At 45.3% G+C, this 118,293-nt stretch overlaps 1 protein-coding gene, 1 long non-coding RNA gene and 1 pseudogene across 6 annotated transcripts; 1 reads left to right on the top strand and 2 right to left on the bottom strand.

Moving 5' to 3' along the window:
- Positions 1-10,139: 10,139 nt before the first annotated feature.
- LOC135394278 (uncharacterized) lies at positions 10,140-104,134 on the top strand. 5 transcript variants are annotated; one of them, XR_010422814.1, is made up of 21 exons: positions 10,140-10,287; positions 21,012-21,131; positions 21,712-21,858; positions 22,271-22,429; positions 22,544-22,636; positions 34,658-34,786; positions 34,863-35,054; positions 35,268-35,371; positions 35,707-35,926; positions 69,207-69,296; positions 69,598-69,753; positions 76,826-76,948; positions 77,992-78,108; positions 87,072-87,211; positions 89,407-89,476; positions 89,801-89,984; positions 92,722-93,011; positions 93,988-94,098; positions 103,654-103,795; positions 103,850-103,948; positions 103,997-104,134. XR_010422814.1 is itself a non-coding variant. In XM_064624952.1 (20 exons), exons 1-20 carry the CDS (start codon positions 10,210-10,212, stop codon positions 103,858-103,860), a joined length of 2,670 nt encoding a protein of 889 aa, XP_064481022.1. In that variant the 5' UTR covers positions 10,140-10,209; the 3' UTR covers positions 103,861-104,134. The 5 variants fall into 5 exon arrangements, 4 of the variants coding, with proteins under 4 accessions (XP_064481022.1, XP_064481021.1, XP_064481023.1 ...); XM_064624952.1 differs by having other exon boundaries at positions 22,277-22,429; positions 103,850-104,134; XM_064624951.1 differs by having other exon boundaries at positions 103,850-104,134.
- On the bottom strand, positions 60,673-88,672 carry LOC135394279 (uncharacterized). The gene is made up of 5 exons (XR_010422815.1): positions 82,501-88,672; positions 75,947-76,061; positions 74,624-75,470; positions 73,956-74,560; positions 60,673-61,139 (listed from the first exon to the last, which is right to left on the bottom strand). It is a non-coding gene; the product is annotated as an uncharacterized LOC135394279 (long non-coding RNA).
- Positions 70,363-72,288, bottom strand: LOC135395157 (uncharacterized; annotated as a pseudogene).
- Positions 104,135-118,293: the final 14,159 nt, after the last annotated feature.

The following is a 118,293-nucleotide window of genomic DNA, read 5'->3' as shown; positions in this document are numbered from 1 at the left end:
GATGAATTTACGTTTTATAATTCCCATGTTTAGCCAAAATGATAAGCACGGACTCACACCTGCTAATTAATAGCCCTGCATACGAGGGGAGCACACAGAAATGATAATGAATTATGGTGGCGAGATCAGCTTCGATATGTTCTGATGAATGTCCTATAGTTTGTAAGGGTTATACACAGTGTCCTTTTACCCGTTAGTTTTTTTTTATAAAAAGTTACGAAAGCTATACAGACCTCTTTTCTTTTTGCAGTTGAGCTGTTGAGCTTTTCGGTCACAGGCTGATATCCCCATAAAAAGTATGTAACTACAAGATGACCATTAAGAGGGCATACCAGCTCTCCGTTCCAATGTATTTCCTATGGAACAGTTTTTATGCTTTCTCGGTAACCACCGCGCAGATTTTGATGCGGGTGGTTTCACCATAAAGAGGAAGACGAGATGAATAGAATTATGCCACTAGATGTCTCATACATGTCGTATGTATTTTACGGCGACGTCACGAATGCGAAAAATATACAATATTTTTCTCCTCCCTTTCTGAACAGGTTTTTATTAAAGTTATATAGTCATTTCGAAAAAAACTTTCCATTTACTTTCTCTGGAAATATTTCAGGAATCGATAGACATCAAATTTATATGTCTACCACTTTCCGTTTTTATAAAAAAGCATGAAATGTGAGTACGGATAAATACCGTATCAAAGCCCCGCAAACCGCGTCATTCTGTGTCGCCCTCTAGCCGTAGCACAGGAAAAACCGCGCGGAACATTTTGACCGTATCCATCCGCCGACCATGCGGCGCGCACGCGCACCGTAGTGCTCCCTCTCTCCTCTTTACTTTCATAAACAGCTGACTTAGGGCATGGCCTTGGAGACCAGAACAAAAGCTTACTTAGCTGCTCGTAAAGGGATTATCGTCAGCCAGCATTGTCACGGCCCGTGTAAGAGACCACCAAGACCAATAAACCTCTTCTTTTTTCGGTGCGCTTGTAGAGAAGTGAGATGAGTTTATTAGCTTCACATGAAACGTCAATTTGCTCGATTTTGCCGTTTCGGGTTTGTGCTTACTCAGTCAACTGTCTCATAAGGCTAACGAGAATCTCTCGTATTTACGGTTAGTGGAAGGCCGACTTCACAAACATTCCAGTAACGTTCAACAGGACGGCCCTGTAATGTTCGTAATGTTGAAACAGCCAGCAAGCGGATTACACACAGATAAATGTTTCTTAGGATAACGGCACTTAGAACTGCAGCTTTATTTGTTGTTTCCCTTTCTTTCTTTTATTGATCGATTTATTTTTATCTTTATTATTTTCTTTTTTTTTTCATGAACGCTCCACGTGAACTAATAAGAAAAATCGATCAAGCGGCCGCTGCACAATTATTTCCGCCCACGCAACGAGCAACAGTCTTTTCCGGAACCCAAATTCACGTTCGCGAAGCAAGCAAAACCAACGACAGCGACGAGGTAGAGGGGATACATTTATTAAACGAAAAGGAAAAAAAAAAAAAAAGAAGAAACGGGCTAAAGGTCAGCCAAACGGGATGTCGGCTTGCTATTCCGGAAATATATAAATAAATAAATAAATAAAATTAAGAAATAAGAGATAAATGAAACGGACGCGACGGAACAGCACCTTAGTTATAGTTGATTATTAGGTTAGTAAAAGTTCGGTGTTTGCATTTTCATGTTCAGGTTAGTCTAATTGGGCTTTGGCAGTTTCCGCGCAGAAATAGCCAGATAATATTTATTTACAGTAGTTTATTTTTCAACGGGGACTTCGGTCACGTTATTTTGAGGTACGGCCAATTTTTCGATAGCGGTTCCCTGGATTTTACATCTTTCGACAATCCTTGCTAGTTGCACGTTGGATGACCCAAAACCTGTACCCGTCTGTCTTTGCACGGCGAACAAAGAGAGGCCTCCTGAGGAAGATAAGGAAAAGCTCCGGATCACTGGGGATTCTCCGCTGAACTAGTGTCTATGTCTATAGGCCTGTTGCGCTGGGCCAGGTGGCGCTGCAAACCTTGTGTGTCAGCGCCGCTAGTGGCGACCTTCTCAACACACGGCCGCTCCCTAGCAGACGACACTCAGTCTACGCTGGCTAACTTGGTATGGCGTTATCATTTATCATCTGTTTTAGGGATAGAAAAAAGTCAGAAAGATCGACAAATTCTTTCAAAAAAAGTTGCTGAAACACGTGTACGATGTGCGGCACGATGTACATATGCAGAACGTGTGCATGTCGCGAATGACGCTGTTTGTTAGGGTGTTTAGTATGCTTCTCTGGTGCACTGGTGGTGCCAAAGTATAAATTTCATTCTGAGAAAAATCAGGCTTAACGTGAACGAGGCAAAGATTAATTCGCAGGGTGCTTATCGAATTCAATGGGGACTTAGCAAAACGTTCGTCGTTAGAATTGATGACAGTTGAACAATAATAACCGGGCATCTAAAAGAAACGCAAACTGTTTTATGGTTCAACACACAAATAGTTGCTCTTTCTTGGAACCTTTGGTTGTGTTCTCCGGGTGCCAAATGTTCACGGCGCAACCATGAACACAGAATAAACAGCCATTGGGCAACGCAGTACCGATGATTTCGAAGCATTTTCGGGAACAGCCATGCAGCGTGAGCGAACTTCTCGACTACTTAAGTATATTTGGAATCAGCTATCATATGTCCACCTCGTTCAAACAGACGTCTATAACTTTTTCTTAGATATACGTACCGAACCAAAGGTTGTGTACGTATGCATGCACGAGGCTTTATTGTATATGTATATATGGAGTTTCTGGTGACGATGACCCAGTGGAAGAATTGCTAAAAACAAGTGAGCTGGTGAGTGTAATTTAGCAGACATGTACAAGATACTCAAAAATGTATTTAAGATAAGATAATAAATACTAACGTTAGAATGTAATTAAGATAGGGTACAAAATACTTCAAAAAGTATTTGAAATACAATTAAAATACTATTTATCCTTGAACGCAAAAAGTCACCGGTCACTGGCAAGTCGCCCCTATGTCACATGAATCACCTAAACTCCGCGCACTACGCTAGCCGCTGCTGTGTGATAGGAGTCATCTAAACATAAATCTCATAAAGATTACAAAGAGATACCACATAACTCCACTGAACAAACAAGATAATGGAAAGACCAGGCATAGAGAGTTTGAGAGGGACATCCAAAATATGTAATTAGAGTATTGAGTAGAAAATATACCATAAAATGTATTTTAAATAGAGTACAAATGCACAAAAGAAAAAGTATTGAGTAGACTACCAAAATACCGCAAATTGTATTTAAAATACAGTATTTTAAATACAATACTCCAAATACGTACAAGTCTGAATTTATGACAGTAAGACCCCGAGACGAGGGAGGACGAAAACAGATACATACAGATGTCTCCAAGCTCTGTCTGTGTGTGTCTGTTTTCGTCGTCCCTAGACCCGAGATCTTACTGTCACACAGCGACAATTATCCGAGGCATCGGCTGCACAGTCGACTTTTAGTATGAAAAGCGGGAAAATGCAAAGCAAATACAAGAAAACGAAAAGTATATCTGGCAAAAGTTTTTTGTGTTCTATTTCATTAGAACGGATGCCGATATTTCTCTAGTGCAATAATTATACTTGGATATTACATAGCCACAATGCAAGTCTATGACTGAAAACTGTAAACTGCGCCAGTAGTCAGGAATAATTACTTGAGGGCTTCATATTTCAGGAATTAGCTAGCTCTGGAGTACCGCGGCCTGCATATCGCCGGCAGCCGGAATAACGCTGCCTGTCGGGGTCGTTTCTTTCGGGGACACCTTTTCCGGGGGCTTTTCTTGGGCGGGCAAGTCATTGCCGTAGCCATCTTCTTGCTGCTATGCGTACGCAACGCTAGGTTGCGATTTTTAGTAGAGTTCGGTTCCATTCGAGCAGAGTTCGATTTCGGAAAAAAACGGCAAACTCTGACGCGTCCTACCCGTTGCTATCAGTTACGCATACGAGGCGGGAGCGGTCGCGTGTCGTAGCATTCCGACGGTAGGGGTCAGAGTGGCGCTCCAGTCGCTCTCCTCAAACTTTAACGCAACAGCCCTATGCTGAACCAAAGGTCTGGTGTATGAAGTACCCTGTGAAAACCAAAGAGTGTCTAAAAATATAGTACTGAAGTTTCTGGGTAATAATCAGCGCAATTATGAGACGGAAATCGTTCTCCGAGACCTCGTCGCGCGTCAAGTTCCTTTCGTTTTATCTTGTTCATTTATACATAAAGAAGTTTTTCTTTTTTGGGGGGATAGCTGTTGCTAAATGCAATGCATTTATTTAGGCTGATTGAGCCTATCAAAAGACAAAAAAAAAATCATAACGCCGAGCTGTCAGAAGGCTGAAAATGGAAAGGCCAAAGAGACTCTCCTTTTTGGTTTGTTTGTTTGTTTCTTGCTCTTTTTTTTTTTCAGCTAAAGAGGGGAGACCACTGGTTATTTGCAGACCTTTGTCATTCACGAACAGCACAGCCTTCTGGCTTTTTACTCTCTCCCATCTGAAAGGAAATAAAATTGAATTGTATTGAATAGAATAATGCGGAAGTATCCCGCGTAGCACTAGGACACATGCCGAAGAAAATGTCTTCAAGTTGGGAGCAGCCAATAGTCTGTGCTTCTTCTGGGCACCCTTCTCATTGCTGGGATCCGAAATGGGATAGTGATATGTGCACGAAAGGCACTCGAAGTCTGAATGCTAAGAAGGAAATTTCGCCATAGTATAAAATACAGATATTGTATTAACAGCCATATAAAACTTTAGTTCAATCTTGTTTAGAGTATGCATCTACTCCAAACGAAGCAATAAAAAATCAATCAAGCAGTGTTCGATCAAATGGCTTTCGACCAAATGTCCCGCGTTCGATCAAACAGCTTTCGTTCTTGCGGAGACGATTTCTTCGGGGGGACTTTTTTCCCTGGGGACGGTTCGTCCTGGGGAAATTTTTTTCGGGGAGGAAAATCCGGCATCTCGGGCGAGCTTTGATTATATGAAACGACTTCTCCGTGATCATTCGTTCATTTGGCAATTAGCGCCAGGGGCGGATCTAGGATTTTTCCGAGGGGGGGGGGGGGGGGGGTCTGCTATGGACAAGTGCCAGGTGCATGCTGGGATTGGTCCATTGAACCCTATGTTCAAGTCTGGAATTGAGGGGGGTCAGGATATCCGGACCCCCCCCCCCTAAATCCGCCCCTGACTAGCGCTCATATCCATATCTCTGGAAACACCAATTATGTAATTGCATCTGTGTTGCCCTTCAAGAATAGTGACTTTCCTGAAATATGCATAAATTTGGCTCAGATCAGATGGTGTCCAGTTCTCCAGCTTTTCCACGACCGAATTTCACGTTTTCAAGTTTGGATTGAACTGAGACCTCAGCATCCAACACAACGAAATCTGGAGTAAAAATTGATCAACTATCCCGATTGCATGTGGGATACGCTAGGATATGCCCGTTTCTGTCGTGTGTGCGCTTTTTTGTATTTTTTCTTTTCATATTTTGTATGCATGAGTCCTTCTCGTGAATGGTTCGTTTGGAAAGCCACGACGCTAAATACCATCGATGCATTCACAGGCTCCGAATAGTCCATAAGGTACAAATGCAAATAAACAGCCCACGAGCCGACACCTCCAATGCAAGTTAGGAGAGGTTGACCCAGCCAGTGATTTACCCAGCACCCGTCCACACCCCCTAATGCCCCCCCCAAATTTGTCGAACACCCCCCCAGGAATTGCTCACGAGCCCCCCCCCCCCCCAGGGGAGTGTCACCTGGCCCTGTCGAGTATTCAAATCAAACCTTGATATTTACGATGCCTACTGGATTTGAACGCTGTGAGTAAAGCATAAAAAAGTAACAGCGCGGTTTAACATGGTTCCACCGGATCATCGTGCGAGAGCATGGTGCACTCGGTGGATCACGTTGCTAAACGTGTGGTAACTGACTGTACTTGTGAACGAGATATACAGGTACGAGACCGAGTGTTGCACTTTGCTCTTGCACTAAAAGGTTGGCTTCATCGCTTCGGCTGCCAGTAGAACCAGCTCGCCTCTGTGCAGCTCTCGCGCATGTTGACGCTCTGATGAAGATATCCATCGAAGGACCACAGATTCCGCGACAGCAGGTGACGCCTGATGGCAGCGCTGACAAGTACCACGAATTAATAGATAAAGCTTTCGAAAAATGGGTCCGGAAGCCAAGGAGGCTATGAAGGGGAAACTGTAGAGAACTGCTCTGCGTCGTGTGCGCATATGGTTTTTTTCCCTTCTTTTTTGCGTTTCTCGTGACCGTCCTCGTTTTCTGTTTTTAATGTCACACAACATTTTTACCAGAAATGAAGATGCTCGCAACTCTGAAATACCTACGTGGTATTTGCAGAGCAGCAAAACAATGTTCACCGTAATAAAGCTTTACTGTTTGAAAATTGAATGTCGCTACACTTAGCCAGAAACACAGTTGTTAATGGGCAAGTCTTCTAAAGCGCATTTGTACCCTCCATTCCACTCCTTCAAATCCCGATTCCCTCAAAACGGAAATCCTGGGAAAAGGGGGAAAAGCCACTGGGTCACATCATACGTGACGTCATAGGATATGGTCACGTGGTTGTGACGTCATGTGACACCGCACGTATTATGTCGCACCACCCACAGCTTTCCAACACCCCCCCTAGAAGGAAATCCTGGGAAAATCACTGGACCCAGCTTTTCCACAAAAAACAGGTGCCTCCGTCAATTGTTATTGTTATCAGAAAGATTCACCGAGATAGCAACAGGCCGTATCGCTTCTCTCACATCAGATGTCATTCAGTACATCAAAAGTGGCATATCGAGAGAAGGGTATCGGGGGTTCAACCCGTTCAACCCGAAAGCGTACCTTTGCTAGTGCATTCGGGAGAGGAAAAACGAGGGTGAAATAATTTCCCCCACGTTCCTGTAGAACCCGTCCCGAAGTATTTTTCTTGCTACGCTGCTGTCTACTGTGAAAGCCACTGATCTCGATTGTAAAAGGCTGGATCGCGGATAGGGAGCGCGAGCGTGAAGAAACCAGCCGTCATCTTACGGTGCCCACAACAGCCGCCGCAGCGATCATGGCAACTTCTTGCAATTACGGTCGTACTACCAACCGTACTGGCAAGGTTACAGGGCCTAAACTTATACAGGTGAGTCACTCTTCATCAAGGAATAAATAGGCGTCCATTCTGTACATTTATTTGACCATTATGAAGTGTTTTTTTTTGCCCAAAACGAGCACTGGATGCAGGTTGCTTGATCGCTCTTCCGACGTTCAATCGAGCACACTTGCATTTTACCCGGCGGCGAATACAGTTTGAGTGCATAATATGCTTGAAAGAACATGTTACACTACACAGGTAGTGTTGTCATCAATATATGTGCGAACACTCGAGTGCTTTTTTGCATGCATTGCTAGCATGGTACACGGTGTTCTCTGCGGAAGCAAGTGCCACATTCATTTCTTTGAATTACCTTCGCGCACAAGTTCGGTATTACGTCATAATAAGACCACGATTGTCACATTTTTTCATGTATTGGTATTGTTTTGTGCCTTGGTTTGATTTGTGACAAAGAATCCTACGTAACGGTGGTGTGGCGCGACTTGAATAACGCCTTTGTGCCTGAGCTGTATCGTCAGCTTGTTACGATAGTAATAATTTGTAGCGTGTCGCGCTATTTGTAGCAGTTTTTAAGGCAAAAGTGGTTTCTCAATACAGGTTTCGTCATGAGGGCTACCCAGTGAATAATCTGTGCAGTGTGATACGGCTGGGTGTACAGGTAAGTATCACGTTCCTCATCCACTGGTTTCTACTTTACAGGAAGGAACAACCTCAGTGCACGCACTGTGGTTAGCCTCTCTCAGTTTTGCATATTTTCTTACATGTTCACATCAGAAACACACCTTACACTTTAGGCTCCTTAACCCAGCAATATAATAATTAGAGATTATAATTCTTCTTAGAAGAGTTCCCCATATTCTGTTTAGAATAGTTTTTAATCTTTTTAATTATTAGAAGATACAGGGATTGTAAACCATGTTTTAAACTGATGTTTTAACATTTGTCCAATGTATTTATTAAACAACATATTCATTTTTAACTGGTTGCACCCAAACTAATGTTCTGATGTATTATTTCCTTTGTTGTCGATGCACCATAAAAATTGGAATAATCATCATCAATGCAGGTTACTTCACAGCTGCCTCGACGTACTTAAGAAATGGGTGCAAAACCTGCGTAATGTCCACAAACTTGGACTACCACAGCACCTCCAGAAAGTAAAGGCATATGTGTCACATGGGATTTTTAAAGGCATTCACAGTATATAATACCTTGTATGAACTGTTGTAGAGCCTCTACAGTACACTCTCAGAAATTAAAACTTGTCAGGGAACTGTGATAATTGTTTCAGTTAATAGGCATGTACATATACGCTATAAGAAGACAATTATTTATTGAGAATGCACTTCTCTGGCTACTCATGTTGTTTACATCTACTGTTGATCACATTCATTTATCACATATTATATTCTTATATATTATTATTATATTATCACATATTCGATCACATTAAATTTAAAATTTAGCATATATGAGAAAATATCAGTGGGGAAGTTGCTATTCATTGCTCATTCCAACCTAAAATTGAGTGCTACAAATTTAGAGAGCGTACCTGACCATTGTCATTCCTAAAATATATATTGCCATTGTAGCAAGGTCACTAAACAATAAATGTAGCCTTTTGCGACCTCCCTGCACGTTCATTGTATCCTGAAACGCATAAGTGCAAGAAATAAATCTTGAACTTGAATAAACTTGATGTTGTATAAACTTGACATAAAATGTTGAATAATATAATGAATGATATAAAATATTGAATAAACTTGAACTCGTATATTCTCTTTACTCATCATCAGTGATCTTCATTACAAAAGCATATCGTGTTAGACTTTTTTGTTTGCGCTTCACAGACTGGGTACACGAGGGCCAAAATGACAAAATCACAACTGTTTCAACCTCCAAATAGTCCTGTTGCAATTTGAAGACCATACGTGGAGCTGCATTGTTTGGAACATGCTCCACATAACAAGCATGACAAAGTCAGCACTGGATAGCAGGACTCCGCAACAAAAGCATGTGAGTGCTGGAGAAGGACATTCAGTTTGGCACAACCGCGCCTGCAAATAATCAGAACAAATAAATGAAGAAGCAAACAAACATAGAAGGGCTGTACTTCAAAAAGAGATAAGTCCTGTGTCTCAAGGAGGTGTTACCACTTTCTAAGTAACTTAATTGATTAAGCTTACATTACTACCTGCATTAGGGCTGCTTCGGTGTGTCCATATTTGCGAGGCAAAGCACCGCTGTCGTTCACTAAAAGACTGTTTCTGCGGCGATGCTTGATATAAATCATACTAAACTTATACACGACTAAGACAACGGCTGTGATTCTACAGTACGATCTCTTACTGCCATGCGGGTATATATCATCCCGGACCGTTCTTTATGGAACAATTTTTGTCCAGAACGCAGCACGGGATATTACATACATGGTTGTTGTTAAGCTCACATCGTTTCTTATTGAAATATTGGCTGGGAAACGTACTGTAGTACAATCCCCAGCGCTGCACTGCCGTGACGGTCTAGTTTCGGAATGCAAACCATAGCGTAATTAAGAATCGAACGACAGGACACCTGTGAAATACTGTTAGGATACATCAGTATACTGGCACCTTACAAAATTGTGTGATGACAAACAACGATCAACGCCTGCAGCGCAATAAATACTCACAATCTCCCTTACCTCCCATTGTTTTGCGTTTTAGGGCCTCCCAACATGGCGGCCCGAATGCACGCCTCTCCCCCACGAGCCCCTCTCCCATGCGCGATCCAGCCTTTATACATAGAGATCAGTGGTGAAAGCTTTGGAGCTGCGTTAGTGGGTTTCCATGACTACCAGTTGACGACAGTGGTTATTGGCTCCGCTAGTTGGGTTTTCTTACGTTTGATGGCGCCACATGCCTTGCCGCTGCATCTGATTGGTGTATTTGTGGTATTTGTTGCCATAGCGACCGTCGTTTATCCTGTTTGTCATAGGGTTCTTGTGGCTGGCGGTTGTTTTTGTTTGGGTGTTCGCTTCGTGTGTTTCATCGTGACCACAACATGTGTGCTGTACGGGGAAAGAATAGTCCTGATGATATCAGCGTTGTCGATGAAGAGACAGCTTTCCTGCAGAGAGAGGTGCGTGACATTTGTATAATGCATGTTACGCAGCACGTGAGAAGCCAAACGCGAACTAGCTCATTCATGTGCGTGTAAGTATCCTGTTCCGAAATATTTTGAGCTGAGTTCCCTGTAAGTGTATTTCTTTGGCTCACTCAAGCATGCTTTTCGAGGTTGCACGAGCAAACGGTTATATTACCTGCAGGCAGCCTCAGGGGAGCTATTCTCGTCAAAGTAAGCTACCTGCTTACTTTCTTTGCAAGGAGGTTATTGGTCGCCGAATAAAGAAGGCGTGAACAATGGGAATGTCATTAGGAATGGTTTTCACGCGCCGTTAGCCAATAGTCGAGCATTTGATCGTCCAGCCTTGCTGCTGTGTGTGTGTTTTCACGATACGATCATCATGATACCGCCCTTCCCGCCATTAGATTGTCTCCCCGGAAACGGAAGACTACAACTTGAAAGAGAAGGTTGGAGGAATGCGGAGAAAAGTGGTCATGACAAGTTCACTTGCTTGATAGTAATATCTAAAAAACTTCCACGGTGTAAAAATAGGAAAACAATCTTGTGTAGCGATCGCGTTGTGAGCGAGATAGCGAACAAGTAACAGTGGGGTGGCGCTCGTGCGTGCCCAAGATTTTGAACTGCGGAGTGGCGCGAAAAGATTACTATCCCCCGTACAGTTTCTTATGTCATTTCTTGTTTACGCGCAACGCCTCTGCGGCGCCATTTGTTATTAATTATTAACTGACACTGATTTCGTTGTCTTCGCCTTGCATTCGTATCTTTCATTGTCCACAACCCCGACAACGCCCCCCCCCCCCCCCCCCCCCTCATGTAATGAGTCATGTGAGAAAGTAGCACGAAACGACCACTACATCAATTCTGTCTGTGTAAGGGACAGACTTTTACTAGTTTAATGATAGACGTCATCGCTTCAATCGTCGATATGACGAACGACTCTGTATCGGAGAGCGGTGCATTGTGGTGAAGCACGAACCACGGCAATGAGCATGGATCGTCCGATCATTATTCTTCCAACGAAATGCAAATATTTATGCACAATGCGCCATTTCCGCCGTCGTGGAAACGTATTTGGAGTCAAATAAAGGTCATAGTCCGAGGCATGTACGCCATTCTCATCGTTACCGCCGTCCCCGTTCAAAGTAATCACCCTCTTTTCGGTGCTTACTTTTCAGCGCAGAAAGTAAGATACTACGTCACTGCCTACGTCAAAATGACGTACCTCTTAACATGATCCCGTGAGCTAGGGAAAATCTAGGGACAGCGAGGGGGCAACTTCAACGAGCAATGTTCTTCATAGAAGCACGGTATTGGGTGTGGCGCCACTTTTTGACTGTAAAAAAGACAGCGGCGGCGGCACACCGCCGTCAAACATGTCACGTCAAAACTGCCAGCGCTCCGTTCATGAGAGATATTTCATAGCAACTACAATATCAGGACGTCATAATTATTCCTGCACGTTTAAACCGATGTACTATTGTTCCTCCTTTTTTCCCATACAACCTATTTAAATCCGGTACACAGCGCCACTGTAGGTCTAGGCTGTGATGCTCTACACGCTGTGTATGCGCTGGGGATAAATGTCCCTAGAAATGGGAGGAGCGTTCAGGCGGAGCTTGTCGCGGTGGGTCAGCCCAACAGCTCGTGACGTGTAAAGTAAGCAGGTAGCTTACTTTGACGAGAATAGCTCCCCAGAAATCGCTTCACAGCCTTTCACTTTCGGAACACCTTTCCTACTTCCGTTGACGCCGCAGAACGCAGCAACGCTCCTAGTGTCACATATTTCATCACAACATCAATAACTGAGTTTGCAAAGTTACTATGAATATGTATATCTATGAATAGCAAATAGCTACTGCGTCAGGCTTTGGGCTTATCATAGAGGCGCGGTTTCAATAGTGCCAGTGTTTAGGAATGCCTGACGTCCATTCAGAAACATGTTCTGAGGCTCGAACACACAGAGAGGACAAATACATACAAGCTTCAAGTGCCTAAGAATTAATGATGAAAGATGGAAGTCACTGAAAAGGTGTGGGTTCGAGTCCTACAGCTGGCTAACCTTTTCAGTGACTTCCATCTTTCACCATTCAGAAAGGTTCACCGTGTTGCAAAGTTGGAGAAAATCTTTCCGTCGTCCAGTTGAAATATAGTTTTTCTTCGACTACAGTATGAACAATTTAAAAAAATTGATGATAATTATAAAAACGAATAATGATACAACAATGAAAAAAAAAAAGAAAATCAGCAATTTTCGCAACCGCTGTTTTTCACCAAATTAAAGTCCCGGAAAATAAGTAGCGACAGAAAAAATTCCAGCATTAGAATTTGCAATAAATAAGGTTCACAAATTCCAAGTGATCTGGTAACGATATAGCAGCAGCAAATCTCGCAGCATAAAGATGGCGCGACAACCACAGTCTTCACTGTTACTATGCAGACACAAGAATGGACTTTTTCACAACGGCTTATGCGCAGGCTCATGACCCAGAGGTGCCGGAGAAGGTTATCTCCGTCTTCATTAGATGGCGCAGTATGGGGACGACAGAAGTGGGGACCAGTAGGGAGACCACACTAACGGCACGAGCTAGTCGTTCCCTCTCCGGACCGGTTTTGGCCCTTTGTGCTACCCACGTGGATTTGTTTTGACGCGTTCAGAGCATGGTTCGCTGGAGAGCGGCTAGGATACGACGCGTATGTGAAAAGGGTACGGCACAAAGGGTAGTCTGGCATTGACACAAATACGGCACCAGCAGCCCTAGTGGGGACTCAAAATTCCTACCCTCTAAGTTGGGCCAACTGGGGGACATTTGCAGATCCAAGGGGCCTCAGTGCATTAGGTTAAACTATAGGGTTTATTCACGTGACGTCATCTGCAGGAGAGCGCCTCTCTCGCTTACACATTTGCCGCCATAATGTAGGTTCCCAGGTTCTGACTGTCCACCTTCACGCACATTACATTCCCCATTTGGTGATTCAAAGTTATTATACTGTGTGAATGCTACAGGTACCATATTCGAGAAATTTTCATGTTTTCAACATCATGGCAACAATAGCATCATGGCAGCGCAAGAAAACCGGAATCAAACTTCGAGGGACCAACATGGTGGTGGCGATTTCGTTTTTTCGAAGCTAGTGCTCTCTGGAGGGATCACGTCAGTGAATAAACTCTATAGGTTCCTCCCTCCACTGCTAAATGCATTGAGAAAGGCCCCTGCTGAAGAGGAACCGAAGGCTGCTGTCCAGTTTCTCGTTTGTGTCTCCCCAGCTCCGTCTGTATGTGATACCCTGAAGAGCGAAAAAATGGCTACTTCTTTTATTTCGTATAGCATTCAGTATACTGCTCCAGCTTGGTCACAAATGGTCACTCAGTTCTAGTTTCAGATACTGTTTAGCTGCACACACACGAACAGTCAATACTGGCGGCGATAAGTAAAGAGAAATATCACACAAAAATCTGTGTTTTGCTATATTCAAACTTTGAATTGCTAGCACTACACACATACACACAATATTAACAGACATGGTTGCCTTTACCATGCTATGCTAAAATATGGCCTTTGTCCATGAAATGTGAGATGTGACAAATTTAGTGATGATCACAGTAGAATAAGGCAAGCAAGCTGGTGTTATGGTGAGGATATAATTAGGGTTCCGGGTTTTCAGAGTTTATTTCTGGGCGTTACTGGAGGATGTTTTTCGGAGTTTATTGTTTTTTCAAAAAAACGAGTTTTTCGGAGTGTATGATTTACAGCTCAGTTAATATCCGAAATTCGGAGGGAACTTGACGACTCACGCAAGGTTGTGCAGCGAAAACGCAGTAGTCACATTTATTGCTTCAACACTAAAAAGGCATGAGCTAACCAATACATTTCGTACGATACACTCTGAGGTGTTCCGCAATTCCAAATGCTCCCTTTCTGTGTGTAGTGCTCACTGTTATGCGGCAGTACTTAAATACGACGACCTCTGCATCTCGATCGCGGGACGTTGTGAGCTCCTCGAAATCGGGGTACTCCTTCACGTAGTCGCAGGGCAGCTTTCGCTCGCGTGCCATCTTGTCGTCAGCACTGCAACTAGTTGCCCTTTCAAAAAGGGCACACCGTGTGACCTCGGTTCGATGCTGATTTTAGTGCTTAGGTCTCGCGTGGGACAAGGAGATCAGGAAACAGACTGGGAGAAAAACCTGGGCGGTGAATCCTCAAGTGGTCGAGACGACCGCCGTAGAAAACGCTAGGTCACGGATAACATTATTATGTTGCGTTAGGGCTGATATCCCATGTCAGAAAAAACCCAGAACACAAAAGGGGCCATGAACAATGACCCTGTTATCAGGGAAAACATCTGCCAAGCGGAGTTTTTCGGATTAATCCGAATTGCTTAAAATTTTACTGGAGTACGTTTTCCGGATTTTTTCGGATACATCCGGAACCCTAGATATGATATACGAACCTGCGGCATCAAATAATTTTGGTGCAGTGTTGTTTTGACAAAAATGTGTGTAAAACACTATGTGCACTATTAAGGATAGTGCTTCTTAATCTAGCCTTCCAGGGCTCACATGCATCGTGCTGTGGTTGGATATTATGCAGCTAGTTGAGGGAGTTGTATTGCCTAGATAGTTGAGGATCCCGAACTTCTCCTTCCTACTCCATGTGCCCTGTGTAGGGTCTGTTCACAGACATCACCCTTCTGTAGGGCACTAGCTTCGAAAAGCCGAACATACATATTCAATGTCGTGATGAAAATGGGAGAGCCATTGTTGAGTATGGTTCTCTTGAGAGGATGGGCTCTTCCTATTATGTACTGTAAATGTCCTTCGTTGGGTCCCGGTAGTTGGTGCAGTTTCTCCTTGCAATCAAATTGCAGCTATGTGCTGCAATCTTATTGTTTTTAGATCAAGGGCATCGGAAGTCGCTCACGGCAGGGGAGTGAGCCCTAACCTAACCTAACTTAACCTAATCTATAGGAGCCATTCATATGCTTATTAGAAATGACTCGTCCATGCAAGCCAATGACTGTGGAGGGTGTAACGCATATGGAAAGGTCACCTCGCATTCTTGATTAGTATCTTGATGCGAAAAAAAGTGGTGTTTTAGCAACACACACTGAAATATTGATTGATTGTTTCATTCAGTGCCATAAATCAAATAGAAGTAAACGAGCTGTGGTGTGTTACTTTATTTTTTATTTTAGTTCTCGTCAAAAGCGCAATGGTGTCGTCTGCAAAAGTAGTTATTGTTGCACTAAAAAGGCTCTGCCGAATGTTCTGGCCATGGTGCAGGCAAAGGCATCAGGTATGCTACACCTGTCATCAAGCACACCAGGAAACCTCCTAGCCGCAGCATAAGAGTTTCCCTTTCTAGCCTCGAATGTTTCCCTGCATTGATCAAAAACAAGTTGACGTTCTTTGCTGGAGCAAAATCTGTGAAATTTCGTCGTCTACTTCTTAAACGGGTGTTCGTTTGCACTCGGCACGGCAACAGAGCTGAAAGCAAGTCTGTCTAGGGACGACACACACAGATGAAAAATGGAGTGGCGGGACCCTCAGTGCGAAAGTTCAGGGGGGGGGGGAAACAGGGCCCCTCCAGTGAAACTCAACCCACCTTCCAACGCCCCCTGCTTTAGAAAAAATTGCGGATATTCAAACATTGCAGAGATTAACCAGGCAAGGTGGCAAACAAAATATGCTTGCTGTTGCTTCTGAATCCGTATTAGGGAGCCAAAGCATGACAACTTGAGTCCATGCTGTCATAGCGACTGTGAACAGCATACAAATTACATGTGGACTGTGGTTCAACTGTGCTCAGTGGCCAGCCTTGTAGACGTTACAAAAAAAAAGTAACCAAATACTGTTGCTCGTTACATAAAAATAACAGAATGAAATCCGTTACACGTTACTGAAATAGAAATAGTAGCACGTTACTGTTGCTCGTTACTAACGAGTTACTTTTGTGTTACAAATAATGTTGAAGAATGGTAAATTAGGAAACCAACATGCTTTTATTTTAATTCACACTTCATACTGAGTTTACTTTTAGTAGAAGTGGCTGCTCAAAATACCCGTCGGTTATTTTTGTGTGTTTTCTCGAGAATACATCAGCAGCGAAACTGAATAGGCGCTGAACAGTATAGCACTTGAAGGAACAGTCGTGTTCACCCTCAGACAACTTTCGTGCACATGAGGGAAGTGGGCTTTAATTGCGGAAAGGCCATAATCCTCCGTAGCTTGAAGAAATTCCGTCAGCTCATGGTCATTGCAGACTGCGGTTCACTTGAAGAGCCCTCGCACGCAAAGGCGAAAAAATATTCTGTGTTAGGATTCAGCCATTTTGCTCTGCCTGTCCCATTGGTGGCACGGTTACATAAGAGATCTCCTTTTTCAACAAGTGCATCACCTGGTGCAGGTTTTACAAAGGCGCAGAATGTCCCCATAAGCTCATTATTCTATCTTAGCAAAGGGTCAGGAAGGGAGACAACGATGTGACTTTTCTAGAAGGCTGTATGTCAGTCAGTGACGTGGATACCGGGAACCTGCTGAATCAACATCAAGGTCAAGGACGTGTGAAGTGTAGGGAGGGCGACCCATTGCAGTATGTTGTCCATACTGAGGCGAAAGGAAAATGGCGGGAAAAAAAGTAACAAGTAACTTGAGGTAATGGGTTACCAATTTTTGTAGCGAAATATGTTACTAGTTACAGTTTTTTGGAAAGTAACTAAGTCGTTATTTCGTTGCCAAGAAAAGTAACTCTTTGCTAAGTAATGCGTTACGTGCATCTGTTAATGGCACACAATGCAGCAGACGGCACCAACTTGCACTCGCATTGTTTTTAGGCTGAGGGGTGGCTGCACCAGTCGGAAACCTTTCTGTCATTTCCATTGCACCCTTGGTAAAAAGAAGAGGTAAAATGGGGCAGCACCTGTTTTAATGAAAAGAATGCACCTTGTGGCTTGTAGGTTAGCACTGCTGCTAGCACTGTATGCTGCAAAGAATGCAAAGCGGAAATGTAAGCTATGTTGTATGTATGTATGTTATATGTTTCAATAGACCTCTCCCTGTTTACAAACAAATGGCGTTAGTTGGTACAACAGCACTGCCAACTTGGTAGAGTGGAACTACTATAGCAAAAAAATCAATAGTCACAAAAAAGCCACGTTTAAATGTGGCTTTTCATATTGTAAGATTTTTTTGTAATTCCTTGCGTATTATTAGTTGTGTGGCCTTGTTCTGCTCCATTCTACTGGTAGCCCTATCTCTTCGGTAGCCCTTTCTAAAGATGGCTGCCGGGCTCTTCCATCTTCTGAACGCAGTGGACTGGGAACGTGAATGAAGGCTTGAAAGCAACTAAAAATGTGACCTCATTTGTGTGTACCACTAATACAAAGAAGCCACCCGTGACCTTCGTGTAGGAGTACGGATTTGTAAAACGGCAGTGTTCTCTACTTGCGCTGTTTCGTTTTCGATATGTCTACCAACGTCATCATTACATCTCGGTGACGTTTCTTCGGTAGAGGTCTATAAACAGAAATCAAAAGGAGCATCAGACATTAAATAAAGTTAAAACTCTGGTAGATTGGTAGGTCATACTAAAATCAGCTAAAACCGCAGTGCAGCGGGTGCAGTGCATCGTCATCCACATCTCCTTGTACCGTCCCTTGTCCTCACTATAACCCACTGCACTGGTGTTTTAATTGATGTTAGCCTCAGACAGATGTGGAGTCTTTGTAACCTCTATGAAATTATGCAATGCTCATCAACACATACTTACTGTTAGTTACTCGTAATTACAGCAGGGAATAGAATCTGACCAAACTGTAAAATGTGCAGGATAGCTGTATTTTTGTGCGCCAGCACGGCTTTACCACTCCTGTAGTCAATAGAAACGTGTATTCTTCTTAGTACATCTAAGCTCTAGCAGGTTCACTTTCCATGTTACATGTACATAATAAGGCACTATGATCCTGCTGGTAGATCTCAGCAAAAATGCTGCATGCACTAGTTGTAGCTAAATTTTACAGCCATTCTGTGTGCAACTACATATCAGAGCAAAAGCGCTGCACGTGTGATATTCTAAATGAAATGCTTCAGCACTGCTGTGTAAAGCAAATTGACAGAATGGCGTAAATGCAGGCTAGGCGTAACTTTGAGCCTTCGTGTTTGTGTTTGTTTACGTGTTCTTGCCCATCGCTCAGGCTTGCCTATCATGGAATGTGTAAAGCAAAGTTGTTCCAAAATGCTTCATATTTACTTTTGTAGCAGGAATGCAGTTTAGTGCTTTTGCTACTTGCTACATGATCAAAGATATACCGCACTGGCTTTACACAGCTGCATAACAGGTTTACTTACACATTTCGTCCTCCATTCGGAAGACATCATCGGTAAGGAACAGAATGAGGAAGGAACAACAAACAGGGGCTATTTAAGCAAGTCTATGTATAGTTATGGAAGGGGGATGCGGTTTGCATTGCAGACCGACAGGCCACTGTGTATGCACCAGGATTCCAAGTACCTACGTGGATCCGCCAAGTACCACCGTTGATCCTTTGCCAGGGTCACAGCATTGGCAAAGTCAAAGCTATGGCCCGTGGACCAACAATGGTCAGCTAGCTCTGTTTTTGACCTTGCCGCATTTGTCGAGGTGGCGACGTCGCGTTTATGCCCTTTGAAGCGGGAGCTGTGTTTCCTGCCGGTCTCACCGATGTATGCGGCATCACGGTCACTATACTGTATTCAGTATACGGCGCCCGTCTGTGCCTACGGGAGGATGGGGTCCTTGGGCTTCGAGAAAAGGAGTCTCAGTTTGGTGCGCGGCTTGGATGTTGCTTTTATGTCTAATGGCGGAAGGGCCCGGCAAATTGCCTCGGAAACTCCTTCGATGTAGGGTATGGTAACTAAATGCTGCTTAGGGTTACTTCTTTCTTGTTGCTCATCCGCAGTTGTTTTTAGGTGTCCTCGATGAAGCGTAGAGGGTAACCTCGATTGGTGAGCGATTGAGTAACCGTGGCGTCTTCGGTCGCGTGCAATGATGGGTCGGGTACAAGTCGGTCTGATCTGCTGATAAGGGTCTTGACCACTGCCCGTTTATGTTCCACTGGGTGGTGCGATTTAAAACTCGGGAAAGTACCGGTGTCGCTGGGCTTGCGATAAATACTAGTTGTGATATATTTCCCATCACATCTGTATACTTATATGTCCAGGAAGGGTAACGTATTGTCACGTTCCACTTCATCTGTGAACTGGGTGGAGTGCACAACACAACATTGTTTAGGACCAAATAGAAGTCCTTAACGTGGTCTAAATGTAGAATGACGAACGTGAAGGCGATAGGAACGTAGCGGCGGTAGGACTTCACACGGATGAGGGTGCCATCATAGAGCTGTATCTTCAATGTGCTCAATGATGAGGTTGGCCATGACCACAGGTATCGGAGAGCCGTCAATCTGGTGGTACGTTTGTTCTCGGAACGTAAAGTGGTTCTGATTGAGGCAGAGTCTCTAGAGGATGATGATACCTTCAGCCGTCAGTGATGTGCGATCCGAGAGTGTGTCGTCATTCACCAGTCTTTCTTCCGTGAGTTCCACCTCCGTCGCTGTCGGGACGTTGGTAAACAGGGATACCATGTCAAAAGGGATCATGATATCTTCCTTATTTTAACATGTACGTACGACTTATTTGTTACAAACAATTATTATGACGTACAAAGCGTACGTAAACGTACGTAGGACTTTGCCAATGCTGTGACCCTGGCAAAGGATCAACGGTGGGGTCCGCGTAGGTACTTGGAATCCTGGTACATACACAGTGACTTGTCGGTCTGCAACGCCAACCGTGGCCCCCTTCCGTAACTGTACATGGACTTTCTTAAATAGCTCCTGTTTGTTGTTCCTTCCTCGTTCTGTTCCTCAGTGATGATGTCTTCCGAATGGAGGACAAAACATCTAAGTATACCTGTCATTCTGTTGTGTAAAGCCGGTGCGCTATATTTTTTATCATTATGAATCCTGGCTTTTGGAACATCTTTGCATACATGCTACATGCAATAGAAATATACAAGGTGTTTGTTTTTGTCCTTTACAAAATTTTTATAAAAAAAGCTATGAGAGCAGCATATCTGTCATTTTTACATTTGAGTTACGGTGTGACGGACATCCTCTCGAAGAGTGTACAAGGTGACTCATTACCTAAAATTAATGCTCTGCTACTGCTACTCTTTAATTATGGAATTCTGGCCAAAAGAGAGATGGCAGAATGGAAGACAATCCTTGTTGAAAACCATTTTATTTCTTAAACCAAAAATCCTGTAAAGAGCATGTGCCATAAAATATCTATAGCTGAATTTTGCTATGCAAATGAGGCGAAGCCAAAACAGTGCGCCACAGGAGCGCATCACCTTCGGCAACGGAGGCTTATCTGGGCAGCAGAGCAGTTGATCTGGCCAGAACATCAGCATCTACTCCAATCGTCTAATGCATAAATATGGTGAAGCTTTGCATAAATGCATAAATAGTGCAAAGCTTTGCAGGCAATTGTTTTCTGCTCCATGGTGCTGATCCACACCACACGTGAAATAGGAGCTTATCTAATATCGAAATAACAGTTGTTTCATAAATGTGGCAGTGGGACCCCAGGAAAGCCATCCAAGTTTTTGTAGCTCGTGGCTTTGCATTGGACAGGTCTCATTTCATGCCACTTATGTGTTTACTTGTTCTCACAACTATAGCTGCTGATGAAGTACAAAGAGCTACAAAGTATACAGAAGAAAAACTCTCATGCGGAACTCTTGCTTAAAGCTACCAACGAGAAGATAAAGCATGCTACACAACAGCTTCGTTTGTTGGAGGTCAGACTTTTCACATTCTCTCAGCTGTTGGGTTTCAGGACGTTTTAGCCTATCTTTCTATTTTTGTTATCTGGTACACTGGTTTGAACTTGTAGTCTTTCTGTGCCGTACAGCGTAATTAATGGAATGGTAATTAGGTCAGTAAGATTTTTTCTGCATGCGTGGACTCTGTCAACTTAGGCATGAAACAGTTCTTCTAGTGGAGTACCAACCTACAGAGCCATGATGAACAGTACATTTCAGATCCCAATACTTTGGGCCACTTTCACAGTGGTTGCACCAATGTAATGTTTACACAGATGGCTGTAAGTGTGGTTATCCACACCAGCATTACCTGAGCTCACTAAGCTGACCCAGAGCAACAACATAGCTTATTCATTAGTTTCGGTATATTCACCAGTTTCCAGCTTGAAAAATACCTAAAAAAATCATCTTTTCTTATGTACCTACAGTAATTGACATTTTACTGGGGCACCTGTACTTTTCATGTAAACACTTAGCAGTGAGCAATTTTTATGTTCATGCATGAGCACAGAAAACATATTTTAAAAATAGTTCTCGAACATATTATTCTAAGCAGCAGGTCTACCTGGGAAAAAAACGTCGCAGAGAACTGGAGTCGGAACAAATGCAGCTCATCTTATTGGAGATAAAAAGCTGCGAGAGAAACGAAAAAGCTACTGTGCAAGGAATCCTGAAAGCCCAAGAACGAATGAAAAAATATGAGGTGAATATAAAGTTGGATTCATGGATGTTAATACATGGAGCCGTTCCACTTTGTGTCTGTTAATGGGACTGTATAGACTCACTTCAGTGCGTGACGCCATAGCGATGCAGTAGCGCTGCTGTCCTGTATGGTGGGCAAAGATTGCACGATCATCGAGTCACAGTGTGTTTTCGGTTGTTATTAAAGGCATGCCGCAAAGTGGTCTAGCTATTGCACGTGCTGCACGGTAGAGAAACGGCAAATACACCGTACACACCTTGCAGTTTCCTCGTCCCTTTTTCCCACCAGCGACGTCTGCTCTGTGCACATTTGCAGGTGCACCCTCTTGTTTACAAACTGAAGTGTGTCTATACATGAACTGCTTGAGCCAGTTTGTGTTACCTACATGTTTTGATAGTTTATTCATGCACAGGAACAGATTGCAAAACTGGAAGCAACAGCCGAGCTTTTGAAAGATGTGATTTGTAGCCACGAAAATAATGGCAAGTCCTGGTTGGAGATATACATGACATACGAGGACGAAATATTGACTGAGGAATACAGCTGTCAAGAGGAAGCTAGAAAAATCGAGGTGATGACAAATACGTAATTGAGAATTGGACAACGTGCCATCAAGAAAGCAAGAAGCATTGCAGCTGTTCATACTTGATATTGTTGTAACCACTGTCATAACTGTCTTGTGCAGGCACTGCAGCAGTCCAGTGAAAAGTTGGCGCTGGAATGGACTAGAAAGAAAGAAGCTGCTGAAAGAATTAATACCGAGACTAAAGTTGCCTGGGTAAGTGATATTCGTAGAATATGAACTGATGTACTGACAGATAAAATGTCACTGCATACAGGGCTTACTATACCTGTGCTAAGATCTAACAGTCCGCACTTTCTACACGTGATCTGCACTTTTTCTATGTACAATGCCGTGAAGGAGAAAGCACAATACATATTTTTCAGATCATATGTCGATCCCTATTTACTCAAGAAAAAAACTGAGGCAAAAATATCTACTGGTATGCTACATGCAGTGCTTAACGAAGAGTGACAGTTGAATGATTGACAGCCGAATTTGTGAACAAGCCTAGACTCTACGCTCCGCCTAGACACCATGTAGTTGAGGACTGTTCCGCTCCTCCACTCAAGGGGCCTATAAGTTTCATGAATGCATTCTAAGGATTCCTCTGCCAAGGTGCTCCTCGAGAAACCGTCCTTGAATAATGCTATACTCTCGTCCCCAGCTGTCTTTCGGGACCCCTTGGAAATGTGGATTTTCGTGCCTAAAACACTTGTGGCACGATAAACAAATATATTTCTTCACTATATTTTGAACAGCGTACGTCACAAAAATGAAGGCAAAGTATTGCAAGTGTTTGAAGAGGGTGCAGATGTTTTGAATAGGGAAACATGCACATATTTTCTGGTCTGACAACTATACAAGCATAATGGCAGCAGCTAGCTCAATGCGTGGTCACCAAACATAAAAAAATGCCTGTCACTAATATATGTTACAGTATGTACTGTATAATCTGGATTATAGGTCGATCCAATGTATAAGACACCCCCCCCCCATTTTTTTAGGGCAGTGTAAGGGAAAAATATCCACTGCCATGATCTATGAAGTCATTCAGTAAACTGACATGCAAAAAGTTATTTATTATTGCAGGAAATAAGAAAGGGGCTGATTTATTATACAGCTAAATGAGAAGCATAAACGGCATACCATGCCTCGAGTCCATCAATCAAACTCATTGTCATTAGTCGCTCTTGTGCCATAAAGTACCAAAACGCCACCAAACTCCTTGTCAGATGTCATCGACTCCGGCTCAGACTCTGACATCTGCGATTCGCAATCACTTGTCCAAAGCAGATCATCGTCCGTTCCATCTAATGCATAGTTGATGCAGCACTTCTTAAAACTCTCCACTACCATGTCTTCTGGAAGCTGTCCTCCCAAGTGTAGGGCACCTGCTCACAAACAGTCTACAAGGATGGACGGCGTATGCGGCCGCTTGGAGTTTTCGGGTTGTCCTATGTCACCCACTCGCTGTAAAGTTTGCGGACACTGTATTTGAAGGGCATGTTGAGTACCACATCGAGTGGCTGCAAAACCGATGTCATACCACCTGGAATGATGATGGGATCCGTTTTAGTTTCCATCAAAGCGTTCTTGACTCGGTCCGTCATGCGCCATCTGAAGGAATCTAAGACAAGCATACTGCGTCACTGCAGGAGGGCACCTAGCCGCCTATTTCTTACGATACGGTCCCATTCCTGCATCAGTTCCTCATCCATATATCCTTTGTGATGTATGTGCACTATTACGTTTCACGGAAACTTCTCTTTTGGGAGTGTCTTCCACTTAAATATGACAAATGGCGGCAGCTTGCGCCCGTCTGCCGTGCACGCCAACATAGCAGTGACACTGGAATGTTTGTCTCCTGTTGACATCACTTTCACATCTTTTGCCCACTTGCATGTCACAGTCTACAGGTACGGCATGTCGAACCAGACAGGCTTTTTAACCACATTGCCTATTTGACCCAGCAAGTAATCATGTGTCTGCCTCTGCTTGATGACATGCTGTTGGAAGTTCAGGAGTTTATCTTCGAACTCCTCCGGCAACTTTTGTCATACAGAACTTCTCTCTCTGGAGACTGAGCCCCTTCTGACGCATAAATAGGGTTCTTAGTTTTCGGGTTTTATGATTTTTCAAATTCGGGGGGAATCGGGTGCTATTTACACACGAGAACTCGGGGAGAAATCAGGCGCTACAGTCTCCGTTTGATATGTCATCGGGGAATTTTCGGGTGAAACGAAAGGATTATATGAAACAAGCCACTGCTGTGACACTGGGACGAGACACAAGAATCTTTATATTTCCGCTTGGAACTGGGGCAGTGAATGACCACAGTATTCAAACACTTGTCCAAGCTCCACAAAAGCTTGTCGTTTGCTTCTGAAAGAGGGGATTATAAAAGGACAAATAGGTTCTCACAAATACCTCTCTTTGCTGATATTATGATTCACTTTTCTGACGGTTTACTTAGAACAACAACCCAGTCAACCAAAGAACATCCCATGAATATCCCGAGGTCATTCCTTTATGGATGTTCAAATATTCCTGGTGGGCGATTTCATTCAGATTCAGGCAGGGCCCTAACCTTTGGGTCTCCGAATTTTTCCCGACATTTTTTATGGGATAGCCCCACCTGTGGCATGAACACTGGCGTTGGTCCCAGGTGCCGAGACGACGCGGGAGGCGAGATATAAAATCAAGAGCGTCAGGGGTGAAAACAACGGCTGTGCTCCGAAGCGATTTCTGCCCACTTTGAAGCGATCTAATCCGGCGTCTGTAACGACCACAGCCTCCAGTCTTCCGCAACATATTCACCATGTCATAGGCTCTGGGGCTGATTAATAATTCTTGTCTCCGACGAGCGAAACCTTTTGTAAAAAATCCTAGAAAAGCCATCCCTACCGAATTTTACGCACTTTTTGTACCCATATGTCTGCCTTCGTGATTTTAGCAAAACAATGAGCTACAAGTTAAACGGAAGCCTAATTTTCGCTCTGTTCAACGATGTGCAGCACAATTCTCTATCCTGTTTCGTTTCGATAAAATTTGCGCCGCAGCTGTCAGAGGTACCAAAATTTTGTCAAAGTTCGCGAGGCGCGTGCGTAAAAAGGCCATGATGGATTTGTAAAAAAAAAATTCTGGTTCACGACGAATGCCTTAGCTTTCTTTTGACATACAATTCATGGTTGCTAAAAGCTTGGTAACTGAGTTACAGCGCTCATAAACTGCCATACTTCGCCACGTACGACGGACCGGCGTACTTCGCAGTCACTTGCAGTTTTCAAGCATGTGCATTCACCACAAGTTTATAAAAGCTGGTGCATGAGCCACAATACACCTACCAGTTCATAACGAATACATATTCACTTCAGAAGCGTTCCACTTTATAAACAATAAAAAATAAAGAAAGGATGGAAAGAAACGAACAAGTCGAATGGGGTGAATACGAGCACGTATGCGGGCTCGTGGTGTCTGATTTTTTTTTCTTTTTTTTTTTCTTGGGATGCACGCAGCACAACCTTTAAGGAAGCCCGAATAAGAAAGACGTCATTCACATACGGCAGGACGGGAAAAAGCAAGCAGTTGGGAAGCGATTCATGACGAGATCCATAAGAGAGACGTACCACATGTTCAAAAACGACCACCCGGATATAAAGCTAGGATTGATGAAGTTTTACACACTTCTGCCGAAATGGGTTCGAGTGACACCCCATCAGTTTCAGTTTATTTGCACGTACTGTGCCAACTTCGAACTTGTCGTTATTGCCGTGAACACAATCTCTGCACGTGATCTCTGTAAAGACAGCATTAAACTAATGTGTTTATGTGACCCACCAAGTGAAGCATGCCTGTTCCAGGAGTGCCAAGCGTGCGCCGGAGCTAAAAAGTTAGCAGTGAAGACTTTACAAATAAGTGCAGAATATGAAGTTGTTCTCGCATTGTGGGAGTCCGGCGACCTCATAAGAAAAACGATGAGCGGTCGCGCATTCGTCAAGGAGCTCCGCAAGGGGGTTGCACTCTTCATAAAGCACGACCACATTCGCAACATTCAGAGGCCATTTGGAATGAGAAACCTTTCCCGAGGCTCCGACACACTGTCCTTCACTTCGATTTTGCGGAGAACTGGACGATTAATTTGCCTTATGGAAGTCCAGAGCCACTATTGGCAGAGAAGCCAAGTATCGCTCCTCATGTGCGTTGCAACGGCAAAATCTTACACCGTTAGCCTGGCAACGGTAAGCGATGACCTGCGCCATGATACAGCGCACGCGCTTTTTGCGTTGAAGACAATATTGGACACCCTTGATGACATACTGCCGGTGTTCTCACACGTCGTCTATGTGTCGGACGGTGCAGCGGCGCATTTCAAAAACAGGTATCAGTTATACGAGATGTGCCGTAACACTCTGCTGACACACTGGATATTTTCAGCGAGTGGACATGGGAAGAATGCCTGTGATGGAGTAGGGGGCTCGCTTAAACACGCAGCAAGTGTGTACAACATGCGGTCTCAAGCAACGGACGTAATTCGGTCGGCTCAGGACTTCGTTTCGGTGCTGACAGAACGAGGGCACACAACGCATTTCTTGCACCTGCCTTCAGATGAAGTGGCAGCATTCAGGGAATCGAAACAGACCGAATGGTCGTCGGTGCGGCCAGTACCCGGCCTTCGTTCATGTCACGTTTGGTACAAAGCTGACAGAAGTGCACACGAGGATGTTTCCCTTGGGAGAACAATGCGTGAAGTGACGACCACGCTTTAATGCATCTTTAAGGCACTGTTCTCTTTGAATAAAATATGGAAAATTAAGCGCTTGTCGATCTCATTGCCATTCCTTGTTCCTCTCTTTACCGGTTTTCCTTCATTTTTCTGCAAAGTGGAATGCTTCTGAAGCGAATATATATTCGTTATGAACTGGTACGTGTATTGTGGCTCATGCACCAGCATTTATAAACTTGTGGTGAGTGCACATGCTTGAAAACAGCAAGTGACGGCGAAGTACGCCGGTCCGTCGGGAGTGGCGAAGTATGGCAGTTTGTGAGCGCTGTAACTCAGTCACGAAGCTTTTAGCAACCATGAATTGTATGTCAAAAGAAAGCTAAGGCATTCGTCGTGAACCAGAATTTTTTGTTTACAAATCCATCATGGCCATTTTACTCACGCGCCTCGCGAACTTTGACAAAATTTTCGTACCTCTGACACCTGCGGCGCAAATTTTATCGAAACGAAACAGGATAGAGAATTGTGCTGCACATCGTTGAACAGAGCGAAAATTAGGCTTTTGTTTAACTTGTAGCTCATTGTTTTGCTAAAATCACGAACGCAGACATATGGGTACAAAAAATGCGTAAAATTCGGTAGGGATGGCTTTTCTAGGATTTTTTACAAAAGGTTTCGCTCGTCGGAGACAATAATTATGAATCATCCCCAGAGCCAATGACATGGTGAATAGGTTGCGGAAGACTGGAGGCTGTGTTAGTTACAGACGCCGGAGTAGATCGCTTCAAAGTGGGCAGAAATCGCTTCGGAGCACAGCCGTTGTTTTCACCCATGACGCTCTTGATTTTATATCTCGCCTACCGCGTCGTCTCGGAACCTGGGACCAACGCCAGTGTTCATGCCACAGGTGGGGCTATCCCATAAAAAATAACGGAAAAAATCGGAGACCCAAAGGTTAGGGCCCTGCCTGATTCTGAATGAAAACGCCCTGGTACATTCTGTGGATAATCCTGGGTAGGCTTCGCAAGTCCCGTGGGTCGCATTTGCAACATTTCTGGGAAAGTCCAAAGAACACTCCACAAAGACATAAATGCCCTTATACTGGTGTTTAATGTCCTTTTAAATTACATTGATATACTCTTATTATTTTGCATGGAGTTACGCATATTTATCATATTTCGAGCGTTCTTTTACATGTTGATATAGAGCCTTGTGGGAAGCATCTGCAGTTAACGTGGTGTTGGAGGCCTGCATAAAAAAGACACAGAGCACATATAGTGATTTACATTTTATTTGGGTACAACAATATATATATTGATCATGGATGACAACCACACGCGACTAGTGCAATTAATATGAAAAGAAAGCGCCAATATTCTTGTTTGGCTAATTATTTAGCATGTTGCATGTACGACTGTATGACGCATTCTACCTCGAAAGCGCTTACCTTACCTAGTCTCCTGTTCTTCTTGACTGCACCTGGAAATTGAGCACAAGGGAAGCGTGAGGCAAATACGTATCAAAGCTACAACCACACCTCTGCACTTCGTTGTAGTAAGGTGGCTGTCATCATAAAAAGTTGGCATTCCTTGTCAAATAAATTTTTGCTGCTCAACCCGTTTAACGTAGAGAAAGAGGTAACATTTTCCTTAGTTTTAGGGACATGCAGGATGATGTGGATGACACAAAACTCAAACCATCTTCATTGTTTGTTTGTGTTTTTCTCGTCCTCATCGTCTAGTGTGTTCCTGAAGCGCAAGGAAATTTCTCTTCTACAGTATGCCAGCTCGCTTTCACCGTTCTAATTTTTTTTATGTGTGCTAGTAGAAAATCACTTCGATGTACTGACATTTACTTAGATTAGCTTACGTGCTTACATTAGATTTCAGTTCAACAACACACGGGTTGGTGCAGGTGGGTGCGGGCACGATTGCTGGATTTGATTCATACGGGTTGACAAAATCGTCGACGACTTCTTGTGCATTGATGGATGCAAGCCTGAAACACAGGAACAGAGAATAAAGAAAACGCACTATTTTCGCATGCTGCGCTATGCCAACTCTGAGCTCTGAAAAAAAAAAAAAATAAATAAATAACTTTCCAGAAAGCGTTCCAAGTTCGTCTGCAACAACAATATGCGTGGTACCACTCTCAATCCGTCTGTAACCGTTCAAAAGCCCATTTGAGAGGATCTTCATGCAAGCAACACTGCGATCCGAAGCGACTAGAACGCACAATGTACGAAGCGTCTCACAGCATATAGGTGCATTAAATGCGCCAGCTAATGAAGGATTGGTTCAAGAATGAACTGGGCACGCACATTAATCTGTACATTAATGTTGCCTCCAGCAGAAACCCACATACAGGTACCGCGTTCACTTGTGCGCATCACTCGTTTTCTGGCAAAATTGCCCAACGCTTTTTTGCTCGTATATAATTTCCTCAGCACGTAGCAACCAAAAGCGTATGCAAACTTGTGAGGAAATATCTATATCGCCAGCACGAAGGTAGGAACACCCAGAAAACGCCAACGTGTGAGGCGTCAGAGTCTGGTTCACCGGAACAGGACGCTTAACGCTTACCCCATATAACGTTCTTAAAACAACGTCACACAATGGAAATGACTAATCGGGAACATACCGCCTGCAGAATAATTCCACCTTGATTTTCGGCTGGGTTGCCTGTTACACATGCGTCTTTCAATTGCCTCCACTTGCGAATAAGCAGCCTTGACTTGTCTTCGGCGTCCCTCGCCACGCTCGACGAGCTTCACGCGCCAGCCGCCGAGCTTTCGCCACCTCCCTCTTCGAGCCCTCGCGCTCTCTGCAGGGAATGTCCAACGTTCGGCACTCACGGTGCTTTTCAGGGGCATCTTGAACCGCCCTATTGGGCATTCATCCGACGTTCTCAGGACGTATAAAATTCGCAGTCGTTGTCTGGGTTAAGTTGCAGGACCGCAAGGATTTCAGGTGGATATCGGAATTCTTGGAAACATGTTTGTGGGGAACTACCGTGACAAATCGGGTTTAACCCGAAAACGAAGAACCCTACGCATAAAGCGTCTTGCTCACGACACACTTCCCTTGTACGGGGCTATCTCGAGGCCGCAAGACGAGCCATCTCGACTGCTTTCGTACGGATCACTTCACAATTCCTAGGGAGTGATTGCCGTCGCAGATCATCCACAAAAGCTACCGGATGGTTTTCTATTTGTGGATGCAGGGGCACATGGCCTCAAAACACCTTCCTCCAGGAGTTGCAAGCCCCTAGAGCTGTCTTTTGCTGTGTCCAGTATCGTACGCACTTTTCTGACACGCCAAAGCAACGTTGCACGTACATGTTTCCGTCTTCTTCCGCAAATGCAATGACCTTCAGCTTGAAACAAGCGGTGAACTGTCGTCCCAGGTCAGTACAATGACATAGCATCAACACGAGCGAGCACGAACCGAGAATGAATACACATGATGACAAACTGAAGGTACGAACGCCGCGCGGCGGCCATGTAAAAGAACTGCTCGTACCACCGCGTGCACAGCCCGCTATCCACTCACGTAGGCCACATGACGGCACGTGTTGCCAGATGGCAGCTCGCTGTTTGGCTACTGACTGCTATATAAGATGGGGACAGTTTTCAGCGCCCCGTTTATGGGAAAAAACCTCGACCTATTGTCTGGTTTATAAGGTAGTGTGACTGCTGTTTTTGAGCACTTTACTAGTGCACTGCCACGTTGACCAAATGCCTTGAGGGTAGTTGCCAAGAAATAAATCCCTACATCTGGAGAGTTCCAGGCTGCTCGAAAGAATTGAGGAGACTATTCTTGAGGAAGACACCGCGAGCATGTCATGCAAGCTTTATGACCCTCTTTGCTCTCTGCCTAAATGTGCAGCCTGTTATCCCACCCAACAAACAGAATCGGAGATCAAGTGCTCTTCTTGAACGGAATCAGAGATTCGGAATTAGGAGCCCTTTTTGACAGACCTTAGACCATCAAGAACAATGCCCACAATGCTTGCGACATAGAATGACCACTACTGAATCGGGATACTGAAAGAAAGATAGCTACGGCTATTGAGATCGAACCTTATCGCAAACCCTCTTGTTTGGAAGTGATTTTGACCTCAGCGAGCTGTTTCAAGAGGATGACCAAAGTCATCTTCCACCGGAGCAACCAAGCTTAACCAGTGACACACCCTGGGCAACTCCATTGCAACACGTATTCCATCCCAATCCCAAACGAATGCACCAACCACCTAGATGGCTTTTGGATTACATGTCCGACGATAATTCCGATAATTGCGTGGTTGCATGTTTCTTAGAACTGGGCCATGTCAGCGAGGAGAATGGGGACGACTAAGTGCACGGTCCGTCGTGCATGAATCGAGGGATATTTGACATTCTCTAGCTGGCCTTCGGACTGTACGGAGGGGTTGTCTCCTTTAATTTAAGTTTACTTTTGTTGTTTAACATGAGCCCGACTCAGATTCTTGTTGTTACGCATGCGTCGATGTGTGATGTTCCTTCGTGGGTATGGATCACTCATATCTATGGCAGCAACAAAGTATTTCGCCGACCAACACATGGCACGACAGAATCGTCGAACGGGCCAATGGTAGACTTTTGCCTGTGCTGCGAAAAAACATTGACGGAGACATTGACCACTGGAGTGCGTATCTGAAACGTTCCATTTTCCAGGTGAACATTACGGAACGCATTAGGAACATCCCCATTTCAGTTACTTTTCAATTACTGCCCTCATAGACATCCGTTGTTGTTGTTGATAAAGTGGAACGAGGTAGGTGATGACTGACGTGGTCGAAGTTCAGGTCACTCACCCACAGAGGTGGGCAAAACTCCTCACGGTCTTTGCCCTCACCTCGATTTTCCTGGACGGAGCTTTGTCCTCACCTCACCTCACCTCAAAAAACATTCAGAGAATTTTCCTCGCCTGCCCTCACCTCAAAACATTATCAGAAAAATTTCCTCACCACACCACCTTGTCCACCCTGTATTACAGTCAAACTCCTTTACAACGAAACTCAGGGGACAGCGAAAAAAATTCGCAGTAAAGGTATTTTTGTTAAAAAGGATGTCCATTATTGGACCTATAGGCCTCCAACGGGACTGTAAAAAAATTTGCCGTAGTGGAATTTTCGTTAAAAAGGTGTTCGCTATAAAGGAGTTTGACTGTACCTGATTTTACCCTGTTTTATGGCTCCCGAAATAAACCCCTTTTTTTTTGGCCCACGAATTTTAAGACATAAAATCTAAAAACACAAGTGCACTGCACTTTTTGGAGCCACTATGGACTTTTACCACCTTCCGAACGGCAGCCATTGTGTATGGTCACTTAACATCTTCGTGTTGCGCTTAAGACATCCACTCATTATACTGTCCACTCATGATCTTTGAAGGGTTTAGTAAAAGCGACAGCAAGCGGCTGCAAAACTTATGTGGGTGAAACACGAAACTGAGAGTTTATTTGTACTGCTTCCGAAGACTGAGCGAATGTCACCTGCTACCATCGCTACCATGACCTACATGTGGCCAGATGGCAATGCCGATCCTTGCCCATTGACTGTCTTATAAGACGAGGGCAATTTTTCGCGCATAGGTTTTTGGCTAAAACCTCAATCTATATTCTGGTATATATATATATACAGGGTGCCCCAGCTAACTGCGAACATGTTTTTTAAAAATATATATATGTACAGTGAAACCCGCGTATAACGATATTGACGGTAATCGCGAATTATCGTTATACGGGGTACATCGTTAAACGACGGCTGACCTAAATAGCGCGTCCCCGAAAAGTCGCGCGCCACCCCGCGTGTAGCAAAAAAGAAAGAAAAAAAAAAACAAACAAACAGATGCTAAAAACAAAAAAACGCGAAGCTGTGTGACATCGCAGTGGCTTGGGAAAACAGCGATCAGAACTCGTGGAGGGAACCAGACAACATAGCAGGACAACTTCTGCAACACTACACGTCACCATTCCGCAAGTAGGCTTCACCTAACGCCTGCGTGCTTTAGGAGAAGCTCGCTTTAGAACACTGTCGCGCGACTCGCGGGTGGAAAGCACGTGCTAGGCCTTTTGAATCATCTTGCGGATTTGAGCAGCATTGGCCAAATACGGAGACATAAAAGTGTTACCACCTACCTCTTTCACTGACAGCATTGGAAAATAAACAGACTTGCCTCAATTTTTATCGCAGCGAAAATCGCCGCGTGGTTACGCGCACGGGCAGCGTCCAACGTTGTTATACGAGCACTCGGAACCGCGATCTCCATCGCTATACGCGGGTCATTTCCCCATAGAACCAATGTATATTTTGACGGTAAAATCATGAACCATCGTTTTACGAGGGATATCGTTATACGCGATATCGTTATACGCGGGTTTTACTGTATTTCACTTTTTCCGAGATGAAATCAATTGCAACATAGCATATGCTGAAGGGCACTCCTTAGGAGGGCATTAACAAACTCCTAAGTCAATGTCTTAATTAACTTTAAATAATTAACTTTTTAATTATAAAAGCTACGAAGTTGTCCCAATGAGAACATCTGTTCCTTGCGGTGTTGTTTCCGGGAAGATTTTTTCTAAAGATCTGTTCCTTTTGGTGACCTGATATCATAGCCGTTTTCAGAGCATCGATTACATTGTTTTCAGAACTCGTGAAGGAACACCGTTTTTTTCTTCTTTATTTTGTTTATTGTGCATCTTCGGAGACGTGTCTTTCCTGTGACCCCAATGTGAGAGGGTGAAGGAGCACAGTGCCGCCTCATGCGTCGAAGATGAACTTTAACTTGCGGAAACAAAACAAAAACGAATGTATCGGTTGACTCTATCGGAACTGCCCTTATTTTAAACTGCATTTTCTGCAACTCATCTTTTTCCAGGACGCAAGAGGCAAAAGTGTGCTCTTTCGACCCTCTCACGTTGGGGTGAAGGGAAGACGCGTCTACAAAGATGCGCAATGAACAAAATAAAGAAAAAAACGGCGTTCTTTCAGGAATTTTTTGAGGACGATCTACTGAACAGATTTTTGTTCTGTAAACGGCTACAATATCAGGTGACCGAAAGAAACAGATGTTCTCATTCGGACAACTTCGTAACTTTTATAATTAAAAGGTTAATTATTGAAGGTTAATTAAGACATTGTCTTAAGAGTTGCTAATGCCCTCCTAAGGAGTGCCCTTCAGCATATGCTATATTGCAATTGATTTCATCTCGGAAAAAGTGATATATATCTTTTACTCTTATCTTATCTTACCTTATAATCCTACACTCAGCAACATCTCTGGTAATAGCGAAGTGATCAAAAATAATTTTTCGTATTTGACTCGCTGTAGCATTATAGACAGTGAGTGAATTGTATGCTATTTAATGGCTTTCGCACGTTTACATAATAAAACGTGAGGCAAGTCATTGCTATGTCTGGAACATAAGAATCATGTGCACTAGTTGTGGGTTTCTTGAGAACGTATGAGGCTTTCTTGTACTACATAGATGGAAACTACCAGCATAATGAAAGAGTGCAGAGAGCTATTCAGTAAGAAGTTACACAAGCTTGATGCGTGGAACAACGTTGTGTCACTCTGCGTTGAAAAGGCAGCATATTTAGAAGATCTCCAAAAGGTAATGATTTCCTGCATTTCTTCTACACACACAGACACGAAAGAAAGATCAAGCAAGCTATATTAGATACTTCCAGGAGTTAGAAGCAGTGAGAACACAATTGCAAAGACAAAGCCAGGATATGATGGCAGCTCGAGAGGAATTGCACTTTGTGCACAGATCTCTCCGAGACGCTAACGGTGAGCGCCGTAGGTTGGAACAACTGCTGGCTACATTACGCTGCGAGAGTGAGCACGACTCTTCTGCTGCACAAAACCTTGCTGGAGAGGTAACGCTTTTATCCTGCTTTGTGTGGATATATGTATTTCTTGTGCCATGTCATTAGTTACTGCGTGTGAAACTTTATTGCACTGCGCTGTGGAAGCATGTCGCAGTCCCACAAAAGTTACCTAATTCTGGCATGCGTGGTTTATCTCTGTTTACAGTTTGTCATAGTAATCGCCGGTGACTGCATTGTCTTTTAATCGATGCACTTACACAGGTAGCAATCCTGGAACGTGCCGTACAGAAAACAGGCAATCTGCTGCAACAGAGACAAAATGCCAACATCATACGTCTGCCGCTAATTCAATCACAGCTTCAAAGGTACAACTTTATGTTTACATCGTTAAACAAAACCATGTCGCATAAAGCATACAAATTTTGCGGCAGTGATGGGCAAAGTACCTCAAAATTGTACAAAGTAAAGTACAAAAGCCCAATACTGAAGCTTTCAACTTATTTAATGACGCAAGCTTTCATGTAGCAGACTACATCTCTTCAGGTGTGAAAGGCACATGGTGCACATTATATAGTTACAGGACGCCACCCTGTGACATTCTGTGACTTGTACTGTACTGTACTGTGACTGAAAATGTAAAAAAAAGGAAAGACTATGCTTAGTTTGAAGCACTTTTCATTTTAGGAATTTATTTTTGCAGCATTCAATTGGCCCGAAAGGTAGCCACACGGGAGTCACTAACTATGACACCGCTTCCGACAACACCAGAGGATGCACTACACAGCGAAATCGAGCGTTTGGAAAACCGCAAGGAGAAGCTCCTCCAAATGCTCCAGAGGCGCCGTCAAAAAATTGCCGCAACCAGAGAGATGCTTATGTTGCTGCGTCAAAAGCAGGAATGTCTTGCGACAGAACTGCAGGTAAGCTGCCCAAGCAAGCAATGGCCAATGGCTGACGATTGGCAAAAGGTCGGGTGACAGTTGGCCAACGACTCTTTCGGCCATCCAACGTTGGCGCAATGTTGCATAGTAATAGGCAGAGTGAGGATTGGAAAGCTGTCGACCACGGTACAGATCTGTATCAAGAAACGAGCTTGTTGGCCAATTACTTGCTAAAGCTTAGACCAATCTAAACTGAGGGAGAGGGTAACGTAGAATGGTGTAGCGCTACATAAGTTCGACTTTCGATGGACCAAAGGAATTTCTCAAAACTAAAGTAATAAGAAACAGAAGCATTACTTTCATGGCGAGTTAATACAAGAAATTCATCATTTCAGTGTAGTTTGTGTATGCGCCAAATTAAACTTAGACACCTCACCCTTCATTTTGACACACACGCGAACAGGACTCTCGAATTTGCAGAAGCTCGCAAGACAAGCTATGTATAGTACATACCTGCCAACTCTCTCGATTCAACCGGGAGACTCCCAGATTTAGACCGTTTTGTACGATTCTACGACCGAGAAGCAAATCTCCCAGAAAATGCAGTTTTCCCCTCTATATTTTAAACGCCTGGTTTTTGTCTGTCCTCAGTCCTCACAGACGTAAAGGTCAATCCAATACCAGCCCTATTGCCATCAGTATCGCTGCCGCTTTCCCGTGTGCTCCCCGGAGACTTCTAGTGTGTTCTAGTTTTAGCACTTCAAGGTTCCAGGCATGTTTCCGTGTGACGAGAGTGCCTTTGCAGTGTTTGCACTGTGCAGATCATGGCTCCGTGTAAGCGAAACAAGTATCTACACGTGTTTCTGAAGCAATTCACAACTGAATTAGGACGTGTGATCGCGTCCATGAAAGGGCACCATGTGTTCTGCACAGTTTATGGCTGCGACATCAGCGTTCCGCGTGGAGGGTGGAGCGACATTCTTTGCCATGTTACGGGAGCACCAGGACCACCTTAAATGCCTAAACAAACGGTACTAGCTAGGTCAGTTTTTCCGAAAGCAAGACAAGGGCTACGACGTTGTCCGCGCGGGCCCTCCTCCTCCGTGTTCCCAACTCCCGACGTTGCAAAGCGGTACGCGTGTGCTCGAACTAAGTTGACTAACTCAAATGACAAAGTCAAAGTCGGTGAAACAGCAAACTGTGCACAAGAGTTCACGATAAGCACACTGAACGGAAAGTTCTCGCGGTTGCTGTCGACAGCACTGACGACAGCGACGTAGAACTGTAACTGATGGTTCTGACATATATTTGCAAACTACTTTTTTTTACATAGCTTGTTAAGTAATTTATTCAACAACTACTACATTTAAGCTCTCCTGGAAAGTCCAGATGGCCTTTTGAATTTTTGCTGCGTTACTGAGGCAGTGCTAAATGTGAGGGCAGTTCCTAGCATCGCGAAGAAAACAAGGACATAGTTTCGTGTCTTCACGTTCTTTTGAGAAAGTGTCATGGCTTTGTCACAGTCAGACACCTAGATAATTTCTTGGAGAGGGTAATGCCTGTTGCTGCAACACTTGTGCCACATGAGTCTGCTGGGGTATGAGGTCATAACTTGGTGTAAAGTGTGTTCCTGATACGTGTGCAAATAAAAGCTTCCGAACATCAGCTTTCTCCTATATAAAACAGCAAATAGCAAGTCGCTTTTCTAACAGCGTACCCCCCCCCCCCCCGCTTTTGAAATCTCCTTAAATCGGAGGATCCTAAGTTGGCAGGTATGATAGTATCTGTTTTTTTTTCAGGAAACACATGCCGTTGTGGGTTTGGTCATACTGTGGTCTCAGGCATCTTACGAGCTTTTTTTATACAGTGGACTCCTGCTGAACGGAACTCAAAAGGAATGGAAATATTTTCCATTTATCAGAAGTTTCATTTAAGCAAAGTACACAGATTTCATGAAATGCAACTTTATTTCAAGATAATCAACTTCCACTACTGTAGGTAGCAAGAAAGAAAAAGGATTAAGAGCTGTTCTTTTCGCATTTTTCTATTTCGTTACAAAATATACCTGCATGCCTGAGGCTTGGAAAAAATTTCATGCACATCTCAATCGTCTACAATGAGGTTTATCTTTCTGTTCTGCCGTGCAAACTGCACATCCTCTTCCCGCGTCCTGGTTTCCGATATTACCTGTCCGTATCATGTGGCATTATCCACATCACCTTTCAATGCACGGCCTGCTATGACGACAGCGTTGACTTTGGCATATCAAATTTCACGGTTTCTATTTTTGATTTGCTCTCGCGATCATGTCCCCAAATTATTCGCAACATTGACGCAATGGTAATCTTCCAGGCGGCATATCGGTATGCCCACTTTGTTCCGTTTACCCGAAGTACATAAAACGAGTTGTTTCAATTATCCGAAGATTTTTATCATTGTATATATAGGAAACCAACCAGAGGTGACCCTATCGTTCCGTTTATCCGTAATTTCCGTTTAACCGAGTTTCGTTTAGTGGGAGTCCACTGTACTTTTAAAAAGCTCTCTATTTTTTGGGCATTTTGAAACGTCGTGCTCACTTGTTGTTGTGGGAAATACGAGCAAAACAAACAAATAATGATATGTTGTTACCTTACACCGCGAGACAATTGAGTATGACAATGAGCGACGCCGCAGGAATGCTTTCGTCTGTATCTTGGCACAAGCTCGGCACAACGTAGGCTCGCCAATGCTTGGCAAATCATTGGCCAGGGTACAGGTCCGTATCAAGAAACAAGCTAGTTTTCCGATGATGTACCAAGCAAGGCCAGGTGTGCCAGCCTGACTATCGCCAAGCTTAGCCCAACCTTTGTTTATTGCTTGGGTGGCAGTCACTACTCTATTCACTCGGATATTGGATGAAACCGCGTACTTGACACACCCCAAGCTTAGACGACTAAGTGCTAGTACTTTTTTCCGTGCATATTACCGTAATTCCATGCGTATTAGCTGCTGGGGCTTATGCGCAATTTTTTTTTCTCATGGGCACATTGCGGCTTATCTGATGACTATTTTTTTCTTGGTATTTTCCCCATACGCCGGTTTTAGCGAAAGGGCCGACAGTGTGTCTGTAACAGCACCGCTCTGCCCGTGCACGAACAATGCGTAACAGGGGCGCATGCAACTTCGAGAAGACTGACCTTCCTGGTGCCTTCCCCCAAGCAGTTTTAACGAAAGTGGTGACAGTGATTCATGTATTCTGGAAGGCCACTGACCTATCGATCCACGAAAAACACACAACAAGGGCACAGTCTAATCTAGGTAGAACACTAGAGTTAACCTCCTTTGTTGTACACCATGCCGACCTGCGACTAGCGGTTTATGGCCTTCTCATTGGTCTCCTTTGTCGTATAAATCAGTTGCGTCGTATTGCCTGCAGCTTATCTGTGAGTGGGGCTTATCTGCACGAAAAATTTCAAAACATTCCTAAAAGCAGGTCCTGCGGCTTATCTGTTTCGGGCTTTTTTCGGCCCGTGCTTTTCGGGCCTTTGCCATCAAATTTAATTCTCTTAAGCAAATCTTCACCGCCCATTCTACCAGTAAAAAAAATTGCTTTCAGAAGGGAGCAGGCGTTCCGAGGATCCAGCACGCCAAAGTTGGAAAAGCTGGAACTGCCCAAATCGCGTTCATTTATTTGGTGCCTCGCAGACTCAGAACGAAATATTGCAGAAACTTGCGCCGAGGTTTGATTTGCTTCTTTAAATAACATTTATTTTTTATGAAGAAAATTAAAATGTCACCAGCACCCCATGGTCGATCATAAATGATGCTACCCAGCAGTGTACACATAAAACCTGCACTCCTGCAGTTTCAGGACGTACAGTAAACCCTCGTTATATTGAAGTCGACGGGACCGCAAGAAAATTCGATATAAGCGGTATTTCGATAAAAGCGGAGACACTTGTAAACAGTAAATCCAGACCCAGGAAAACGTGAAAATGCGATGTCATTGCGACAATATTTTATTGACGTACAAAAAACGCAGTCACCTGGGTTTGGCGCGTAGCCCCACTGCTGGCGAGGAGATGTTCTTCGAGTTTCTGCAGGCACGTCATCAGTTCATTATCACCGCCACTGCATTCCACCTTGTTGCGAATCGGACGCAAAATATTCCATATTTCCGCCGCCGTAGGTATTTCACGGGGTTCTTCTGACTCGTCGTCCGAAGTTCCATCGTCGACGTCCCGACGACTGACGATAATATCCACAATTTCGGCGTTCGTCACAGGACTGACAACGAGAACGTTTGCGTCCGCCCGCGCGAAGGTATCAAAATCATCTTCCACTTCTTGTCCTACAAGATCGTGCACTCTTCTTTACAGGCTCTCAGATTCCTCATCGTCTTGAAATTCAACTTCTTCAACTGACTGAGCCGCAACACGTGCACGACAAAAACCTTTTTAAACACTTCCGCGGAGCTATCGTGCGTAAAAGACCAACACGTAGCAAATGAACCACGCAAAACAAAACCATCCACAGGAGAACGGTGAATCATCTCACGTGCTAGGGCCACATGACCGGTCCCTCTCTCTCCCCTTTCTCCCACCCATGTCAACGAACCGTCCTCGTGCGTCCTACTTTCCCACTCTTCGCTGTACGGAAGGAAAAGAGGTTGCATGAGTGATTGTGTTTGGAGAAAATAAAGAAAAGAAGGGTAATGCGGCTTTTGGGAATGTTTTGGGTGGCGACCAGCAGCCTACAGTCGGGCGTGCGCTTCGTAATGTGCGGAGTTGGCTCTCCCCACACTTCGAATAATCTGGTTGTAAATACATGTAAATGCACGGAGATCTCACCGTACTTCGAATAAAGCGATAATTCGAATAAAGCGACTTCGATATAACGAGGTTTTACTGTATAGTCAAAGTCCTTTACAACGAACTCCACGGGGCCGCGGGAAATATTCGTTGTAAAGGTGACTTCGTTAAAAAGGAATGTGCATCAATATTATAGTCTAGGCTGTCCGCTCTAGTCACGATGCTATTATATATGTGTGTAAACAGACGTGGACGGAAGTGGCGTGAACGAACACGGGGTCGTAGCCAAAATGAAGCTTTAGGTGTACTACTTCCATTCACGACTTCCTTCACAACACGTCAATATATGAACGGAATTTCTGAACAAAAGCTTTACGTTCTACCTGTAGCATGCGGTATCACGAACCACGAGGACGGACATGTCGTAAAGGTTTGTTTACGTTACGCTTCGGGGAACTGATGAGCAGTGTCGCCATCGTCGCGGGCGATGAGGTTCTGGTTTCGGAATGCCAAGCACCGTAGAGCGATCCCTACGACTGTGAAAACTGCAAATTCTTTTCCGTGATGGTGCACTTCCGCTGTTGCCGTATTCCCTTTCAAGCTTGGCCCGGTCTTTTAGGAACGTTGACAGTGTGGATGCGCTGATTCCGAACTCCCTGGCTACATCGCGTTCCATTCTTCCGGTGTCAACCGCATTCAAAACGGCCATTTTCTCCTTCAGGGAGAACTGCTTTCGTGTCGTGGACGCTTTCTTTGTAGCCATCGCGGACGACTGGTGGTCTCTGGCAGACTAGCCTTATGAACACCGGTCAGCTTCTCCCCCTTTTTAACATGCCCGAAAGGGTGATTAACCATCTCCAGCTAGGGTTGCCACCTTTCGGAGTGAAAAATACCGGCTGAGGGAGAGGAGGTGGAATAGAGGGAAAGGAGGAAATGCTCGTGGGAAAGGGAAAGTGGGTGAGGAACGTTCTAGCTGGCTCGACACAATCACCAACAGCTTTGCACAACCACTGCTCTTGTCCCCTCCGAACACAAGACGTAATGAATAACAATGGTAATAATAAGAACAATGAATAATCATAATAATGAATAACTAAGAAAACGACTGGTGACTGCGGAGTTAGGTCTGTGTTCCAGATTTATTCAAGCTGTAGTGGAATGTTGAAGGGAAAACCCCATAAAAGCCCTTATGAAAGGTCTTGAGCCACAAATACCAGCAAAAGGCTACCGGTATCACCTTCTTACCGGCAACCGGCAGAGCGCGCAAATAACCGACCGTGCCGGTATAATACCGTCCTGGTGGCAACCCTTTCTCCAGCACGTGTTATGCCCCATTCAGCCCCGTTAACACCCAGCAGTCAAAATTCCAAAACCCTCTGTGGACTCTTCTTTTTGCTATTCATATGCTGTCATTTCCAATAGTGACTCAGAAGGGCACATGACCTCTGCCCGCGTCTTCCGCTGATCCGTTCACAAAGCCGCGCATATGCCGAAAACGAGGACCGTGGCGTGACTCATGCGCAGGCGGCCGAACGACGCTGTGCGTCTCATCGCCACGTGTGCTTCCGGAACTTCGTTGTATGCGTCGTGCGCTTCGCTCATCAGACTGAAAAATAACTTCGTTATTTCGGTAGTTTCGTTGTAAAGGAATTCGTTCTAAAGGTCGGAAATATACATTGCACCTTATGGGGCGCTGACGGGACCGTGAAAAACTTTCGTTGTAACGGTCTTTTCGTTATAAAGGCGTTTGTTGTAAATGACTTTGACTGTACAGTTAAGCCTCGATTAACTAAGTCGATAAACCCATCACTAAAGTTCGGAACATAGAGAACTTCATTATATAGATCGCCAAGAATGTCACGCTTACCGCTTGTGGAAATCTCAATTATTTTTTCTTGAAAAAGTCCGTTAGCCTTTTTTGAACTGTACAAAATGTCGGCGCAACACTTCTTTCATACGTTGTGAGAGCCTCCAGTGCCGCCTCTTGATTGTCTTTGCACCCTGCGTACCGACGTAGCACTTCGCGCACTGTTGGCACAGAGAGCACTTCCTCGGGGTCACTGTCACGGCTGCTGTCTTCCGTACCCTGTAGTCCTGCGACGATATCTTCTTCGTGCAGTTCCTCTGTACACACCGCATAAGAGTCCGCAGTGAAGAAGTCTTGTAGCTCGATATCTTCAGGTACGCCGCCACCTTCTCTTAGCGCTTGCCACTGGTAGACAAGAGCAGGCATGGCCGTGGAGTCTTCATTTTGTTCAAACTTGTAGGTGTTTGTATTTTCTTCGCTGCATCTATTGTAGAATCCTGCCTTGCGAAAGCGATTGATGACCACCTCGCGTTTCACACTCTGGCACGCTACCGCGAGCATCTCGAGAGCCTGGGTTGCGTTTCACCTTTGTTTTTCTTTCGAAGCGAATGTTGAGTAGCTGCTTATCGATGAGTCGCGCACTGTAACCACACTTCATGCTGTTTATTATCCCTTGGTCCAAGTGCTGGATAAGGGAAGTGCAGTTCAGGGGGAGGAAACGCATTTCGACACGCAGGAGGCTCACGTCCTCAATGTGATGTGTGGAGCAGTTGTCGTGCAAGAAACACACGTGCCTGCCCTTCTTCGCCATGTCATGGTCGAGGTCCACCACTTAGTCTCTAAAAATCGCTCTGGACATTCACGCTTTGCTGTTGGATGGGTAATGCACAGGGACTCTTTTTCCTCGGAAGCAGTGTGGGTTTTTGCTCTTCCCAAGAACCAAGGGAACACGCTTGTCTGTTCCATCCATGTTGACACAGAGCAAGACAGAAAACCGTTGCTTGCTGTGCTTTCCACCTTCACAGCGTTCCCCCTTAAGCGCAAGGGTACGCCTTGGTAGCATTTGATAAAACAGGGCTGTTTCATCAGCGTTGTAAATGTCTTGCGTGGTGTACTCTTCTAGGATGGCAGTCAGCTGCTCTTTGAGCCACCATGTGGCCCCCCGAGGCGTCAGGAGATGCAGCCTCACCACACAAAACCCTTGACACATTCGCGTGTCTCCTCTTAATCTTTTCCAGCCAACCACTGCTAGCCTTGAAGTTATCAGAACCAAGCATGTTCACGTTTACAGCTTGACGTTGAACAATGGCACCACTAAGTGGAACTCTTTTAGACAACATCTCCATGAGCCATGTGAAATTTGCCTTATCCACGTCTTTGTACATAGCCGGCTTGAGTCGTTTCCGCGTGATGCTGGTTCCCGAGGTGACAGCCGCAAGGATGCTGTCCTTTGATTTCAGAATCGTTGACAGAGAATTCGCTGGAATGCCGTACCTTGCAGCAACATCCTTCTTCCTTTCGCCATTACTCACAGCGTTAATGATTTCCACCTTTGCAACCATTGAAAGAGTCTTCCGCTTGCGCACGTGGCCAGAATCTCAGTGTGCCATAAGTTCACAATGTTAGAGGCCATCGCACCTAGGGTCACTAAATACACCTATATTTAGTGACTCTAGTCACACCAAAAGAAAGAATGAAATGAAATGAACGCTGCCCGCGGTGAAGACTGGAAGGGGCCGACAGAATGGGGAAAGGGAAACAGAGCAGAGCGTGTTGGCGCCATGCCCTTGCCTCCTTTCCTTTCGGTCTTGGACAAATCGGAGCTCCCCACAACAGATTCGCAGAACAAAAGGCGCACTCTTCTCGATTCTCCACGCGGGAAGCTTCCTAACATGGAGATCTTGAGTCAAGTACCTTCGTTATACAGGTCACCCGAATACATAGCATTGTATGAAAGCTAAACACAGGACTTCAGGAAACTTCGCTACATGGAGAAATTCGTCGCATCAAGACTTCGTTAAATTGTGGTTTAACTGTATAGGCACACTTGAAATTGTGCGTAATATGTGTGTGTTTTCCTCAGTGACAACTCATCTGTCCATTAGAGATATCTGAGTAGTGGTGGGTTTATCTGCTTGCTTGTCCATTTGCTGTAGGAGCACTCCATTTCCAGCAGCAGGGCTTTTTCATATTTGTTTCTTAGCAAAATAGAAGAAGGTGTCAGCCACTAGATCTGACTTGAATTACTATCAGGTTGTGTATCCAGAATAATGAAAAACTGCTCAGGTAAACAGCTTGATTTTGTGTAGTTTTACCAGACAGACAACTCACTTGAAAATGCTGTCTGGTGAGCATGCCAACCACAATTTTTCTGGCGATACCACAAGCCCAAGTTCGTTGACACTTACATTATGCTCCAGCTTGAATGCTTTTCGGACTCGCGGCTCTGTACGTATACCATACTGCATTGCCATGTTGCTGTACGGTGCTTGTGTAACCAACATAGCAGCCAGTTCGCACAAACTTTCTTCACAGCATATCAGGATTCTATGTGCCTGTAAAAGTTTAGCTGCTGGAGTTTTTACTGAAACAAAATCCACTAAAGGATACTCTACCTTAGTTGCTGTGATTCAAAGAAACCACTCTGATTCCAAGAGGCTTCTATCTTCCATTGTTTTATGTGATAGCTCAGCAGCACTTGAACAATTGAGCTCCACTTGTACACTCCGTCACAGAGTCCGGAGATAGGGGACCTCTGTGACCAGGTTATTCTTGACACAGCCGAAGCGTTGGAAAATAACAGTTAGATGTGCAAGTGACAAGAAACATGAGCCATATTTACTCAACAGAACAACTTTACTTTAGAGCAAAACGAGGACCACACGCTCTCCTGGCTACTTGGGCCAGAGCATATCTTTCCGATATCCTCCCTTGCTACATGGATCTTAATATGTTACACTTGTTTGACTTCATGCAATGGCACTTCTCCCGAAAGCTTTTACGCTCTTATCCCTGGGATTCCTTACTGCCACCTCACAAACTGAGGGCGATAGTGGAGATTGCTAATCTTGAAAGCGGTCTCAGCGACTAGCCCAAGGCGAAAGCCAGATGTCCTCGCCGCTTTTTTTAGTCCAGACTTCTCGTCTGTGCACAAAACCCGCAGGTGGTGCTACAAAGAAATCTCAGCAGTGAAAACAGATATAAAATTTAAAATTAATTCAAATCCACGAAATACAAATAATGATCAAGCATACCTGTCGCACTGTGACACGACCCCCAACCCCAGAATATTATGCAATAATATGAACAAGTTAAAGACATGTGTGTGCAAATATGCACTGTTACAGGAAAACAAACAGATGCGCGTCCATCTCTATATTTTGGGACACATTACAGTCATTACAATCAAACATCCTGAACCTTTCTACACTCCACAACAGGGACAAACGCTTATTGAGTCTTAGAACAGATAACTTCATTGGCATTAAAATAAATGGGTTATGTACAACCAGCACAACAAGGTTCAAACAAGCTATTCGTGCTCATGTTATGTCCTGCTAAGGGAGTCAGCTCCTGCATTCTTACTGCCCTTAACATACTGTATATGGAGGTGACATTCTTGCAGCAATAAACTCCAAGGCATAATCCGCACATTCATATGCCTCGTATGGTTCAGATATACCAGGGGCTGGTGATATGTCTGGAGGGTGAGCTCCTTTCTCTACAGGTATGTGTGAAACTTTTGGACGCCCCTGGTGAGGGAAGTCCCTCTCGCTCACTCGTGGCAGACGTTGCTTCTCTTGGATGCCACTTATGACTGGCATATGCAACAGGGTGCAATGTTCCTTCGTGTTCCTGTAGGAGTATAGCTCCCAATCTTTTATCAGGCGCATCGGTTCGAAGGACGAACTTCTTTTCCAGGTCTGGTAGGTGCAAAATCGGGGCCTGGGTCAGCAGACGTTTCAGCTCGTTGAAAGCGGTTTCATGTTCATTTCGCCAATCAGCGTGGTTGCTGCACTCCTTCTTTGTGAGATCTGTCAATGGCGCCGACATTTCCACGTAGCGTTGAATAAAATCCCAGTAATATCCGGTCAGTCCCAGAAAAGCACGAACTTGTCGCTTCGTCCTTGGTCGTTCGGCGTTCTCAACTTTCTTCACCAACTTCATCAACCGGGCCACCTGTCCTCGCCCGATAGTGTGTCCCACGAAGGTAATCTCCTTCAGGCCCAGTGCGCATTTAGTAGGCCGCACCTTTAGCCGAGTGTCTTGTATTCTTCCAAAAGCTTCTCTCAGGGTAGCCAGGTGTTTCTCCCAAGTGTCGCTGGCAATCAGGATGTCGTCGCGGTAATACCTGACATCAGGGAGATCTCCGAATAGTTGCCGCATCAGCCTTGTGAAAGCTGCTGGTGCAGTCTTCACCCCAAATGGCACGTACCGGAATTGATAAAGCCCTTATTTTGTTGAAAACACCGTCCTTGGCCGTCACTGTACGTCGAGAGGAATTTGCCAGTGCCCTTTGCTAAAATCAAGCCTTGAGAAGAATTTTTTCTTCCCAATGTCAGCGAAAGAAGTGATCCGCCCTGAGGATAGGCTCGGCATCCGGTTTCAACACATCGTTCAGTCTTCTGAAATCGACGCGTAGGCAGTGTGTGTTATCGGGTTTCTGAACAACCAGGATGGACGAATTATAGGCAGAGCTGGACTTCTCAACAATCCCCAAGTGTAGCATTGCCTGCACTTTGTCCTCTATGGCCTTGCGGACTGCGAATGGCAGCGGATATTGTTTCGTATACAGAGGTTTTGGGGTGGACAGTTCCAACTGGCAAGTGACTAGCTCTGTTTGTCCCGCTACATCTGGCATGATCTTCTGAAACTCGTCCACCAGATGTTCCGCTTGCCTCTGTTGTTGCGGCGTAAGGGTCGTAGAATACGCTACCTGCCTGCAATCTTCTTTTGTTCCAAATTCAGCATCGGCACAGAGCCTTCCCATGCACTCCCGTGGATGGTGCCTACGCTGCAGGCTTCGGTAGTCTTCACCTCATTTTCAGGAGCCTCCCGCTCTTTGTACTCTTTTCGCAAAGTGAGAAGCCTAGGCTCGCCTGTGGCACCTCCCTGTACGCGAACAGCAGTGGGGTGAAGTATGTGTCCTAGTCTTATGGCTTCTCCTGGCACATCCACTTAAGCATGGTCTTGACAGTGAAATTTAACTTTTCTACTTGCCCGTTACCCATCGGGTGATACGGCGTAGTATGGATTTGCTTCATAGAAGGTGGCTCACTTCGCGCATGGCTTCGGAGACAAATGCAGGGCCCTGATTGCTTAGGACTTCCTTGGGGATCTCTACCAGACCCTCAGCGACGTGCTCTGTCATGATACCAGGAAGGGCAACGGTGTCCGGGTTCCGTGTCGCATAGTCCACCATCGTTAAGGTGTATCGGTTTCCTCTCACTGTCTTCGGAGCGATTGGCCTGACGACGTCCACAGCTATGCGCTGAAAAGGCTCTTTATCGCCGGCATCTTCCCCGGAGGTACTCTTGTTACCCGTCCTTTCAGCATGGTCCTTCGACACTGGACACATGACTTGACAAATCTCAACACCTTGGCTTGTACTCGATGCCAGAAGAACTCGGTGAGAACGTGGTCTATCGTCTTCTGGATGCCCTGATGTCCAGACATGATTCTGTCATGTGCCATTGGGAGACCAATCTGCCGAAAATTCTTTGGCACAACCATCTGTTGGGACTCTCGGCCGGCATCCATTCTGTACATCTGTACAGTATTCCTCCCTTCACCATGTATTCGTAACTGTGGTTTGGGTTTCGACACTGCAGTTTCTGTGCAAAACAGCATGTCAAGATGTCGTCTTCTTGCTGAGCTTTCTCTATTTCCTCTGGCTTCTCTGGCCATTCCGCAATGTGTGGCACGTGTAGTGGGCCGCTGCTCCTCGCCCCTTGGGCCTTCTAGGCCTGTCTCTTTGTCTCCACTGCTGCTGAGAATTCGGCTTCACGTTCATCCCTTCTGCTTTCCCCTGTGCAGAGTTTTTCTTGATCTTTCATGTCCGATTTAGCGTCAGGGTCACCTGGCACCATAGCTGGGCGTCCTCACTCATGAGGACCCTCATGAAGACGCCTCACCCTCACCTCATCGTCGTGAGGTGAGGGTGAGTGAGGCCAGACCACGCTGAATGTTCCTGACGAGGACAGGCATTGTCCCTCATGAGGCCCACCGTGAGGGCCCTCATGAGGCCAGTCGTCGTGAGGCCATCAATACAACGTACGTGAGGCCGTGAGACCCTTTGTGAGGGGCCTCACGGATAAGGTGGTGGGTTCGGGCTTCTCTTTGCTGATGCCAAACACTAACGTTAAACCTCACTGTGACAGTAACTGTGGAGGCCGTTCGTGAGGGACCTCACGGATGAGGTGATGGGTTCGGGCTCCTCTTTGCTGATGCCAAACACTAACGTTAAACCTCGCTGTGACAGTAACAACTGTTACCGAATTTATCCAAGCACCGCACGAAACCCTATAAACAGTTTAATGCTGTGCAGTATCATTGGTACCAACTACTGACACAGTAGTTCAACGCCGACGTGTCATGTGAACATCACGGAAAGTTCTTTTGAGGCTCATGTGCCTACTAGCACGACCTACTCTATAAGAACACGACCATGACACTCGCCGATCCCCCTATGGGACCGCCGTCCGCGGCCCGAAGCGGGGAAAACCGGTTTTGCGCTCAACATGCTCGCTAGGGGCGCCACGTGCGCACCCCACGAGCGAACGGGAGGCGGCTGCTGTAATATCGGCAATGTTTATTAGCATTGTTTGATGCGTATGTCTACGCGTTCTTTTCGTGTATCCTGATGCGATAGACGTGTAATGTGCATGCTTAAGGCAAGTTAGTTCTACCTTACGCAAAATACATGAATTCTCGCGCCTAGAGCCGCCTTGCTTGAGACAGTGCTTGTACTGGATGTACGGTATCCCGGGGGCCCCTTTTGACGAACATCGTTGGTAAAACATTCACACAGTGCTTCAACCGATGATAATACGAAGTTGAACTCGAGATCAGTGATTGATGCGATTGTGTGTTTTGTGGCGTAAAAGCATCACGGCCATAAAGCGCCACAAGCGAGGTAGTAATTGATGTACGCGGCTGTATTTCCATGCGCGATCGTGCTCGTCCGTGCCCATCGGTATGGCAGCGAGCCTCCAACATTTATCCGTGGACCCGTAGTTACTTGACTTTGCGAATGGGTATATTAGCTGCCATTTGATTGTCACTACTGCACAGCATGCAGTGTTAGTAGGTTTTAATTCAAAGTTATACAAAGAACCCAGCACACATAACTGAACAGACACTTTTTTATTCCATTTAATTTTGTCTGCTAGCTATTTCAGCTATTTCATTTTGCTAGCAGAAATCTCACATCTACTTTGCTTTTTCATTATAATCATGTTGCTATACACTCGACACCTTCAGGACCTTTCGCGATGATGGTTTCTCCTTAATGACACGTCGTGGGGCTTGCTCCTTGGTATTTTCTTTGCACTCATGTGAGATACATGGCCTCATGAACTTGGTCACAATCAATGTTGCCAGCTGTGTGGTGTGGCTGCCATCCTTTACGCAGTGGAACAGAGGATTTTGTGTGACGTGCGGAAGCACAAGTCTGGGAACAGAAGGGGGCAGGCATTGTAGATGACATTTCAGACAAACAGTGTATATCACCTCAAGAAGTTCTTCAGTGGGTGTGGGTGCTGCATTAGGTGGGGAAGCAGCTTCTGAGCAGCCTCTTCAAGGGTCACAATGAAGCCAACAAACGCAGCTGTTGGATAACTCAGACCACCACGGTCGAGATTAAAGATGAGTCCGGTCAGCAAAGACGGTGAGCGTTCACTTAGGAGACCTTGCAGGCATCCATCACATGGCATCTTTTCTTTTACAACCCTAACGAGGTACCCTCCAAGAAGGGCTAGGGTAGCACTTTTTAGATTCTGCTTTGGTGTCACTGGAAAATAAACTGGGCTTAGTACAGAGTGCTCGTAATATCGAAACAATAATGCATACCAGAACTTTCCAAAGGCAGCAGGTACTGTTTGCAGTTGTCGGGCACTGACACATTGTTAGCTGCTTCAGAAGGTGTAGTCTCTCCCTGTTGAATAGCAATTTCAGATCAGATATTTTTATCCTGTTGCAGCCATTAGGTTCAGAAATGAGCGCAGAGGTGACTAACGTTCTGTCCTGTCTCCCTCTTCCTTTTGGAGAACATAGCCTGGCCGTCACTGGTGAGGAATGCCTTTTCCCCCTTAACATTACCATTTGGTGAACTCTGAATTATCCCTGTCACCAGCACTCTGCGTAACGCAGCCACAGCTGCCCTTGCATCCGTTCGATCATTACCACCGTTCAATTGACGTAGTGTTGAGAACAATGACTCAACAGCATCACTAGAGAATTTGCCAGTCAGTACATACTGGAATCCTCCATCGAGAAGGTGGCGTGTGCACATCACTGTTGACATTGTAGTAACTCTGAGGGCATCATAGGTATTGTCCGAGAATAAGGCAAGCTTGGCTGGTGCTGCTGTTTTCCATGTGAGAAAGTATTCCAGGAAGTCTTCCTCCAGCCATTTCAGTCTATGAATGAGGTTACATATCAGTTAATAGCTTCATGCTCCCAATACCTGTATTATAATGACTTGTGTAAGCCCACCTTTCATCATCAGCTGAGTAAAAGGGCATTCGCGCAGCATCCCGTGTGAAGATGTACCTTGTGCTGTTCTTGATGTTATGAAGTGTAAACCAAGTGTATATCATCTCCATAAACTGGATAGTGGGGAGACAGTCATCAAATCCATGAATCCCCAACTCTTTCCCATGGCCTTTAAGATAATGAAGGGCACTTGTAACTTCAGGAGCAAAGACTTCTACAGCCCTCTGAAAATAGCAAGCAGAGAAATTAAGGGCTGCCAACTCAGTGCATTTCAGTTGCTACCTTACCTTGACGTTCATTTTCTCGAAGTTCGTGGGAAAAATGTGCTTCCTGGTCAAGAATGACACAGGCCTGAAGTTGCTGGGTAACTTTTCTTGAATGTCGTAGAGCCGACGCAGATAGTGCGGGCTGATGTACTCGCCATTGTTTTGCAGAGTTCGGCGGCTGTCCAGGAACTAGAGTGCGAACAATATTAGCCAATCTGCTCAGCTAGCAGTAAATATGGTAACTATTCCCTACCTGTGAGCGAATATTCTTAATGATGTGACAGTAGTCAAACGCTAAGTACAGCGGCCGCTTTGGGCACTGCTCGTCCAGGGGATGGTTGACAACAGGAGATAACATGCCTCCAGCCAGCCGTGCAAAGGCTTTGCAGTTGGCTGAAAGGTTGTCAGCAACTAGCCTGGTCACTTGAAAGCCAGCCCTCTCGACAGCTGTCATCACTTTAATGATCAGCTCAAACAGCTGCTCACCAGTCAAACCCTTTGTGAAATAATAGCTGACCGGTATTCTGTAGGAAAGTGATGAAAGGGTAACAAAACGATTAGAGTGGCATATTCTATGACTAATTGTTACCAGGAAAGCTCACCGATATGAAGTTGAGAGTCCAACCAATACGAAGCAAAGGAGGTGAGATGCTAATTTGCCCTCCAGGCCATGTCTTCCTTCTTCACCACCAAGATCAACTAATCCATGAACAACGTCGCCTTGACGCTGGTAGAACTCTGCCTGTTGCAGTGACATTTCGTCCATAACCAAGGAGCCGTGGAGAGCCTGTGGACAGTGTTGTCTGGCTTTCTGGGCAAGTCTTTGCTCTATCAATGATGACATTGCTGTGGCAGTGCAGGGTCCAACATAACGTTTTAACGTCGCTGGGCAAGGCAATGACAGGAGCTTCGTGTCGCGGACGAAACGATATGCAGCTGGTGACTGTGCCTGCGTCGGAAAAGAAAAATGAGAGAAACACAGGATATGTAGTTGTGAAAGGCCGTGCAGCACGGGAATGAGTTCCCCTTCAGTCACCAACTCACATGCCATAGAATAGAGTGCCGGATCGTTTCTTCTGTCCACCGTGGTTTTGTCTTCTCAAGAACCATCAGCTGCTCTTTCAGGAACAGCGCACGGGGGTCTTCTTCTTGAAGCTTAAGTTGTGCAAAAGTGTGGTTATATGTTAGTGGTCCCTAACCAAATAAAGATTTCAGGTTACCTTCCGCTCCAAAACAGTGACATTGAAGTCTGACAACTTCTGTTGTGCATTCTTAACATCATCGGAAGCTGACCTAAGCTGGTTCTCCATGGTTTTCAGCTTTGCCTTCTCTCGTCTGCATTTCCTTTCCAGTGTTTCTATTCTAGTGTACAAGCGAGATATATCTGCTGATGACAGCTGTGTTTGACAAGTAACAGAAAGTGCACTTGGTTCCTGTAATAAAAGGACTTTTTATAAATATAATTAATTTATAATAAAAGAATTTATTAACAGCACAATTGAGGGCACACTTGAAGAAACTCTTGCATCATATTGCACGTCTTACCTGTTCCACAGGTTCCAACTCCGTTGTGCCGTTCGCTGTCGCGCTTCCGGCTGCTAAACATGGGCCAGGGTTCAGACTCGAAGATTCCACGAGCTGAACACAGTCGGCAGGTGGTACGACTTCTTCGCCTAGCGTAACAGGTCCCGTTCGGCTTCGGGGTTTTAGCGGGTGCTTTACCAAAGCGCGTCGTACCGGCTTTGCTTCAGGTTGTTTATAGGTGGGGTACTCCTCAAATACCGTAGGAACAGCATCACGCCTCAGCCGCTTGCACTTCGCGCCGACGATGAAGTCCTCAGGTTTGAAATGACGAGAGCATACTTTGGAGCGGTCCGCCGGCAGCCACGCCTGATTCGTTCCTACAAGGAGAAAATACCATACGCAGAAATTATGCAAGACTCTTTCGTAGATATAGAAATGCGACTGGGGCAACTTGCATTAAAACAGGAAGCTATAGTCACCTGGGTCTGGTCCACGCGATACGTTGCGCAGCCACTTCTCTCGCAACGCAGCATCCGACGGGTATTCGTGGTACGAAATACTCGAGTCCGACACTCCTTGCTTCGACTTGCAGAGTGGGACGGTGCAGTACACCATCACAAACCACTCAATGGACAACGTGCGGTTAACCAGAACTTCATACGGCAGAAACAGGCACCCAGATCAGGAACGAAAACTACGTATCAACACGTGAAGCGGCGTCTGATGAGGGGGTTACTTGTGGCGCCGCGCCCTTGCTGCGGCCACAAAGAGAAACATCTTCCCCGGCGCTGGAGAGAGGCGCAAGTGCTATGGTCGTGTTCTTATAGAGTAGGTCGTGCCTACTAGTGACTTGGACACGTCAGGCCATAACGGTATTCACGAGGCGAGGGCTCGTGAGGATGAGGGTTCGTGAGGCCATGAGGGCCCTCATGAGGTGAGGGCACGTGAGGATGAGGACTCGTGAGGCCATGTGGATCCTCATTACGCGAAAGTACGTGAAGCGCCGTGAGGACATGAGGGCCCTCATGAGGTGAGGACACGTGAGGATGAGGACCTCATGAGGTGAAGATACATGAGGCCATAAGGGTTTTGAATAGCCTCCTGAGGTGAAGGCATGTGAGGATGAGGATGGTGAGGCCTCTCGGGATCCCGATGCCCTGAGGTGAGGTTTGTGAGGGCAAAATTTAAAATGGAATGTGAGGGTGAGGGTGACTGAGGTTTAGTTACTGGTGAGGAAAATTTGGTGAGGGTGAGTGAGGCCAGCAAAGTCTGTGCTTCGTGAGGTGAGAATGAGTGAGGCCGCAGGAAAATGCCCACCTATGCCTGGCACCGTAAAAGGGCGTCAGTACTTGTATTCGTACCTCCAGCAAATATGTCACCGTTCCATCCACCAAGACTTCCGATTCTTCTGTCATGTCCTCTTGTCCTACCAGCGACTTCCACACAGTTGCAGTGTTACCTACGGTGTCACGGAGAACGGTTACCAAAAATTTCGTGTCGCGGGTAATGAACGCATTTACAACTGGGAGTTTTTCTCTGTTCTTTAACTCAGCATAGCCATCTTCTGGTCATTCGTGTTCCTTCGCTTCTTTCTGTCTTGGGGTGGCAACACACGACGCCTGTGGGACTCTGGAAACTCTTTCTTGACAAATATTTGCTGTATGCCCCACCTTTCCGCATGAGTAGCAGGTGATGGTTGGGCTGCAACCCTGGCTCTGCACTCCAAAGCTACGTGTCCTGCCCTGTTGCACAGGAAGCATCTCTTCTGCTTCCGCACGTCCTTGTTTTCACGGCCATTCCTCCCACTTGGCGTGCGTCGTGGCTCTTCTAATGATTTCAGCTCTTCTCCTCTAATCCGACCTGCCTGGCTCTGTGCTTCCAGGAATCGGTCAGCCATTATGGCCATCTCTGTCGAGGATCCCGCTTTCTGTTCCTTCAGCAAGGTGGCCAGCTTCTTAGGGCATCCCTTGATGAACTGCTCGGTTATCAACAGGTCCTGCACACTGTCAAACTCTTTCTTGGTTTCAGAAAGATCGATCCATCGATCATACAGGTTGCTTAATCTTGCAGCAAACTGGGTTCCTGTCTCCCTATCTTCGGTCCTTCCGCTCCTAAACTTCTCCCGGAACCTCTCAGCTGTGGGCATGAACCTTTGCATAAGTGCCCGATTAGACTTTATCTCAGTCCGCAGCCTTTCAGTATGGTCCTGTCGGGGGTAGGAATGTCCTCCGGGGGTGACTCTTGCGAACACGGCCAGTGGTTCTCCCGCAAAGCATACGTTCAGAGCTGTTGCCACTGTTCCTTCGGCCAACGCTGTCCCGTAGCCAACCGTTCGAATCGAAGGAGGTAGGCATCGTGATCCTCTCTCTTCTCATCGAACGGTACGAGCCAACGATTTGGGGTGATGGGTAACGTACTGGGAGCCTCCCTAGGACCCGTTGGAGTCTCGGCATGGCCCAACTCTCGTTCTCAAGTTCTTGGAGCCTTATCTTTAGCTCTAAGCTCCGCTTTTCTTCAGGCTTGTGCCCGTTACCAAGAATAGGAACTAAATACCGTTACACGTTATTTCAGAAAAAAAAGTAACTAAATATGTTACTGATTACCAACATACAAAAGTAATGAGTTCTCGTTACTCACAGGTAACAAGTTACTTTTACGTTACCGCCGCATAGTTAAAGGATCCAACAAACATGCCGTAACTTGCCTTCAACTCTTTATTAATGGAGAATTGCACTTCAGAAGAAGCCGAGACTGGGAGGTGACACAGGTTTGAATCCTATTGCCGGATGTGCTATCTGAGGTTTTCCCTGGGTTTTCCAAAGACTTTCTAGACTGCACAGTTTCCCCTGAAGTCGGCCCAGGACGCATACTAACCCCTGTTCCCCGCTCCTTCCTGCTGTCCTCTCTCCATCTGTTCACATCTGTACGCCGCTTATAGCCACAGTTGCTTGGTGGCGCTAACTCGAAAAAAAAAAAAAAAACTTAAGAAGAAGCTGATACTCGAAATTTACATCAGTGATCTTCGTTCTCTTTCATGTGAAAACATCTGCTGCCGAGCTGAACAGTTGCTCCACCGATGTGCTGGAAGGTACCGTAGAGCTCGTGGATGTGAGGGAACTCTTGTTTCATTCTAGGCAAAGGATGGTCCTCCTCCATGGCAGCTATGAACCTTGAAAGTTCTTTGTCTTCAGCAGTGCCACTTGACAGATGTTTGGTGAAGGCAAAGAAGTTGTCACTGGGCGCCTGGTTTGCTATGTTCGTGGTCCTGCGCCCACAGCAGGTAAATCACTGAGCTCTTTCTTCAACATCTCTATGACCATTTCTCGCTGAGCCACATCACTCGTCCAAGTGAGCTTGAACCTTGGAATCACTGCTGCTGGAACCAGAAACTCTTTGTCATCCATGAGGTGACCGAACCTGCGAGGGGGAAATCAAAATATGCTTAATAATGAGCAGACGATTAAAAGAAGTCCTCTGCAGTGAAGAATAGGAGCCGGCGATTCGATTCACAGGCGCAGAAAGGCCAAAACTATGTGGTTATCGAATGTTAGCGTGTGCGCCACCTTTTCCGAATTCCATCCAGAACAGCACTGACAAGAGAACCACAAAACCTCAGTCCCTTAGCGGCCTCGTATTCCAACCTTCGAGTGAGGACGGACACAGTGGGGACTATGTATCCCAGAAATGTGTGCTTGTCGCCTTGCAGAATATCTAGTGCCGAACACAATGGCTTCATCACCTGTCATAAAGGAGAAATCGTGTCGCATAGAAGGAGAAGTAAGCCAGAAAATTATAGGTGAAAAATCCTTACTTTGCTATATTCTTCAATGAATTTCACGTCACTACCACGCAGGAAGACGAGAACATTCAGCTTATTGCACAACCCGGCGATGTCCATGCCCTCCTTGACCAGTTGCAGGATGCATTCCGAGGGGTCGTGCAGAGAGTTCCATCGTGTCGGCACAGGCTGGTTCAGATACCGACCGCATACAGCTTTCACCGTATCAGCAGCGTGTGTTGACTGGTTCTGCTTATTCCAAAGTGCTGCACACTTCCTAAGAATGCCTTCAGATACCTTTGTGAGCTCACGATCCCTGTCGGCCTTTGATGCGTCCACAGTAGCAACAAGGTTCAATGTATGAGCGGCGCAGTGCTGGGGGGGGGGGAGATGGACACAAGGATCTTCCTCTTCTAACAGCGTAGTGAGTTCGTTCTGCTCGTTATGCAGGACAGCGTCAACGTCTTCGGTGTCAACTCCGAAACAGCTATGACTTTAGTAATATCATTTATAAAATATTTAAGCAGATGCTACAAAGAACACAATCAGCTGACCGAAACACGTTAACAAAGTTTGAGCCATTGTCCGTCACGACTCTCATAACTTTCCCTTGCAAACCATATTCCTCCAGGATGTCGTTTAACGTTACTGCAAGTCGGTCGTACGTTATGCTGCCAACCATGCGATAGCAAGCCAGGGTGGCGAATTTACGCTCTAAGGTGTCCGGATCGAGCCACAGCGCCGCGACACCAAGAAAATGCCTGGGATATAATAACATATTAAACAGCGAAGGCTGCGAAGTCACGCGACATTTATGTATCATGATCGAGTGCATACCTGTGATGGTTGGACCAATGGTCTGCAGTCAGAGTGACATACCGCAGTCCGTGGAAGATGTCTTGCAGTATGGACTTCAGGTCGTCGAACTTCTCCCCAATTCTCGCTCTAAGCATCTTTCGGGTCAGCTCTTGGGAGCAAGGGATTGGAGCATGGCTGTAAATGACTGCTCCTTGACGATGGAAAACACATGGCCTCCGTTGACAACAAAGTCAACAACCAGCCTATTCAATGCCTTCTGAGAGACTGGGTTGTGGCCTTCATCATCGATGCGTGTTTGCTTCATGGGTGATTCGGTGTGGTCTCCTCCTGCTTTGCGTTTCCTATTCACAGCCTTTTCAAAGGTACCAATATGTGACGGGTGCATGGTCTGGAAACAGAATATGCACTTTGATGTGAACACTGTCTAGTGTAGCTCGAAATATAATTCTATTACACAAAGATATTTAGCATAACTTACCTTCACATGATTCTTCAAGTTCGAGTACGACGTACTCGAACTGCAGGTGTACTTCGTCTCCGGCAGGCAAAGGAGGCACGAAAACTCTAAGTAACCATTTCCTTTGGTCTCCTTTAGTTGAAATACCGAATCTAACGCTGGCCAAGACGACATCATTTTATCGGTGGCCATCTCGCAAAGAAAATGCAGATGAATACGCGGAGGCCACTGCGCTTTTATAGTCAGCAAGTGCGGTCATGTGAGGGGAGATGGAGAAACCGGCCCCAACAAAAAAAATAAATCTTTTTCTAGAACAACACCATAGTACCAGAAACAAGAGTTGATGAACCCAGGCAGTTGCAGTCTTTTTACAGTGGCATTCTGAAATTAATAGGAAGTGAAGGGACAGCAAGACGATGTGCCACTGGACAACAACCAACTAAGGGCGAAGATGTCAATAAAACGCGTCTTAACTCTCAACCATTTTTTCTATTGTCTAAGCGTCTGAGCGCCCCAAATATGACACAGCACCTCGTCCATTCCTGGTAAGTGGGGTGCATCTCAAGGAGTGCAGAGGTTTTGCCCCGTTGTTTCATAAGACCAGTGTACTCGCCGTTGAAAGGGATAAAAGAAGGAGGTTACTGAGAGAGTCTGTTGAGATCGCCACATGTGGCAACGTGATTAGTGACCCTTCGTTTTGTCTTGCTGCCCCTCTGCGTCGCGTCTTGGGTATATACAGTAATCCCTCATTATAACGAAGTCATTGGGACTGGAAAAAAATTTGTTGTAAGCGGTATTTCGATAAATGTGGGAACGCCTAAAAATGCTGCTAGTGGTGCCCAAACTGCGCGGAGACAACGGTACCCCAAAAGACACATACCTTGGGAAGTTATCGGCATGGTAGCACTTTTATTTTATTACAAAAAAAAGAGGTGAGCTACATCTGATGCGCGGCCTTGTTGGGCGCCAGGAGGGCCTGCTCCAGTCTGTGCACGCTCTGGGACTGCGATAATACTTTGAGTCACACGTGATCGTGGGTCCCGCTGGTCAATTCTGCACGCATTGTGCCACGGAATGCCAAAATGTGCTCCCCTGCGCTGAAGAAAAGCAACGAGTAATGTCAGTAACGAGTTACCAATTTTTGTAACTGAACTATTACCATTTTTTAAAAAGTAACTGAATCGTTACTTTGTTACCAAAAAGTAACCATTATCAAGTCACAAGTTACTTGTAATGAGTTAGGTAGGCACAACTCTGCTTTTCTTCTTCTGCCCTTAGCCTAGCTGACTCCTCTATTGCCTGCAGTTGTTCTTTCATTGTCTCTCGTTCCTTCTGTCCTTTTTTCTTTTTCTCTAGCCTGCTCTTTCTCAATCAATTCCCTCAAGGCCGCGCCTTCTAGGCCAACCAGCAACAGTTCTTGTAGCTCTATCGCTACCAAATCACACGGCATTCCTCTCGTGTTCACCTACCTGTCACACCGCTTTCCTCCACGACAACACTGTGTCCTGTCACGGATGCCAGTAATTGTCACAGAGTCTGGAGATCAGGTGCCTCTGCGACCAGGTTGTTTTTGACACAGCCGAAGTGTTGAAAAATAACAGTTAGACAAGCAAGTGACATGAAACAGGACCCATATTTGCTCAACAAAACAACTTTACTTGCAAAACAAGGACGACACAATGCTCAACTGGAATCACTACAATGCCTCAAATACTAATGCAGCTACAAACGTGAACTCGGTTACTACATGCAGTCTTGAACAACTATTAACACACAACTTGCTACACAGACCTATCATAACAAGAATAACAATTAAGAAACCAATCGAGAGTCCTATCCATTGGGGCGGGAAGTCTTCCGAGTTGGGGCTGGTGTCTGGGGTTCCTTTTCTTCGTTGTCCTCGGTGGTTGGATTTGCGTCACTTCGCCTCACTATACATCACCACACAGTCGAACACAAATATAGAGCTGTCCCCTTGAGTCGTACGAGTTTCCCCGATGGTCGAGCGCCATCACATCCATGATCTGCACAAGTGTCCTTCCTCGTTCTGAGTCCGACCAACACCGCCGCTAAAAACGGCAGTTCCCTTAAATCACATCTTTATCCCAAATGAGGCCAACAGTGCAAAAACAACTTGATCGAAGGCACCTGGCTCTCCTGGCTACTTTGGCCAGAGCATATCTTTGATGTTCCGACCCTCCCTTGCTACATGGATCTTAATGTGTTACACTTGTTTGACTTTAGGCACCGACACTTCTCCCAAAGCTTTTACCCTTTTACCCCTGGGATTCCCTACTGCCCTCACACACTTGGGAGCGATGGTGGTGATTGCTAATCTTGAAAGTGGTCTCCATGACTAGCTCAAGGCGAAAGCAAGGTGTCCTTGCCACATCTGTTTCATTGCATATGTTTGCATCTGTGATGTTTCGTTGACTGTCAAACCTTAATAGGGTATGGATATTGCTGCACGACGCTGTATGTCAAAAGTTAACGTTTATCAAAGTGCATGCGGTGAACATGATGTACGATTCTTACGAGTCTTGCTTGGAGTGCCAATGTTTGTTTGTTGGATGCAGCGGCCATGCACGGCACTTTCTTCTTGAGAACGGACCTCTTTTACGTTGTAAACATGACCAGACTCGAAAAGAAGGGTTCCTTTTTCAGTACTGCTTCATCTGAGGAAGGTTTCAGTCCCTTTGAGTGGAAGAAATTCCGTGACGACCACACACGACGATGGCACCACAGAGTGCGTAGCCACGCTCTCTATGCTCTCCGTAATTTTGCTTGACAAGATGCTCAGTTTGCCGTCAAGGGGCGCGCTAGCTCCAGCAATTGTGCCGGCACCTCGCCTGCACACAGAGCTTATAGTTTTTTCGTTACGGATCTTTGCCACCAGTTCGCATGATTTTCAATCATTCTTTCAGTGTTGTTGTCAAGAGCTGGTTTTGACATGGCATTTTGCTATGCTCCAGTGTATATTTAGTTGAAAACCACGTATGCAATGTGGCCAAAGTATTCAGAATACGGAAGGTACCATCCGTACTGTTGCGGTTTGAGGCAGCTACCATATCTTCCAGTGTATAACACACATCCCTGGAAAAGAGAGTAGTGTGGAAAAAATCCAATGTTAAATACGCATCACTGCATAATGCGCACCATAGTACGCACCACAGTGAGTGCAAATAGTGCAGGAATTGTAAACACAGTCAGTGAGGCTCTTGTCAGCATGCTGTCTGCAAAAAAACTAATTCGTCATGCACATGCGTTGCATAATCGGGTGGCAAGAATTCCTCCTTAAAACACTGCCGGAAGTCCGCCATCGAGGTAAAAAGCCTTCTGCAGTCTTCAGCATCGGGTTGCTTCGCCTACTAACATTACTGACAAAACCTGTAATAGCACCACCTCGTTGGACGCTCTAGACACAACCTGATAGGTCTCCATCCCCAATAGGAAGTCAGCTACCGACGTTCTATCAGAGTATCCAGAGTACGACGAAATCACGTTGGGTGCTAAATGTGGGATTTGCTCCTATTAATGTAGCCTATCCACCGGGTGTGGGCTACTATAGCCTATTCGCCCCCTTCTTTGTTCCCGTGCCTGCTAAGTTGACAGTGGCTTCTTCCGTTACTGACCAGATCTGGCGGTGTTGTCTCTCTGCTGTTTCAGTCGCCAATGTAATCGCATATGCACATTCAAAAGTTATGTTCCTTTCTGCCAGCAATCTCTGCTGCAGCAAGGGGTCGCGATTATCATGGTTGAACCTGCCCCTCAGCATTACGCTTATTGATAACCTGGAACTGACGTCGTCCATTGTCTCCACTGTTGTATGTGTTGTACCAGGTTGTTGCTGAATTGCTGCAGTACTCGTGGTGGACGCTTGTCTTGCCCAGATGTGGTTGAGGTTTGAATTGTGTCTGGCGTTCCCGTTGTTGAAGCCTCAGTCGAGGTTGAAGTGGCGGCGACATATTCTTCCACACTTTCGCCGGTCAACTGATCCCGTTGATGAAATTTCCAGCAGCCTACAAGCTCGGATGGTGAAATATCAGATTTGCATTCCAGTAATGCTAGGGGGGGTTGCAAAAAATTGGGGGGTCATTATTACACGTAATATTGACCTCCCCCAATTTTACATAATGATATGTTTTGCTGTTATGAAGTAACTGCAGTAACGTCATAACAGCTTGACGTATCATCACCGACATGGGTGCACAGATAAACAAGTTAGGGAGTTGTCACCAAACATTTGGGGGGGGGGGGGGGGGGGGGGCAGGTCTGGATAAATCGGCCAAGCTGGATGTAGGCACGAGGTCGGAGCTAGGCTGGAAGACATTTTCTTGGGAATGGCTCTTCTCCTCCCTGTCCCCCACTCCTTCTCCTCTCTCCATCTCTGCACTTTGCTGCCTATGATCATGAAGTAGCAAGTCTGCTGTGATTCTGCAATATGAGGTAGTACAGTAGCTCTGCTGCTGTCTGCTGCACTTTGATGCATGCAGCTGTGTACGGCAAATCTGCTGCATACCTGCTGCGCACAGTTACGCAGTGGGTTTGAGCAATGTGCTACAGTTTGCTACATAGGGGCATGGAGTAGCGAGTCTGCTGTAATTCTGCAATATGAGGTACCACTGTACCTCTGGTACTCTCTACCGAACTTTGATACATGCAGCTGGGTACAGCAAATCTGCAGCGCACAGTTACACCACAGGTCTGGAGCAATGTGCTGCACCTTGCTGCATAAGGGCATGGAGTAGCAAGTCTGTTGTAATTCTGCAATACGAGGTATCACAGTAGCTTTGCTGCTGTCTGCTGCGCTTTGATACATGCAGGTGTGTACAGCAAATCTCTGTACACCACACAGTATTTTGAAATCTAATTTGCTTATATCTCAAAATGCAATACTCTACAGTTTCGATAACTCTTATGCGGAAGATTATAAATTAAATTACGATATATAAAGGGAAGAACTGGACACTCTGCCCTTGAACTGTTTTTAGTCCCACAACTTACTCAGTTTTTTACCTAAAGAGGTCATCTGTGCTTAACAAATTCGGGTGCTCTTGCAGAAAGAGGCTGACTACACTCTGCGAAGTTTTTCTTCCAGAAAAAAATACCCGCAAAGGGTAGTCCACTTTGTGAATAATTTATCTTCAGTAAGGTCTGTGGACGAGCAGCAATCCAGTGTTTACGATGGAATGCTTACGCTTCAGAACAAACACTCACGTGAGGCACAAGTTGTGCAATTTCAACTGCCCTCCCTTTTAAGGAACCATGTTGGCTACCACTAACCTTTGGCATGAGAGAAATGCCATAGACCAAAGGAAACCCATTTTCAAAAACGAAGAAAGGGAGCATAAGCATTTGCAGTCTAAACTGGTTAATAGGAGCAAGTCCGTTCCCACCGATTTTGGTCATAAAGCGAATTGTCATACTAACGAGAAACACCTGGAGAACATCATTCCTCCCTCCCCTCCTCATGCACACACACTGCGTGTATCTGCTACACATTCTGAGAAGCACAGGACTTAGTGGTTTATTTACAATTTATTCCTGGTAGAAATCGGTCAAAAGTGCAAGAACAATGCAATAACTGTGCAAGAAGTATGACTCAGAATGAATTCACCTAAAAACGGGGTTTTGCTTTGGACGACATCATCGACACATGCATCACCCGGTGCCACCATACTTTGTGGAACAGAAGGCTTGCAATGTCGGTGTGCAGGGGCAGAACGCCAGTGTGTTCTCCCCCGCTCTTCCTCAAAACTCTGTTCATAGTCGGTGATAATAATCAACAGCCGGTGGTATAATGCCGTGGGCAGAATATGCATGTTCTACTCGATCCGTCCGCAGAAGTTTGGTCATAAGTAAACCCTCGTTAATTCGAACTCGTTTATCTCGAAATATCGGTTATCTCGAATTTTTTTGCCATTCCGATTCTTGTCCCAATGCTTCCTATGTATTTGGGCCCTTTTAAGTTGAAGCTTTTTTTTGCCCCAGTACGGATATCACGAAATTCCATCACCGGTAGGTCACCATACCTACGGCTGATAACGTGCATTCCTTGGTACCCCAGGCTAGGACAAGGTCAAAGCCTTTCAGTCCTTGCACGGTCCGTGGTTCTAGGTACTCACGCGCCGCTAGCTGTGGCAGGCAGACCGCACTCCCTTTTCCACTCAACGTCACTCCTCCTCCTCCTCCTCCTCCTCTGCATTCGTCCAAGCGTCTCAGCCTCTCAGTTTCGTAGTTTTGTTTTGTTCTTCGCGGCGTGATGACTGAACAACGCACATGCAAGTCCCCGACGTTGGAGCCGAAGGTGGCACTTATCAAAGGCCTGGCAGCAATATCATCAAGCCATTATTGTGAACTGTTTCGTTCATGCGGGTTTCTGGTCTTCCACCGCTGTACCGGAGCCAGCAGACGAGTTTGGTGGCTGTATTGAATTGCGCAACGACGTGATGCACCTCGCACGTTGTGGGGAGAGTGACTTAGAGGACTATGCGCTTTACGACGGCGATGTTCCAGTAAGTGGTGAAATGAGTGACACTGAAACTGTCAAGAGTGCCCACGGTAGTGATGTGCCGGGAAGAGCGTCTCATGCATTGCATTCAAGTGCTTGAAGATGCTTTCTTGTTCCGAGACGCGAATGCCAAGCAGATTGCTATTACGGAGTTATTCCCTCTCAGATGATGTTAAAACAAAATGGCTTTGGAATTGTTTGCGAGCCCTATTACTTTAGCAACGCTGCTTTCTTTACGTTTCATAACATAGTGCATTGTGGTAACATCATGGCAACGTAATTTTTGCTGTTCGCTTAACTCGAAACCCTGCTTATCTCAAAATTTTTCCCTGTTTTTATGACTTCGAGTTATTGGGGGTTTACTGTAATTGGATTAACGAGTTGTCATAATAACCAGAGAGATACACTTGTGGACTCCCGGCCGAGGATGGGAGTGCACGATCGAATTATAAACATACACTCAACGTGAAGCCACACAGCTTCGGCTATTTTTCCTTTGTATATGTACTTGCTGGCTTGCACTGTAGCCCCCACAGGTGGCGCCGTCACTGTGGAGCACTGATGACTCACCGAGACACACTGTTAGTGCCGACCCAAGATCATATCACTTCCCTACGACAGGCTGATGAGCTCCAAATAGAGCGAAACAGCTGTCCTCGGCGGAGAGTGCCGGATCAAATTATAAACATATACTCTACGTGCAGCCAAAGAGCTCTGACTAATTTTTTTCTCATATATATATCTATATATGTATATGTTTGTAACTCAAACTTCGCCATGCCAGTACTGGACAGCTGTTTCGGCCTTCTTGGGCCTCATCAGCAGTACGCAGGCAGGCAACGTTTGAGTGGATGTATATATATATATATATATATATATATTTATAATTTTTATAATTCTTCTCTTTATAATTTATATTCTCTTCTCTTTATAATTTACTGGCTTGCACTGTGGCATTGAGGAGTGGTCAGTCACCCTCCCAGGTGTATATCGCTCGCTGAGTGACCCCTGGTTTGCCAATCCCGAACGATGCGCAGCTACCCAGGGCCGACGAGCCGCAAACACGGCGAAACACGTGTCCTCTGGTGCTGTCGCATCGTTCAATGAGTATCTATATATATATATATATATATATATATATATATATATATATATACATACAGGGTGTCTTTTTTTAGGCGATACGGATTTTTGATAAAAAAACTATAAAGGCTATAGACATGCTGTTTTCACTTCTCTCATCTCTGCGCCGGCAGACGTACTTGGCCAAATGTTGCTCGACCGTCAAATGACTAATTACTTAAAAATCGTTAATTAACTTTTTAATTATAAAAGATACAAAGTTGTCCCAATGAGAACATATGTTCCTTTCGGTGACCTGATATCGTAGCCGTTTTCAGAACAAAAATCCGTTCGGTAGATCGTCCGCAAAAAAAATTGTGGCGGAACACCACTTCTTTCTTTATTTTGTTCATTGCGCACCTTCGGAGACCCGTCTTTCCTTCACCCCTAATGTGAGAGGGGGAAAGCGCACACTGTCGCCTCTTGCGTCCTGGAAAAAGATTAGCAGAAAATGCAGAGTGTGCCCTGAGTCTAATAATAATGCATCTGCTAATAATGATGCTGATAATGCATCTAGTGCTAATGCGTACTAAACTCGGGGCGCGCTCTTCACCTTTTCCTAATAGCACTTTGTCATGACACCTCTCTCTACACTGCCTGCTGGTTCATCCAGATTGTGTATTTCTGTCTGTTTGCCTTAGTGGCTGTGCATCCCCATAATCTGTTTAACCCGTAAGGTGAAAGACTGCGCACAGTTGTGTCTACGCATCTTTTATTATTTGACCCATTCCTTCTGTGTCCTCTTAAGTCGCATTTGTAATTTCATGTTATGAGCATACTTCATCCGTGGCAACAAGAAATTTGGAGGAAAGTTACCATGTAGTATAACATGGAACCAAAACCAAACTCTTGCGTTGAAGGACGAGAGAGAAAATTGTTATGATGTTGGATGTGTAGCCCCAAACAGTACAGCTGGCACTGGCTTGAGATACTCTCCACTTTTATTGTACGTGGTTACATTCAGAGTCCATGAACCTAACGTGAGCCATCCAATCTCCCGTGTCTCGGTGGCGTACTGCGGCGTCTTTCTCGGGCCACACCCAGTCTACCTAGGGCCATCTTGTGGCCTATTTTATCAATACATCTAAAAAATCTAGGACCTCACACCAGCAGCATGGGGTTTAAAAGAAACGCTAAGCTTCAGCCTTGCCTGGAGGATGCCAGTTTCTAGTGGAAGCAGTTACTGGGCAGCGATTTCTTATCACGATTTATGTCTCTCAGCAGCCAAGGAGAATACTTGAACAAAACCCACTAAATTACAATAATTATAGAAGAAGAAAAAAACAATTATGTAGTAGAAGACATATATGAGGCAGTCGATACCTATAAGTGTTAATGAGGCATGAGTACATACATCATTAATGTCAATAGCCGCCCTCGGTGGCTCAGTCGGTAGCATGTCTGCCTGCCGTTTCCAAGATCGTGACTTCAACCCGGCCGAGGCTGGTGGCAACTTGGTGGAAGAGTACAAGTTGCTCAGACATGGAGTCTTCCGCGAGGGACGTTAGATGTCGTGTGCCGTGTATCGAGATTTCGGAGCACGTTAAAGAACCCTCAAGTAGGCAAAATTAATCCACAGACCCGACCACTGTGGCATCGCTCAAGATCGCAGTTGTCTTGCGACATAGAGTGCTGAATTACTATTAATATTAATGCCAGTGGACGCACATCACCTAAGCCATCGAATCAATCCTTCTGGATGGCCTGTTTATGTGATGTGAAATGAGATCCAACCCTTGCAACACTTTTAGAATGTGATATTGTCAAGGATATGGGCTCGAACATAACACCCAAAAATGAACATCTTTTTGAGGCAGTTCATAAACCATTATAACACCCTTTTCATGAAGGTGTGGCCTGGCAAAAAGGATAGAGCAACAATTATCAGCAAGTTTATAGTGGTCTGCTGCTTCGTAAACTACATAGCTAGACCTCTGGTCCAGTGTGCCAAACGCTTTAATGCTAAACTGGAAGTTTGGATGGTCGTCCTGCATGCGTCCAGGAGAAATTATGACTGCATGACAAAGTGTTCGACACAACACCGATGTGTGAGAACGAGGACCAACGTAGAAATGTTGAGCCATGCGGGAACCACATTAAACAGAGGAGAATCATATGAAGGCATAAAATGACCATCCCCTTCTGCTGTTCGGAACTGGTTCCAGTTTTGTTCCTGATCACATACACAGAGCGTTTTGGTGTTCCAAATTACAAATTACACTCCTCTGGTATATTCAGGGACTCAAGGTCTGTCATCTTGGTCCTCAGAAAAGGCATTACCTGGGCAACCACCTACGAAATATAAGTTTGCCAAATGAGCTTTGCCGTCTTTTCCGAAGCCTCGAGATGAGCAACATTTGGAAAGCCCTCAATTGGAAGATCTGGCTCATTTTTATTTGGTACTACAGTGTTCCATGCATGAAAGGATGCTTATGAGTGAAATATCTTTATCATTGGTGCAAATTTGCTTTATTTGTTAATTCTTAAAATTGTTTTATTCAATGAGAGCATCTCTGCAGGAGTACTAAGCCAAGCTTGGAAGCTACTCAGGGAGTTCGTTAGTATTACTCAAGAGCTACATGACAAACACGAGGGGACATTCAATGTTTGTCTGCTGCAGCACACCATGGACAGTGGACAGTTGGGGTCCTCTGTGGACCCACTGTGCATTCATTTTCAAATGAATGAATCACATCATGCAAAAATTTACAAAAATACCAAACGAGGTCACTCTTCAAGTCATCAGGGGATATCTTCTCATTATCCCTGAATTCTATGCAACAGAGCAGCTGTCTAACATGACTCTAGGGCCTACACATCCAGTGTGCTGAAGTACAGGCACTTAAGGTCTAGTTTCCCTGCTACTGCCACCACAGTACTGGGCAAGACATTATACCCTTTCCGCTCAGAAGCCATAGCATGTGCGTTGTCACGACACCTCAATATGTCACACACTACTCTGTTCAAGTTCTGAATCGCCGCACACCAACGTGTTGTGCAATTATGTATTTGAGAAAGCTGTGCAAGTGCAAATCTTATCCCAATTATGTGCCTGTGGAAGTTTTGAACATGAGCATTTTATATAAATACATTGTTCTACGTTTCAGACCAGTTTCAGTTAGAGTTCATGAGAAAAAAAAAGAGCATTTGACTGTAAACTTGCTGCCATTTTCTCAGCTCTGCTGGCAGCAACTGATCCACGATGAACTGATCACAAGTGACCCGCACCAAATGCCTTCCCATAATCCTTCCCTTTCCCCATTGCACAACTTCCACTGCTTGAATGTGCATTCATCATCTCAATCCATGTCTATGTAACAGATTGGATGCAACGCGCTTTTCTAGCAAAGAGGTCCATTTACATGGGAGGATATGGTCCGACAAGTGGATTCGATATGATTCTGTGATATGGTTGTGCCTGTCTTACTCACTTGGAATTCTCTTCTATACAGTGAATTATCTTCAATCCCTCGTAACTGGTGATGCTTTTCGTTGCTCTAGTGCACAACCGTTATTTTCTGTTGCAGGAGGTTGAATCGAATACTCAAAATGCATACCTTCTCCTGTACAATCAAAATAAGGTTGAGCAGCAACAGAACGACACAATCCAGGAGCTTGTAAGCAAACTACTTCTTAATTCTATCAATGTCGAGACATCAGGGCCTGTTTGCATAAAAGTTGAGTTCAAGTCTCAGACTCAATCTCAACAGTTTCGGCAGCGCTTCCTGCACGAGCAGTAAGCGTGTGTTATGCAAACGGTCCCAAATGTTCGGGTTTGTGTCTGTTTCTCATGTTCCGATGTGCGTGTGCATTGTATTCATGAAATAGCGTAGATACGAGTCAGTTTTGCTGTTGAGTCATTTTTATGTTTTCTCATTAATTTGTGCCCATGTTTGAGCTTTCTGTATCACTGTACAGCAAAGTGCTATTTGGGACACCGAAAGGCGCTTAGAGCAGACGGAAACCAAGAACACAGGTGGCCACCTGTCCTTCATACAGCGAAATCTGTCCGAACGTCTGGTTCGTGTTCGGGCCTCAAGACTTGCCCTCCACCATCAATTACGCACAGCAAAGGTATGATGCGCTGACACTGTCTTGCCTAAGTCCTAAGTGCCAGAGCCCTCCCCTCCCCTTTCTTACATCTGACACACAGCCCAGGGAAGCATAGGTCTATTAGGAAGTTTTTGTTCTCAATTATCCTTGTATTATCTTTCTGCACGTCGACACATACACAGCTCAGTTGAGCAGACTGTGCATGGGGTGCTTTGTCCATTGTATGCATGTGATATTGCCATGACCCTGTTGCCATGTTAGTCCTTCTACACACACATATTCTCTAAAAAATTATCTGAGATAGTCGAATTGCCTGATTAGATCATCTGCTATGGAATGACGTGTTTACTGGACTCGATGCTGTCATTGAGGGGCACACATGAGGGGAGACTGCAAATTTGATTCTTAATTAAAGTTTATGGCAGTTGTCCTTCTTACGAACCAAAAATATTGACACAGCCGCAGGTGCCGAGACATAAGCCACCACAAACGATTTCTGAGTGTACAGTAGAACCTCCTTATACTGAAGATGTCCAGACCAGAAAAAATCTTCACTACATATATCAGGGTCTTCACTATACCAGGAGTTGACCTGTTTTACAATGTATAACCCACAAAATGCCTCATAAATAAATGTATTAAATTTCTGTGGTAAAAAATTAGTTTTTCCGTGAAGCAGCATCTCAAAATCTTCTAGTGTCCACGGAAATAAAAAGGATTCCACGGCAACTTTCCGCGGCTCTGCAAATAGACTAGGCTACACAAAATGGTATTTTATTTCTCCTCTTGAGTTAGAATACACAAACTAAGCACTGCAGCTGCCTTTAGGTTCCCGATAAACAAAGGAAACAAGTCAGCACAAGCTGATTTACAAATCCAAGTAGCTATTGTGCTTTAGCATCAATATATATTTTGTGTTTTGATTACTTAGTGAGCACCTTTTTTTTTAGACAATGTCTCCATATTGGCTTTCAGCATCAGCTGAGTTGATTGGCACAGGCAGATGTACTGCAAAGCAATCGATGCTAAAGTAGGCGTAAGCTCTTTCATTCCGGACCAGAAGCTCATGATATCAAAATCTGGGCCACAGTGTGTTTCTTTTGAAACAAACTGAGAAAGTGGGTTGTAACTGGCACTTTTAAGGTATAACTGCCATTCAGCAGACAGAATGGCTGAGTGAGCTGCAAGTCCAGGAATGGCACTGTAGTGCTCTCGGTCCTGTGTCAGTGAAGTGATTTGCAGAGGGTCCAAACACCTTATGCACTTGAAAAACGTCCACGTGTCAGATCCTTCCAAGTAGCTCTCTGCTTTCTCGGCAGCTTTCTTCATTCTATCTTTTAGCTTCCTAGAAATGTGGAAAGCTTCGATTGCTGCCACATTCTCAGCTAGCATTAGGCTCTCGAAGTCCTGTTGCGCTGCAGCCTTAAAAAAGCCCCACAATGTTAAGAGAGCATTGTAGGCTTTATGACTAGATATCTGTTGGCTCTCTGCATCCTTGAGAAGGCTTGCAGTCTTTTTCCCAAAACGCTGATGCAGCGCGCATGCTGTTGCTGCAGCCTACTCTTGGGCCCAGTGATGGGACTTGCTTCACCCTACCTTCACAGCACGCAGAAAATCGTGACTCAGGGTGTGGGTGTTATATGTAAGGGCACGGAACTTGGAAGCATTCAGAGTGTCGCATCAAAACCATAACGACAACTTCCGGCAGACATCAGAACAGAAAGCGCTGACTATGACCGATTTGCGGCCACCTTTCTTACTATGGGCAACGGGCATGCTGATATCCACTGCCGTGTTCTTGGTTGAAATGATACTCGATCGTTACAAAGGCGCTATCAAGCACGTAATCAGGGTGGTCAGAAGACGCATGGTAAGAAAGATGCGCTTCCTACTTCGACCATTTCATCTCCTTGCACCATAACAGTGGACCGCATCGCACTCGATGGATTTTACATATACGTTACCAAGCTTCAGACTTTCCTGAGTTCTTGTACACCACACTATTCCAGACACGATTTGTAGAGAGCACGTTTGCTGGTTGACAATCTGAAAGCTTTTTTCATTGCCGCCACAAACTGGTCAACGAGAGATAAACTGATGTTCTGAGGCTGGAACAACATAGAGGGGACAGATACAAACAAAGCCTCAAATTGCCTAAGAAATCAGTGACTTTCATCTTTCATCGTTGGTCAACGAGTTCAAAAGAGTTCTGCATAGTGCCTCCCACAAGATTCACCGTATGCGCAACACAAGTAATGTGTACAGAATTTTTGCACAAGAGTCGGATGTGTTCTTTATAGACCATTTACAGCAGCCAGTTGCTTCAGGTGCTAATAGATGGCGTCACACTAGCCCCGCCATTGCTTGCCTTCTGCAAGTGCCTATGTAGAAGAGGTGGTGTCCCTCTACATGAGTCCTGACCGGCGATGATGGAATGTCCCAGCGGGCAGATGGATGTGGCCTCACGCTAGGACGGTGCCGGTAGAACTGCCGTGCCAGCGCCGTAGCGCGTGGCAGCAGAGGCACCTTTTCATCATCTTCCACGGGCCGCCACATCACTCCCCTCAGACGCAGAGCGGTGTAGAGCTAGCGATTGAGGTCCGCGTCGATACGTGAAGAGGAGAAAGAAGGGCGACACGTGGAACAGGGACGTCTGGACTTGTGCTGAGTGGGCAGAAGTGGCGGAATGGATGGTGCCGACAGAAGCTGGCCGGGAGGGTTCCAGGGGAGGGCCGAAGCGGAGAGCAGGCAGGTAGGCCGATGTGTTGCAGAGAGGGGGCGACAGAACCGCGACTGATTCATAAGCGGTGAGCTCGTGGTGTCGCCAAGGAGAGTGCCGGGGAGGACCATCGCGAAGCACGGGGAGACCAGGAGTAGAACTCGGTGGCCTCCATGCGGGTCCCCGGTGGAACGTTGGCCCGGTGCCTCTTGATCGCAATTGGATGGGCTGCCAGCATCATCTATGGAAGCCTGGTGGGAAGGCGAGGCGGGCAGGGTTCTTGGACCGCAAGCGTAGCAGATGCGGGTAGGGCTGTCGACAGTGGCGTACCGCAACCGGTACAGGAGCGTGATGCTCGGGAAGGTGCCGCTGGTGGAAGCCCGAGGAGTGCCATCACGAAGCGTGTGGCGACGTGACGTGGAGTGTGCGACCATTGTGACGTGAGCTGGGTAGATAGGTACAATCATGGCGTTGCGTGGCCGGGCGTTGCGATGAGTGGAGCTGCGAGGGATTGGCGTCGTCGCCCAGCGGTTCCTCGGTTGAACGATGCACCGTACCTTTGGAGATGGCTTCGGAGGTGGGCTTCCAGAAATTTGGGATGGTATTGGGCCGCATTACGCCGAACATGGTGTTCATAGTTCGGGTCACCAAATACGAGGTGGTGTCCCTCTACATGAGTCCTGACCGGCGATGATGGAATGTCCCAGCGGGCAGATGGACATGGCCTCACGCTAGGACGGTGCCGGTAGAACTGCCGTGCGAGCGCTGTAGCGCGTGGCTGTAGAGGCACCTCTTGATTGTCTTCCATGGGCCGCCACACCTATGTGCCTTTGCCTACGTGAGTGTTTCCTAGATATTTAGCCGCTGTGCTACAGTTCTGTGCAGAATGTGCAAAAGGAGAGGGAAGATTTGTTCCGTGATTGAGTGTAGAAACTGTGACGGAGATCTGATCGTGTGGGACGAAGCAGTTTGTCAAATTCACAAGCCGTCGCTACACAAAGAGTGCCCGTGTTCGAGGCCTTTTGCAATGCATGAGTTTCCATAAAAAGAGAAAAACAAGCTGATTCGACAACGGCGGGTATCGAATCTTTATAGGAAGGATTTCGAACCGGGAAAGTCAGCGAGGGTGAGTAATGCAGTCCTCAAAGTGGCTCAGCATTTCTGTGTGAGCCCTAACCTCTGCTGTAGGCATTGACTGCTGATTGTGACAATAAACTTCCTCCATAGTAGGAGGGATTACGTTCCTTGCAGTAGAACGGTAGTTGTTATACCACAACTCTTGCGATAAAAAGCAAGATTTCACATCTTACGATATTACATTAGGAACGTATCCATAACGTAACGTATGTGCAACCAAAGCAAAAAAACACACAAAAAAAGAACGCCGTAATGTGTAGTAACTCAAGCATAGTGGGGCCGATCATGTAGGACGCACAAGGGCAGAAATGTCACCCTAAATCGAGCAAATGCAACTTAAATTATAGTGTATAAAAAACGCACTCACCTGACCGTTTAAGCTCCAGCCAACCTTGTGTCATCCTTCCACCCAGAATTCATTGCAAAAAGTTGAAAACCGGGCAAAACGTCTCTGGGTTGCACCGCAATACTGCGTGCGCCGCGCCAACAGGCAGCCGAAAGAGAAGGCAAGCAATGTCGCGCAAGGTGACATGCGCTAAGATGGCGGCACCCAGATAACTCTACTGTAAATGGTCTCTACACCTTGATCATGTACGCAGCGTTGTCGCTTATGAAAGCCGTGACTTCTTCAAACTCGATGTCGTATGTCGTCACCGTCTTGGCTACGATGCGGCCGATGATACCCGCGTTTACTTCGTCGACGAACTGCACTTCGACGAGGATTGGCTTCAGGCGTTCGCCCATGCTGCTCGGTGGCTTCATGAAGAGAACATTGACGACAGACCTCGACCTGTCCTCTGTGGTCTCGTCCACTGTTACAGAGACAGTTGATCCTCACAATATGTTTTTCAGAGCAGCTACATGTCTTTCGAATAGCTGGGGAGCGCGAAGTGTGCCAGAATGAGGTATGGAGCCATCGTTAGTCACTCGTCGGTGGAGGAAGCTTCTAAGTTTGGGGTTGTCCGCCTTCTCCTGCGGAATATTGGTGGAGATTAGGGCTTCTAGGAATTCTGTTACCACGTGTTCTTTGCCTACCTTGCTTTTCATCACGGATTCCAGGGTTTGTAACCTTGCGTTCGCATCATCACTTGACTGCTGCACTTGTTCCCGTTTCAGCTTGTCTGCGTTCATGTGATGCTTCTCGCTAGCTAGGTAGTGCAAAAGCGTTGATTTTCGTTTATGATCAACAGATTTTGCACAAGCTTTACAAAAAAGAATTCCGCCATCTTCATAAAAGCCCACGGCCTTATATTCACGAGCAGGGCCCCGCGCAGTTTTCGTACTCAGATGTGACATTACGCAGCAAGCAAGTCATGGTTATGCGACGTTGCCCGCAGCCGCCAGTCGCCCGTGCGCCTACAGGGTGAGTTTTCGCGACCGTGGTTGGTTGGCTCCGTGTCCACGTGACGGCCCCTGGCCCCTCCTTCCTCAAGTTTTGCAACGCTGATGCTCCTCACTGTTAGCACCACATCTTTGTTTCTTGTGCTTTTCACTTTTGCTTTTACAGTTAACGAAGAAAATTTCCCCAACAGATGAAAACTGCATGAGAATTTAGAAAACCGAACGCGATATTGCCTGTTCCACGAATTTCGGCGCAAAAGCACGTATTCCGCGAAGAATCTACATTTCCGCGGGGTTTAGCGGAATCGCTGAAAGCTAAGGGCTTTACTCATAAACAGCAGAGATTGGCTCTAACAGAATGTGCACACTTTGTTTAAATGAGAAACATATGTGTCCCTGATATTTACATGAACACATTTGTGGCTGATGCTAGGTCTCCTGGGATACAGAGTCCCACGATGACGGTATGTAGTGAACGGCTTTCAGCAGGTCGTATCCCAGCTTCAAAGCCAGTTCCCAAGCCTTTTCTTTCATCAATGGGCTGCATACAGGGATGCTCATTGCCCGAGCTTTAATAAACCACTTAAACAGTGGAGTATATCAATGTCATCTTACGCGGAGGTCCTCATTTCGCTCTATCGGGACCATGATCTTTTTTCACTATATCAATTTCTTCACTATATGCGTGTTCCCTATAGTGAGGTTCTATATACTGTACCATTTCCACAGATACTGACAACCCACCAGATGCTTCGCACAATTTTGCGAATCGCCATCTTGAGCCATCATGAGAGGTCGCTTCAAGGGAATCTTGCTAACATTGCCTCTGACATAGTCGTGCCACAACAAAGTCTTAATCTTATGCATGGCCTGACTATTTTGGGTTATGTTTTGAAAGGGCAAGTCCTGAAGAAGTTGTCTTGTTGTAAGAGCAGTTTCATTTCTCGGCTGCACCCATGTAGTACCTAAGTGCTGCAAAAAAACTGCACTGCACTTATGTAGTCATGGTACACTTACATCATTTTCTCTGCAACATAAGTCAGAAAATGTCAGGATGATGAGAAGGGATGAGTTTGTACCATCCACTGGCTTTGCTTGTAGCCGCTTGCAGGCAAGAGAGCTAGCTGGCACACTGCAAAGAAGTTTTTCAGGATACATTTGCACTGATAGACACTGGCCTGTTTCCCCTCTCATTATTTCCTCATTTTTTCCCCTCTTTTGTGTATATAGCACCACTGAATAAGCCCTGTGGAAATAAAATGTAAATGTGGAAATGAAATCCAAACATGAAATATTGTCATGTCATACACATGTATGGTGGTCTGAGCTTGCAAATGCCGTTTGTGGTGAAAATTCTTAGGTTTCTGCAAAAGGAGCAGTATGGAAGTGCTGAAAAAAAAAAAAAAAAAAAAAGTAGTTGGGACACATATTTGCAGAAAAAGTACACGTGCAGCACCCAATCCTGGTGTGCAAGTGGGCTTTCATCCTGCGGGTCAGAAAAGTTCCTTCTGCACCATCACATCATCTGCCCATGCGTGAAGTGCATGCCATATTTATTTATTATTTATTTATTTGTGCATTTTGGTTGGACTCCGCCTGTCCCACGTCTCAAGCAGAACAGCCTATTCTCGACAGCCAATAGAAGTACTCAAGATGTCAGAACACACCAGAAGCAGCTGGGAGAGATTGCGACCACTGTGCGCACTCTTGTAAACTAATTTTCTCACCGAATGTGAGCTTCCTAGATGAAATATGTGTGCAGTTCCTGAAGGTCGCACATATTCGTACCATGCAGTGAGAAAATGCATGATCAAGGTGCTTTCCGTTCTTCTTTATGAGGTGCAAGTAAATAGCTGACCATGCGTATCATTTCTTATACCCACCACTGTTATGCAGGCAATGGAAGAAAAGAAGAGACAAGCGCGCAAGGGTTTGTCTATTGAAGATACTCTAAAGGATCTCCAGGCTGAGATTGCACAGCTTGAAAGGCAAAGCTGCCGCCTGAAGGCTCGCAAGCAGGTTGGTTTACACTGCTTGTTTTACTGAACACAATGTCTGTACATACGTTAATGTGTGATCTAGCCGAAAAATACAGTTGAGTGTTACAGTCGAGTCTGTTTATAACGATGTTCATGGGAATACAATAACTGATCATTCTATCAGAGTGTTGCTCTACCCAGGTGTTCACAAAATTTCTAGTAGAGCTGATGTTAATGAACTGCAGTGGTAGGTATAGAATACAGATCAACATCCTCATTCACCTACGTTCACCAATGGCATCTAATATTTTGTGTTCTCAGTTATTGAGCAAATTTGATTTTTTTAAATTTTAAATTCCGTGTTATAGTTACGATGCAGCAGTGGCTATGAGTGGCGTACAGACGTGGAGAGGGGACAGCAGGAAGGAGTGGGGGACAAGGGGGTTAGTACGCGTCCTGGGCCGACTTTGCCGACATTGTTAGTTTGCTTCTGCAACAATGTTTCCAATGCAACTGTGATGGAACATGGCAGCAAGGTTGCTGATACAATGTTGTGGCAGTGTCACAGGAACATTGCGACGCTCAATATGAAAAAGGACAGAGTAATCAGAAAGAAGCAAAGTCATGGAGACAAGCAGATTGGCGGCGTTTATTGCTTTCGTGTCTTCGGTGCAGATGCACTGCACAAGTATAAAATGTTGAATTGTACACTGTAGAATATCTGGGTGTGATTACCGGTGAGTGTTGTGTCAATGTGTCAATGCAGTGTTCCTGCAATGTTGTTTCTATATAGTGTTGCTGCAATGTAAAAAGGGGTAGACATTAGCAGTATAAAATCAGTGTGACATGGCAACGTTGCTGCGATATTACTGCAACAAATTTTGCTGACTTGGATGGAGCTGCTTACTTCATCCACTTCTCCAGAAATTCAATGTCTGGATCATAAAAGGCAGGCCCAAAGTTCCCAGATAACTTGATCGTGACCGCAAAATTGAAAAGCCCTGAGATTTGCAGCAAGTGTGTGGCCACCCTGGATAAGTCTGTAGCCTTTATCATGATGAAGGGCTTTTTTGTGGCCAACAGGAATTTGAAGAGAAAGATAGAGACATTCAACTCCAAGTCATGCAACGACAGCATCTCATCCAGCAAGAGTCACACAATGCCAGTTTACTACAGAGCTCCGTTATGCAATTCGAAAAGGTAAGCTGAGGTCTTCCGACGTTGTGCCTCTCTGATAGCTGCTTTAAGTCTATGTGAAAGCCCCTTGCAATAAGGGATATCAAAACTCGCATGCTAGGTTGTCAGGCTTTGAGGAAATATTTTTTTGCCAAATTTGGGGGGTAAAAATCTGGTGAAAAGCAGAAGCATCCAATTTGGGTGAATTGCGGTGTAAAATTGCTGGAATTATGTGATACAAGTAAAGATCGGGTCTATCAGGCTTGCTATACATATCACAAATGTAAAAAGAAAACAGCTTCCAAACTAAGTAATAACACTGTCTGTGACAAAATGAGGACAGTGTTTGAAGGTCTATGGCAATTCAGACCTGCATTGAATGGAATGGTAATTCAAATCTGCATGGTCATGCAAACATACACATGGATTAAAGTACTAAAGTACTTCACTTAATATGACACTGTTCCAAGTCTCCATGTGAAGAAAGTTTTCGTTTTCACATTGAAGTAGGAGAAAAGAGCTTCGGAGTTTAGTTACATTTGTGTTAGAAATCAGGTTCTACCCAAACCACTAAATGTGCGATTTTGGGGTAAATTCGAGGAAGAATCGGGTAAAACCCGAAAACTTCAGACCCTAGTCATGATCAATCTCAGATTCTCATCATCATGAAGTCAGTCTGCTAGATCGACCTTCTGATGGGAATTCACTGACATCTTTGTTGTAAATGACGGTGACATCAGATGTCTCCACCTTGTGTCTTCCGATGTTGCCCGCACTACAGCGCAGAACTGTTACTTGGACCATAGGTCAGCAAATACATTCATGATGGCCTTCACTGACCTCATTCGCCATTACCTCACAGATAATGACGTGATGTCGAATGAAGGGCATGATGCGATGTGAAGTTGAAGTTGAATGAAGGGGCATAATGTGATGTGATGGTATATTTGAAGTTGAAGTCAGCGTGGTGGGTTTCGAAGTCGAAGTCAGCATGATTTTTTTGAAGGCGATGTCAGCGTGATGGTTTTGGAGCTGAAGTCTGTGCGAGGTATTTTTGAAGATGATGGATAGGTTTCGAAATCCTCATAGTAAGTTTTGAAGCTTACAATGCTTAGTCAATGTCTGACATTCACGTGTTGTGGCTGTTACTTGTGTAAACGCGTGTGGAGTGAATGGTAAATGTGTATTCGAGTGCACGGAGCGAACATAAACGTTTCATGTCTGGTATGGGGCCTGACACTGCAGATGCCTAGCGGATGCCCTCCAACCTTCGTTGTGTATTGGTGGACACAGAGAGGGAAAGTGTTTGGAATGCGTTACTCTCTTGCGTAGTGGGGCGCGGAGGACAATGTCGTGTAGCCAGAGGCAACTGTAGGTTGCAAATGTAAGTGGTAGATTATATGGAGAGGCAATTTGGCATTCTGCGGTTGCGTGGTCTACGCGTCGCGGTTCTTTTGTTTGACTCATTTGCTCGCCTACCACTATAATGTGCGTATATAGAATGGGAATTTGTGTTTTCTTTCTTTTTTTTTTGCTACATGCTTTTCCCTGAACGATTTTTGTCCATACCGTCCATAGTCTTGAAGTATGGCTTCACGACCGGCCTGTCTGTATCTTTACTCTTCTTGCGGTAGTGCTTGTCATGGCCGGAGCTGAAACAAGACAGTGTCAGGAAGAAATACCGATTACATGCGCACCCTGCAAAACCAATGTTTGCGGTTCAGCGTGAAAAATTCTTATGGGAACCCAATAGTGCCTTTTGTGAGCACTTATGAGCCTTCCCCTTGGGTCACGTATGCGCGTTTTACTAGACGACTGTAGATTGTTGTCGTGCTGACGAGGCGCGTTTTACTATGCAGACTTATTTTATGTCTTCTTAGATTGCATTTTTTTACTTTGTTTGATTGGGATCTAAATAGCACAAGATCAAGCTTCTTTTGTGGATGTCTTTTATTTTAAATGTAGTACACAGGAGTCACTGGGGGAATTATCTGATCCGCGTGCGTGTAACATCCATCGAACAGCAGTGTTCCATCAGGTAAAGCACGTACCTGCTATTTCTTAGATATTCATCACCAATAAAGTACATTTCAGCAGAAATGGGGAAGTTAATTGCCACCCAAAGTTTGCTGGTTACGAGTTACATCATTGAGCTAAATATGTGTGAGAAAGCAGTAAACCTGGGAGCCAGCAACAGTGCGTGTGCACGGGACGGGTTTATTCCGAAAGTGGGGCAGGTGCGCCAGAATGGGTGCGCACGCAACGAGGTCAGCATGTCGACTTCTTCTAACACCCCCCCTCGACAGGTTATCCCTTGATGAGCCCCATCCGTTGCCTTAACGCTTCCAGTCTCGGTCGTGGTAAAGGTTTCGTCAAAGCGTCCACGATGTTGTCAGCGGACTCGCGGTACTGAAAGTTGATGATGTTGCGTGCTACTAGATCACGTAAGTGATGGTGACGGACATCGATGTGCTTTGCCCTGGCGTGGATCCCTTCACTAAGGGCAAGCTTAATGCAGCCCTGATTATCCTCGAACATAGGTGTCGGTTGATCAATGACTAGTCCGAAATCTTCCAACAATGGACGCAGCCACAAAACTTCCTGTGAAGCATAAGCCGTGGAAATGTACTCTGCTTTGGTGCTCGACAGAGCAACAGATTACTGTTTTCTGCTGGACCAAGTGACCGGGCTGTCTCCAAGCAGGATGATGTAGCCACTTGTTTACTTGCGGTCAGTGACGTTGCCGGCCCAGTGTCGTTGCACATGTGGCTGGTAGCGCCAGGGTCAACATACCATGGTCTACCTGGCAATTCGGGAGCGGCGAGAAATGCAGTTTCGGACGATGACGAGCGGTCGGACGCTGCTGCCTTAGCACGCTGCCGAGGCTTCCTGCGCCCCTTCAAACGGGGGCATTTCCACTTCAAGTGGTCTTCCTCCTTGTAGTAGTAGCAATGCCTCCCACCGGACGAAGGTTTCCTACTGTCGTCTCTCTTCGTTTGAAGGGCAGTTCCCGAACCAGACACTGAACTACTTGATGCTCACTTTTTCATATACTCGTCCGCGAGTTTTCTTTTGACGTACTCCAGCGTCAGGTCGTTGTCAGGCCGTGCGTCCAGGGCTGTCACGAGCGCCTCGTAGCTCTCCGGGAGACCACTGAGCAAAAGAGCCGCTACCTGGAAATCCGTGGTCTCCTGTCCGATCCCTCTCAGCCGCTCGACTAACTCCAAGGTACGCCTTATATAGCCTTGCATGTGTTCGTCCTTCGCTAACTTGGATTGGTAGAGCTTCCTTAGCAGGTAGAGCTTATTACTAAGGTTTGCTCGCTCATGAACCTTGTGTAGCTCTTGCCACATCGCCTTCCCTGAGCCGCAATTACAGATGTGCACAATCTGATTGTCCTCAACGCTGAGGCAAATCGTGCTCTGCGCTTTCTCATCACCAGCCGTCCAGTCTGCAGAGGGTGTCTGTGGAGTAGGTCCGTCCATGTACGTCCACGTTCCTTCCTGGGTCAGTAACATCTTCATTTTGAACTTCAGACCTGATAATTGCCGTCCGTGAGCTTTGCAACTGTAAACTTGCTGCTGTCTCCCATATCCACAGTTCTAGTGGTCTGGGCCCATAACCTGTGAGAAAGCAGTAAACCTGGGAGCCAGCAACAGTGTGTGTGCACGGGACGAGTTTATTTCGAAAGTGGGCAGGTGCGCTAGAGTGGGTGCGCACGCAACGAGGTTAGCATGTCGACTTCTTCTAACAATATGTAACGAAGTTACTACCAACATTCAAGTTCAGGAAATGAAATTCAATGAGAAATGAAAGGTCTTGCTACCATGCCGAAATTAGTTCTTTGCATGCGTAATCAGTTAGTATTGTCACAATTGGGAGCAGAGGTCGGAATATACTTTGTCAATTGGGCGCAAAGCAAGAATCGGAATTCCAAGTTCTGCGAGTTCCCATTTTCTGCGCACTTTTCATAAAACTTTGCCAAGTGTGGCCCTATCACCTCCCCATTAAAAAATGCACAAGTAACTCCAAAAAACGAACGCTCTGCTGCGACATGACTCTGTAACACGTCGAAAAAGTGGTAGCTTACATCCAGTACATCGTGCAGCAATGCGCAGTAGCCAGGCTGGCGCCTCGCACGTGGCAAGGGGTGTGCCAAAATAAAAAAAAAGAAGCCAGCATTCTGCCTTCTGCCTGCTTGAATGAGAAGTGAAATAGAAAGTAATTTCTAACTTTGCTCACGATACTTTGGCAAAGTTGCCTGAAAAAGTGACTAACACTAGAGTCAAGTGAGCATGATGAGAGGTCTATTGCAAACATCAAATTAAAATAGGCAAGAGTGGGAATTGTTGTAAACTGTGTCGATACATATTTATGCACAGATCGGGAGAGAGGAAAAAAATCTGTTTCACGGACTGTAAATTGCTGGTCTTCTGGGCTCCTTGCAGTCTTCACTTCAATTTGCGCCTCACATTCTCTCGAACTAGTATGGTGCTCAGTTGTCCTTGGGCATAGAGATGAACGGCGTGTCCTCTGCAGTGGTCCTGCAATGGAAAACGGTCACTCAGCAGAACCCGACGATGCAGGAACACCAAAGCACACAGCAGCAACCTTGGAAAGCTGGGGATATGCTGCCCAGTTCTTTTCTCAATATACGACGGGGTCCTCTGCGCTGTGGGGCACTTTCAGGAATAAATTTAGCTCGCTGTCCTCCCTGGATAAAATTGCTGGGCTCACATCATCCAGTATGAGAGAACTAGAGTAAGAACATATGTCCAGCGTAGGTGATCACACGTAGCTGAATTCATTCATGATGGCTATTTCCAGTGTCAATACACATCATGTCACAAGAACTCATGTAATACTGAGTGACAGGCCACGATGTATTGTGATGTCGAAGCTAATACCTCACGCGCCATGCGTGAAAAATGACACGGCAGACAAGGTGCTCGTACGAAGCCACATGAACGTGCAATGTGCTATGCGCTCACTTAGCTGTCAACAACGGGCGCAACAATGTGCAGCAACCCTACCACGTAAGCGACATACCTCCCGCCACCGTTCACACGCGACAGAAGAGGTCAAACGTGGCATCCCTCCCTTTCCTCCTTCATTGGTATAGCCTGCTTCCAAGTCCAACCAAGAGCAGGCTGACCACACCCTTCAAGCAGCATACCCCTCCTTCGCTTACGCTTTCGCCGCCACTACCAGAAAATCCATGCAAACACAAGTGAGGAGGACACTAGCGTTGTAATCAAGCAGCCAGGCACACCTAACATAGGCCTTCGTCGGAGTTCAACTTCAAAACCCCAGCACCAACTTCAGAACCCATCATAGGAATTCAGCTTCAAAACCGCAATGGGCTCTGAAGTTGAATTCCGATGATGGGCTCTGAAGTCGGTGATAGTTTCTGAAGTTGAAGTCGATGATGGGCTCTGAAGTTGAATGATGTGATGTAATGTGATGAGTTCTGAAGTTGAAGTTGAATTATGGGTTATGATGTGACAAATTTTGAAGTTGAAGTTCAATAATGAGTTATGACATCATTTGTTCTGAAGTTGATGTTGAGTGATGGGGTTGTGATGTCATGGTTTATGATGGTGACGTGATGCGATGGGCTTTGCGGAAAACGGACCATGATGTGATGTTGAATGAATTCTTAGGAAAATGCTGACCCATGACTTGGACAGACACTTCCATCCAGTTCCCTGCTCCTGTCCATGCACCCGTCATTCACCACCCATCTGTTCTAAAACATGACCCTCTAGTGCGGTTGAAGACTATGCAGACTGAGCAGAGCACCACCACACGAAAATGGTTGTAGTGCATGACATCATGCAAAATAAAGTCTGTATTCTTCTGCTTCATCTATTGTTCCCTTCCTGGTTGTGAAGGTCCTGTAGGCCCAGTGTGATGTACAGCAAAGCCTACACGGACAGGAACTGGCATTATGACTGAGAGCAAGTGACAGCAGGCACCAAGTGCCGTTGTGCTTGAAAGTAATGCAGATGTTAATTGGATGGAAGTTTTTGGCACGCTTGTGCGCTGGTATGGAGGTCTGTTTCTAACAGGTGTTACACAAGAACATCACGGCCGGCTTGCACAAATGTTGAGGAGATTCCTGAGTGGTGTGCCCAGTGGCTTTGGTAGTGCTTCAAGCATAAACTACAGTTCTCAACTCTGCTTGTGCGTAGAGTACTGCCAAAGCTGCCGAGGACAGCACTGAGGAGTCTCCTCGTCCTTCATGTAAGCGGGACCAGGAGATTACTGGGCTTTTGAAAAAGAAACTCTACTCATGGTCTCTGGGATCCTTCATGAAGTTGTATTTACTGCATTACTCATCTTCAGCATGGCAAGTTAGTTTACCAGAGGAATACGACATAATATGGAATGCGAGGGACGAATAAAATGCAACATTGCAGTTTAAGCTTACCTAGGAATGTCTTTTCTTTTACCACACCTGTGGCACCAGCAAGATGCAACAATAACAGAGTGGAAGAATTGGAATTTTTGATGCGATATGGTTGACATACTGAAAACCTGTTTGATCCATACAAGTTTTCTTATCAGTGTACCAAGCTCTTTGCATGATGTAGAATTATTATTTAGGAGCAGTAGTACATCTAGTTCTAGGCCCCAGTTCGTAGTAACCACTTCATCCCATATTTGTTTACCTACCCTTTGGTAAAAAAAAAAAAAATCAAGAAGAAATTGATTCTTCCTGCAGAAACTACCCTGTGAAAATCATTTGTTTTACCGCTGTTTAGCATCTGATATGATGAGCTTCTTTATAGAAAAAAAAAACTTGGTCAATGAGACCTCTGTGCTTAATCTGACGTCAGATGGACTAAACTCAAAATTCCATGGTGTGTAGTGATGGCATACACCTTTTGTAAAACAAAGTTCGTTATGTCGTAACTATATACAAGCTGTAGAGTGAGGTATGTGCAGTGTAGTTAAACTACTAGTTAAACTACTGCATGGTAGTCAAAAAGTAGTTAGGAACTACAGTTGAACCTCTGAATAACAAATGTCGATTCAACGAAATCGTCTGTTTAACGAAGAATTTCCATCACTCATACACGTCCCAATAGACTCCAATGCATTTTCGTGCTTAATTTAACTAAATAGTTCGTTTGGTTACCTCTACTTAATGAAGTCCCTAGGCGACAAAAGCCTTCTGCATGTGTTTTTCCCCTTCATCACGAACAGGAGGAGCAGCAACCTTCCCCTATCCGTTGTCCTCATGCGGGTTTTCGTTGGTCACTGCGGTTGTCATGTGCTGTAGGCACGCCGTAAAAGGGTAAAAGGAGCATGTAGCTATGTGCGGCCGCTGTCGCCGGTAATTTTTGGTATGCTGATGTCGTTTCGAAACCGGCGTGAGGGCCTCTTTGCACCTGTTTTTGGACACGAAAACTCGCATTGTTGGCCTCTCGCGAAGTCTAATTTGCTTTTGTTGATCCCGATGACAGTGTTGCTGTTTTGTGGTGTTGTTTACTTGTATTGTTAGTTACGAAGTTGCGAACGCTCCAGCGATATTGTGCATAAGTTACGTGTTACCTAGCGTTGCGAGATGAATAAAGCTCGATATTTCGTGCCCTTCGCAGCTCGATACCTGTTTTATGACAAATGATGTTTTGCAGTAGTGCGGCACAGGTAGTGGCAGTGGCCATTTTTGTTTCACTTGGAGTGTTCCATTTAACGAATTTCTCTATTAAACGAAACAAAGAGCCAGCATTTACAAATTCGTTATATAGAGGTTGAACTACTTGCAAAAATGGTAGTTATAGCTACTAGTTACACTTATTTTTTGTAGTTAACTACAGAGTCAGATTACAGCAGGCCGCAACTACTTCGCATCTTTTAAGAATTTTCGACGGGGTATCACGGCAGTATCCAACGTGTTGCAACAGGACTGTTTGCTGTCGGAGTATTGGTCGAGTTAGACTGGTTAGACACGGAATGAAGTTTGCATATAGAAACGCTACAGTGTTTCATACAGCACATGAGCAGAAAGTATGTCTTTTGTGTTAATCAGGGTACATAACAATCGACACACACAGCACATTGAAAAAGCTTACGCCCCCCCCCCCCCCCAGTCGTCAAATTGGAGGTCATGACTTTATAATTGCATATCATCATACGTATATCGCTATATCTGTAGTGTATGGAGGGGCACACGCTGTGCTATGATTGTTGCGAGTGTGGGAGTTCACTCTCTTCTCGCCCCCCGACACACTCACATGCTATTTCTACGCCTGAGCAATCACAGATACAATGACGCACACAAAATATCATAGTAGTTACAAATGTAGGTAAACAACTACATCATATATTAGTTGCAAAGTAGTTTTAACTAGTGTGGCTGTGATGTAGTTACACTATAGTTAAACTACAATTTGACAAAGTAGTTAGTAGTTATAGTTAAACTATTAAAAAGTAGTTACAGTACATTTCTGAGAGGGAATATGCGACACTTGATTGGTATATATTTGTAAATCCGTGCTCTGCTTTCACAACCCACCAAGTATTCTAGGCAAGCTCTTGCATTGTTCTCAGATCTTCTGTTTGCTTTGGCATGCAGGTGATGCATTAAAAAAAGAAAAATAGACAAAAGCACTGTGAGCATTCTGCTTGATATATTCCTATGCTGTGAAAAGCTCTCTTTCGTATATTTACTTGTATAGGTAGCAGACAAAGCAGAGGGATGTATAAATGCAATCTCTTAGTTCCTGTAGCAGAGCATAAGGAACACACGTAAACTCAAAGTGTGTGTCACTTCCTGAGCTGAGCCTGTGATGCATCACATGAGGAAACAAAAGCCACTTTTGTAAATTTACTCCCGATACAGAACCTATTTTGTGCCACACTGTTGAAGCCTGAGCTATGGGCACCACCTGAGTTCATCCACCCGCTTTTGCCTGCATCTATGCCATGTTGTACTGCATGCTCACAAAATTTCAAAAGCATTTACTCTTCTGTTACAGGAGATGCGAGAACGGCGCAGAGAAGCAGATGCACAGGTGCACGCTGCACGCAGAGAGCGCGTACAATCTGAGCACATGAAGAGTGTCGCTGCTCGACGGTACAAGGAAAGAGCACGCCGGGTCACAATCCTGCAGGCGAGGTACAACGCTGATTTGATTCTGTAGCTTTTCTTGCAGTCTTAGTGGATCTACTAGGAAGTACATGTAATTTTCTATTTGTTGATTAGGCATTTATTTATTATGTGCATTCATAGTTATATCTTCAGTGAAGTGAGAAAAGCTTGTCTCCTCGCTTATCCGGAGTTCAGATATCCGGAAAGCTCCCACTCCGGGGTACATTACCGGGAACGAACCTGCTACCATTGAGTTTTGTCACTGTTACAGTTACACACTAGCCACGCATTCGGTGAATACGTTCACAAGTGAGCTCGTCCTGTGGTGTAATGAGGGGTTGGAGACAGGGTACTCGAGTTTCCAGACGTACCGCTATTTGTCTGTTGTTCGAGAAGCGAATGAGACTTCTGAAAATCACTGAATCACTGAATGTACTGTACCCTGAGGTGGAAACAAAAGTTAAGTCTGTACATCTTGCTGATGTTTTTTACGTGAAGGCTTGTAACAGCGTCATGGTAAGCAAAGTAGTACTTCAATCTATGCTAGAAATATATGAACAGTCTTGGGAAGATGCACCAGAGATATAGAGCACGCTTCTCATTTTGTAGCTGCATTTTTTTACATTTATGATACGTAAACAAGCCTAATAAACCCCGATTTTTGCCTGTATCACATCTAGAGCCCGGATGTCTAGGCATGAGAAAAGTTATTTTAGGCCTCTAAAAAAGGCACTAAAAATCTCGCTGTAGGCACTAAAAATGGCATTATAGACACTATACATTGTTTTGTTTGTTTCATCTGTAGCTCTGAAAGTGCAAAAACGAAGTGAATAAATACATAGTTCTATCTGCAAAAACAATAACGTAAATGGGAGTTTTGGCTGTTTTTCTAATGTTTTTGATGCACGAAATGCAAAACGTATCCATCCTACTACGTTCACAAGGCTTCTAGCCATTGCCACCAATTCCACAACACTTCTCAGATGGACTTGTCAGGGGCAGCACACTGGCAGTATGCAAGATGGGTTTTGAGCTGCGGAGGCTTTAGTTTAATGCGCAAATTTCTTAATCCTCCACCCTTTTTATTTTTGCCATTTACATTTCATTTTCGGCATTACAACAGGACTCACAATAGCAAGCAAATATCCCCGATAAAGTCTGCTTACACTGGACGTGGCATCACTTTTGCTCATGTACCTAGCCCTGACTGCCTGCGAGGAGTTCACCTTACTCGGGTTGCCAAACTGTGAGGATTGTACCAGACCGGTACCTACCTTCGTACGTCACTCCCCTACGTCAGCATTTTATTGTGTGTCAAATTTGTTGTAAAAAAAAAAAGAATTAAAAAGCTTTGGGTACTCTTCTAGATGTAAACCTGCAATAGCTCTGCGAGCCATACAAAACCTTTACGAAATGTGCGTATAATTTATAATAATGACCCACGAAGCAACACAATGCTGGAAGGAAAAGAAAGAACGAGTAAGTGACTGTACCGAGTGACCGATTTCAATTCCTAGCTTTCAGATACTCACTTCTTTCAAGCGATCAATCGTTTCAAAAGGACGTGTGGCATGACTGATGTCCATTTCGCCTGGACAATGGAGTTTCACAACCGTTTTAGTGCCATTATAGGCATTTTTCGATGTTTAATCAGAGTTTTAGGCATCTATGCAAAACTAGGCACTAACACAGGAATAGACATATAGGCACTATCAAATCAATACAGGAGGTTCCTCAGCACCCCGTTCGTGCTCCTGTGTTGAAAAGGCAGTATTAGAAGCAGACAAAAGAAAAAGGCATTTCCGTAGGAATCTGGGGTCTAATCATATCAGTCCATAAATTTTACACCCGAATTCAGCCAGATCGGGTACTGCTGTTTTCCACCCTATTTTTACACCCCGAATTTTATAAAAAATATTTCCCGAAAACCTCAGTCCCTATTTATATTGACCAGCTATCTTGTTGACTCAAAGGCTCATTTACTAACATGAAGTTCCTCTTGCAAACTCTAGCAGGCAGCACACCAGTGAATGGCCAATGCATGCACATGCCACACTACTGCTTCAATAATGTAGCATGAATATATGTTAGTGCACATGTGACTGCACAAGAGATGTAGTGTACCTGAAGGTGAGAGGGTCACACATTAATGTGTTGCAAACAGCACATATGTATGCCGTGGTGCAAATTTTCCTTCTAGCGCTGTTCTCTTCTATGTCTAGGTACGAGTCTATCGTGCGGGCGAGAGGTTTATGCACTGATGAGACACTGCCAGCAGCTGCTTGCTTAGAAGTAGGTACAACTACATTGATGTTTGTTAGACTTCATCATATTTATTTTATTGTGGTGCCAAGGTGGGGTTATTATTTTATTGCGGTGGGATTAAAAATGAGTGTTTCATTCATCAACCTGCATTCTTGTTTTATTTTTGAATCACTTTCCATGGGGCACCATTTGATATATCACAATATTATGGAGAAGTTCCAGAGTGCCTGCTGATGTATATGGCTTCATGTTCTATAGTGTGCACCACACTGAGTACTGTGTGGTGTACTCTAGCTGTGGTGTACCCAAACTCTAGCATTCTTCCAATTATACCTCTGTGTACTCTTCCAGGATATGGCAGAACAATCACCTCCAACAGTGATAACCCAAGAAATGGAACAGCTACGGAACCGTGCTATCAAACTGCAAGATGCCGTTGACATGGCTAAGGCGAAGCTCGAGAAAACCACGCACGAGGTGGCCATAGCTCAAAATGCTCTGAGCGATATGCGGGGTGCCTTCACCACTTCACCAGGTACGTACCAAGGTCTATTATTTGTTCCCATTGATTGAGAATATAACATTCACGCAAATGCTGTAAAAGTGATTCTGAAGCTTCTCATTTGCCTGTTGGTGTTCTGGAATCCTTTTTTGTAACAATTAGCTGCTTGAGAAGGGTCACATAGCATATGTTATGGAATGTGGATGGAATGGAATGTGGAATGTGTAAGTCTGCAAGGCAGTGCAATTTGTGGGTTGCTCCTCCTATTGTTTCGTAGTATTTACATGTCTGTGTTGCAAAGGTAGAAAAGCTCCATTAGAAGTGTAGCGTCTCCAGAAGTTAGATAGCTTTTTCCGGAACTTTGAGAGACAAGTAACCTAAAAAATTGTAATGCACAAGTTCACGTACACATGGACATTTGCAATAGCTTAAAAGCACACTTTGTTGTGGGATTTGACCAGGAAACTCGTGCGTTCCGCGTGCGTGACTTCCGTTCATTTTGATTAGGAAATTATTAAAGGGAAGCAAGTTGAAAGTGAGCGAAAGTTGAATAACTCTGGTTTTTCGGAACCAAATAGATGCCAATAACCCCTGGGACTTGCAGGAAAATAAATGCTGAAAATGAGAAACCCTAATCATCATGTATGCTATGATATTGTGAGGAAGAAGTCACCCCGTCAACATAATACTCCACCCGGTCATTATCATCAGAGACTTCATCTTCTATGCCCAAGCCATGTAGCCTGGATACTAGCAGACTCGATTAAATGTTCTGCCCTGTACCTCCTGTGTCCATCTCAATCCTCACAATATTTTAAAGCAAGGGGCTGAAGGAAACCAGTTTGTGAATATACAGAGTAATACAGAGACAGAGACAAAGAACCCCACAGGACAGCAGCATACTCACAACTTGTTGAAATTTATTGGAAAACATTGTTATATATATGATTTACCTTAATATGTGACATGTAACATGTATGGATTCTACTACACATGCACTTAGAAACGTAGTCTCTGCTAGAACCAGAATGAAGGTGATAAAATTATGTATAAGCACCCCATCCATCGAACTGAAACAAACAGAGATGCAGTAGCTTTTCTGAGTGGTGGCAAGTAGGGTATGAGCCCAGCCCAAAGAGGGATAGTACAAAAAGTGACAGTTCTTGAAATTGGGAGAGGGAAGGCATGATCCCTGCGGAAGCCGGATGCAACAAGCCATGCCTGTGTTGTCTCTTTCTACTATCCCAGTGGGGGCTGGGCTTCCAACCTCCTTTCGTCAGACTGTCAATGATTGCGCCGAAAGATTCGCTGCACACTATGCTCGAGGTGCTCCGTAAAGCGTGATGTTTGGCTATTTTTCCCAATGGGATAGCTCCTCAAAATCCCTGTCAATTATCATGAATTTGAGTAAATTCGGCACACTCTTCACATTGGTGAGGTAAACAAGTGACTGTTACTTGGCATATTCCCAAGTTCAGTTAGCAAAAATTTACATAATAAATCCTACGTTACATGACATTCACATTAGGAGGTGACAAAAACATAGCAAGAACAAATGCAGTTGACCACATGATTCTAAGTGATGTAGCTTTTTTATTATAATTCGATGATACGTTTTCTGGGACACCCTGTATAACAATGTTTTCCAATAGGAAGGGAGTTGCCTCAGGACAGAAGCCGCCTTCTGCCGCGGCTTCTGTCCTGAGGCAACTCCCTTCCTACATCTCTACCGGTTCGCTGGATTTCTACCCATCAATGTTTTCCAATAAATTTCAACAAGGTGCGAATTCGCTGTTGTCCTTTGTCTCTCTCTGTATTTCTGCGTTATCCTTTAAGGGATTGGGACACTTTCATAAATGTTGTTCATTACATGATGGACATATTGTACTGCATGCAAGAATACTAAGGGAAAAAGAATTGTTCTTCTATGTGACGTACTTTGTGAGATATAGGCTATAAGATATATATATATAAGATACAATATATAAGATATTGTACACACTCCTGAGTGAAACGCAGACGTCACATGGCACAGAGCTGTGTCCATTCCCAATGGCAGCTGTAAGCGCGTGATTTCTCGTGTGCTGCCTCACTGGTGGCAGCGAGGGCTGTCATGTTAGAGCTGCAGGAGTTTCGCTATTCACAGTGCCCATTTTTCTCCGCTTCTATTACCCTCTTCACTGTGGAACTTTAAATGCAGGTTCACATCGATGCACGTAATTGTTTTATATAGTTTTATATTTATCTGGGATAACATGGGATGGGGGTCCTGTTGCAGTTTGGCAAGTTTGGCTACATTATTGGAAGACAGTGTGCTGCTGGTAGTTTACGTGCGTAAGGGAGGCTTTCATGTGCCATACATACATAGGAGTACCAGTACATTTGTATGCTTAGACCCTTGTGCTTTATGGTTATACCCAGTAAAACCTGTTCTCTCCCCCCTTGATTTGCATAATTGTCACCCCAAAACCCCCCATAACTAACTTGGCATAGTGCTGATCCAGCCACCAATACAGACACTGGAGAATGCTAAGCACTTTCACAATGGCTGTTCTGCATTTTGTGTTAATCTAAAATGTGAGAAGCGCTCTTTTTATTTACCACCTGACGGTTATCGCACGGTTTAACCCTGTTATACGGCTCCTGAAGTAAAACCCGAAAACATAATGCCCCTCTATGCCCTTGTAGCGCATTGTGCTTGTAAATAGACATTTTCTGGTTGCGTCATTGTGATATACTGACCATGCAATTTTTGTTCTCCAATAATCAGATCCAGATCAGGACATCACACTACAAGACTTAGAAACTAAAAAACTGGATTTGCAGAGAAAGCTGGACAGTGCAGACCGGACCATAGCCAGTACCCAGAGGGCAATATCTCAGCTAAAACAATTGTTCCCAGAGAGTCATAATGAGGAACTTGAACAGGAAGTGAAGGCCCTATTAGATATGAGCAAGAGCTTATCACATGATTTATCTCAAATTACCACGAAGCAAGTGCGTGCTCTGGCCCAGAAGATGTCCAAGCTTCGTCTCCTTGGCACTGGGTGCGAACAGCTGGTAAGTACCGGTTTCTTTTTTTTCTTCATCTACCATAACATAAGAGTTCACATACACATAAAAAGCCTAGAGGGGCACTATGGGACATGGTCAGCGTAACAGCATAACTTAGTCATGGTGCATCCATAGAGTTCTGCGTTTTCGGGTTAAACCCGAGTTTTCACGATAGCTCCCCCCCCCCCCCCCCCAAAAAAAAATCATGCTAAACAGCGAAGAGTTAAGCAAAGCTCGACGTTCCTTGAAGTGTTAGGTGAAGCCAACTTTCAAATCTTGTAGGGAGTATCTTGTATCAGCAAAGTACGCAAAGAGGATGCAGCAACAGCCAACGATATACGAGGCGTACAAACGCGAGCGCGAGCATGCTCTCAACGCACATCAATGGATGATGTTCTACTGAACATGCAACTTATTCTTTTTATAAACAGGGGTCGGTGCAAGCCTTAGTGGTTATACAGTGAATTATCAGCCAGTCTCTTAATAAATATTCTTTCACTTAATTTCAGCACTCCACAGACCGACCGCTGTGGCGTCGCTCATGATCTCAGTTATCTCGCGACGTAAGCCCCCAATTATTAATTAGTTAATTTCAACACATGAAAGTAGTAGAACCCCTTTGTAGTAAACTCTCTGGGACCATGATGAAATTTTACTAGATCAGGAGTTTTATTATATCAGGTGTGCCTTTGAATGTATGAGATTCTATCGGGACCGCAGTTCTCGTTTACTATAAGCAGAGTTTTACTACAAGAGGAGTTACTATAAAGAGGTTCTACTGTATCTCTTTTTTTTTCACCCGAAAATACGTCACTTCTCGATTTTACCCTGGTTGGCAGGTCCTGATTTTCAACCCGATATTTACCCCCCGATTTTCACAATAAATAAAACCCCAAAACTGAGGGCCCTACCTATACACACTTAGCATAACCGCGGTGCTGTCTCATTTAATTGCTACTTTTTTGTCCACTCGTACCCTTAGGCCCTGCGTCTTGAAGCTTTGCAAGAGTTGCAACGAAGAGTTGATGATCGAATTGCAGAGCTGGCACAGGAAGCGTCGGTTCGAGTGGCTCTTCGAGACATCTGCATGCAGGTAAAGAAGGAGTAGAGTTCTTTACCATATTCAGTGGCATCAATAGAGCACCTTTTCCTCCAGAGATGAGGAAGTTACTTGTTGACAAAAGGAACTCGTTACAAGTTAAGTTACTGTGCAAAAGATGGAACCAAGTTACTAACAGGGTTATATGAGTTGGTCCAACGAGGAAGAACGAGGCTTAGAGTCATAGAGGTGTGCAAATATACAAAATTTCGAATATGAATCAAATACTGTAAACATACTTTTATTCGTGATGTAGTCATTTTCGCGACCTCTAAAAAATCACAAAACATTGTACTCGTGAACACAGCTTGACGTATATCCCGCGAAAGGAAACTGCCGTGGAATCGCGAAATTAAATACTTGCAAAAATGAATGAATGTGTGATTCACAAAAATTAATACATCGCGAACAAAAATACGTTTACAGTATTTGCAATATTCGATTCGTATTCGAGATTTTGATATTCGAACTTTTTGAATATTCGAGCTTCGTTCAAATATTCGTGAAATTGAGTGCCATGACGGGAAGTTCCACATCCTACATGACGGGAGCAGCGGGCATTGTGCATTCGTGAAGACATCTCTACACAGTGTCGAATGGAAACTAGAAGCAAAAGCACAGCAAGAAAAGTGTATGAATTCTGTGCGCACATACGATCTTGCCAAGTAGTATGAGTGTTGCAGCCATAGTGTATTATTGTCTAACACTGTAATTGTGTTTTAGTGGCTCTTCTACGTTTTCGCATTCGAAAACAGGTGCAACGAGGCTCTCCACACACCGGTTTAGAAACAGCATCAGTGTACCGAAAATAGACCTCTACCGGAGCAATGTCACAGTGACTTAATCCTGACATTGGTAGACATAATGAAACCAAAACAGCGCGAGTGGACCAGAACACTGCCATTTCACAAAGCCATATTCCTTTAGGAAGGCCACGAGTGACTTCGTTATGTTATGTTAGTGGTATACACAAATGAGGTCACTTTTTTAGTCACTTTCATGTCTTCATTCGCGTTCGTAGTCCACGCCGGAAAGAAAAGAAGGTCTGAAAGTCAGCGTCGTAATCCTGTGTGGAATGTGGTTTGTTATTACGACTTAGTTTGCGCTTGCTTTGTATAGAGAAGCCACATGCACTCCGAGAGAAACTTGTACCCTTCAGGCTCCAGAAGATGGAAGAGCCCAGTAGCCATCTTTAGAAAGCACTACCAAAAAGATAGGGCTACTGGTAGTATGGAGCAGAACAAGGCCATACAGCAAATAATATGTAAAGAATTGCAAAAACAAATCTTACAATATGAGAAGGCACATTTAAATGTGGCTTTCTTGTGACTTTTTTATTTTTTGCTATAGTAATTCCACTCCACCAAGTTGGCAGTACTGTTGTACCATCTGACATCATGTGTTTGTAAACAGGGATAGGTCCATTACCGGCGGTGGCGGCATGGCGAGCCGGCACACTTATCTACCCGGAAGCGCATGTAGCGTACAGTGCAGTGGGCAGGATCTGTCAGTTGTTAACAGCGTTTCAGCTGGTTTCAAATCGAAAGCTTTCTGCTCGGCTAAATTCTTGTAGAATATGAAGCTACGTTTCCATTGAGTGGTCTTCCTTGTTGAGTGAGTGGAGTGGCTTTCTGCTCTTTTGACAAGGGAGACGCAGCCAGTTGCAGAGCAGGCGAGGCAGCAAGGAAAAATGGTCACTACATCTGCCCCCCTTGCACCTGGGGTCTGCAAGGGGGTGTCTTTACATGCCTTTGATAAAATATTGTGCAATCTCACAAAATGTTAGGGGTCTCCTGCAGATTTTGGGGGGTGTAGGGGTGGTCTGGATAAATCACCGATGCGTGTTGTCGAGCAATGCGGAACCCTAAAGTGGGTTTCACCTTGCGCACGCAAGCGTGAGGGGAAGCCTTGGTTATGGATTGGTGACGCCTAGCAAAAGAATGCCAGTGATGCGGCAGGCTGTGAGTTGGGCTGAGTTGAGGCTGCTACGTGACAGCGGGTCAGTCCACAGTGCCTACACTGGACGTGGACGCCAGAGCCCTCAGGGTAGTTCGGATAGAAGCTAGCATGAAAGAGATTCAAACAAGGTTGTAAGCAGAAACTTTACTGTGAGCATAGGTCGAGACCCAGGGCCTGTGGCTTGTACTGGGAGCACCTCTCACGCAGACCCAGCAGAAGTAACCCTCGGGGCGGACAGCGCAACGCCAGCAACCAAGCAATACTCCGAGTCAGAGGCAGGGATCTGGAGGGCAGAACAGCAGCCAGAACCAAGAACCTAGGATCAGATATGAGACAGGACCAAGAGCCGAGCGATAGAACTCGAAGCCGATGCAGACTGTCAGCCCGAAGTCCCTGTTCTCTTGCAGAATCCAATCGCCCATGCACCTCTGTCTGTGCCCCCATACGTCACACACTCTGCACGTTTTCTTCCCGAGCTTCTTCTTTTCCCGGGTGTGACCACAACCATGACATTAACCCCCCACGTCGCAAAACATCGCACAACCCGAAATTGTTCAATGTCTTCAGAAAATCACAATTCCCCGTCACAAAACATTAACCCAGACACTTTGCACGTTGTGCGAAATATCCTTCTTGTCCATTCTTCTAAGATCTCAATGGACCAATGACGAGTCGATATACCATGGACGTTAAAGTGGACGTAAACATGTCAGTGACAATTCCTAGCCACCTCTGACTGAAAACTGCGTGAAACTAATATAGATTCAAAGAAACACAAAGCGTTACATCACTTTAGCTATAGAAGTGAGGCAGTGAGAAACATCAACGTCAATACACACACTCTGGACCAGCCCCGCACGACATGCACTTTCACAACCTGTGAAATCCGACTGCTGGGGTGTAGCACACAACATGCACCCGATTAAAATGGACCAATTTAAGAAACGACATATACATTCCAAGAAAATGTCAATTCAACAACTATCAAACTTCCTTCTAGCGAACAGCTTTCGAAACCTGCATGTGAACCACTTTCAAGAGCACATGCTACTGTGGTTTTCTCTAACGCTATATACAGTTGAACCTCTATATAACGAATTTGTAAATGCTGGCTCTTTGTTTCGTTAAATGGAGATATTCGTTAAATGGAACACGCCAAGTTAAACAAAGATGGCCGCCGCACTACCAGCGCCGCGCGTACCGCAAAACGTCATTTGTCATAAAACAGGTACTAAGGTAAGAAGGGCACAAAATATCAAGCTTTATTCATTACATAACGCTAGGTAACGCGTAATTTGTGCACAATATCGTTCTGAGCATTCATAACCTTCGTAACTCCGGATGACCTCGACTGCTTTCTCCTACGCGATCGCGTATCGAAGTTTCTTGGTTGGTTCACTTGCACTCATGACGTCCGGAAAGAACAACCGTACACCGCCGAAAAGAACGAGAAACGGGTACATGTCACGTAGACGTCTGCGCCGATGGAACCTTGAACGGCAGCGGCATCATGCCCATTTTACCACCGTCAGCATCAGCGGCGCGAACAAAAACAAGTAATGAAAAGGCACAAAACCGCAACGTACTGTCGTCTTCATCAACACAAGCAAATTAGACTTCGCGAGATGTCAGCAATGCGTGTTTTCTTGTCCGAAAACAGGTGCGAAGAGACCCTCGCGCCGGTTTCGAAACAGCGTCGGCGCAACGGTTACCGGCGGCGGAGACGCACATGTCGGCACACTCGTGCCTACAGCACGTGACAACCGAAGTAACCAACGAAAACTTGCGTAAGGACAACAGAGAGGGAAGGTTTCTCCTCCTTTTCTTCGTGGTGAAGGGAAAGACACGCGCAGAAGAGCCCAGAGATTTCGTTAAATAAAGGTGACCAAACGAATGTATTTCATTAAATCGAATGCAAAAATACATTGGCGTCTATAGGGATGCGTTCGTGCAACGGAAATTTTTCGTTAAACAGAGGATTTCGTTAAATCGACGTTCGTTATTGAGAGGTTCAACTGTAGATACATATTTGCATTTCTGAAAAATACAAAGACACACAACATACGTGTAACCGAGCCCCTCCACAAGAATGCTGGCCACAATTAATCCGATTGACTTACTATACTGGCTAAACCGTTTGTACACCACTTATTACTGTATTGCCCTCTTCACTTCTGAACCATGCTCTCCCCGTTGTGGTGCCACTAGTACAAAGTTCTCTATAGCAACGTCTGACGCCGCCTTGCTGGCCAGACCAAATACAACGTGCTCTACCCTCATTGACTGTGGTACACTTTCGGCTGTTGGAACCAAACCACCCGTAGTGACCCTTGCCTATACACTGTTGACGCCTCAGCTGATCTTTTACATAGGATTCACGCAACCAGGGGCAAATCTGAGTTGCCTTTGACTGTCTAGCACAATTGAACTCGCTAGATCTGTGTAGAACAGCACCTACAACTGTATGGGCTCCATTTGTTGAGTATTTTGCAGACTTCGGAGACTTCCGGTCAGTTAGTCTCGTGCCCGTCACATTGCCCACCAGTAAGTCACATATTGGCGCATTCATGCAGTACGCCACCATCTTCCCCGACAAATACGGCGTCGCAATACTTATGACCGCCTCTGGTAGCCAGCGCGGCGTCCCGTCAGCCAAGCGTGCAACCCCATAACGACAAGTCAGCTGGCTGTCTTTTACCAGTCCTCTCCTGACTATGACCATGTTTGAACCAGTATCCCGGAGTACCTCGACAAACTGTCCATTCACTCTACCTTTACCACATCGTAGCGATGTACACCAGTCACCATTTCTGGAATGCACAGCATTTACTGCATACTCTTTGGGCACCGTGGTGCATCCTGTATACCGACCCCCTTACGGCTCCTCATAATGCCTAACCATATCCTACCATCGTTCACAAAACCTGAGGCAACACCCATAATACAGCGTTTTTAGCGCCGCTCTCCAGTCCTCTCTTCGAACGATTTGCTGACCTATTTCCTGTCTCTCCACATGTTCTACAGGCCCCTTGCATTTGCCTAGTGAAGGCTGTCCTACAATCCAAGGCTCTGTGCCCCATCTCGCCACACAACATACAACCTGTAGACTTTCTCGCGACACTCTTAGGTGCTACCGGCTCCTCCTCCGCCTGTTGCCCACTGCTCCTTGGGCCAATGCAATCCTTCAGCCACTATACTTCAAACCTGTGCAAATAGGCGTCTAGGTCATCCCTCTTTTCATCAAAGACAGGCGTCACTTTGTGCAAACCCGGTCGAAACCTCTCACTAGCTGTACCGCTCGAGTCAGGGTGAACGGCTGCTGTGGTCTGATTCGCGGCCTGCACACGCAATGCGAGTACACGCTCCTCAGCTAGCAGTACTCGTTCGTCCAACTGCCTCTCTGCTGCTCGCGCAGCCCGCTCCTCTGCCCTCGTCTGTCTCTCTATTGCTCTCTGCTCCTCGACCCATTCCCTCAGCTCGTCGTCACGCACTCCTAGTGATCTCCCAAGCGCTGTCCACTTCTCCAACTCTCCGCTCATGCTAGCGCCAAGACCTGAGAACGCTGTCACCGTAACGTCCTGTCGCGGACGCAAAAATTGTGATGCGGCTGGCTGCGAGTCAACCTACGTCACAGCGGGTCAGTTCACAGTGCCTACACTGGACGTGGACGTCAGAGCCCTTAGGGGTAGTTCGGATAGAAGCTAGCATGAGATAGAGTCAAACAAGGTTGTAAGCAGAAACTTTGCTGTGAGCATAGGTCGAGGCCCTGGCCCTGTGGCTTGTAGTGGGAGCACCTCTCACGCAGACCCAGCAGAAGTAACCCTCGGAGCGGACAGCGCAACGCCAGCAACCAAGCAATACTCCGAGCCAGAGGCAAGAACTGGAGGGCAGAACAGCAGCCAGAACCAAGAACCCAGGACCAGATATAAGACAAGACCAAGGGCTGAGCGGTAGAACTCGAAACCGATGCAGACTGTCAGCCCGAAGTCCCTGTTCTCTTGCCAATCGCCTGTGCACCTCTGTCCGTGACCCTTACGTCACACACTCTGCACGTTTGCCCCCCAAGCTTCTTCTTTTCCCAGGTGTGACCACAACCATGACAGCACGCGTATTGACGCGATTGAGCTGTCTGATACTCATTGTAGGTACAAATTGAATGATAGGTTTTGCAACGTATGCAACAACTGTGCATTGGAATATGATAAGGGCAGTCTGACAGAAAAGAAAGGCTGATACCTTATTTGACCGCGATATTCGAAAAAGCATAGAATCTATTCGAACATCGCTGTTCAATTCGACAGCCGAGTCGAACATACAAAGGTCGTTCAAGGTTGACCCAGACTTTTGTTTCTTGAAATACAATGTAGAAATTCAGGAAGCACCAAACTAGGTCAGTCTTTCACATTCACCGTGTGCATCTAGACACCGCCGCCATCGCTGTGGCAACTCTTTGATGCCTTTGGCACAGAAAGAAGCGGACTGCTGATGTAGACACTGCAGGACATCTTTCTGGAGGGCTCCATCTGCGTGGAACGTCCTTCCTCCAAGGTGCTCTCTGAAGGGCCCATACAAATGGTTATCAGTTGGGGACTGGAAGGAGCATGTGGCAAAACCTCTCGGCGCATTTTGGCAAGGGTTGCTACCATCAAATTTGCTGTGTGAGGCCGGGTATGATATGAAGAAGAGTGACCCTTCCAGACAACTTCGCGGGTCTTTTCTTCCAAATTGTGATTCGCACGGCGCTCTTTATCAATGTGGAATAGTACTGGACATTAATCGCGGCCCTTTGCCCCAGGAAGTACACACTTGGGTGGCAGCCCGCATGTTGATCAGAAGACAGTTCCCGTGGACTTCCCAGCAGACGGCATGCATCTTTTGCGGCAGGAAAGCCTTATTTCGCCATTCCATGCTACTTTTTGTCTCTGTGGTGAAGTGATGCACCCAGGCTTCATCTCATGCGATGATAGGTTGCGAAAATTCGTCCCCCTCGGATTGAAACTGGTTCAGCAGCTGTTCAGAGAGTTCCCTGCGCACTCCCTTGTGGTCACAAGTGAGGTGTTGAGGGAACCCATCCTGGACAGTCTTTGTGCAATCTTATCAATAGCACCCGATTTCTCCCCCCCCCCCCTCCTCTCTGAATCCAGGGCAGACATTTAACCCGAATAAGTCAGACCCTCTTATTACAGAGCTGTCGATACACATGTTTCTGCTAGTGTATATACAGTCGCCGTCCGATTTTTCGGACTCTGCGGGGATCGCGCAAGAGTCTGAATAATCGAGCAGTCCGAGAAAACGAATTTTGCTTCAAAATAAACTTTTCTAAGCCCTAGTAGGCTGGAAATATTTGTCGATGCTTTCCTAACGCGCTTCCAGCTCTGCCTGATAACTTCAGCTTCTATTTCCCGAAGCGACATTTCGCCACTGTAAGTACACTGATAGAGGCACCGCCGTCATCAAGTCCGCAAGTCGGCTTCACCTAACGCATGCGTGCTTTAGGTGAAGCTCGCTTTACAGCGCGACTCGCCGGCGGACAACACGTGCTGGGCCGTTGGCCAAAAACGAAGACGCAAAAGCGCTACGACAGACCTCTTCTACTCAGAGGAATGGAAAATCAACAATCATCACTGCCTATTTTTTTTCTTGAATATTCTAGTTGGTTGATTTCTTTTGATACGAATTTCAGATGATACCAATGTTTTCCATCACCCCATGAGAGAAATTCGCGGGTGGGGCAAACAGAGTCCGAAATATCGAGCGACGGAGCTGCACGACGTCCGAAATTTTGGACGTTCTTATACATCATCTCTATGGGACCAGCGGCCGTTCCGCGAACGAGTCCGAATAATCGAGCATGTCAGAAAAATCTGTCGGCGACTGTAGATTGATTTTCCCGGTGGAACTTTATTCGGTGCCTTCCCAATCTGCTGAATCTGAACTCGTCGAATGCATTGAAGGCCAGCAGACAGCCTTAATCCTTTGAACTCCAAATGTGCTGTACCAACTGGTCGAATGACCATCATGGTCATCCCCAATTCGCCGAATTTACCTTGCTACTGTGGCTTCCCAGGTGCCTTGGGTGTTTACACTGAATTCTCCTCAGCTGTCGGTAAGGTTCCCTATGAAGTTGGCCCAGGAGGCACGGTTCTCCCAGGGCAATGTGCCTTCAGCAACACCCGAGGGTAGATCGCTCAGTCAAGCAAGCAAGCAGTTCGCCTATTCGATTGTTCGTGGAACGTTGTGTTCTTCCTACAATGATGGCGTTTCACGCCAAGTCTGGGAGGTGACACCAGCTGTGCTGTCTGGATGTTTTCGCTGGATTTTCCTCAGATGCCACAGTTCCCTGTGAAGTCTGCCCATGACACACTATCCCGCTGCGATACACGTGACGTTGCCTGCCTGAGTGTGGCCGACTACGGCAAGCAGTTCCGTCACTACCACCACAAACAGCACCTACGTTCCTCTCACATGGAGTGCTTTCATTACCTTGATATGCAATAATATACGCTTTCATTGGTTAATAATTGGCCTTGAAATCATCCTTATATCCAGTCATAATGTTGCGACAGGACCTCTCACTATAGTGACGCAGAGCTCACAGCTTCCAAGTGCATATACCAATAGAAGCCGTAATCAAATACCTGGTTTAAAAAACAACTTTTAAAACTTAATGGTTTGAAGGATATCACAATAAAATGGACACTGAAGAGATTTTTTTTTTCTTACTCTAAATTGTGAAATTACAAAACAATACATGTATTGTTAATGAAAGAACGGCAAGAAAACATGTGATATGGTGGCAAGGATACAATACGAAAAACCCTGAGACCAGGAAACATTAAGCTATCATGCACAAACAAGAACATACTTTTATGTTCTTGTTTGAAACACACCTGAAACACACAACACAACAAGAAACACACCTGAGAAGTTTGATACGGAGGCGACCCCCTACTCTCGCTGTGGATAAATTTGTCGTCTCTCTATTCAACAGATCTACTCCTATCTATTTATCATGTTTGTGCACGCTATCGCTACGTTTACTAGTTTCAGAGGATATTGTAAGTTACTATATACAACGACAATATGTTGTTGCATCGTTTTATAGCCAGCTAGCTGCTAGTGTGCCATTTCTCTGGCTATAGTTCACTGAGTGATGCTTGATCGATTGGTAAAAGAAAAAACGAAGATGATTCAGCAGGAGTCATTGGACATTTCCTTATCTTGCAAGATGTCCCCTGTTGCTCCTTTCCTATTTAGATGATTTTCCGCCATACCCAATCCGCCGAATAGCCCATGTATCCTTTCCCAGCTAGCCGAAAGGGGTTAACCTTCCCCTCACAGACAATCCGCTTAACTGCTTTCGGCGAACTGGGATTCAGCAGATTGGGATGTGACCCTTTATTGTTCCATGCAATCTTGTTGAAAGAGCGCTACATCAATTATATTTCTGAGTACCAAGACAGCAAGGGTTGAATTGTTTTTCCCAGGACTCAGGCTTGCATTTTCCTGTACACAAGCGGTATCCTGTGACTATTTAAAACTGTAGAGGTTACGGCTCAGAGGCTAACCACCACTATTTTCTTCACGCAGGAGAAAGTGCAGCTATCAGCTCTGGAGCAACGTCCAAGGGCTCTACGCGAGCGCTTGGTGAAAGCTCAAGATGTCAAGATAAAGAAGCACATAACAATTGCCAGCCCAATAGCAAAGATTAATCTTGGTGCAGATATTCCAGGTGAATTGCTTTGAACTGTCCATATGTATTTTCTTTTAATATACTGGTTTTCAGACCGTGAATAATGCGATCTATGACATAAGGACAAGCTCTCAGCCAGCATTGGTAGATTGCTGGTTGGGAAGATCAGGATTATACAGATTATGCGGTAAAGTAAGTCATGGTAAGGAAACCTGAAAATGGAAATAACAGTTGCTGCAGTTTGTAGTGCTCCCACCAGGAATGCCACTGGACATGTTGCTTGAACACTACATATCAGCTTGCTAAGAGATGTGTAACTGCATTGACATCAACGGTAATTGATTGAAAAATTAAAAAAATAAAAGTATGTTTTTGTTACTGGTGTTCTTACTTCGTCAAGCCTCCCATTAAGCCATAGATATCTCTGGGTGATATTGATCTGAATGTTTTGATATCCCAGGGATTATCAGGTTTCAGGTTTGATTTACTCTTTCTGAGTTTCAATGAGTTACAAATGGGACTGTGAGGGCGTGCCCTGTATAACAGTCCCAGCAGTAGATACACAGACGTACATGAATATAACAAGCCTTGTGGGAAAGAAAAAAAAAAAAAAAAAAGACATTGACAAACAATTGACAAAACTGCATTGACAAGGAAAGTGAAACATTATGGTGCAGCCTTTAGTAAGCAAAGAGCATTACCGACATAGATAAAACAATTGCACAAGTCATATTAAGGGTGTCTTATTCCAAGAAAGAAAGGAGGAGATCATTACTAAATCATACAGCTTTCGTGTTTCGTGTGATAGATATAGGCGGGAATATCTCTTAAATTGAAAAAAGGAAGACAGGGTTCTGATATGCAACGGTAGGGAATTCCATACCTTGGAACCAAAGAAAGACATTGAAAATATTCCATAATTTTTACGTGAAGAAGGAAGTTGAAGCATGTCAGGCTGATGACGTAGGTTGTACAATGTATGAACACGATTGAGAGAGATCAAGTGGTCCGTGATAGCTCCATGGATCAACTTGTACATGAAAAGTGCGATTTTATGCTTAACAAGAGAATAAATATCTTGTACTGACAAACACTGAAAGGCAAACGCTATTGATTCGCAAGGGGGTACGAACAACATTATCCTCAAGGCCCTCCTTTGAGAGTGTAAAATAGGAAGAAGGGTGGAGGGATAGGTCAGCCCATAGACCTCCAGAGCGTACGAAATATTGGAGTGGACTACAGCATGGTAAACCATTAGAAGCGCCTGGATAGAAAGAAATTGTCTTAACTTAGAAAGTGCGAACAAAGCGCAGTTTTCATGTAAAATAACGCTGAGAAATTTGACTGAAGACACTCTGCTGAGAGGGCGGCCTGCGAAGTATAGCTTTTCCTGGTCTATGTCCAAATATTTTTGTCGGTGGCGAAATATTACGTATGAAGTCCTGTCAATATTTGGAACCAGTTTGTTGGCAGAAAGCCAGATGGAGAACCGACGTAAAACGTTATTTGCCTTTGCAAACAAGCTCATAGTGTTAGATGCGTCAATAAAAATGTTAGTGTCGTCTGCGTAAAGGAAACAGTCTTCATGTAGGTAATCATGGAGATCATTAACATAGATAAGAAATAGGAAATGTCCCAAAATAGAGCCTTGAGGAACGCCTGTTGTCAGTGCTCTAATGCAAGAATTAGAGTTACGCTGAGTGATACGTATTGTTTCCGGTTTTCCAAATAACTGGTCAATAAGTTCAAAGCTAAGCCACGTATACCGTACCTCTCAAGTCGTATCGCACAGAGCCAGTGATATGATTACTGCTCCTTGGGGCCAATCCTGCTACACCCTGCTACATTTTCGCAGAATGTCAGCAAGCTGTGCCAAGCCTGCGCCAAACATCCGCTTGCACCGTTACAAGCGAAGGCAAGCCTCCAGCTGAGCCCCTGTGGTCGTTTTAGCGCGTGTCCATTCAGCGGGCAGCGCAAGTCATTGCGGGACAGTAGCCGCGTCTGCTATTCGTACAGTTTCGCTTCTGTTTTACATACGCTAAGCCGGTATCCTGCTCTTAGAAAACCCTTTCCTGACATGGGGGTTGTTTGAACGGTGAAACAGCTTATGAGCTCGTCACCTGCCTGTTGCGGCCAGGCAATATAACACGATAGAGATAAGATCTCCGCCACTGGAAGGATTAGGCCAGTTTCACATTAGTACCGGTTTTCTCGTCCGTGTTTTTCACGGAAGCAAGTCGAACCCATTGGAATCTACAGGGCTCGATTGCCTCTGGGTTCTATTGCGGTTTTATGCGTTAGCATTAGGAGTGTCAAAGTGGAAAAGCTGTATGTATGTGTGTGTGTGTGGTGTATGAGAGTGAAGCCTCACGGAGGCAGAGGTATAAGTGGAGATGTAGAGGGGAGATAGGAGGTAAATGATATAAAATTGAAGTAGTTGAAGGTATCTAAAGGGAGTAAGAGCAATTAAAGATAATTAAAGCACGAAAGTGGAGTTTGAAGGTAATGAATTTAAGATATAGTTAGTAATTAAGCAAAGATTAAATGAAATTAACTGCCGTTACCTTCTGTAATTAAAGGGTAATTGAGGCTAATTGAAGTTAATTAAATGGTCTTACATATAGTAATTGAGTGTCGAACCGGAAGTCAAGTATAGACAGGAAGTGGACAACTGGAAGTCAGGTTTGACCGAAAGCCGGCAACCGGAAGTCGAGTTGGAGTGGAAGTGGACAACTGGAAGTCAACTATAGACTGGAAAAGGCGCTTAATGCTAACGCATTTCTTTCGCATTTAGCGCTAAATCGCCACTGAATTTTTTTAACCATACAGACAAGGAAAACAGTAGTGTGAAATGGGCCTTAGGATTTTTTTTTTTTCGTGTTAGCGCCGCGAAGCAACTGTGGCTATGAGCGGCGTACAGATGAGGACAGATGGAGATAGGACAGTAGGAAGGAGTGGGGGGACAGAGGGGGTTAGTATTCGTCCTGGGCCAACTTCAGGGGGAATTGTGCCGACAGTCGTCTGGAAAGTCTTCGGAAAACCCAGGGAAAACCTCAGACAGCACAGCCGGTGGTAGGATTCGAACCCACCACCTCCCAGTCAGCACGACACCAACGAGCGAGATACATGCCGCTGGTCCTTAGGAATATGACAGGATAGAAGACGCAGGTCCGATCACTATCGCTCTTTCATTTTTTAAACTATTGGCGTGTTTCCGTGCTGTGTTGCCGTAACTTGTCGCAGGTCTCACATGACGTCACTAACGCGAAACGCGAGAGATAACGAGAATGCTCGTGGCAAACATCAGTTAGTGGTGTTGTGGACGAGAAACCTGAAATAAATATCGGACATGTTCAGCCTGTGTGGATCTAGAATCTAGAACAACAGCCAGCCATCGATTTATGAACACCCTTTGTTTCTCGAAAAATCGTTCACAGATCGAGGGATTCGCAAATCCAGGTACAAGGGGCACAGAAGAGAAATGGGCTGGAACACCCAGCAAACCATATATATCCAGAAAACGTCTACAGGATATCCTATTTCGAACGTTGGGATATCCCACGGACTTTGCCACAGAGCCCATTTACATCCCCGAGACGTTCTGTGGACTTGCACTTCTTTGTCATTTGTAGATCCTGCGAATATCCCGGGAACGTCCTTTTAGGATATATGAACGTACGTGGGACATCATGCAAGCAGGTTCAAACATGCACTTGCTTTTAGTTGATACATATCTGACATGACAACACCACTCTGATATGTATGTAAATATATATGTATTTGCATACTTATTATGTACAATGTTAATTTTTACTTGTGTGTGTTGAAATAAATGCCTCGAACATCAACAAAAGGTCAAAAATTCAGGGAATGTGGTAAGCCCCGCCAGCGTTCGACCAAACTTTTACGCACGGTCCACCAAGGCCGACCATGTTACCACACGTGCTTCCACCCTAAAAAGAAGGGCAGGCTCCCTTTCTGTCCCCACCACCGCGTACGCGAATTTGAAGGGAGCATTCACAACGGTTTGTGTATTGTCATCAAGCAGAAGCGCCACCGATGGAGTCACAACGGTTTATGCTGACAAAATGCCCAGAGCTTATACTGAAATAAAGGCCGTTGGGGCAAGTTCGTTACGTATTTGGGCCGTGATACACCTGTAACGATGAGGAAGTGCTTCTCTGCAGCTAACCCGTGAATCTGCAGAGACATGGTATAACCAATAACGTCTCTCACATTCCTTCATGCCAGATACTGTGTTTTTAATTCAAGCTATTGTCTAAAATGGGATTAACTGCTGAGTGGAGCTATAAAAGTGATCAAATTCCACTGTTGCTTGACGATCGTTACGAATATGGATAAATACTATACTTTCATGGCTAGCAGCACGCGAACGATAGAAATATATAGCGATTTTGCTTGTTCCCCCATCCAGTTAACGTTTACGGAAGTTTTTGCTTGCTCTCAGCAGAACAAAAATGTGGCTGTCGGAACAAGATGTCATAAACTTCACGTTTATTCGCATATCTTCAGTCAACGTCCTGGCGACGTTCCTGTGACGTTCAACCAGTGCCCAAAATCTCGTCTACTGGACCTTTCATGGGTATCCAAGCTTTTCCTCCATTCAAATGTCCAAAGCGCGATATCCTGCAGACGTGCCTAGGACATCTGTGATTTACTCGATAAAATAGAAACGCGAATGTCGTTCTGGGACATCCCACAGATATTGCGTGGATGTCCAGATATTCAGGACGTTCATGACCTTGTAAGGATGTCCTAGGGATATTAGTGGTTTACTGGGACACGACAGCAAATCCACTAGTGTACGTTGATTTTTGAAAATTCTTCGTAATTTTGCTCTGCACCATACATTTCTGCTGTATTTATCCTGTTCAGAAGAGACGATTGAAGTCTTACACTTGACTCGTCCGCCTGGTCCTGGAAGTACCGTATCGCACTGTGAATGTGATTCATCACTGAGCGAGCTGTCATGGCTCCAGAACAGTCCTGCTGGTTATCTTCACTATTACTAATGATCACTCCCGGCACAATCATTTGACAACTGCACTAAAGGACCATCATCAAGCGACTCACATCCCAAGAGGTAAAACAACATCTGTCTGAAATCGGGCCAACGTCAGCTTCCGACCTAAAAACAGCTGGCCCAACCTACACGAAAATGGTTGGGCCAAGCCTGGCGATTGACAATGGCCTTACCCGGCCCAACATCGTTCACCCGATGTCGGGCAATTGTATACAGCCGACCTAAAAAACATAGGGCCAACCTCGAACCAAGCTTCGGAAAAAGTCGGGCTAGGGCCGGCTATGCAATGGCGCATAAGCGAATTTCGTGAATGGGCCAACTATGGGCCAGTTTTAAAAAACTGGTTGACCCGATCAGGTATTAAGCATGCTTTGGGTGTCCGCCATGGCATCGATTTTTCTTTTTTTGTTTGCTAATGCACGTACGTGTTTGCAGTTGGCCATTCTGAGCATTCTGCAATAAGGATGGTCCTGATTAGGAGTAGCGGTCACAGGAAGGAAGGTGGCTTGTTAAGCCTATAAAAGTCTACTTTATTCAAGTTCGTGAAGTATTTGCTGAAACTACTACATATCACGTAGATTGCTCAGAGCAGCTTCCAGCAATTTGAGTGAATTAACCACACAGGTACAATAGGAACCATAGTCATCTAGTAGTCTAGTAGCACAAATATATGTGATGAGGTAGCCTGCATTTATCAAAAATAAACTGAAGGTTGGCAACAACTGCTCCCCAGTGATGCACTGAAAACATAATGAGGTAGCCTGCATTTATCAAAAATAAACTGAAGGTTGGCAACAACTGCTCCCCAGTGATGCACTGAAAACATACAGGGATGAAACATATCACAGTCATGTGATGGACTAGTATCATAGACAAGCTGTGACGTTGTCAGCACTTCTCACAAGGAACGGCACTGACTACACCCCAGCAATGCACTCAATACACACTACAATGTAGCAAAGGAGATGTCACAGTAATCTGATATGGACTAGTAGCACAGACACATTATGAGGTGGTCAGCATTTCTCTAACTTGCATCTCGGCACTAACTGCGTCCCAGCAATGCACTCAATACACATTAAAGTAAAACAGTCATTTGATGGACTAGTAATAGACATATATGAGGTGGCCAGTATTTCTCATAACAAAACTGAACGTCGGCAAGAAATGCACTCTAGTAAAGCTCTCAATACAGCACACTGAAATAAAAGATATCACAGTCATCTGATGGACTAGTAGCATAGAGATGTTATGAGGTGATCAGCTCATAACGAAATTGACGTCTGCACTAACGACACCCTAGTAAAGCTCTCAATACAGCACACTGAAATAAAACTGATGTCACAGTCACCTGATGGACTAGTAGCATAGACATGTTATGGGGTGGTCAGCATTTCTCATAAATACATTAAATGTTGGCACCATAGCTGTGCTCTTGAGACCAACGAGATGTATGAGTCATATATATAAAGAGCTTTTGCTGCAGGCATCTCACATAACAAAATAAGTTGCTGTCAGTAGGTATACTTTATAAATACAAATAGCCACAAAAATAGCAGTATGAAAAAAAGTTGACAAGCATATACATGGTGCCCCAAAAAACGTGTCATTGAACTGAACGGGTCTGCGGCATTTGTTCCTACTTGGCTTTTGCCGCCCCCTGACGTGAATGTCATATAACCCAAGTTCAATTATGTACTTCTTTGTGAAATGAATTGTGAAATTTGCCAAGTGAAGGTCCACCTTTTAACCCGCCCCCCAAATGTGAAGAACATGCCCAATTTAGTCAAATTCATGATAACTGACCGGACTATTCCAATGGAAAAGATAGCCAGACATAACACTTGTCTCAGCTGCCAAGCATAACGCGCAACGACCTTTTGAGCACAATCGCTGTACGACGAAAGGAGGTTACGTACCCATCGCACAGAGTGATAGCAGAAAAAGTGACAGTTCCTATAATTGGGAAAGGGAAGGCTGGATCCCAGCAGAAGCTGGGTACAATATGCCACATCTGTGTTATCTTTTTCCTATGGTGCCGGTGTGGGCTTGGTTTCCAGCCTCCTTTCGTCAGACTGACAATGATTGCGCTCAGAAATCTGTTGCATGCAACAGCAACGTGAAGTATGATGTTGGGCTTTTTTTTTAATGGGATGGCTCCTCAATATCCCTCTCAATTAGCATTAATGTCAGTGAATTTGGCACGCTCTTAATATTGGTGGGATAAGAAAAGTGACGTTTATTCAGAGTCCAATTCGCAAAAATTCACATAATTATACTTATGTTATATGATATTCACATCAGGAGGTGGAAAAAACCTAGTATGAACTAATGCCGTTGACCACGATTCTAGATGGTCTAGTTTGACGCGTCTTCTGGGACACCCCGTAGATAGGTCCTCAGCAAGAAAAGTTCCTCATAAATAGGGTAAGTGTTGCTAATTGAACATTTTCGAACATATCAAGTAATCAACATCTTCAAGTAACTTATCAGCATTGCATGTATGACTGCTCACAATGCAAACTGGCATAGAACTCACTTGAGGGCATTTATGAGTATTTAAGAGAATAGGTTAAAACGTTTAAAAACCGGGCTGTTTGGTAGGGTCACAGCCCAATCTGCGGAATCTCAGTTGGCCGAATGGAAATAAGCGGATTATCTGCGAGGGGGAAGGTCAAGAACGTTCGGCGAGCTGGGAAGGAAAGCACGAGAGCTTAGGCGAGATGGGAGTAGGGTTGCCACCAGGCCGGTATTATACCGGCACGGCCGGTTATTAGAGAGTTTTAGTATACCGGCCATAGGCTACCGGTGGGGCCGGTATTGACGTCATGCCTTCTCTGCGCAAGCGCGAGCGGAATACCGGCCTTCCGGTCCTACCGGCCGCCGGTTGGAGGGGCGAAATACCGCGCAGCCTACCGCCAGCGTACCGCTCGCTTCACCGGCGAGATCGACAGCAGCGCCGCCGCTCTCCTTCCCGTCTCCGTGCGTCGCTACCGGTGAAATGTCGCGGTAGAGTCGCGCTATACTAAACGAGCCTGTTATACCTGAGCCGGGGACTGCGGTAAGCAAGTCCACCGGTAGCCGCGGTAGCCTACCGGGCACCGGTAGCGGTATACTAAAACTCTCTATTTGCTCGCTCTGTCGGTTGCCGGTAGGAAGGTAATACCGGCAGCCTTCTGCCGGTATTTGTGGCTCAAGACCTTTTATAGGGGCTTTTGCGGGGTTTTCCCTTCAACATTCCACTACAGCTCGAATAAATCTGCACTCGAAGAAAAAAATGAGTACTTTTACTCCTTTTGGGGAGTAATTGCATTGCCACAAAAAATAGTCCCTTTCGGGAGTAAATGAATGGGAGTAAATGAATGTCACAGAGTGAAGACCGCATTTCACGCGCTGTTGTAAGAGTCCCAGGTACATAATTGGTGAGCATGCATGAAAATACTTTGAAGCAAACCGTCAACCGTGATATATCGAGTGCTATAAAATATTGCGCCATACTAGGGCACAATTTGGGAAGAAAGATGCGCTAACTGTTTCTTACTCTGTGTGTCTGGAAAATTGCTACGTTGTCTGAGTTATACAGCCTTATGTCGTTCAAATTGACCAAGGGCACATACTTACGTAGACTGTCGCATTCAGGAGACCATTCGCGAAGTTTAGTGACAATTTGCAGTCCTGGGGAGTAAATGTCGGGGCTAAATGTTGGGTTAGGGGACTAAAATGGGGAGTAATTGCAGACTGGGGGAGTAGAAGCTGCAATTACTCCCCGTTTTACTCCTTTTTTTCTTAGAGTGTGGAGCACAGACCCAACTCCGCAGTCGCCAGTAGTTTTCTTAGTTATTCATTATTATTATTATTATCACTGTTATTCATTAAGTCTTGTGTTCGGTGGGGACAAGATCAGTGATTATGCAAAGCTGTTGGTGGCTGTGTCGAGCCAGCTAGAACTTAGGCCGTATACAACCATCATGAGATCTCCGCCCGCAAAGAAGGGTTTGTCTGCATCGATGTGTTTTTCAAAGTAAGTGGCAGTCCAATCCGGTTGCTCAAATACGATCCAGTGTAGCGTTCATGCCTGTTTATAGCAATTTCTAGCATCAATGATACAGCCAGACCCAGGAACATGCTTCCTCTTGAGCGAGCACGCTCGCTCTCTATCTGTGGAGGCCACCCCTTACCCACTTCCCTTTCCCGCAAGCCTTTCCTCCTTTCTCTCTATTCCACCTCCTCTCCCTCAGCCGGTATTTTTCACTACGAAAGGTGGCAACCCTAGATGGGAGTAGTGCTAACTGACCTATATGTGTATAGGGAAGGATGAGGTCAGAAAGTTGGTAGTAGCTCATAAGCACCAAATGCTCATAACCTCCAAACGCTCAAAACCACCAAACGCTCATATGCACCGAAAAAAAGTTGGCGGTTTTGAGCGTTTGGTGGAAATGAGCAGGAGGGGAGAAGCTGCTCATAAGCACCAAACGCTCAAAACCACCAAACGCTCATATGCACCGAAAAAAAGTTGGTGGTTTTGAGCGTTTGGTGGAAATGAGCAGGAGGGGAGAAGCTGCTCATAAGCACCAAACGCTCAAAACCACCAAACGCTCATATGCACCGAAAAAAAGTTGGTGGTTTTGAGCGTTTGGTGGAAATGAGCAGGAGGGGAGAAGCTGCTCATAAGCACCAAACGCTCAAAACCACCAAACGCTCATATGCACCGAAAAAAAGTTGGTTGTTTTGAGCGTTTGGTGGAAATGAGCAGGAGGGGAGAAGCTGCTCATAACCTCCAAACGCTCAAAACCACCAAACGCTCATATGCATCGAAAAAAAGTTGGTGGTTTTGAGCGTTTAGTGGAAATGAGCAGGAGGGGAGAAGCTGCTCATAAGCACCAAACGTCCAGAACATCCGAATGCTCATATGCACCGAAAGGCGGGAGACCACAAAGGCCGGGTCTTCCTCTCCCGCATTTGGAACAAGGTCATAGGGTGAGAAAGGTGGAATGAATGGCGACTACCAAGGCCGCTTAATGTGTCAGTTTGAAGTTTATGTAACAGCTTGGTCCTGCTTGTATGTAGTCAGAACGAATTTTATGGAAGTTTATTTTTATCTATCGTGAGTCAATGGGTGTTTGAACGCCGTAGTGTCCGCCCATTTGGTCGAACGCCGTTTGGTCTAGTGACGTTTGATCGAAGGTGTTTGATCGAACGCTGCTTGGCCGAAAACCGTTTGATCGAAAGCCGGTTGATCGACGCCGTTTGTTCGAAAGACGTTTGTTCGAAGGGAGTTCAAAACTGCATGCACTGTGTCATCCGCACCTCTTTTTCTGTAACTTTTGACTCGAGCATACGGAGCTGGCAATCAGGGTACCCTGCTTTTTTTTTCATTTTTATTATTATTATTTCTTTTCTTTCTTTTTTTTTGCACGGAGACCGCTGGTTACTTGCAGACGTTTGTAATTTACGAACCAGTCGGACGCATGTTGAAGAAAGTTGCCCCAGGTTGGGAGCAGCCGATAGTCTGTGTTTCTTCTGAGCACCCTTCTCATTGCTGGTGACATATTTAAAGGGAACGGTCTGAAACGGGATAGCCATATGTGAGCGAAAGCCACTCGAAGCCTGTGGATGCTAAGAAGGAAATTTCACCATGGCACAACGAAAGATATTAAATTAACAGCATATAAAACCTTAGCTCAACCTCGTTTAGTGTATGCGTCTGCAATCTGGGTCACTACACATGCACGCTATCCGATAAAATAGAGAAAGTACAAAGATCTGCTGCCCTGCTTATCTTGTCTAGGATTCGAAGGACTTCTTCGGTTACATGTCTGTTGCAAGAACTAAATTTAGATTCACCTGCACATAGGCGAAAAGTAAATAAGCTAAAACTGTTCTTTCTCCTATACAATGGCCAGTTGATTGTCAGAAACAATAATACATTGTTAAAATTTATCCACATTCAACAGGAATAAATAATCAAAATGTCATTAATTTATTTTTATTTATTTGCCAGGAAGGTTTAATACTTGAAATCAATTATTATTTGACAAAGTGGGTTAGCATGAGGAATGTGTTTACGAGCAAACGTGTTACACGCAGTTAAATGTTGCTTAGGATAACGGCATTTAGAACTCCGGCGTTCAACACTCCAAGTGAACCAATAAAAAATCGATCAAACGACCGCTGCCGTTTCGATCTTGGATTAAATATCTTTCGACCAAATCATATGTCGGCACAGTTCCTATAGAAGTCGACCAGGATGCACATTCCCCCAGACCGTCAGTTGTGACGTTGCCCACCTCTGTGAGGTCAGCAACGGCGAGACCTTTCATCGTCACCACAGTGAATTAAATTCGCCTACCTGAGGTAGAGTGTGGTTGACAAAACGTGTAAGAGAAAATGTGGCCGATGAACGGATATCAACATGGAACGCCGTCTACTCCATAGCGCCATAAGCTACATAAACGAGTAAACACAAGAGAAAACGAGTAGTAAAAATAAACTGAAGAAATAACATTAAGCTGAATATATGTTAGAGGTTCAACGATAACACCCAGTGAGCTTGAACTCGCGGTGCAGGAAGGAAGATTGACGCTGCACAGCGTCGCAGTCAAGCACTGGCGTCATCGAATGGTTCTGTAGCATTCGCTACAGTTTAAAGTCTGCTTCCACAAGTTTAAGTTCCACAGTATAAAGTCTGCGTCGTGAAGCGCCATTCATTCCACCTTTCTCACCCTATGACCTTCTTCCAAATGCGGGAGAGGAAGACCCTGCCTTTGTGGTCGCCCGCCTTTCGGTGCATATGAGCATTCGGATGTTCTGGACGTTTGGTGCTTATGAGCAGGTTCTCCCCTCCTGCTCATTTCCACCAAACGCTCAAAACCACCAACTTTTTTTTCGGTGCATATGAGCGTTTGGAGGTTATGAGCATTTGGTGCATATGAGGCACAACCACAGTCGACACACCTGCAAGAGCAATGCTGCTGAATATGACCCAGTTCAACGGGGCTCACGGTTGTGCATGGTGCCGCCATGAAGGCGAAGTTGTAGGAAAGGGAAGCGGTCATGTTCGCGTGTGTATACCCTTCGGTATGACCTAAACCCTCAATGAGAACTGACACTTCATTCCGCCTTAATGCGACAAAAGCAGCTAATACTGGTGAAGCCCAGTTCGGCATTAGGGGTACAACAGTGCTTCTCTTTCTCTCGTTCTTCACGTTTCCGAGTGGGTTCGTGGTTGACTACATGTACGCTGTGTGCTCCGGGGGAACCGGTCCACTCGTCACAATCCCACTCGTCACCGGAAGACTCGTCACAGGATAATTGGTCACCCCAGTACACGAGCTACAGAGCGACCAGACCACTTTCCCAAATCCCTATAGGGCGGCTGTCCGCTGAGCCTCCTCGCCCTTTCCTTCTCTGACCGGTGAAAGGTCCGCTTGGCGCGCTGCCCACATTCCCTAAAACAGCGGGACGCCGTATTGGGACATGTGACGACAGGGTGTTCGTATTGACTCGTGTATATATCTTTTCGACGTGTATATTGGTTTGTAATGTACAATATCGACTGCTGTACTCGTTTTGTCGGGGCATACTTCACAGGGATACTGCTTATTTTGTTTTCTCGTGCTATGGTATGGTATGGCATAAGCATATGCAGTGCGTGACACCAGCGCATCTCGTATTGGTACACAGCACAAGGCACTTGATTTGATACCACGCCGTCCTTGCAAAACAAGTTCCCCCATATCTGGTCGAGCCTGGGAGGTACCCGAGTTCGAGTCCCAGAGCCGGCTTTGCTATCTGAATTTTTTCCTGAGTTTTCGTCAGACGCTTTCAGACATATGCATGTCGGCACAGTTCCCCTAGAAGTTGGTCCCTCCCCCCCCAATCACCCCCACCCCTATACAGGTATCGCTGTAAAGACCCAATCAGTTCATTGGCGATCCAGCACCGGAACCAATCATGCTCTGTCACGTGGAAGTGCGCGCATGGACTGAAACCGGGACGCAACCGAAGACCGCTTGGAACCCAAGTTTCTTCCAGATCCATATCTGCAATTCACCATTCGCAATTAACTGAAACCGTATCCTGAACAGAATCATGTGATTGCAGTTACTGGATCGCAAGAATCTGTTCAAGCGTGAACGCGATCAACTTTGGATGCGATATTTGTATTGCTTTACGACTCTGATTAGTGGTGTTGAACGTGCTTCTGTTGAACTAGATCTCTTCGTCATATAATGGCTACACTTCTCCTCAAAGTAAAGGGGAAACAGTTGAAAACGTTTTCGCTAATATATAGTTGCAGTGCAGTCCTGCTAATGGGGGAGGGGGCTTGTTTACATATAAAAAAAGGCAAGGTTAGCCATGCAAAGTGCCGGTTAAGCTTCTCGAATAAAATTTCCTGCGACTTATATGTTCATTTTTACCCGTGTGCACTTGTAGCTCATTTTGCGACATCCACGCGGCCTGCGGATACATCCTAGAGAAAACCGAAAAAGTACCGGTTCAACTGTTTGGTTACCGGTAACCGCAAGCATTAAAACGGCGAACCACGTAACTGTCACCGAAACCGCTTTCAGAGTTCTGACACTGAACCGTAACCGAACTGACATTCGCTTCAGTTTCAGTCCTTGAGTGATGGACTAAGGTCCGGTTTCACCAGCACCAATTAACATTTGAACCGAGACAGGAAGTATCGTCACTGAAATATTCATCAGATCACACAACACTGGACCATAGGCTAACAGCAGTTCCTGCCGCTCTTCCTGTGGCGATACGCTTCTATAAGCCGTTATTTAAATTTAAAATGAATTTAAAGTTGGTGCCATCACTGTACAAGTGGGTCTGACTTGTCGTCTCCAAAGTGAATTGTTGTTGCAAATCTTTTCTACTTGCTCAAAACGAAAAGGAAATAATGTTAACAATATTTTAAGAGGTAACATAAAAGTCATCGCAGTTGGACTGTAAGCTTTTAGAGAAATATATCAGATGACAGCACACCTTTTCGCGCGAGGGGGCATCTTGCCTTGCAAAAAGGGCACTACGGAATAAACCATGCCCATGTGAACTGATAGTCTTCGTGACGGCTTGGTGCGTAAAGATTACTACATGTTTGTCGAAAAAAGGGAACAAATAGCTGACGCGGATGCGAAGAAAGTTACCTCATAAGCACTATAACCCCACTGAAGTAGGGAATGTCGCTAGCGCCACCAATGCTCCTGCGGCAAACATGTGAAACAAAAAAGCCGGCGCTGGGACGGGGGTCAAGTGAACTGGTCGCTAAGTAGGTCGTGCACCAGTACGAGGTCCTTTTGTCACCGGAACACTTGTCAAGGGGGGCGGTTCGTCACCGGAACACTGGTTGCAAGGTTGACCCCGTTCCAAAGGGAATGCGTTTCACCGTGTTTTACCGAAAGGATTAGTCCAGTGCCCGACCCGCACTTCCGCGAATCCGGATTCCGAAGACGGCTGACCGTACAAATTTCACGTCTTTGCTAAG

Source organism: Ornithodoros turicata, chromosome 5 (genome assembly GCF_037126465.1).
Source record: "Ornithodoros turicata isolate Travis chromosome 5, ASM3712646v1, whole genome shotgun sequence".
Taxonomy (NCBI): Eukaryota; Metazoa; Arthropoda; class Arachnida; order Ixodida; family Argasidae; genus Ornithodoros; species Ornithodoros turicata.
This window is presented reverse-complemented; position numbering and strand designations above follow the sequence as displayed.

Bases quoted from the DNA above. Each gene is read 5' to 3' on its own strand.
- LOC135394278 (XM_064624951.1), top strand. From the start codon at position 10,210: ATGTGTGCTGTACGGGGAAAGAATAGTCCTGATGATATCAGCGTTGTC. The intron at 69,297-69,597 runs GTAAGCAAACTA...ATCACTGTACAG, and splicing joins ACGACACAATCCAGGAGCTT to CAAAGTGCTATTTGGGACAC. The intron at 94,099-103,653 runs GTAAAGAAGGAG...TTCTTCACGCAG, and splicing joins TTCGAGACATCTGCATGCAG to GAGAAAGTGCAGCTATCAGC.